Source organism: Pogoniulus pusillus, chromosome 22 (genome assembly GCF_015220805.1).
Source record: "Pogoniulus pusillus isolate bPogPus1 chromosome 22, bPogPus1.pri, whole genome shotgun sequence".
Lineage (NCBI taxonomy): Eukaryota > Metazoa > Chordata > Aves > Piciformes > Lybiidae > Pogoniulus > Pogoniulus pusillus.
In genome coordinates this window covers 22,626,092-22,764,789 of record NC_087285.1, presented here as the reverse complement: position 1 = coordinate 22,764,789, position 138,698 = coordinate 22,626,092, and the positions used below count along the sequence as shown (strand labels likewise).

General features: G+C 54.8%; 1 protein-coding gene and 1 long non-coding RNA gene across 2 annotated transcripts; both read left to right on the top strand.

Annotated features, from left to right (window-relative positions):
- Positions 1-19,094: 19,094 nt before the first annotated feature.
- Positions 19,095-32,790, top strand: LOC135185043 (uncharacterized). The gene is made up of 3 exons (XR_010306342.1): positions 19,095-19,372; positions 30,747-30,870; positions 32,494-32,790. It is a non-coding gene; the product is annotated as an uncharacterized LOC135185043 (long non-coding RNA).
- Positions 32,791-47,120: 14,330 nt separating this feature from the next.
- Positions 47,121-122,907, top strand: JADE2 (jade family PHD finger 2). The gene is given in 21 exon segments (XM_064161341.1): positions 47,121-47,460; positions 55,071-55,128; positions 57,896-57,981; positions 70,373-70,530; positions 84,002-84,122; positions 84,124-84,171; positions 92,459-92,632; positions 92,634-92,679; positions 97,056-97,081; positions 97,168-97,338; positions 97,800-97,859; positions 97,862-97,899; positions 103,794-103,939; positions 103,942-104,016; positions 104,019-104,272; positions 111,992-112,109; positions 116,230-116,258; positions 116,260-116,295; positions 116,297-116,360; positions 118,419-118,877; positions 118,880-122,907. Coding segments are annotated over 20 exon segments (2,544 nt in total). The 5' UTR covers positions 47,121-47,460; the 3' UTR covers positions 119,257-122,907.
- Positions 122,908-138,698: the final 15,791 nt, after the last annotated feature.

The window sequence follows — 138,698 nt, the reverse complement described above, 5'->3', positions numbered from 1 at the left end:
CAAAGCCATCCCAGGCATCCCAGCCTCACGTTGGTTTTTATCTGGGATGAAGCTTTGCTCACAAATTCCTGTGCTTTCCAATGCTCAGCTGAAGTTTGAACTGCTCAGTCCCAGCACCAGGTGATTAAGAACTCTGCTCACTACCATCACCACTGACTTATTATTTATATTTCTGTTCATCTGGAACTGTCTTTGGGTGTGAGGAGACGATGGGCTCAGGGCTTTGCTCAGAATTCTGCCACACAAGCACAATGTGCAGTAAATGCCAGTACTGCCATTGCTTGCACTGTCACTGTTGTGATGGGAATGGAAGGGTGCAGCTGAGAAATGTGGTACACAAATTCCAGAAACTGGTTTGAAGAAAAGTCTGGAAGTGAACTCTTGATTCCTGTGAATGTTGCTTCACTGACTTTATTGGCTCTGGAGCCTCAAGTTAGTTATCCCCAGGGATCTTCAAAAGGATGTTCTGCAGTTCCAACCAAAGCTTCTAGAATTTGGTGCTTACAGTTAACTGACAGAGCCAGCGCTGTTCCCATGGAGACCTGAAAGAGGCTTCCCATGGAATGAGGTGGTAGCAAAGCATACCCTTTATGAAGTGGGGACAGGAGCGGGCTGGAGAACTCAAGTGGTGGCTCCCAGCTGTGTGTGCTTGCTTTGCCGTGTCAAGAAGTGAGCCAGGAGCGGTCACAGCTCTTGATGCCGTCGTTCACCCATTTCCAGCTTGTTGTGTTTGTAGACAAGGGGGGTGGGGGTGCAGCTGATAACCCAGGAGGCAAAGGCAGAGCTCTCCTTGCTTCACTTGATGCTGTTGTCTTTCCCTGGAAATCAGGCTCTGAGGAGAATACTTCAGCCACCCACATCCCTGCCTTGGGAGAGGTCAGTGGTGCAACAGGAGGCACTGTAAGCAGGTAGTGTTAGTGCCTCCCTGTCAAGGGTTGTGGCCCAGCTTCTCTTGAGAGCACTCTTGGGTGTCAGTTCTTTAAACCATTAACTGCTAGCACTGAAATTCCAATTATTTACTAATAATGCAACTAAATCCCAAGTTTACTCACATTTAGAGTTTTTCCATCCTAGTAGTTTGAGATACTGCTCAAGGGGTTGTTGGAAGCCCCTGGTGAGCCCTGTAACAGCCTCTTTGTTGAGTCAGGGTTCTGCCTGAGCTCTGCCGTAGGCATGTGGCTGGATCCTGCAGCTCTTGAGTAAGAAGAGCCTCATTCACTTACAGAAAAAGCAAAAATCAAGGCCTCAGATTGTGCAGTGTGGTGCTGAAAATTTGTGTTTGGTTGAAGCTGTGTCATGAAAGCCTTGGCCACTGAAGTCAACAGCTTTATGATGGACTTAGATGGAGTGAGGGTTTGGTCTATAATGAAGTTCTTTCAGTTTGGCTTGCTGAGATCTCTCGTGTTCTTTCTTAGTGCCTTATGACACATTCGCTCCATGCTTGCCTCAAACAAAAGGGAAATTATCCTATCATGGTCTGCCTTGACATACTGCCTACTGGAGGGCCCACTGAACAGACTTCAGAGGCACAGGCTTGGTTTAGAAGCGGCTATTTCTGTCTGGACACATCTGACTGCGGTTATGCTTTGGATGTTCTGGATGGCTTGGCTTTTGCTTTGTAAAGATGAACAAGTCCAGAGAGAGAGAGCACGTCTTTAAATGGCCTTGAAAGGAGCTTTAACCAGCACTGGGTGCTGCTTGTTGCAACTGGCTCCCTTGGTAAAAATACAAAACAAAAGCAGCACCAGAAGGAAAAACCTTGTTTATTAATGTTTCAAAGCAGAGTGGAAACAAGCAGAGTTCTTGCTCCCAAACTGGGTATGGGCAGGGCAGAATTCAGGGCAGTATTTGATGAAGGGACTGGAACATGTCTGTGATGATGAGAGAACTGGGGCTAGTTAGTCTGGAGAAGAGCAGCCTGAGAGATCTTATTATCTGAAGGGTAGGTGTCAAGAAGAAGAAAGTAGTCTCTTTTTAGTGATGTCCTGTGATAGCACAAGGGGCGATGGATACAAACTGGAACAGAGGAGGTTCCACCTCAACATAAAGAAAGACTTCTTTACAGTAAGGATACTGGAACCCTGGAGTAGGCTGACCAGAGAGGTTGTGGTGTCTCCTTCTCTGGAGACTTTCCAGCCCCACCTGGATGTGTTGCTATGTGCCCTGCCCTGGGTGACCCTGCTCTGGCAGGGTGGTTGGAATGGATGATCTCCAGAGGTCCCCTCCAACCCCCACCAGTATGTGATTTACTGGGGAAATTCTGGGCATGAGCTGGTACAAATCTTTGTATTTGCTCTGATCTCACAGATGAGTGGTGTGTGGTGCGTGCCAGCTAGCTGCAGCATCAGAACTGGCTCTGAACAACTCAGCTTGAGTGGAGAGCTTGGGCAGCATCTGGAGGGACATTTCATCCCTAAAGCCGGCAGCAGAGAGGCCAGGAGTTAGCAGGGGAAGGGCAATTCCCTTTGGTTTGATACCACTGTAAGGAAGAGCCCTTCCAACCTCGACCATTCTCTGGTTCTGTGTACCAGGAGTCCGTTCAGTCCCTGTTTGTCAGTTTATCCAGCTGCAGTGTCTTGCTGCTGGCTGCTGCTGCCTTGCATTCATTTTTAAAGGGCAGAGAAAGTATTTCAAATGAACGATCAAAAGAATCTTTTACTCCTTTCACATTCCGAGTGTGCAGCCCATGAAACATTTATCCAGGCAATGAACTAGGAGGGCCTGACAGCTATCTGCAGTGCCAAGAGTGAGCAGGTGAGCTGGAGACTGGCGTGCAAACAAGCCAGGCTTTGATGAGTGCAGGAGTAGTGCCATTATGGGAGGCTGGGAGCTAGATTAGGCTGCTGGTGGAGTTGCAGTCATTGCAGCGATGATCATAAAGCCTGGAAATTAACAGCCTATTGCTATGAGAAACAGCTTTCTTCAGCAGTGTCCTTCTTAAGCAAAGAGTCACTGATTGCATCAGGTTGGAAGGGACCCTCAAGGTTCATCTTGTGTAACCCCCTGCAGGGATTACCCCACTCCAACTAGATGAGGCTGCCCAGGGCCACATCCAGTCTGATCTTGTATGTCTCCAGGGACAGGGCCTCAGCCTCATCCCTGGGCAACCTGTTCCAATGTCTCCCCACCCTCATGGTGCAAAACTTCCTCCTCATGTCCAACCTAAATCCCCCCTGCTCCTATGTCAAACCACTGCCCCTCATCCTATCCCCACGGCCCCTTCTGACCAGTCCCTCCCCGGCCTTCCTGCAGGTCCCCTTCAGATAGTGAAATGCAACTCTAAGGTCTCTCTGGAGCCTTCTCTTCTGCAGGCTGAACACCCTGACTCCTTCAGCCTGTCCTTGCAGGAGAGGTGCTCCAGCCCTCTGAGAAGGGAAAGAACAAGGCAGCATTTTAGTTTTCAGTTTTGCCAAGGAAGGGGCTGGATGTAATGGCAGAAGGTTAATGCTTAGACTGCAGGGCACTCTGCAGGAGGATCAGTGCAGTGTGGCTGTCCTGTGTGACGCTCTCTGGGGTTTGACACCTGATTTTCTCTCTTGTGTTGTCATCAAAGCACTGCAGCCCCTCTCTCCTACCTGAAGTGCTTCGGAGCCCTGAGACCTTCAATTGTCATTACACTGCTTCAAATGTCAGGTTCTTCAAGAGCGTATCATTGCTGCTGCTGGAAACCTAAGCATCTTAGGTGACACAAACCTAAGGGGCTTAAAGCTCGATGGTGCCACATGAGGTATGGGGAACGTCCCTGTGTGGGGACTGATCAGGCAGATCTGAGTCACGGTGATGGCTTCAGCAAACAGTCCGGTGGGGAAGTGGTGAGCTGCAAGGAGGTGAGTTGGTGATTTGCGATTTACAGACGCACGAAGAGGACTCACAGACAGGAGCTCCAGGCAGAGCCACTCTCTGGTTTGCTGCGGTCGGAGCCGTGAGCGATGCAGTTTGTAGCTGGCACAGTCTCAGAGTGCCCTGACTGCGTGAACACGTGGGCATGCCAGAGGAGCAGCATCTGATGGGAGCATGCAATACAGCATCTTCAGCTGGGTCAGAAACAGCCTCTTTTGTCTTGCTATAAGGAAAAAGTCCAGTTAGAAGAAGCTGTAACCCAGCAAACATCACAACCCTGCAAGCAGGCTGGAAGTTTTGTCATAAAACATTTACTCAAGAAGATTTTCTGCCTTTGTGCTGGGAGAAGAGAACACATTTCTCTTCCTAAGTGCCTGAGTGTGGCTCTGCTGCTGCTCTGGCTTAGACATCCGTCTCTGTCAAAGTCAAGGATCAATGTCATGCTCGTTTCAGAGATGCTGAATTGAGTGCTTAGGGCCCGGCTCTGAGAGCTTGCAGGCTCTTAAATCCCGATGAGCGCAAGGGGCACGGAAGGAGCTCATCACCTCGGAGGCTCAGCGGCTATTGAAGCTGGTGGAGCCTTGCCGAAGCCCGTGTCACATGCTTTAAAAGGTCAGTCTCGCATTTACAAAAGCCCTTCAGAGCCGAATTGTGCCCTGCCTGAGCTCCGTCTGCGAGCAGGAGGCGCCGTGCTGGCGTTTGCCCTGCGCCGGGAAGGTGGCATTCAGGCGCTCCTTGCTGGCCACTGGGCACGGCCCCGCTGGCAGCCTGCGTGGCATCCAACCGCCGCATGTACGGCTGGACAGGGGGGCGGCTGCGGCGGAGTATTCCCCTGGCTTGGGGCAGCCTTTACCCAGGGCCCTCCGACTCCTGCTAGCCCAGGGAGATGCTGTGCCCGGCGCTGCCCCGCCGCGCTCCGCTGGCGCATTGCGCGGTGCCGCAGGAAGGAGCAGCCGCGCACAGGCCCCCTGCAATTGTGCCTCTAATTCGGCGTTGTACTGAAAAGGCACTGCTGAAGATGCGTCCTGCATCAGCGAAAAGGCTCCCTTGCTCAGCTGCAGCGAGAACGCGCGGGCTGTGGCTCGGGGGCAGATGCTGTCAATGGCTTCCTTTAGCCACACTCTGCCTCTGCCGGGTTTGTCCTTTTTTTTTTTTTTTTTTTTTTTTTTTTTTTTTTTTTTTTTCCTGAGAGTGAGCATTCTGCAGGGTGGATTTTTTCTCCTCTTTCCCACCCAATTGCTAACCTTTCAGTTGCAGGCGTTTCTGCTGCTTCTAGCACTTTTCATTCCGAGGGCAGTTTTTCATCTCTTCACTAGCTTATGGCTACAACAGTCTCTGGAACAGGAATTACAGTTACTTACTTCCCAGAATAATTATTTCCACTTGTTCCCACTCTGGTCCTTGGGGAAAGGATCCCTGCTCCCAGGTCCTCTACTTTGTGAAAATACCTTCTCCATGGGTGTCAACTCCAGGTGACAGCACCTTTCTGAGATGTATTTTCAAGTTGTTCGTGGCTAATACCTTGTCTAAATCATAGAATGGTTTGGACTGGAAGGGACCTCAGAGATACCTGTTCCAACCTACCCACCATGGGCAGGGACACCTCTCAACTTGACTCAGCTGCTCAAGGTCTCATCCAACCTGGCCTTGAACAGCCCCTGGCAGCCTGGCCTTGAACAGTCCTGGGCAGCAGGCAACCACAGCTTCCCAGGACAGCCTATTCTAGAGTCTCACCACCCTCAAACTGAAGAACTTCTTCCTAAGCTCCAGTCTAACCCTGCTCTGCCTCCGCTTCAAACCATTCCCCCTTATCCTGCCTCTTGAAACCTTCAGGAAAAGTCCCTGTAGGATCCCTTCAGGTTGGACTTGACGATCTCAGAGGTCTTTTACAACCTGGTCAACTCCATGATTCTGTCCTGGCAGGCTGCTCTAAGGTCTCCCTGGAGTCTTCTCCAGGCTGAACACTGCCAGCTCCCTCAGCCTGTGCTCATAGTGAAGGTGCTCCAGCCCTTGGACTTTTCCTTAGGGATGGCACTTTGCTGGTTGGCTGCTGGGATGGCACAAACCTCTTAACATGTGCACCTCTCATTAGGGTCATCCCATGGCTTGTTCTGTCTGAAGACTTTGAAGAGGCCTCTCAAAAGTGCCATGAAGTGCTAGAAACACAGCAGAGACCCCCAAAAAGAAGCACAGGGGATGGTGAGGGGCTCTTCTCACCCTGTCTCACAAGTCACCCAAGTAACCAGGAAAGCATTCCACCTGGGACCTCCCCACCCCAGTCTTTCTCTTAGCCTCTGCCTAGGTCCTGGCTGGTTTTCTGGAGTGAAAGGTACACCAGAAAAGCACAGCTCAGAGCTTTTCACTAAGGGAAGCCATCTGTGTGCTGTTAGGCAGCATTGGACCTGCTGGCTTTTACAGTACCCTGAGTTTTCAGAGTGCCTTCTACTTATGAACCTGAAGGATTAATTTAAAGCATTAATTAATATGATGTTAATTAGTAAAAAAAATCACTGAAGTCAGAGAAAGAGCAGCTCTTTGCTCCATCCACACAACAGCTGAACATCCTCCTCTACAATCTTTTTTTCCTGCCAGTGCCATGTCCCAGCAGAGGTCAAGGTGAAGTCCTTAACGCAAAGGTAAAACCATTGTGGTTTGGTAGTGACAGGGCCATAAAGACGCACAGAGGACAGGAACACCTGCAAGGACAGGCTGAAGGAGTCAGGGTGTTCAGCCTGCAGAAGAGAAGGCTCCAGGGAGACCTTAGAGTTGCATTTCACTATCTGAAGGGGACCTGCAGGAAGGCTGGGGAGGGACTGGTCAGAAGGGGCCGTGGGGATAGGATGAGGGGCAGTGGTTTGACATTGGAGCAGGGGGGATTTAGGTTGGACATGAGGAGGAAGTTTTGCACCATGAGGGTGGGGAGACATTGGAACAGGTTGCCCAGGGATGAGGCTGAGGCCCTGTCCCTGGAGACATTCAAGATCTGACTGGATGTGGCCCTGGGCAGCTTGCTCTAGTTGGAGCCTCCAGGGGAGTTGGAAAGGTGACCTTGGAGGGCCCCTTCCACCCCAGTGCATCCTGTGCTACTGGGTGCAGCATGAGCACATTCACCCTGTCTGTGCAGCCATATCCCAGGGAGTGGGGCAAGTCCTGAAGCCCAAGGTGAGGTCTTGCAGGGACAACAGAAAATTAATCTGCAGCCAGAGATGGAGGTCCCTGTGCTGGCTTCTTCATAGGCTGTCCCCAGAGCAGAGATCATCTATAGGAGAAAGCCATCTCACCACAACCACTCTCTACATTTAAATCAATACCAGTAATATCATTTTTTCCTGCTGTGGTTGGGAACACATTTGACTAACCCATAATAAGCTACTTTATATGGAAATCAGTGTCCATGCACTCCTCACTCCAGCTGAACCATATTGGTTTATGGATTTGTGCTAAGTTCTGCAGTAACACAACTTTCTTCTGCAGCAAAGCCCTTGGAGAGCCATCAGCCTCCTGTGGCATCAGGTGTGGAAAAGCAAAGTGCAGGTTTAGGACATGTCAGCTCTATTAGTTCTGCCTGGGTTCGTGAAGCTCAGTGAAGGTTTAGGACATTTCAGCTCTGTCAGTTCTGCCTGGGTTCCAGAAGCTCAGTGCAGTTTAGGACATTTCAGCTCTATCAGTTCTGCCTGGGTTCCAGAAGCTCAGTGCAGTTTAGGACATTTCAGCTCTATCAGTTCTGCCTGGGTTCCAGAAGCTCAGTGCAGTTTAGGACATTTCAGCTCTATCAGTTCTGCCTGGGTTCCAGAAGCTCAGTGCAGTTTAGGACATGTCAGCTCTATCAGTTCTGCCTGGGTTCCAGAAGCTCAGTGCAGTTTAGGACATTTCAGCTCTATCAGTTCTGCCTGGGTTCCAGAAGCTCAGTGCAGTTTAGGACATGTCAGCTCTATCAGTTCTGCCTGGGTTCCAGAAGCTCAGTGCAGTTTAGGACATGTCAGCTCTATCAGTTCTGCCTGGGTTCCAGAAGCTCAGTGCAGTTTAGGACATTTCAGCTCTATCAGTTCTGCCTGGGTTCGTGAAGCTCAGTGCAGGTTTAGGACATTTCAGCTCTATCAGTTCTGCCTGGGTTCCAGAAGCTCAGTGCAGTTTAGGACATTTCAGCTCTATCAGTTCTGCCTGGGTTCGTGAAGCTCTTCTATTATTTTATGCCTCGCTGTATAAAGGCTCAGAGGTTTGCTTCAAGAGTTGCATTGCCTGCTTCAGGTCTGAGCTTAAAGAGTTCTGGGAGAGCAACTCAGTGTCATTTGGTATCATAATCTGTAGGAAGGAGCATGCTGTCCTGGGTGAAAAGCAGAGCATCTGTGGTCTCTGCACATGACACAAACATAGAATTGTTTGGGTTGCAAAAGCCCTCTAAGGTCATCCAATCCAACCATCAAGCCAACACCACTGGAATGGGCTGCCCGGGGAGGTGGTGGAGTCGCCGTCCCTGGGGCTGTTCAAGGCAGGACTGGACGTGGCACTTGGTGCCATGGTCTGGCCTTGAGCTCTGTGGTAAAGGGTTGGACTTGATGATCTGTGAGGTCTCTTCCAACCTTGGTGATACTGTGATACTGTGATACCACCGTGGCCATTAAACCTGCCACTGTGGAGGTGTCTTTGAGAGCTGTGGTTGGGATGTATTCAGTGAAAGGATGGTTTGTCCAGCACAGATACAGGCTAGTTGGTGAGTGGACTGAGCAAGGACTTCAGGGGGCTGTGCTCAACATGAACCTGCAATGTGCACTGGCAGCCCAAAAACTAGCTCTCCTATGAGGACAGGCTGAGGCAGCTGGGGCTGGAGAAGGCTCTGGGGAGACTTTAGAGCAGACTTCAGCTACAGGAAGGCTGGAGAGGGACTGTCATAAAGGCCAGTGATGACAGGACAAGGGGCAATGGTTTGAAACCAGAGCAGGGCAGATTTTGATTGGCCATTGCAAAGAATTTCTTTACTGTGAGGATGGGGAGACACCAGAAGGGGTTGCCCAGGGAAGCTGTGGATGCCTCATTGCTGCCGGTATTTAAGACCAGGCTGGATGAGGCTTTGAGCAACCTGGGCTAGTGGGAGGTGTCCCTGCCCATGGCAGGGAGGTGGAACTGGATGGTCTTCAATGTCTCTTCTAACCCTCCAAGCTTTGCAGTAGAGACTTAGAATCACAGCATCACTTTGGTTGGAAGACACTTTAAGATCAAGTCCAACCAGTCCCAGTGAGGATTTACACGTGGCCTTGCTGGTGTTGTGGCCCTGTTCCCCAGTATACCCCCCTCACAAGGGTATTCTTGGCCAGCTTGTGGGTTTTTTGTATGGGCCTAGTGCCTGTGTCCTGCAGAGGAGGTGGCTGCTGAGGAGCCTCTCCTGTTGCAGTCTCTTTGTCATGTTTGCTTTGTGTGGGATGTTTTATCACTGCTGCTGGGCTGTTACCACAGCTGCTGTTCATTACTAATTATTAACACCCAATACAAATAAATTACTCTCCTCTGCCACCCAAGGGATACATTTCAGAGTTTGAGATTTTTAATTGTTTTTTCAGAGCCAGCATAAAGCTGAACTTCCTGTGTTGCTCCTAGGTCTTCATACTGCAGACTTGGTCAACCAGGCATGCGAAAACCTGGTGAGATGAACTCCAGGGACCAGCTCTGAAAAGTGCCTTTTCCTGCTCAGAAATCTCTGCTGCTCTAAGTGGCTGCCCAAACTCAGCACACAGGGCTTAGTAACAGCTAAGAATGCTAAGCCAGGTGCTATGGAAAGCCTCCACGGGGGCACACCATTGAAAACTGGGACATTTATTTTCTTGAGGTGCAAACCAGCAGCAATCAAATCTCCGTTGCCCAGTGATGAGTGTGAACAGACAAGAGAAATACTGTCAGCAGCACACCAGTTAGAGCTGCAAGGGTCCTGCCTTCAGTACAGCAGAGCAAGGAGATGCTGGCCCAAGCAGCTGGTCTCCTCCTGACTAAGCATGACTCTGGGTCCTTAGCTTTTTCTTGAGGAATACCTCCTGCTTCTGGGCGCATCAAGAGATACACTACAGGGATGTGCTCACAGCAAAAACAGTGAAACAAACGTTTCTCAAATGTCCCCTGAAGAGAGGAGGAAAAGTGGTTTGCTTTGGAAGTTAGTTGAGTCAGTTTTGTTCTGAAGCCACTCTGCAAAATGTGGAGCAGCTTCAAAGTATGCTTTTTTTCTCTGTTTTTTCTCTTTTGGAGACACTGCTCAGCTTTGGGTGGTTGCTGGTGCTGGGTGCTGGATGCTGGAAGATGCTATGGAGTCTAAGTGTTCCTTGGGCAGGCATGAGCTGTCCTAGCTGCTGGGGAGGCAGCAGGTTTAGATTTGGTCCTGAAGACGGGCTTCACCTGACTTCATTACAATCTCCATTCTTTTACAGCCTTGTACCTTCTCCACTGTTGTCTCAGAACTGCGTATCTTAGCTACATCACGCAGGATTGGTGAGACTTCATTCGTGTGGGCAAAGCTGTGGAACTGGCCACGGCCAGGTGAGGTCGCGGTCATCGTGACCAGCGTCTGTGCTGCTTGCAGGCTGAGAGCAGCCCTGCTCTGCTCCCCAGTATTTTCCCCTTCATTCCAGTTTATTTCATCCCTTCTAGTGACGAGCAGCTTTAAACGAGAGAAATGGGTCCGCTGGCAGTGGTGACCACAAAGAGAAGCCTCTGTGGGCTGTGGGTGCGGCAGCGAAGGCCTGGTGGAGGTTGCTCAGCATGCTCCAGCAGAGGCGGCAGGCGGCGGGCGCAGAGCGCGGCGCTTGCTGCTTGCTTCTGTCTTTGGAAGTAGTTCTCAGGAGATCTTCAGGACTCGTTTCTTCTGTCTCTTTGGGAATTCTGGAACTGGGTCCCATTAAGAAAAATGTATCTATCACTCCATCCACACCCCAGCAGAGACGTTCTTCTGCCCAGTGTTAAGTGATAGAATGAGAGGAAATGGCTTCAGGCTGCACCAGGGGAGGGCTGGATTGGATATTGGAAACAATTTCTTTGCTGCAAGAGTGGTCAGGCATTGGAACAGGCTACCCAGGGAGGTGGTGGAGTCAGCATCCCTGGAGGTGTTCAAGAAATGTGTAGCTGTGGCCCTTCGGGGCATGCGTTAGAGTGCCCGGTGGGGTTGGGTTGGTGGTTGGGCTCTGTGACTAGAGGTCCTTTCCAACCAAATCCATTCTATGGCTTTATGCTCCAGTCAGTTCACAGCTGTGGATATGCCACCAGCTCTTAGGTCCAGCCTTCAAACACAGCAGCTTCATCCTCTTGAAAAAGCATCAGCAGAAGCACAGGAGCTGAACCCTCGCCCCCGAGTGGTGTGTTCAGCTAATCATCAGCTCTGGCTGTTGGCATTTCTGCCACAGAGCTGCTGTATTTAGAGGCTGGAGCAGGCAGTCACCACTGGAGCCTGATTACAGGTTTTAAAAGTGCTGTTTGATGAGATTAAACTGTGCTGTTTGTGGCTGATTTGCAAAGAAGAAAATCTGATTTGGGAAGAAAATCAGAGTTGAGGCCTGGACACATAAGCTGGTCTTGATTTTGAGAATTAAAAATTCAGGTCTCCAAATCCAGACCTAGTCCAAGTTTCATACTGAAGCCTCTGTCCTCAGAGTGGACTGATCCGAAGTCCTGCAAGGGCTCAGCGGCTGTGGCGGTGTTGGGTTGACGGTTGGATCTGATGATGCTAGAGGTCTTTCCCAGCTAAACCAATTCTGTGATTGTGAGGCTTTGGGTTATTTCCCTGTAGGAAACCTGCACTTGCTTTGACCTACCTGGTTTAGTAAGGGCAGGTTTATACTGATGTCCCCGGCCTCAGAGGGGGCTGAGTCAAAGTGCTGTAAGGATTGAATGGCCATGGCAGTGTTAGGTCAGTGGTTGGAGTAGCTGGTCTTAGAGGTCTTCTCCAACCAAAACGTTTCTATGCTTCTAAGGCTGTGGGTTGTTCCCCCACAGGAGACTTGTGCTTGCCTAGAAGCGGCTGGCTGAAGGAGGCTGGAACGCTTGTCCCGGGTCTGGCGCGCCTGTGGCACCGCGGCACAGGGCTGCAGCAGCTCCGCCGCGCCCGCAGCTGTCGCGTCAGCGGTCCAGCAGCTCTGCAGGTTAGCACACGCACCCCGCTTCGGGCTCTGACTGATTGCATAATTCCCAGACCATAGATATTTATAGCTTGCAGAATTAGATGCATTCTCCAGATGTGGCCTCCTTTAACTGAATGGAGATCAAAGCCTTTGATCTTTAGCCTGACTGAAACCTGCTGCTGACATAAGCCTCCAGAAACGGTGCAGAAGGGATGCTGTCTACTGAGCTTCCACACAGACCCAGCTCAGACAAAGCCCGTGGGAAGAGGCTTGGTGGAGGATACATCTACACCCACCTTGAGTCTCTGCTCCTGAAAGTGGCAGGCAGTTTCCAGTGAACCCTTTGCTCTTAAGCAACACATTTGACTAGATTGGCGCTGCGTTGCAGCTCACAAGTGCTTTGAGACTTCTCAGTGCACATGTGTCCTCTGCGGTACACACAACTGGCAGCAAGAGGCACTGGCAGCAAGTTTATAGCCCAAATTAAGGCCATATCCATTGCTCCAAATGTGTAAAGCAGAATTATAGCTGAGTTTCTGGTATAGTGAAATCCCTGATGCATCCTAGGATCATCACTGCCAGCTCAATGATATCTTCCTCATGACCCCTGGAAAAACGATGACAAGCCAGGGAGCTGCAAATTCAGGCTCAGTTCTGGTAACAGGAACACACTGTACAGGTCTTAGCCAGTTGGGCAGATCTGGAAACTCAGATCTTGTTACCACAGGTCACAGCTGCAAAGCAATGCAAAGTGCTGTGTGGCCACTTCTGCCTGTCTCTGGAGCTTCAGAAGCCCCATAGCTTGGCTGTAAACCCACACGGTGGTTTGGGTGAGACTGCCACAGGAGTTCCAACTCCCATGGCCCAGGCTGTTCTATGAACTGTTTTCTGTAATGTCAGGCACTGGAACAGACTGCCCAGAGCAGTAGTGGAGTCCCCATGCCTGGAGGTGTTCAAGAAACGTGTGGGCATGGCACTGTGGGGCATGGTTTAATGGCTGTGCTGGTCTCAGGTTGAAGGCTGGACTTGATGATCTTAAAGGTCACTTCCAAGCAAATCCATTCTGTGATTCCAATGCAAACAAAGTTGATGCTACAAAATAACCCCCACAAAAAGCAAGCAACCAACAGCAAAAATCTCCCCAGATTTTACAATTCAGACTTGCCAACATCAGAAGAAAAATAATCAAGGACACTGCAGTGCAGATGAGCTGCAGCTCCAGGAGAAGGGCTGACAAACTAGAGAGAAAGGGCTTATGAATAATGAAGAGAAGCAACAGGGAGAGTGAGCTGCTCACACACCAGACCTCTCTGAGCCTGCTGCAGAGTCAGGAGGGTCAGAGGGTTGATGCTTTTTGTCAGTGACAAAAGGACCATCCAAAGACCAAAGCAGTGCTCGGAGGAGGCTGGGGCTTTTAAAGGTTGCCACTGAGTTTTCCAAGAGCCTTTTAGGCCATTTTTGGATATGGAAGATGAGCAAAAGAATTAGAGGGGAGGCTCTTGGGCATCTTATCTTTTCAGCAGCTGGTAATATGCAAGTAGAAGGCTGCTTGGTGGCACTGCCAAGGAGAAAGGGAAACTGCCCTTCGAGTGCCTGATCTCAGTGAACTCAGAGAACTGGAGAGAAAAGGCAAAATGTCCCTTCCCAGTGCACAGACAGCATAGAAATACAATTGATTTTCTGTGTCATAAGTTCTTTGTTGACAGCAAAGAGCTGTAATTTCTGAGATTACTGAGGATGATCATAAAGGCATAGCTCAAACACTGCAGGGAAAAGGCAGAATGGAAAAGGCAGAAGCCCAAATGCAGCTTGCAAGAGACATCAGGGATAACAAGAAATAATTCTTAAGCCATTAATAATGGGAGGGAGAATGAATGAAAGATTTATTTATCCCTTACTTTGTGGAGAGGAAAAGCTCCTGATCAATGAAAATAAGAGGAGTTGATTTTTTTTTTCCTCCACCAGAATAAACAGTGACTAAGCATTAGCCACAATTAACACTGGAGAAAATCTGGTTAAACAATACTTAGGTAAGCTAGGTTTTAAAGTGGCTGGGACTGACTTCATCCTGCAGTAGCTGAGGGACCGGCTTGGGTAATCTCAGCACTGTTACTCTGAACTCATGAATGGGCTGGGGAGATGTCAGCAGCCTGAGGTATTGCTTTCCTCTAGCAGGTGGGAGAAGTGAGAGCGCAGAGAGCAGAGCTGTACAGCAGTCAGCGCACCCTCAGCGTCCAGAAGGCTGAAGAAATAATTGCCTGAAGTCAAGAGCAGGATCAGTTTGTTTTCTTCTGCAGCGTTCTGAGGGCATTGTCCTCAGCCAGCAATGTGCCTCTCAGTGGGGCCAGTTTTGCCTTTCACTCCCTGAGTGACACCCATGAAGCTTCTGTCACTCCAGACCCAGCACCACATAACCACCTTCTGTGATTTTTACCCCATCCATTCTTACAGCATTACTCTGTGCAGCTCTGCCCAGCCTCAGAGCTCCTGGCCTGCAGCTCTGGGGCAGGCAGCTGCTGCTTCCTTGGCTTTATCTGGAATGAAAAAGGTTTACAGCCTCAACAAGCCCCAAGCCCATATGGTTCAACATCTGATTCGTTTCAAGTCGCTTGAGTCCCAGGTGGAAAACTCCTTCCTCTCACATATGCCAGGGAGTCAGGGTGTGGAATTCTCCAGAACAAGTCTTCTGCCTGCCTTTGAAGGAAGCAGCTTGGCCTTTGATGTAGCCCTGAGCAAGGAGGTGGCCTCATCTCATGGTGTGCTTCCTTCACAAGACCTTTACTGGGGGCCACTATTTACACTTCATACAGAAAACTAGAAGCAGTCTCACAGTACATTGCTAATCCTGACAGGCTGGGTTTAGTATAACTTGAAGCCTTGTTGAAGCCTATCAGTTCAGCTTGGAGAGGAGAAGGCTCCAGGGAAACCTTCTGGTGGCCTCAAAGGAGCTGTTTCAGAAAGCTGGGAACAGACTCTTTTAGCAGTGCCTGTTGTGACAGGGCTGGTGGTTTAAACCAAAAGAGGCAGATTTAGACTGGAGAGAAGGAGGAAATTTTTCCCACTGATGGTGGGGAGACCCTGGCCCAGGTTGCCCAGAGAGGTGGTAGAAGCCCCATGCCTGGTACCACTGCAGGTCAGGTTGTCTGGGGCTCTGAGCAGCCTGCTCCAGGTGCAGCTGCCCCTGCTGAGTGCAGGGGGCTGGTCATGTTGCCAGCCTGGGCTCCTCTCTCCCTGTCATTGTCAAGACTTAAACCTTCAGTCAGTTCATTTTAAATTGAGTTTGGTGAGGTGGCTCACGGCAGGGCTTGAAGAATTCAATAAAATGGGACTTCTCCCCAGGTCTGGGAGCTTGTGCTGTGGCTGTGCTGTTGTCCAGGGCTGTCTTCTAGATGAGAAATGAAATACCTGCTGTGGGGGGTAGACAGCTGAGGCTTGCCAATGCAGCCTGGAGTGCGGCAGGAAGCCTGTGGGTTCCAGCTGATGTAGGACCAAATCCTGGCTCCTGAGCTCTCTATTCCTCAGGAAAAAATCCTCTAGGAAAAAGAAATATTAGGATCATAATGAATGATTTAAAAACATAGGTGCTGCATGTCCAAGTCCTCAGTGTGGAAAATACTCTCTGACCAAGGCTGGACCTGGGGCTGTAGGTGAGATGGGGTTAATGCTGCAAAGCATCTCATAATGGCTGGAGTTTTCTTAGGGTTAGGTGACATGGGAGTGGGATTTATTCTGGTATGTAGCTGAGCTGAGACATCCAAACAGCAGAGAATTTATCACAAATTGGAAGTCTGAAGCTAAATTTCAACCAGCCACTGCCACCCACCACTCACTTCAACACTTTTAACCATTTCTGCTGCCTTTGCTCCTCTCACAAGTAGAGAGAAGCCCACCAGAAGCAACCCCAGCCTTGCACCATTGTCTCGAGGTTAGACACCCATGTGCTGCTCCTCATCCTCCCACAGCAGGTGCAAATCCAGTACTGGATCTGGGGTTAATCCCAAGCTGTAGGCAACACTTTGTGCATCATACCATTGGCACTGAGCTTTGTCTGTCAGAGGAGCTGGGGAGAATCCTCCTTTCTGGTTATTAAATTGTCTGTCTAGAGCTGAAGAGTGCGTTGCAGCTGAAGTGCTGATAAAAGCACTAAATGTGGAGCTGCTAACACAGAGCTCCAGCAGCAATTTAGCTTGCTATCAGGCAGTAAATAAGAGTTACCTGCTATTCTTTGATCACCCTTTTTTTTTCTGCTAGCAGCTGCGTGTGTTGACAAATTGTGTCACCAAAAAGAACTTCCAGTCTTTGATGCAATAAAGAGGGAACATGCATGTGCTGGGCGTTTAAAGCTGTGCTTAAATAGGCTGCTGTGGGATATTGCATAGCTGGAGTCATATTCAAGGTGCAGGAGAAAGGGCTTGGTTGAAGACAGGGCAATTGGAGGCCACTGTCCTGCCGCCAGCCAGGAGCAGCTGTGGTGGCCTCGAAGACCCCTGAGCCCCATGCAGGTTTTGAAAAGGGGTTTAACCAGAAGACTGGGGCTGTAGCCAGAGGGGGTTTGTGACAGCAAGCTGGCAGAGCTGTTGTCAGTGGCTAGAAATGGACATTTCTCTGGAGGAGAGGCACCTTGAAAGAGAGTGCATTGCATTGCAATAAGCAACTGGTTAAGGAGAGAGTTGGATCCATGGCTTTAAGATGAGAACTGGATGAATTGTTGTTAAGTGCTAGCTGTGGTGCTTGGTGTTAAGTGGAGCTTAGACATGAGTCCCAGTCAAATTCCAGGCTCCTGAGCCACTTCCTAGAATGTTAGAACCTAAACCCATAGAGTTCCACATCTGCTGCTGGAAAAACATGCAGCAGTGCCAGGTGAAGTGAGATACCACAAACAAAGGTGCAGGGCAAAGTTGGAAAGCACAGATTTGGACCTGAGCTTCTTCAGAGTCTAGAGGCTTTTAGCTCCAGACTGTGCTTGCACCATGGCAGTGTGAGGCTGTCCCAGCATCCTCCTGCTCTCAGTTGTTGCCAAGTGCAGGACAGACTGAAGCCAGGAGTGATGTCGCTGTTCGGTTCTGATGTAACTAAAGAGCTCTGTGGTCAAGAGTTCCAGCAGCTGCTTCTGTCCTAGCTATGGGCATGTGATCAAGACTGGCTTTGGTCAGGTCTAGGAGGTCTCAAGCTGTACCAGGCTGTGGGCCAGCTGGCTCCCTCACCCTGTCTCCAGTGGGGGCCAGCTCCAGATGTTCCAGAAGAGGATGCAAGAGATGTGGTGGCAGGCACAGGCACAAAATCTGTTCCTCTTGGTTCATTTTTTTTCTCTCAAAGATAAAATCCTAACACTTAGGACTGCCTTCAGTATTGGGGTTTGCCCTGGCTTGGGATCTGCTTCCCTACACAGGACTCAGGTCTCTCCTTGGCTGGTGCTGACTTATGAGCACTGTGACCTCTTCTAGCCAATCTAAGATCACAGCCTACCAGTTTTGAGTTTGCCACCTCACCTTCATGAGCTCTAACTGACCATTAATTAGTCACCTTGCCATTAAGTGATTCACTGTATAGCAATATACTCCAATTAATAAGAATGCAGCCCGGAGGCACGACAGAAGTTTTGAGTACATCTTTGCAGTGGCTCCAGCAGATGACGCCTCTGAGAAGCATGGCAGAGCTGGGACAGCACAACCACAGTTACTGTGCCCAAGATGGGTCTGTGCTGCCTAAACGTTCCTTCTCCTGTTGTAATCTGGGACAAACAGCAGGTGGAAAGGGGCAGAGTGTTCCCAGAAGGACCAAGGCCAAATAAGAGGGTTGGAGTATGTGCCAGAGTGGGTATTTCTGTGGTTCCAGATAAAATATCAGGTGTAAAATATCACAAGTGGGGGACTTGAAAGCCTCACTTGTCTGGGGAGGCTGAGGCACCTCCAGATTTCCTGTTAAGGTGTCTTCAGTGCCCAGCTGCATTTATGAGGCCCTGTTTCTAAATAGTTAATGTAAACCACAGTGCAGGTCTAAGCTGTAGCTGACACTAATGCATGCTTAGCCCATGAAATGGGCATCAGAGCAGAAGTGCAGGAGACTAATCAAGTCATGTAGAATACAATTGGATGAAGGACCAGCCCGAGGTGGAAGGTCCCACTTTGTAACACGTGGAAACGCAGAATCAGAGAATTGTTTTGGTTGGAAGAGACCTTTAAGATCAACAAGTCCAACTGCTAACCCAGCACTGCCAGCTCACCACTAAGCCGTGGCCCTCAGCACCACACAGCTTTGATACCCTCCAGGAATGGGGACTCCACCACTGCCCTGGGTACCGTATGGCCAAAACAAAGCCGAGAGCCTCACTTGCAGGGGCTGCTGGTGGAGCAGAGAGCTTGTTCAGCTTCTCATTCAGGAGTGCCTGGGAGCACTGCTGCCTGTGTGCATGTCAGTTCATTGCTCAGGAGAGAACTCCTTCATTCATTATTTTTTCACTGGAGGATGAATGTTAACAACTGGAAGCCAGAGGTTTCCTGGGCTTTAGGTGCATTCTGGTATTAGTCTGTTTTTGTTGTTGGAGATAGCTTCATCAGTATGAGGCAGCTCTCTCCACTGCTCTAAGCTCTCATTCCCTTCTACTAAACATTCCCTGTGTGGACAGGAGCTGGGCAGCAGCTCTGTCAGGATACTTGCTTCAAGCTGGCCTTGCCCAGCACACTGTAGCCATGGCTGTTCCATTAGAATCATGAGCTTGTTTCAGTTGGAAAACGCCTCCAAGATCAAGCCTGAATCTTGACCCACCACCACCATGGCTATTAAACCGCATCCCCAGTGCCTGACCACTCCTCTGGTGAAGCAATTTCCCCTGATCTCCAATCCAGTATTTGAGTAAATTCATCCCTCCAGCCCCACAGACTGACTGGCCTGTGCTGGGTGGCCAGGCCAGCTCCACGGCTAACAAATCTGCCTCACACATACGGCTCAGCAAATACCTTTGATCACAGCTTTGACAGAGCTGCTGCAGCTCCAGCAGGCTGCTGAGAGTAGCGTTCAGCCAGCCCTGACCCTGCAGAGGCATCCAGCCAGAGGCATAGGTCCGTGTGTTGGGCAGATGAAACATCCCACCAGGAGCAAAGGTGGTCTGACAAGGTCAGGGGGAGCAGAAATACTTCTCATGATATTTCTGCGCCTCAGGCACCTCCCCTTTGCGGCCAAAGTAACACACAGGGCAGGTGATGCTAATAGCCCTGGGGTGGGGTTATTGACAGCTTTCCCCACCTCTCTCTTCCTCCCTCTCTCATCACAGCCCCCAGCACAGCATGGGGGGAAAACCAAACGCTCCACCTGAAGTCCCTGTGCTGCCTGTTTGCTGGTTGTCCCGGAGGAGAAAGGGGATTAGCCTGCATCATCGTTTTGATCCTCGGAGAGCTACAGGAATCTTGAGACCCCTCCAGAGAGGAGCTTCCGCGCTTGTGGTAAGTGGAGGAGGTGCCCATGGGCTCCTTCCGAGAGTCTGGGAGCAGTAACTAGTGAAAGCAGACCTCCTGCAGCCCCTTGGAGGAAACACCTGAGGGGCACCAAGCTGGAGAGCTTGAAGATCGCGTTCAGCAGCCGAGGTACAAGCAGGTGGAGCTCTGCTGCTGTCTGAGTCTGCTTTTTCCTGCTTTGCTGGCTTAGAGCTGTGCTGCAGAGACTTGCCAGCTGTGGCTGCCCACAGAAGCAGACTCCTTAACCTAAAGGAAGGTTCATTATTCCAGACAAGCTTTCCTGCACCACCTGTGCAGGGACAGGTTATCTCTTCCCTTTCCCTTCAGGTTCATGCATTTGTTTTGTCTGCATCTGCTGGGTCTTGCAGGAGAGTCTCTGGGCCCAAGGAATAGGAGGCCCCAGCAATGCAGGAGCTGAGCACCTTCCTGTTGTAGGGAAAGGACCGGAACTGCCTTGGGAGGTGTGGGATGGGTTTCTTCTAAAGCCTCTTTGTACTGTTTGGGTGATATGATGAGGACTTGAGGCAGCCAAGAGTGGTAAAAAGATCTGCAGTCTGTCCAAACTTGGCCTAATTTGAACTTGAAAGCAAGCTCCAAAGCCCTGCCACTTACTTTTGAAACCATAACCTCCTCCCTGCGAAAGCAAAGTTCACCCAGTCAGCAGCTCAAAGGCTCTCAGCTCCCCATCTCTGCAGAGAACCAATCCTGCCTTCCCACCGTATCAGCCTGCCCTGCTCTGCAGAGGAACATCGGTGGCTGTGGAGGAAGGTCTGGGAGGATCTTTCTCTCAGGTGCCTGTGGTTATCTCAAGCCTTCATCTCCAAAATGCAAAGGCTTTTGTGGACTGCCTTCTATTAGCGTGGAACCGAATGCCCTCCTTCCTCAGGTGTTTATCGGAGCTTCTGCAGCTCCCCCCATAACCGAGCGGCTCAGCACCCTGCAGCAGGGTGTCTGGTTATCCCCATTCCGCAGATGTGGAACTAGGGCACAGGGAAGCGAGCCATGTCTGCAGGACTTCCTAGAGCCCGCTGCACGGCTCGGCTCGGCTGCCACTGCGTCAGCTCTGGCGGCGCCCGGGGGCTCCGCGGCTGCCCCCAGCAGTGACGAGCGCTGGCTGAGGAGCAGTGCCCTGGCTTTCAGCACTTGTGGGGATCCTCAGGTGGCTCTGGACGCCGCGCAGGCACGCAGCACCTCTGAAAACAGAGCTGGGGTTTAGGCGCTGTACTTCTGGCAGAGCAGGGATTAACTGGACGTGTGGAGCTGGGCTAATTCTTGCAGCTCTGCTTGGTGCCCGTCGGCAGCTGAGCTGCAGGAGAACCAAGCTCCTCTGAACCTAGGGTAGAAGTGAGATGCAGGGAGAGCTCTGTGGACACACCTGACATTGTGTAATGCAGCACTGAGACTTTTCCCATGGGCCTGATGAGACAGTGGGATCCCTCAGCTGTAAGCACAACGCTCTCCTTCTGAGCCTCAGTTTCCCTGTCCACAAGCCATGTGTAGTAAGTTAACCCCCACTCCAAAGTGGCACAAAGCTGCATTCTTCTCCAGTAGAATTCTTTCTGGCACTGTTGCTGGATACAGGGACTCAGACTTGAGTTAGGCAAAACCTGAGGCTGTGAGATGAAAACAGTTCCTTCTGGGTCCCACTGGCCCCAGGCTCCACCAAGCTCAGCAGCATCACAATTGCCAGGTCTTATTTTCACCCTTGCTGTCATGGTGGCCTTGCTCTAAAATGTGATCCTCTTGCTGACCTCCCAAGCAACACCAGATCCAAGGTTCAGGCCCTTGGCTGTGTGGCAGGAGTGTTATGGGTTGCTAGCTGTAGGAGCTGGATTCTTTGGGTGCTTGATCAGCACAGTGTTGGCTTGCAAGGTAATCTGGTAGTGACAAGATATGCTGCCACGTGTGGATTAAGTCTGTTATTCCCCAGTGATGAAACACTTTGGGATGCCAGCAGCAAAGGACAGCAGCTGGGCAAAGCGTTGATAGGGGAATCCCTCCCTCAGCTGCCAGCGCTGCTGGGGGTACTGCTGCAGTGGGATGCTTTTCTGCATCCAGAGATCTTGCCCTTGGCTCCAGCACAGCACAGCCTGGGCAGCACTGAAGCACCTGCATTTTGTGCCCTCAGCATTGCCTGTTGCTAATGTGACCAGTGCTGGGCTGGACCAGTGAGCCCTGAGGCTCTTTGGACTGGAGAAGAGCAGCCTGAGAGGAGATCTTATGAGTGCATCTAAATGTCTAAGGGGCAGAGGACATGAGGACGAGGCTGAGTGGCCAGTGGTAGGACAAGGGGGGGTTCAGACTAGAACACAGGAGGCTTCACTTGAGCTTAGGGAGAAGTGTCTTTACTTTGAGGGTGGAGGAGCCCTGGAGCAGGCTGCCCAGAGAGGTTGTGGAGTCTCCTTCTCTGGAGAGATTCCAGACCCTCCTGGGCATGGTGATGCTGGGCAAGCTGCTGTGAGTGCCCTGCTTTAGCAATGGGGGTTGGACTGAGTGATTCCCAGAGGTCCCTTCCAACCCCCAGCATTCTATGATTCTCCTTGAAAAGCATCCAGAGCTGGTCCTTGTCAAGAAGGAGAGCTTGCCTTGTCCTGAGCCATGCTGTACTTGTTACAGGTTTAGAAACGCCAGGAAACTGCCTTCTCCTGACAAACCCGTGGCATGGTGATAGGCAGATGGAACTTTGTCAGGTTCCCATTAATCTTGCTGTGGGAATGTCTGTCACTTCCAGGCAGGGTGCCTGGTCCCGCTCGGTGCTGAACGCGTGTGACAAACTGCTCAAGCCCCAGGAGACCCAGCAGGGCAAAGCTGTCCCTGCTCTGGAGACCTCCCCTTCAGCACAGGGACATCAAAGGCTGCAGGGCCCTCGGTGCTGATGTGCTACACAGATGTAATCGTGGAAAATTGGTAGGCAGGAGCACAGGATGGTTTAAGAAGGATTACACTTAGTGCAGCACAATAGCCCCTCAGAGCCAGGGCCTCCATGTGCTGCAGGTGATGGTGCTAATTAGTTGGATTAATCTGTACCAATCTAAACAAAGTAATAAGGAGACAGAGTAAATGAATAAGCAGGGCTCATCCTGTGCCAGCTGCAGAGGCACTCTCAGGCATTTCAGATGCGTTGTGCAAAAGCCTTGGGTGTTATTGGTGCTGGTGGTGCTGGGCAGGGTGTCAGCACCAGCGTGCTGCCGGTTCCCAGGAACAGCTGCTCTGGTGACCTTGCCTGCTAAACGGAGCAGGATGGGGAGCTGGACCACTACTGACACCCCAGCAGGCAAAAACTGGTACCAAAGCCCAGACAGGCAATGGCACATGCTTTTGGGAGATGAAGGCTCGGAGGAGAAGGTGAAGCAGTAGGGCAAGGAGTAAAAATAAGATCAGATTGGTGCTTTGCTGTGTTTTAATTGCACAGTTTAATTCTGGTCTCTAATGCTCTAAGACATCAAACAGAGCCAAAATGATTGGAAACTGAGCTACAAGTCTCAACATCAGAGTGCCTATTACACTTATCTGTGACCTTCTGAACATTAAGCCCACCATGGTATTATTGGTTTACATCTCCAGTTTATTGCTGGGCTCCTGCACTCTGCTGCAGCTTGGTTTGTAGAAAGTGCTTAGTCACTGGCAGTGCTGTGCTGGGAGCGGGAGATGCTCGCTGCTGCTTCAGCAAGGCTCCTGCCAAGCTGCTGCCCTTGACAGAGCATTGAAAGCTGGTGCATGTTTCCTTCACATGTCTGCCTTCTGGAACTGTTGTGAACCAGCCCAAACTCCCTGCCCATGAAGAGCTAGGGGAGAAAACATTCATGGCTCAGTTAATGCATCACCTCCAGTTGGCTGGGACAGACTGATTTTGTACTTTGCATGCAAAGCCATCTCCTGGTTTGCTGCATGCTTCACTGGGAGCATTGTGCTGGCTTCTGGGGAGGCTGTTCTCCTGTGGAGCTGGGATTCAGGATTCAGAAGAAGCAGTTTGAAGAGATAGAGGTAGTCAGAGATGTGGGGAGGAGCTACTGTTGACCAGGTTGGGATGGGAGGCGGAAGAGGGCTTGGCACTGGACGCTGGCACTGAAGAGCACTTTGGGAATGAAGTACAGGGGGAAGGTGTCTGCTGCTGGCTCACATCAAGCATCATGATGGCTTCTGTGACCCCAGTGACAGCAGGAAGTAGTCCGAGGAGTTGTTGCAGGACAGGCTCTTACCAGGAGGGAGTTTGTCCTGGGTTCCACGTGCAGCAGGGCATAGCAAATGCTAATGATTTACGAACCTGCTTCTCTGGGTGATTTGCTGAGTGGTGACATGCATAAGGCATGTACAAACTCACAGCCCTCAGCCCCAGCTATGCATGCCCTGAATGTTCAGGGACTGATGCTTTGTCCACCACTTCTTCAGTCACACAACACCATGTGTCCAATGGTGGGCTCCCCGGTTCAAGAGAGACAGGAAACTCTGGAGAAAGTCCATTGGAGGCTTTGAAGAAGCTGAGGGGCCTGGAGCACCTCTGTGAGGAGAAGAGGCTGGGAGCCCTGGGGCTGTTGAACCTGAAGAAGAGTATCCCCAGAGGAGATCTGATCAATGCTCAGCAAGAGATAAAGGCCCTGTAGGGAGCAAGGAGATAGGTCTGGGCTCCTCTCAGTGGCAGGACAAGATGCATCAGGTACAAACTGGAACACGGGAGGTTTCACTTGAACTTAAGGAGAAATTCCTTCGAGGGTGCTGAAGCACTGGAGCAGGCTGCCCAGAGAGGCTGTAGATTCTCCTCTGGAGACTCAAAACCCAGCTGGATGTGATCCTATGCAACCTGATCTAGGCATACCTGTGTCAGCAGGGGAGGTGGACTAGATCTCCAGGGGTGCCTTCCAAGGCCTACCGTTCCGTGATTGTGTGATCATTCCAAGAGTGGTTGCTGCAGGGCTTGTGCTGCAGGCAGCCCTGGGGCTCTGCAGAGCAGCAAGCCAGAGCCCTTCCAAGTCTGCAGCAGTAAAAGCCGTTTAAAAAAATAAAGTATGGAAGAGTCTCGTTGCAGTTTCTCCTGTGGACAGGTTTAAGAACCAGCTAATGAAGTGTGGCTGTTTGCACCGCGCTGGCATCCTGGAGGTTTAAAGGGGATGGCTCAAAGAACACACATGGGTTAAGGAGCTTAGTCTTTAATTGTATTCACACTGCAGTAAGCCATTGTCGGATGTTTGCAGGGAGCTATCAGGAGGAAAACAATGGCTCTGTTTGGCAGAATCCAAAGTATCAAAGGTATAAAGTGCTGGAAATAGTTGAAAATAATGGATTAGTTCTTCTCTCCTGACTCAAGGCCTTTATTCTTTTTTGATGTTACTGTTTTCGGGGGTTTTGCCTTTGCTCCTCTCCGGCATTGTGGAGACTCAGTGTGGAAGGGCTGCAACGGTGCTGCCTTGCTGGGAAGGCACCAGATAACCACTGCTCCTCTAACACAGCTCCAGATGTTTAGAGTATAGCCAGAGATGACTTGACATTGATGGAACGAGGCAAAAGAAGCGATGGAAGATGCATTAAAAGCAGGTACTGTGGAATCATGCACCCTGAGAACAATATTTAACCTGTCTGTTGGCAACCAGAAGAGGCAGGTGACAATCTGGTGACGTCCAGAGCTGTCTGAGGTGGCAGGTGCTGCCACAGCAGCACACTGCTGCACCTCTCCTGTCCAAATAATTGTGCGTACTGGTGGATACAGTGCTTGAGGGAGGGGCCCCAAAGTGAACCCAGTACCTGCGGTGTGGCCCTGCCAGTGCCAGGGCAGGAGCGTGGTCACTTCCCTGGTGCTGCTGGGCACACTCTTTCAGATGCCCAACTGCTGCCCTCCATGGCAGAGGACCCGTTTCCCCCCTTAGCAGGGACATCCAAGGACCATATTCTAAGTGAAGACAATAGAACAAGGGGACACAGTCTCAAGTTGTGCCGGGGTAGGTCTAGGCTGGATGTTAGGAAGAAGTTCTTCACAGAGAGAGTGATTGGTGTTGGAATGGGCTGCCCAGGGAGGTGGTGGAGGCACTGTCCCCGGAGGTGTTCAAGGGAAGCCTGGCTGAGGCACTCAGTGCCATGGTCTGGTTGACTGGATAGGGCTGGGGGATAGGTTGGACTGGATGATCTTGGAGGTCTCTTCCAACCTGCTTGATTCTATGATCAGGAGTTGGCTTAATAAACCTGTAGACAAGGGCCTTAGGCGGGCATAAGCTGCACTCCGTGTTTCACCCAGCGCGGCGCCGGCCGAGTCCTTTGTGCCACTCTGCTGGGGCACCCCAGGGAGGATCTGTGAGAGGCTGCTGCTGGCTGCAGGACACTGCACCGCCCCAGCCGGTCCTCCACTCTCCTCTGCCTTGGGTCCAGCACTGCAGACACATTTATTTGCTTGGCTCCGCAGTGTTAATGAAAGCGCCGCTTACCAAAACAAACAGAGGGAAGGAGGGACATTTGCAACCAATTATGGGATGGCTGACCGCTCAGACTGGGCTGGAAATTGCAGGCTGAAGTGCAGCCCAGGCAGCTGATCAATTACCTGATTGCTTGGCACCGCTGCACTCTATCAACTTAAATCAGTGCAACTTCAGCGGCTGTGCCAGAATATCTGTGGAGTCAAAACGACATCAATATTCTGTAATGATGGGTACAAGGAATTGGCCAAATACCACGGTCTCTTATCTGCTCTGCAGCCCCACCAGTGCTCCAGCAAGCTGGGTGGAATTTGGCTGCCTGGTCTTTAAATACCCCCCTGGGCATCATTTAAAATCGGGGGGGTTACAGCCTTTCTTTTTTGCAACCACAAGGGAAGTTTTTGCACCAGGCTGTAATTCAGGGCTGGCCCAAGTGCCAGCCAGCTCCCTGCTTCTGGGGGAAGACTTGCTGCAGCCCTGAGGATGGTTGTGGAAAATGGGTGGCAGATGCACATCTTGGCTGGTTTCTGGGCAGCTTCCTCTTGATAATTGGCTCTGGCATTTGAGCTGTTGTAATCTGGGCTGGGTTTAGAAGGGAAGGCTGAAGGCGCTGGATTTGCTGACAGGAAAGTTTGCTTGCAGTGTGGGGAAAGCAGGACGTGTCTGAGACCTCTGTGCTGAGCTGCAGCAGGGGAAGTGCAGAGGTCGCTGCAAGTGCTGGTGCTCGCTTGCTCCCACACCTGGTATCACCAGTTTCAGTGCTCTCAGCTCTTGTAGGATTACAGAATCGTTTCGGCTGGAAGAGACCTTTAAGATCATCAGCACTGCCAGGCACCACTAGACCATCTCCCTCAGCACTGCATCTGCACAGCTTTCAAACCCCTCCAGGGACGGGGACTTTGCCACTGCCCTGGGCAGCCTGGTCCAGAGCTTGACAACCCTTTTGGGGAGGAAATTGTTCCTCACGTCCAACCTAAACCTCCCTTGGTGCAACTTGAGACCATTCCCTCTTGTCCTGCCTCTTGTTCTTTGGGAGAAGAGACTGGCTCCCACCTCCTTCCAATCTCCTCTCAGAGTTGTAGAGAGCAACGAGGTCTCCCTTCAGCCTCTTATCCAGGCTGAACACCCCCAGCTCCCTCAGATGCTCCTCACCAGCCCTGTTCTCCAGACCCTTCCCCAGCTTTGTTGTCTTTTCTTTGTCCAGCTGATCTGATCTCACCCTCCCGCCCTGTGCCAGCTGCAGCTCGTTGGCCATTCCCAGCTCTGCCAATGCCCTCTTGGAAGGGGCTGTTACTGGGTGTTTATGGGGAGCACATGCAGGGAGTGGAGCCATGTCTGTGCTGGGTGCTCTGCAAGAACAGGAGAAAAATAAAAGGCACCCCCTGCCCTGAGGGTCGTGTGTTCTGCAGGCATGACATGCCGTGGGGATAGGGCATGTGCCATGGGGATAGGGCATATGACATAAGAAAGACAAAAAAATTCCAAATCTCTAAAGCAAGGACCCTTTTTGGTGCAACCTGGCTCCAGTGATGCTTTGCTGGGAGCACAGGTAGGCAGCAAGGAAAGCAGGAAAGAAAATCACAGCTCCTCTGTTGCCCAGCCATTGGCAGGGCTGTGTCCGGAGGGGCTGGCAGCAGGGAGCCGTGGGGATGAGTTTGGGGCAGAGGAAGGAGAGGTTCTGCAGATCTTATCGGGCAGCTTTTCCCAGGCTTGAAAGAACTGAGCCTGCTCCTAGGCAAGGAGCTGCGGGCGGATCAGGGAGGCTGGTGGGGCAAAGGTTATGGCTGGCCGCATGGCAGACAGGCGTAGGCTCATCCAGTGGGAAGTAACAGGAATAAAGAGGCAGCCAGGAGCTTGTCAGGTGTGCAGAGTGATGGAGAAGTGACGTGGGCTTGAGGGCAGCTGCTAGAGCCAAAGATTAGAGCAGCCGATGGAGGAGGGGGTGCCTGGGACAAGGGTTTGGCTTGTACTGGAGAGAAAGGGCTTAGGGATGTTAAAAGAGCAAACTCTGCAAGTGGTCCCAAAGGAATCCTGGCTGCAGGTGGTGGATGAAGACTGTGGGCCTAAGAGGAAGGATGGGATATTGCTGAGTGAGGGAAAAGGGGGAAAGAGGGAGGATGGCAGGAAACTACCTACACCCAGCTTACCAGAGGGGTGGGAAGCAGAGCCCTGAGCTCTTCCAGAGAGCTGCTGCCACCTTTGTGAGCGATTTGAGTATCTGTTCTGGTTCTTTGGTTAGCAGACTGTTACATCGCTGCTGGCTGGGACCAGGCTTCCTTCTGTGACAGGGCAGGTGGCAGCAGGCACAAACTGGAACATCAGAAGTTCCATCTGAGCATGAGGAGGAACTTCAGTTGAAGGGTGTTAGTGCCCTGGAGCAGGCTGCCCAGAGAGGTGGTGGAGTTTCCATCTGCAGACATTCAAAACCTGCCTGGATGCATTCCTGTGTGACCTTCTTTAGGTGAAGATGCCTGGGCAGGGGCATTGGCCTGGATGATCTCCAGAGGTCCCTTCCAACCCCTGCCATTCAGCGACTCTGTGAACTTACCCAGTCCCCAGGCATGGGTGCCCGTGGGTGGTATCCTGGCTCTTCTGCCTGGTTCCTCCTCTGACACCAGCTTCAGGCATAAACTTGCTTTTGCTGCTTCCAGAAGCTCAGAGCAGAAAAGTGCTCCGAGCAAATGCTGTCTCGCGGTGGTTTATCCTTTGGCCATCACTCAAAAAATGGCAATGGTCTGGGGAGGGGGGGGAATAATACAAAAATAGCTTAGCTGGGTTCTTCCAAACCCCCGAGCAGGTTACCTCTTCCTGAGAAAAGATGCAATCGAGGGACATGCCCTGGCTGTCAGGGTGCAGAATAATGCCCAGACAAGTCTTTCACTGGAGATGTTCCTGTATGTGTCTTATCAACTGCAGAAGATGATCAGATCCTTCTTTCTCCTGCCCCAAATCCTTACACCTACAGACATCAAGAAGTAGATTTGTTTTCCTTCCTTAATTTACTTGGTTGGAAAAAAAATTCTGGTTTCCCAGAACTTTCTGATTTGTTCATGTTAGGGTCCAAATCCAGGCTGTGGGACAACTGGAGATGGGTGGGAGATTTGTATCTGACTTGGAGAGCAAGTCCCAGCGTGGTGTGCTGGAAGCAGGAGTCAAGCCCTGGCTGCAGGGCAGCAGCAGTTTGTTCCCTGCCTGAGTTAAGCCAATCCATGCCCTTCAAGAGCCACCAATGCCTCCTCCAGAAGAGCAGACTGCCCTGTGATCCTTCCCCAGTTGGGAGCCATCTTACTTGGGTTTAATTCTCTGTCTGGAGAATCACAGCTTTGGCTCCGAGTTTCCCTGGGCTTTCACGAGGAGGACCTGAGCTTCAGGTGGGGTGGGGATAGTTAAGGAGCACTCTGATGGAAAGTGGAGGGTTTAGAGAAGCAGCTGAGAGAACTGGGGCTGTTTAGTCTCGAAAAGAGGAGATTGGAGCAGACCTCATTGCTCTCTGCAGCTCCCTGAAAGGAGGCTGGAATCAGCTGGGGGCTGGACTCTGCTCCCTAGGTTCAAGTGACAGAATGAGAGGAAGCTGTCTCAAGTTGGGCCAGAAGAGGTTTAGGTTGAACATGAAGCAACAGTTTCTTCCCAAAAATGGTTGTCAAGGTCTGGCACAGGCTGCCCAGAGAGGTGGTGGAGTCACTGTCCCTGGAGGTGCTTAAGAAATGTATTGGCCGTGGCAGCTGGGGACTTAGTTCAATGGCCATGGTGGTGCTGGGTCAAGAGTTGGGCTCAGTGACCTTAGAGGTCTTTTCCAACTGAAATGATTCAATGATTTTATGAAATATGGCCCCAAAGGAGCTCTGGGGATGGTCTCTGCTTTGAACTCAGGTGGCACACAAGGATGGGCATCTCCTGCAGCCCCGATCCAGCCTCCTCACCCTGCCCCCCAGGGCCGAGAGCCCCTTTGCAGAAGGAGCAGGTGGGTGAGCAGTAGCTGCCTCTGCAGACAGCGAGTGCTGCAGGTGTGCTGTGGTAAGGCTGCTGCAGTGCTGGGCAGGGGGGATGAGCTTTGCTGGGAGCAGGGTGTGAGAGCCTTTGTGGCCACGGCTGCACTTCGAAAGCCACTGAGCCCCAGCTCTGTGCAGACAACTCTTGGGTTATCAGAGCAGGCATCTCCCATGGCCACTGCCCGGACCTGAGCTTGCTGCTGCTGCTCAGCATCTCAGACCTGCAGGGTACTGCTGCTCACTGCAGTGACATTGTGGACTTAAGGGGTTCAGCAACTCAGGCTGCTCCTTGAAGTGGGCTCAAGGGGGTGCACAGTGTAAATCACAGAATGCATTGGGTGGGAAGGGACCCTCAGAGTCATCTTGTCCAACCCCCTGCAGCCAGCAAGGACATCTTTAACCAGATCAGGTTGCTCATGGTCCAATAAAGTTTGACCTTGAATGTCTCCAGGGGCTTCTACCACCTCTCTGGGCAATCTGTTCCACTATTTCACCACCCTCATGGTGCAGAACTTCCTCCTCATGTCCAGCCTAAATCCCTGCTCCAGTTTCAAACCACTGCCCCTCATCCCTTGTAAACAGTCCTCCCCCAGAGCCCAGAGTCCCAGCTTGGTGGGGGCTGACAAGGACCTCTGGAGTTCACCCAGTCCAACCCCCTGCTACAGCAGAGGTGCCCATAGCAGGGCGGCCAGCATCACAATGGCCATCTGGGGTTGGAATCTCTTTGGAGACAGAGACTCCACAACCTCTCTGGGCAGCCTTCTTCAGGGCTGCAGCACACTCATGGCAAAGAAGTTTCTCCTTAGTTTAGGTGGAGAATGCCCAGCATTAGATGGCTGGCCTGGATCTGTGTGACCTGCAGTGGCTCTCTGCCCAACTCCTAAGTTGCAGTTGTGCAGTGACACAGACCTTTGGTTGGTATCACAGGGCTGAGCCTAAGGCTTAACTAGACTTGCACTTTACATTTGTTTGTAGAGAAGATCATTGGAGCCAGGTGGTGGACACAGCTCATGGCCAGGCTGGGTTCTTCCTGACTTTGGCCTTGGACATCTAAATGGCTGGAGCAAAATTTTGTGTGCTTCTGTGTCCTCAGGTGGAGGTAAGGACACTGTTCCCTGGAGCCATCTTATGGTTGTAATTATCATGTGGGGCAGTGGTTTGAAACCAGAGCAGGGCAGATTTCAGTTGGACATCAGGAATAAGTTCTTTACTGTGAGGGTGGTGAGATACTGGAAGGGGGTGCCCAGGGAAGCTGTGGGCCCCTCAGCCCTAGAAGTGTTTAAGACCAGACTGGATGAGGCTTTGAGCAGCCTGGGCTAGTGGGAGGTGTCCCTGCCCATGGCAGAGAGTTTGGAACTGGATGAGCTTTAAGGTCCCTTCCAACCCAAGGCATTCTGTGACTGCTGTATGTGCAGAAGCTTCCTGGAGGAGTGTGTGCCTCTGTGGAAGGGAAGAGGCACCCATAGAGGAGAGGAACCAGAAGACCTGTGACAGAGCCAACAGTTTTTATTTACTGTGAAAAGCAGGGTCTTGCTCTCCATCTCCCACCAAGACAAAGTGCAGGCATTTGGTTAAAATGGTAACTTAGTGCTCCAGAGGCTGAATTTCCCTCACTCTAGAGTCAGCACCAACACAGAGCACAGTCTGCAGCTCCAGCTCCAGCCAGAAGTGCAGCTCCCCACAGGGCAGTGGCAGAGGTGTCTGCAGCAAGTGCTCAGGTTTTCTGCTCCTTCCCACGACTGACCCTGCAAATCTGTTGCTGCTGAGAGTTTTCTTTCCAAGCCTAGGTTCTCCCTTAGCTATTTCCAAACTGCCTGGCCCCTTACTGCCCATTTTACTCCCGTGTGTCATCTCTATAGCCATGGCACTGCATGAAGGGAGTCCATGGTGCTGGCAAATGGAATTTCCACCTCGTTCTCCTGTCCCATCAGAAATCACTAAGCTGAGCTTGTCCCAGCAGCTGACTGCTGAACTTTACAAGTCCTTGGTTGAAAAAAGGGTCAGTAAGGCTGATGCAGCTTTCTGGCCTGCGGCTGAGGTGGCCTCTGGTGTGGTGAGCCTCTGCTCTGTGAGATGCAGGACCAGAGCTCCTCTGCTGCAGTTCCTGCTGCTTTTCCTTCAGGCCTTGCAGACTGAGTGTAGGGCCAGCACTGGATCTTTCCTGCAGCAGGTTTCCCTCTGTTAGTGAAGATTTCTTTTTTCCAGTGCGTTTTCTGAGCAAGGCCATTTGGCTGTGCCAGCTGCTGTGGATCCCTGCACAAGGTCTGTATTTGCCCCGTGCCTTTGCAAAGGAACCCGCTCAGGTAGCTGTCTCTGAGCAAGCCCAGCCAGGAGCTGCGCTCCTCTGCCTCCTGTTGGAGGCTAAGCTCTGGCTTCCTATCCTGGGATGCTCCCAGGCTGGAGCGGTTTCTGCAGGAGCCATCAGAGATGTTGCTCTCTCTCACCATCACCAGCCCCCCGTGAGAAGCAGAGCGGTTCTGTATCCTGCCCCTCCCGCCTTCTAGAAAGAAGAGACACCCAGGAACAATGCCTGTCCAAGCAAAGTGCTGCCTGCGAGTGCCAGCGCTTGCACCCAGCACCACTGTTTGTCTTTCCATGCTCTTATCTTATGAATCGAATGGACTCTGATAAAAGAGACTTCCTGATTATTGCAGAACAGTTTGTGTCTGTCAGGGTGGAAGGCAAACAAACCTGACCTTCAACTTCGAAAGTTTTCTCCCAGCAGGTAGAAGCTCCCAAAAGCCTGCATCGATCTGGGAAACAGCAGAGAAGGTTCCTGGTCTCCTGGCTGCCCCGGGACTGCAGTGACGTTTCCCTGGAAGCTACTCTCTCCCTTCCCCCCTCCAAGCAAAAAGGCTTTGGATTCTCCTCCGCGTGCGGACTGGAGAATCCCCTGGGAAGAGCTGGGGCAGGAAGGCAGCAGCATGTTCTGGCTGCAAAAAGGAGGCAGAGGAGAAGTCCTGCGCCTGCCTGGCGCAGTGTAGCCTCCAGGGATTAATTAAAGGCTTTTTCAGTTTTCCTTTCGAAGCTCGCAGCGTTGTCTCTGCCTGGCCGCACGGCCAGAAGGGAGAGGCGTTCTCTCGGTGAATCACCAGCATGCTTCCATTTGCAGTGTTACATTGCAGCAGTGCTTTCTTCCCCAGGGAATACCTCAGGGAAGGGCAAGCTTTGGCTTCTCACCATCGGAGCGTTGCGTCACCACGGGGAGCTGGAACCCTGAGCGGCAGGCGGAACGAGCAGTGCCTGAACCCAGCCATCCCTGCCTCTCCTTGCTGCTCCCGGGCACTCTCCCTGCCAGGGGTGAGCCAGGTGAAGGTGCTGGCAGAGCCAGTGTGGGATGAAGGCCGGGAGCTTGTGTCTGGTGAGTGTCCATCGCCTTCCAGTAACAAGTGGCAGGATGAGAGGAAGCAGCCTCAAGTTGGACCAGGAGGGGTTCAGGTTGGACCTGAGAAGAAACTTCTTCACTGAAAGGATTCTGAAACACTGGGCCAGGCTGCCCAGGGAGGTGGCTGAATCCTCATCCTCAGAGGTGTTTCAAAGATGCACAGATGTGGTGTTGGGGGGCATGGCCTTGGGAGAGTTAGGGAACGGTTGGACCTGATCTTCAAGGTCTTTCCCAACCAACACAATGTTATCATTCTTTGCTACAGGAACAGGGAGGTGTCCTGCGCCCCCTGAGCTGCTGGCAGTGCTGAGACTGGATACTGATGGAGCTCTGGGCAGCAAAACCTGTTCTTCTACAACTCAGCCTTGTGATGGATGCAGTGGGGGAAAGGGAGCCACCCAGCTGTAGGGGCTGGAGCCTTTCACATGTTTCCCAGCATCAGAAAATCAGCGGAGCTGGGAGACTCTGTTTTGGACAGCATCCTGGCTCCTGGCTCAGCCTGCCCGGGGGGTGTGTGGTACCCTGTCCATGGGGCCCTCCAGGCCCCCCAGCTGTGCCCTGGCTGCGGTGTTTGGTTTCTGACCCCATTACCTATTCCAGTTTGGATTTCAGCTGCTTAAGCTTGATTATTTTAACCCTCCTCTATCTGCTCACCAGCAGGCCGGAGATGAAGCTTCCTGGGGGATCCCCAGCAGCACTGCAGGGGTATCATTGGCCTCCCATCTATGTTCCTGGAGGGGCTGGTCAGCAGAGAGGTGAGGAGAGCGGTGGGGACCAGACTGGGGGAAGGACGTAGCCTCTGCCTTGCTGCCTCTCTAACCTGAGGAGTTTTGCTGCATGGCTGATGCCTTTGCTGCCATGGGTGTGCAGGGACATGCACACTGGTAGGTTCTCACCACCCCAGGAGGTACTGGTGGTGGGCACCATGACACGTGCTAACCTGCATCAGCAGGGGAGGATGCTTCTGAGAGCACAGCTGGGCATGGCCACTGGTGCTGGGCAGCACAGGTCATACTGCCATGGCAGGGGGCTGCAGAGGGGTCTGCAAGGCAGGCAGCACTGTACATGCTTCCCAGAGCTGCTCTGCTCTTCCTTCTTGTTTTTTAACTGTTATCCTAAAGCTCTCCTACTCCTCCTCCTTCTCTCAGCAGCAGGATGAACAAGCCTCCAGCTGGCCTAGGAGCTTATCAGCTCTGGCTGGCTGGGTGTTAGGAGGCTGTCTGCATAAGTACCTGTCCCCTGCACACTGCTACCTTTCTGACTCACCCTGCTTGTTTATTTCTCCTCCAGCAGCCAGGCTTGCAGCGTGCAGCTCCCCAGGCTATGCCAGGGCAGATGCCACCACCCCCGGGCACGGCACACTTGGGCTCCCCTGCTCCACAGAATTGCATTAGAGGCTGGAAGGGACCTCCAGAGATCATCGAGTCCAACCCCCTTGCCAAAGCAGGATCACCCAGGGTAGTCCATACAGGAATGCATCCAGGTGGGCTTGAAAAGGCTCCAGAGAAGGAGACTGCACAACCTCTCTGGGCAGCCTGTCCCAGCGCTCTGTGACCCTCCCTGTAAAGAAGTTTCTCCTTGTATTGAGGCAAAACCTTCTGTGTTCAAGCTTGCACCTGTTACTCCTTGTCTTATACCTGTGCACCTCCCAAAAGAGCTTAGCCCCCTCCACTTGCCCCCCACCCCTCAGATATGTATAGACATCGATCAGGTCCCCTCTCAGCCTTCTTTTCTTCAGGCTAAACAGCCCCAGGGCTCTCAATCTCTCTCCACAGGGGAGATGCTCAACTCCCCCAGTCATCCTCGTGGCTCTTCAACAGGTCCCTGTCTCTCCTGAACTGGGGAGACCGGGGAGCCCAAAATTGCACACAGTATTGCAGGTGTGGTCTCACTAGAGCAGAGTAGAGAGTAAGGAGAATCTCTTCCTGTGGGACAAGCTGGGAGCAGTGCACAGCTCCCTGAGTCCTGTTTTCTGGTGGCTGTCAGGCTAAAAGTAAACTGAATCCCTCTTGCGCACAGCTGGCCCTGGCTGGGGAGAATGAAGCTGCCCCTGGACGTCAGACCCAGTGTGCATCAAAGAAGATCTGAGGGCTGGACCAACTCTTCTGGATCTGATGTGCTGAAGCAAGCGTGGCTGCAGCTCTGCTCCAAGAGTTGGCCATGACCGTGGAGTCACCTCCTGAGGTAGGAGCTCAGCAGCCTTGTTTCTGCTCATTAGCTCTGAGAGGTTTTCCATCCGTGATAAGAAGGTTGTTAATGTTAAACTTCCGCTGCCAGCTGCGATTGATTGGGAGATTAACCCCCCCAGGGGGGCCTGCGCCGCATGTGCAGCGTGGGGAGTGCTGGCATGCAGGGACTGCTGCTCCCGCGGCAGTCTGTCCTCCCTGGAGCTCACCAGCAGACGCTCAGATGGATGTGGGCTGCTCAGCGGCCTGCAGCACCAGCCACGAGAGGGTAAGTTCACACCAGGAGCTGCTGTGTCTGAGGAAGGGCTCTCACCTGTCCCCCTGTCCTAGGGGGTGCTGGGCTCAGTGCTTTAACAACTCTTCATGCTCTTGTTGCTGTGACATTGGACAAATATGGGGCACAGCCTGGAGGTCCTCCATCCTCACAGCAGGACAATGCCCAGCATGAGCTCCTCCTCTGCAAGGAGCCTCCAGCACTGAAGTACTGAGTTCTGAGTTCACGTGGCTCAGAAATGTGTCCTACTGCATTACAGAATCACGAAGGTTGGAAAAAGACCTCTAGGATCAAGTCCAGCTGTCAACCCAGCACCACCATGGCGCTACAGCACGTCCCGAAGCGCCGCGGCCATGTCTTCTGTGAAAGGCTCCCAGGATGAGGACTCCACCACCTCTCTGGGCAGCCTGATCCAGACTACTCTTGAGGTGAAGAAATGTTTCCTAATATCCAACCTGACCCTCCCCTGGTGCAACTTGAGGCTATTTCCTCTTGTCCTGTTGCTTGGGAGAAGAGATGAATCCCCACCTGGCTCCAGCCTCCTTTCAGGCAGTTGTAGAGAGCCTCCCCTCAGGAGGCACAGATCTCCCCTCAGTCTCTTTTTCTTCAGAATAAGCAACCCTGCTTACACTTCCTCCCATGACTGCTGAGCCTGTGAACCAGCTACCCACCCATCCCTGCACTCACCCAGCCAGCCACTCCTTGAACCTAGAAGTTAGACTGGACACATTGCTGGCGTTGCTCCTCTCATCCATCACACAAAGAGCCTGTGACAGCATCTCAGCTGAGCCAGGCCAGGGGCGTGTTGCTCCTCTGGCTGGGAGAGTGGTTGAAGGCAGCTGGCTGATGAGAATGAGGAATTCAGTTCAGCTTGACACACAGGTCTCACTGCTGACTGTGCTGATGGGATGTTAGGGAGCAGACTGAAGTGTACTCTGCAGTGGAGAGATGAGTGAGGTGGAAAGGTGGTAAACCCAGTGAGGCTGCCAGCACTAACCAGAAAAATGTTTGACTTGTGACCAAAATTCAGATGTCCTCCCTTCCTCACCCAGCACTGATGACTGGAGAGGGGGCAGCGTGGCTTTAGAGACACGAGGCAATGAAGGCTGTGGCTGCAGCTCTCTGGAACTGCCAGGCAGACTTTGCCCTGAACTACACAGCCTAGAGACGATTTGAACATCCCAGGAATCCCAGGAAATGTGGATCATCTGGTGGGCTGGGCAGTGCTGGTTTGCCAGTTGGACTCGATGATCTGAAGGCCTCTGAGCCGAAGGGACTGTCTGAGGTGGCAAACGCCTGGCTCAGCAAGTGCGGTCTGGAGCTGTGGCAGACAGACCAGGTCAGTGTCTTCACATGTCAGAGAAGCAACGGTGGAGATCTTGGTTCCAAAGTCCCAGCTATCAGCCCTCTCCCACAGCCCTTTGCATGTTGTGCTAATGCAGAGTGCTGCACATGCGGAGCGTGATCCAGAGCCTGACGGATCCATAGGAGCTGCCAGGTGCTCCATCCTCTGCCAGGCAGATCAGGCAGTGCTGTGTCTAAAGGTGGCTCCTGGGACCAGCTTTCAGGAAGCCTTTCCAGGAGCTGGTACTGCAGCACCTTGTGCCAGGACCTGCATGTATTCAGCCCCTTGAAGTCGTGAGTCTGGAGAAGTGCCTCGCTTCCCACCTCTGGCATTAGCAGCTGGTTTGGCCTTCTGGCTGCTCACAGAACCAGAAAATTGGGTGGGTTGGAAAAGCCTTCTTAAAGTCATTGAGTCCTAGCATCAAACTAAGACCACCATGACCATCAAACCACATCCCCAGGTGCCATGGCCACACATTTCTTGAACACTGGGGGTATGGGGACTGGGCAGCTCCCTGGGCAGCCTGTGCCAAGGCCTAACCACTCTTGCTGAAATTTTTTTTCCCTCCTATCCAACCTAAACCTCCCCTGGCACAAACCTCCCCTACTCTTAGGTCTTTCTGCTCCATCACCACCAGTCCCACGTCCCATGTGCCACCCTCTTTGCTCGCTGCATCCAGGCTGAGTTTGCTGCTTGGGAATATTGCTCGAGGCAATGGAGAGCCTCTGTCAGCCCCCCCATGATTAAAAGCAATCCTGTAAGCAAACCCTCATCATTTTATTTATGACTTTTGGATGAGATAATGGTTTTCCACTTTGAAAAGAAAGCTCTGTCCTCCAGCATTTATTTTCTGTAAATGCCTTGGCATTTCTATTGCAACAGGAGACTATTCAGTGACATTATCTGATAAATATCATGTTCTACAGCTGCAATTTACAATGCATATATTTTTAACGGTGCTTCTGAGCTAAATTAAATGCTTCTGCAATATGGTACTTACAGACAACAAATGTCTGCCTGAGCAGTTTGGGTTTTCAGGGTACACTGTTTTTTTAAATCATTTCTTTAAGGCCAGATACCCTCTTTATCCTGTCAGGCAGTAAATTATGCACTTGCACTTTCATAAACTCTCCCCTTGGGAACTCAGTCAATGAAGTGGAAATGTCTTTTTCACACCCTCCAACTGCAGAGCAATGCAGGGCGATAGCCACGCTGGCCCCACAGCCAGTGTCCAGAGGGAATCTGCACTGCAGGAGGCTGACTGCAGCCCCGGTGCAGCTGCTGTCTGCGTGGGTGCTCTTCCCTCCCACGGTGCTGCGACTCAGAGCGCCCCTGTCTCTGTGCCTTCTGATGGAGAGAGTAATTGCATGGCCTGTGGTGGGATCTGCAGCTAGGAGGGTACCTGCTGGCACCTGGCGTTAACCTCCCTCCCAAGCTAGGGCGGCTGTTGGCCTGCCCAGGGGAGGAAAAGGCAACTCCTTTCACACCTAGGTGGAGCCTTCTTTCAAAGGAGGTTGGAGTGAGGTTGGGGTTGGCCTCTTCTCACGTGCAACAAGTGACAGAACAAGAGGAAATGTCCTCGAGTTGTGCCAAGGGAGGCTCAGGTCGGATATTAGGAACAATTTCTTCCCAGCAAGGGTTCTCAGGCACGGTCCCAGGCTGCCCAGGGAGGTGGTGGAGTCCCCATCCCTGGAGATCTTTAAAGGCTACATGGATGTGGTGCTGAGGGATGTGGTTCAGGGGCAGTGGCTTAGCAGCAGTGGTGGGATTGTGAGCTCTGGGTGAGAGGTTGGACTGGATGAGCTCAAAGGTCTCTTCCAACCTCGACAGTTCTGTAGTTCTCTGATTCTCCAGGCTCGTGGTGGGAATGGGCAGAAGAAGGCCTGGCAGTGGCAGGTCCTGCCTTTCATGAGCTAGAGAAGGGGTACTTACATGGCTGCATTAGGCAGCCACGTAGGACCCCCAACTGAACCATTCTAAATCTCTTTAGGAACAAGTTCTTCGCCGTGAGGGTGGTGGAGCACTGGAACAGGTTACCCAGGGAGCTGGTTGAGGCTCCTTCCCTGGAGACATTCAAGGTGAGACTTGACAGGGCCCTGAGTGACCTGGTCTGGTGGGGATGTCCCTGCTGACTGCAGAGGGCTGGACCGGATGACCTCTGAAGATCCCTTCTGGCCTGGACCATTCTATGATTCTATTTCAGTGTTCATCATCCATCAGCCAGAGCTGCAGTTTGCCCAGAGCAGCTGAATACCTTCACATAAAACTCTGTGTGGTCCAAGGAGCTGTGATCCCAACCCTGCATCCTGAGGATGCCTTTGGGTGTGCTGGGACAGGAGCTGGCACTGACACAACTCTGGCACAGCCTGTCCTGGGCTGGTCCCCAGCAGCAGGGACAGGGAGAGGATTCTGCCCCTCTGCTGTGCTCTGCTTAGACTCCTCTGCAGCTCTGGGGCCAGTTCTGGAGTCCTCAGCACAGACAGGGACCTGTTGGGGCAGGGCCAGAGGAGGCCACAGCGGTGCTGGCAGGGCTGGAAGGGCTCTGCTGTGAGGCCAGGCTAAGAGAGTTGGGGATGTTTAGCCTGGAGATGAGAAGGCTGCAGGAGACCTTCTGGTGGCCTTTCAGTGCTTAAAGGGACTGGTCAGAAGGCTGGGAACAGAGTTTTGATCAGGGCCTGTTGTGACAGAACCAGGGCTGATGGTCTGACCTGAAAGAGGGAGATTCAGACTGGAGAGAAGAGAGAAATCTTTTACCCTGAGGGTGGTGGAGAGCCTGGCCCAGGTTGCCCAGAGAGGAGGGAGATGTCCCATCCCTGGAACCTGCAACAGCAGGTCAGGTTGTTTATGGCTCTGACAACCTGCTCCAGTTGAAGATGTCACTGTGGGGAGACTGGGCCAGATGACTTCTAAAGGTCCCTTCCAACCCCACCTGGTCTATGGTTCCATGATGCTGTGAGGAAGGCTTGAAAAACAAGAAAGGAGTAAAGCAATGAAAGTGAGGAGATGTGGTGCAGTGGTCTGCTGTGATGCCCAAGGATCCATCCAAAGCAGGAGCTACAACAGAGCTCCTGGCACAGGAGCTGCTCTGAAGCTGTTCAGCTGACCCCCAAGGGTCCTTATTTCCCCAAATGCACCCTTGAGGACTCTGAAAGCACCAGCTCTTGCTGTCTGGGGCCTGGATGAAACATGTGCTACCTTAGATGTGCTGTGTAATAGAGCTGAACTCACAGGAAACAACAACAAAATGACTCTTGAAACTGGGCAGAAAACCCAATGCACACATCCCACATGGACATTGAGCATCTTTGCACAAACCCACTTACAGCTTCGTTCCTTGGGGTAATCCCTTCAGAGAAGGAGCTGCTGCCATTTCTTTGAAGGATATGAAAGCAGCTGTTGCTGGAACACAGAGCATCTTGGAGCTGTCCATCAAGGCAAGGGCGTTTGTAACGCTGGAGCTATTTTTCTGGCTGCTGCTGTTGTTTACAGTTTATTTTGATACCAAATTTCCAGCTACTGGAGGTAACTGAGACTGCAAACGAAATCTCACTATCCACTGATCTGCCAAATCAAACTCTCCTGCCCTGAAAGTGTGGTGTTTTCCCTTAGCTTCTGAGGGGAGAGGAGCAGTGCAGAGGGAGAAAGGCAAGGGATTAGTTTGTCTAATGACCATAGCAGCCATCTCTCCCTTGATCTCTCCCGGCAGTTCACTCTGGAAGATGGGAGTGATTATCACTGTAGTTGAGAGCGAGCTGCTGCTTTTCCCGCTGCTGCTTCTGCTCCCTGCTCGCCAAATTAACGCAGCTTTTAACAACAACTCAGCGTCCTGGCCAGAGCCCTGCCTGGGCTACAGCTGGAGCAACACCTTCAGCACCTGCCTGTTCCCCTCCCAGCACGGCCGTGCGTTCTCTGGTCCCTTTAGCCCTGAGGGGTTCTGCCCCTCTGCTCTGCAGAGATTACCCCTGGAGCCTGCTGCACCAGGACACAAGAGGTGGAACCTCTTCCAGCACAGGAGGTTCCACCTCAGCACAAGAGGGAACTTCTTTGCTGTAAGGGTCCCAGAGCACTGGCACAGGCTGCCCAGAGAGGTCGTGGAGTCTCCTCTGGAGCCTTTCAAGGCCTGTCTGGATGTGTTCCTGTGTGACCTGAGCTATCTTGGATGGTCCTGCTGTGGCAGGGGGGTTGGACTGGATGATCTCTTTGGGTCTCTTCCAGCCCCTGACATCCTCTGATCCTGTGACACGGAGGGAGGGGATTCTGCCCCGCTCTGCTGAGCCCCTCCTGCAGTGCTGGGGGCAGCTCCGGAGTCAGCACAGACAGGACCTGTTGGAGCAGGGCCAGAGGAGGCCACAGCAATGCTGGCAAGGCTGGGAGGGTTGGGGGCATTCAGCTTGGAGAGAAGGCTCCAGGAGACCTTCTGGTGGCCTTCTGATATTTGAAGGGGCCACTAAGAAGCTGGGGACAGCCATTTTATCAGGAGACCTGTTGTGACAGGACAGAAGGTGATGGTTTTAACTACTAGAAGGAGATTTAGACTGGAGGGAAGGAAGAATTTTGTTACACTGAGTGTAGTGAGATTCTGGCCCAGGTTGCACAAAACTGTCCCATCCCTGGAGCCATCCCAGGCCAGGTTGTTTGGGGCTCTGAGCAACCTGCTCTAGGTGCAGCTGTCCCTGCTGGCTACAGGAAGGTTGGACTGGAGGAGCTTCAAAGGAGCCTTCCAACCCAACCAGTGCATGGTTCTGCCTGCACAGGAGACCTCTCCTTTGTTTTACAGTGAATAGTTTCTCTCAGCCTGTAAGAATTATGTATACATTTAGTCATTCAGGACTTCATGGTCTTCCTCAGACAGAAACAGAGAGGGGACCTTGTCAGTGAGTATCAGTATCTAAAGGGTAAGGATCAAGAGGGTGAGACCAGACTCTCTTCAGTAGTGCCCCAGGGACAGGACAAGGGACAGCAGGCACAAAGTGGAACACAGGAAGCTCCAACTAAGCATAAGGAGAAACCTATTTGCTGGCAACGTGCTGGCATGCTGGGGCAGGCTGTCCAGACAGACTGTGGAGTCTCCTCTGGAGACTTCAAAAATCCACCTGGATGTCATTCTGGGCAACCTGCTGTGTGTGGCCCTGCTTTAGCAGAGAAGTTGGATGAGGTGTGATCCTGTGATCCAGTCACCTGGCTTGGCCAACAAGGTCGGATGCTCTGGGTCTTCTTTCTCTCCCATGAGGTCTGCCTGCGGGGACATTTTCACTGCTCTCAAGTCACATGGAGGAGTTCTGTCAAACCAAAGTGTGAGGAGAGGAACTCTCTGCTAGGCTTGTTCTGGAGATGCTCCAGCAGTTGTGCAATGCTGGCGCTGGGCTGAGCTGCTTCACCCCCAGACTGCCTCCTCATAGCCAGCCAGCACCAGCTCCCCGGAGCCTGCAGCAGCCCCGAGGGACGGGCGGAGCAGGCACCATGAGCTGCACAGGCTGGCTGTAGGGACAGGATTTAACTCTGAATAGCTCCTACCAAACTTGGAGAGGCTCCGTGCTCACCTTACATCCTGCTGTCAGTTCCACCCCGTGCCTCTTGGCAGAGCTTCCCTGGATTTTTCCCTTCAGGTTTGCAAACACCAGCACCGGCAGGCAGAGATGGAAAAGGTGGCTGCTGCCTCCCCTGGGGATCCTGCTCCTGACCTGCTGCACAACTGCTTGTTTTAGCATCAATTAGCTGAGCCTCTGTCGTGCAGACAGCTCTGTTCTCTCGCAGCATTTGGGCAATACTATTTCTTCCAAAAGGCTTTGTTGCTGTTGTTGTTTTTATTATTAGATTTATTTCTTCTCTTAGCAAGCACCAACTGACAACAGCCTGTCAGAGCTCGTCACGGCTGCTACGGCACTGTCGTGTAAGCTGAGCACCACGGGGCTCCTGGACACGACCTTCCTGCGTCGCCAGCCGGCAGGGGTCAGCTCCGTGTTCCGTATCCGTGTGCCACACAGGCATCCATGGAGGAGCTTTGTTAGTGTGCGGATAGAGTGGCCAAAACCCTGCTAAGCCTCAGATCACGGAATTCCACAGTGGCAGGGGTTGAAAGGAAACTTCTGGAGGTCATCCAGTCCAAGCCCCCTGCTAAAGCAGGGCAACCCACAACAGCTGTCCCAGCAGCACAACGTCCAGGTGGCTTTGAAGCTCTCCAGAGAGGAGACTTCACAACTCTCTGGGCAGCCTGCTCCAGGCTCCAGCACCTTCACAACAAATAAGTTTCTCCTCATCTTCAGATGGAACCTTCTGGGTCCCAGCTTGCGCCCATTGCCCCTTGTCCTGTCCCTGGGCACCACCGACAAGAGTCTGGTCCCATACTCTTGCCTCCCACAGGTGCTTTTCTGGGGCTCCTCTCTGGGGCTGCTCTTCTCCAGCCCAAACAGCCCCAGGGCTCTCAGCCTTTGCTCCTCACAGAGATGCCCCAAGCCCCTCAGCAGCTTTGCAGCCTCCACTGGACTCTTTCCAGCAGTTCCCTGTCTCTCTTGACCTGGGGAGCCCAGAACTGAACCCAGTACTCCAGATTTGGCCTCAGCAGGGCAGAGCAGAGGGGGAGGAGTGACTTCTTTTGACCTGCTGGTCACTCTCCTCTTAATGCCATGCCCTCTTGGCCATGAGGGCACATTTCTGGCTCATGGGGAGCTTGTCTCCCAGCACTCAGAGGCCCTTCTCCACAGAGCTGCTCTCTGCAGGTCACCCCTTGCCTGTTCTGGTGCAGAGAATTATTCCCTGCTAGGTGCAGGACTTCACTTGCCCCTGTTGAACTTCATGAGGTTCCCTCTGGCCAGGTAAGAACTCAGAATGAAGAAACCTCTGGGGTTTGTTGCTGGTGCAACTTAATCCACACCTGTTTGTTGAAGCAGAACAAGATGTTAACTGCATGCCCAGATACTCTTTTTCTTCCGTGCCTGCAGCACGTGAGGTGGTCAGTGAGGGGCTCAGCATCACCAGCTGGTTTCTGTTCAGCAGATGATCCTAGGCCTTAGCTCAGCACACTTCTCATGTCTGACCACTTTTGGATTTCACAGCAATGGACAACACAGCTGCAGTGTTCCTGTGTGCAGGTTTTAATGCAGAACTTCCACAGGTGGTCATCTTCTGGATGTCAAGAACACTGCAGGCAACCCATCTGCACCAAGGGACTGCTGTGCGCTCCTGGAGCTTGGCACGCTGCGACCTGCTTTAGAGGTCCAGAAATCCTGGGGAAACAGGCAGCAGGGTGGTAAGGCCCCAGTGCTACAGGACCAGAGCAGGGCCCTCAGCAGGCTCCTCTGCAGACAGAACCATTCATTTCCTCCTGGCGTTTTCTGTGGAGCTTCTCACTGCTCCACACCACTGCCTCAGCAGCTTCATTGAGCCAACCCACACACCCACGGTGACGAGGGCAGGGTGGCACACGGATGGGCAAAGGTCCGTTCTAACTCAGGGTGCTCCAGCTGAGAAGCCTTATGCTTGCCTGCTCAGAGCAGCTGACAAGACAGCACGTCACCTGCTGCTTCCAGCTGGACCAAAGTGGATGTCAGCAGCTCAAGCAAAGGCTTCAAGATGCACACCCACAACGTGGCCACTCCAACCATCAGCACCCAAGAGCTGGGGGTGATGACTGTCACAAAGTTTGTGGCAAGGGCAAGGAGAGAATCCTCTTCTTCAGGAGAGCTTTATCACGTCCTTGCTGCCAGACTGTATCCACAGCTTGCATGCTTCCCATCACTTCATGGGCAGTGCTTGGTTCTGCAGGTAGGATGAGGATCTGCCCAAACATTTGCTTCTTTTTTGACTCACAGCAGGTCTGTGGCATGCAAGCATCAGATGGCAAACAGACTGTGACAAAGTAATTAAGAAGTGCATCAGAATATGGGTGTGCAAGGAAGTCTCCATGAGCTGGTAGGAAATGCGTCACTTGAGACCTTTCTGACCTTCTGACCAGGTATCAGTGACCTTTGAAACATCCCTTAATGCGGCCTGTGCACATGGATGGGTGGGATCCATAGGTGATCCACTGGTGGGTGGGAGCCCATAGGTGGGATCCATAGGTGAAGTCCCAGCAGCCAGCACTGCTGAGTGTTGAGCCAGCTCCCTCCCAGGTACCTAATGGACAGAAGGGGCTGTGCTCATGAGTCCATCACTCTTGTCCTACCAACAAAAGCTTTTTTAAATTAGGGACTGAAGTCTTCCATTCCTTGGGGAGCTGCTGAGTAGACTGAGCACTGGGCCAGCACATGCCTGAGGGATGTCAGCAGCCAGGATCAGGCATCCCGCTCCTTCGAAGTGTTCAAGGCCAGGGCAGATGAGGCTTTGAGCAGCCTGGCCTAGTGGGAGGTGTGGCAGCAGGGTTGGAACTAAACGATCTTTAAGTTCCCCTCCAACCCAAACCATTCTATGACTCTGTTTTTCTGTCATGTGTCCTGAGCTGTTCTTCAAAACCCAGTGACTAATTGGGGTGGGTTTATCTAAGGGACTACAAAAGGCTCTGCTCCATGCCACACTTCATGACCCTATTTCCAGAGTTACAGGTCCACAAAAACCTGAATGACCAAAGCAATGCATCTCTCCTCCTCTGCTTTCATCCTTGGGAGAGCCGAAGGTCTTGGAGCATTCAGGAAACATTCAGCACAAGCTGCCAAAGCCAAAAGGTGCAGCTTAATTCACTCAAGTTTGGCAGATCCTAAGGAGCCAGAACAGGGATGTAGATGAAGACCTTCATCAGTCAGTCCAGAATGCCTCACTTTGGACCATTCAGATGTTCTGAGCACATAAGTGCAACCTTCAAAACATCCCTTAATGCAGCAGATAGGTGGGATGGGATGATCTGTAAGTGGAGAGGATCTCACTAACTTAGCTGTGGGGGTTCCAGCTGTGGTCCCAATGGTTCTGACAACTCCCAGAGCTGACCAGCTCAACAAATTTAAGAGATGGTGGCAGACTGTGATGGGGAGGACCAACTTTAACCTGCCTGTTAATCTCCTACAGTGATGATTTAAAGCAATGCAAAGCATAATTTCCAAAGATTTCCAAACTTTAGAATTTTGGAATGACAGATATTGTACAGACCCCTCCCACCCGTTATTTTTAGCATTACTGTGTGTTTTTATCACCTCTTAAATGCAGAGGCAATACCTGCCCCCCCGAGCCTGTTTGGGGAGCACACACAGGGTCACCCCGAGACGGGGGGCGGGGGGGCAGGACCTCCTCCACTCCTCGCAGAGACTCTGCCAGGTGTTGGTCGTGGCGTTTGGTTTGGTTGGGTTTCCTTCGGTTTGGTTCGTCGCTGGGCTCGGGGTTTGTTGTTTTTGCTGAGGTGGGGCGCGGGGCCGATGCTCTCTTTCCCACACTCGTGCAGGTGGGGGGGACGTGGCCCCACGCCCCCAGCCGCCTTCTCCTCGCCCCTCCGCGGGGCGAGTGCGCGGCGGGGAGGCGGGCGCGGGGCGCCGGCGCTGGCGCAGCGCTGCCCCGCTCCGGGCGGGCGCGGAGAGCGGCCGCGCTCCTGACGCAGGAGCCATGGCAAATTTCAAGTACGTCATTAATATGGCGCCAAAAGGCAGCCCTTTTTTTTAAGTATAAGCTGCCTTTTTTTTTAAGGTTGCAGGAGCGGCGCCGTCTACGCCTGTGCGGGGAGCGGCGGAGAGGGGGGGCTGGAGGGAGGAAGAGGAGGGAAAGGAGTGTGAGTGTGTGTAAAGGGCCAGCGGAGCGAGCGGGCTCCGGGGGTTCGGTGCTGGGGCTCCGGGCAACGCCATGGGGGGGCCCCGGCGAGCGGCGGCGGCAGCGGCGGGGGGGGTGAGAAGCGGAACAGCGGGGAACGGGGGTAGGGGGGGCGGCGACGGCGTGGCCCGGGATGGGACCGGTGCTGGCAGCACCTGGCCCTGCCGCTGCGCCTCGGGAAGGGAGAAAGCGCAGGAGGGCAAGAAATTGACGATTCGGGGCAGGCAAAGAAGGGAGGGAGGTTGGGGTTTTTTTTTGGGGGGGGGGGTGTGTGGAAGCACCGCCACCATTATCCGTCCCCGCTCCGAAAGTCGCTTCCCCGCCTCCCTGCCGGAGCCCCGGGCGGGCGGGCGGCGGGGCGAGGAGAGCCTGAGGAAGTGCGGGGTGAAAAACAAAAAACCCCAACACCCCCCCCCAACAACAACAAACAAAAAAACCAACAGCAAAAAACCCAAACCCCCCAACCAGCCAACCAAAAAAAAACCAAAAAAGCCAACCCAACAGAAAAGAGAAAACAGGCGGGCAGGGCTCGCCCGGCCGCCGCGGAGCGGCCATCTCGGCTTTGGAGCGGGCCGCATCCATGGAGTTCCCGGGAGGGTGTTCCTGAGAGAAGGGCCCGGGCCGGGCGCGGCCCCGGCAATGACACCGGATGAGCGCGGCCGAGGGGGGCTCTGCCGGCCGGGGACTGCGGGAGCATCCCCCCCGCCCCCCGCCTCCTTCCCCGCCCGTAACCCAAGAGACAGCCTCAACTCTTGGAGGACACTCTCCTGGCAAAGGTAAAGGGCTCGGCGGGGGCTGGCGGCCGGAGCGGGCTTTATTTTGCAGCCGAGGGGGATTTTTGCAGCTCCCCCTGCTTTGCTGGCATTTATTTATTTTTCATTATTTATCCCCCCCCCCTTCCTCTTTTCCCCTCTTCCCCCACCCCCTCCCCGGGCTGCCGGGCGGGGGCTGTGCAGCGTTTTCCAGGGGGGTGGGGGGGTTTGGATTGCGCATGTTGGTCACTCTTGCTTTAAAGTCGACGAGGGAGGCAGCGGGGATGTAAACAAGAACTTTTACAGGCTTGGGCTCGCAGCTTCGCCTTTTAATTTCTTTTTAAAAAAATATTATTATTCCCCAAATTAATGACTGCGGCAAGAGGCTGCCGCGCTCCTCTGCCCGCCGCGGGTGGGGACGAGCACGCCGCGGTTTGCCGGTACCGCTGTGTGCCGGTCCCGGGCTGGCAAGCAGGGGAAATGGAGGGAGATGCTCCGCGGGGGCTCCGGGCAGCGCTACCGCGGGCCGGCCGGATAAGCGCTGCGCGGGCGCGGAGCTAGGATGGCGGTGCCCGGGGGCGTGGCGGCTGCCGGCTCCCGCCTGTCCTCCCCCCCCAATCCCTTTCCTCCTCCCCCCCCTCAATGCCTTCCCTCCTCCTCGCTGGTCCTCGGGGCTTTCCCCGCGCCGCTTCCCAATCCGCCACTGCTGCCTCCCCGGGGCTGCCGGGCTCGGCAGGCGGCTGCATCCCTCCCCCTACTCCTGCATCACCCGGAAGACAGCCGCCGGTACCCAGCACCGCGGCTCTGCGGGAGGTCCCGCGGGGCAACCGCCCTCCATCCTCGGGCTCCATCCTTCCTCCGGGGAAAGGCTCCCGCAGCGCCCCCGCAGCCGCTCCAGCCTATTCCCCACCTGCCGAGCAGGGCAGCGGTTTCTGCCACTTCGCTTTCGGGATGCGGGCTGGGAGCGCCCGGTACTGCTGCCCCTGCTCCTGCTCCTCGCTCCGCTCCCTCCCGCCCCTCCGGGCCCCCGCTGCCCTCCCCGGGGGTAGAGGCAGCGAGCTGGAAGTTGGGGGAGTGGTGCAAAGGCCCGGGCGGGAGAGACCTGTGATAATTGTCAAGCTTGGGTGTAGTTAGGGGGAAGAGGGCAGATGGATCTGTCCTGCTTACCCTGTGCAGTTGTTGACGGAGAGTACATGCATGTCTCCATACCTGTGCATCCTCAGCGCTGATCGAGTGGGAAGGGAAGGGATGGGCATTCCCACAAGGAAAATTCCCACAGCAATGCAGTGAAAAATAGTTTATTTACGTCTTTGTTGCCGGGCGACCCTCTTCCCTCTGGGACATTTCGAAGAAGAGATTTTGCCCTGGGGCTGGGAGAGGTGGTGGAAATCAGTGATCTCAGCCTTTCTCCCAAGGGTAGGGAGCCCGTTCTTTGGAATGGTGTTTGACCTTTAAGCTTTTATTGGCTACTGAGGTTAAAATAAGCTTGAGATGGAAGCAAAAATAGCTCGCAGAAAGGTTAAATCAAAGGTTAAATTTGTTTTTCCTAGAAAAATTGAGACTGATGCACAAAAAACCGAAAGGCTCAGAGTGAAGGATGGAGGGTAGGTGTTGGGTCTGGAGGCAGGAGATCGCAGCTCCTCTGAAGTATTGGTGGCTGTTGGTGAAGCTTGACATCAGGGTCTGAGAAATTGGTGGATAGGTTGTCCCCGAGAGTTGTAAATAGGGTATGTGACCAAAAAATTATATTTAGTACAAAAATTGAAGCGCCCATAATCCTGTTGCTTCTTCTTGGAGTTGGGGATGTTGAGACCTGGAGGAGGTAGTAGGTGAGGAGCTGTGCCCGGTTGTCCCTGTCCGCTCCCTCTTGCCCAAGGCAGGGGTGGCCCCAGTAACCTTTCTGGTTACCTGTGCTCTGTCTGGGCTTGTTGAAGTAAAAAATGGATAATTAGAGGGTAACAAGTCAGCAGAGGCAAGCGAAGTCTGTGAGTAGTAAAGAGGAGAAAGAAAATCCCCTTGTAGATATAGAAAAAAGCAAAGCACAGGAAGTAAAGGAGGGCTTGTTTTGTTTCAAATTTAAATGAGATTAAATTTTTGCCCCAGGGGAGCCAAGCAGCTCCACAGAGCTGCTGTGGAGGAGAGCGGAGCTTGGGGCTCTCACTGCACCTGGGCTATTGATGGAGTTATTACTGAAGGTGTTGGAGCTGACAGCAGGTTGTGGAGGAGGCAGAGGGGAGGGCGAGCCCCGGCTGCAGGGACAGGCTCTGCTGCACAAAAATGACGTGTCCTGGGTACCAGGATCATGCCTTCCAGGCGTTGCACCTTTGCAAGGCTACCGGGGGAGGTGAAGGAAACAGCAGCACGGTGGAAGGGTTGCTGACGGGTCTGCTGGCACAGGCCATTGCGTTGTCCCTAACTCCAAAAGGTTGTTCTTCTGCGATTGTGAAACTGGGGCTGTGCCTGCCTTGGAAGCTGCTGCTGCTGCTCTCTCTGAGCCTCCTATAGCAGCATTTGGCTCAACATTGTTTAAGGAGGGAAAGGAGGACAGCTGGAGAAGGACAGTGGTCCTTTGCTACAAAGCCTGGGACCTTCGAGGTCTCCACCCTTTTGTCTACTTTGAAAACTGGTTGTATTCCCTGGACAGAACAAAGAAATAGTTAAGATGGAGATGGAAGCATGGAGAGCAGTCCCTTTGATCTCATCCCTGTCGCCCACCTGGGCACAAGTGATGAGACTGAGGCTCTGGGATGGAGGTCCCTGGGAGCAGAGATTCAGGCATCCTGGGATGCCAAGGATTCAGGCTGGTTGGAGTGGTGGTGCATGAGAGGACAAGATCCCTTGGATGGGGATCCCTGGAGCAGGGATATCTAGGACCAGAGGTCCAGGGTGTAGGGATCTGGCCTGACCAGAGTGATGTTGCAAGATCAGGCAGAGGGTCCCTAGGAGCAAATGTCCCTGTGAGTGGATTCCATTCTGAGTAGAGCAGTGTGCAATGGCGGGACAGGCGCTGTAGAAGTGGGAAGTCCCCCTTGAGCAGGTGTCCCTGGAAGCAGGAATCCAGGGACAGGTTGGAGTGTGATGTGCATGAGAGATGCCGGGCCCTGTGACTGGCAGTCTGGGGATCCTTCAGAGCAGGAGTTCAGGCTTGCTGGAGTGGTGGGGCGTGATGGGGGGCAGGGTTACAGGTTGGCTACAGCGGTGCACAGGATGAGACAGGGTCCTTGGGACTGGGGATCCCTGGAGACAGAGATCTGGGGTGGCTGGAGCAGCGTGCATGGTGGGACAAAGGCTCTGGCAGCAGGAGTCCGGGGGTCCGTGGCAGCAGCACCCAGGCTGGTCAGGGTGATGTTCGTGATGGGACAGGAGCTGTGGGACCAGGGGTCCCCGAGAGCAGGGATCCAAGTAGGCTGGGGTCCCTGGGAGCGGGGTCTGGGCTGTCTGGAGCGGTGTGGATGCCGCTGGGGCACCTCTTCTGGGTCGTGTTCCTATTTCTGTGCTGGAGGAACAAACAGGGAAAGTGGTTTTTCTGCAGTCTCATTGCAGCTCGCAAACAGAGCTCCACCAGTTCAGCTGCTGTTGCTCAACTGTCACAGCGTCAGAGGTGACGGCCGCAGGGGGGACCGCGCGGGCCGCATCCCTCCCGGAGTGGTGTTAGCGCTGGAAGGCAGGGCATGAGGAGAGATTTGCTGCTTCTGCTGCGACTTGTGGAGGGTTCTGTGCCTGGTCCCTGCGGGTCCATGGGCAGAGGCACGTATGTGCGCTTCTGGTTTGCTTGGCACTGCCCACAGCGGCTCATTCTTGCACACAGGGCGCTGGGATGCCAGGAGCAGCTCCCAGGCCCACGTGGACTTGATGTACAGAGGAGTTTGCAGGAAGCTGGGAAGCATCAGCAGGTTGCTCAGTGTGGAGGGATGATGGAAGGGTCCAATGTCGTGGGATTCTGGGGGTGCGTGGGAGCATGTGGCTGTCCCGGGTGGGACGGGAGCAGAGGATTTGGGGGCATCTCTGTGTGCTGCTGTCAGTGCTGCTGCCTTCACTACTCCCAGGTTACATAGGTTGGGCAAAATGGCATCTCCCAAAGCTCTGTCTTCAACCCTCCCCTGCTGAGAGGCAGGACTACCGCAGCCTGAAGCCATCAACTCAGTTTTCCCACCAGCCTTGCTGCTAATTTGTCAGAGGCCCTGGTGATTTACATTTGTTTAGGTTGATGGAGGGCCATCATCTTCCTGGCTTTTTAGCGTTTATCTGGCTTCCTCAGCTTGAACAAAGGCAGTGCTGAAACATGTGTTAGTTTGCAAGCAATTCCCTTTTTTCGGTTTTCCAGTCATTAGCACCAGGCTCTGCCTCTGGATTTGAGTTGCAGGCACTTCAGGGGGATGTTAATTTGTTATAAAAAGAAACCCACATCTGTTTCTGTTTGATTTTTTTAAGCAAGCATACGTAGAAATCTTTCTCCGTTTCTGGCTCTGCAAAATCGGGATTTTGGGCCAAGTTTGACCTAACCTGACCTTTCCAAAGTATTACTAATTATTATGCTATTTGTTTATGACTTTAATAGTGATGCCATGCGGGGAATGGGTCGGTGAAAGGTGACAGTAGCTTCTAATGTAAACAAAAGATTGAATTGGGAGCAGAGACTATTTCATAGAGGCTTCCAATTGCCCCGTAATACAGCCTTGGGCTGGGAGGGATGGGTCCCCCTGGGCTGGATGTCAGGAGTCCATGGTTCACCCAGCCACTGTCAGGCTTACAACCCTGTGCTCCAGGTGGGGAAATGGCCCAATTACCCTTCTGCTACAGTAAATTCCTCTCTTAACTACCCCGTGGTTTACTACTGTCTGTCTGCTTGAGAAGATGAGCCCTTCAGAAACCAGCACCTTAGCACTGCCTGGAAGCAAGCCATTTTCTGGAGAGGGTTGGTTGAACTCTGACGTTTTGGCCCCAAATTTCACTCCCATCAAGGAACACATTACCTGTGGGTCATTGTGTGCCATCCCCACCCCAGGCAGTGGTTGCATTTCAGTGCTGCTGTCTGTCCTTTGCTTAAGCCAGAATTTCATTCAGAGCAATTGAAATGCAGTTTGGTTCAGAGGATGCTGCCTCGGACCTGCCAAATGGTGGCAAAATGATGTATGGAAGCAGAGCCACTGCTTCACCGGCAGTGTGAACCACTTCAGTGCAGGCATATAAATTCCTGCTGTTGTAAAGTGAATCGTTCGGGACAGGAACAGGACGCAAGGACCAAGTTCACTCAAAGTAGTGATCTGTACATCTGCTGACAAATACACCAGAGCCAAAACTAGTCCCAGCATCCTCACACCTGTGCTGTGCACGAATCCTGTGCCTCCTCCTCCCCTCTGTAAGGGGAGTGGTGTCAGTGTCCTGCTGTAAAGGCAGAGGTGGGAACGCTGGAAATCCCACTGGGTAGTGGTAGCATTCCTTTGCTTCAGCTCGGGTGTTTCTTTCCCCTGTTGGCTTCGGCTTGTTTAATGTGGTTTAGGAACTGCAGAATCCGTGAAAGCGTAGCTCCAGCTTTGTGCTTCAGACCAGTTTAAAGGGTTCACATAGTATTCCCATTAAAAAGAAGTAAACCGGTTAGTGCGGCCGTCGGTTTCTTTGTGGCCAAGCAGAACCTAGTGGCTGTTAGGATGGGACTGGCTTGCTGACCTCAGTTTCCCTGGAGTCAGCGGGGACAGCCGCTGGCTTTGGCTCTCCGGGAGCATTCCCACAGCTGCGGTGCCTCCAGTGTCGGTGATACTTTGTAGTCTTACTCCTTAGCGCGCAGTAGTTAAACGCAGCACAGGCATCGCAGAAGAGGCGCTGCGGAGCGTCCTCCCTGCTGCCGTGGCACTTAGCCTTTGGTTCTGGGGGAAATGGCCTGCGCTGGCCTGCGCTCCAGCCTGCCTGCTGCTGGTGCCCGCTGTGAGCGGCCACGCCGCGCCCGTCTCTCGCCATCGTTGTCGCTGGGGAGAGCAGCAGGGTGTGTGCCACCCGAGCAGCTTGGATCCTTACAGAGCACCTCAGAAAGTGCTAGGGGAATTTCACAGAATGCCTGCTTGGAAGGGACCCCGAGGAGCACCTGCTGCAGCCTTGCCAGGTGATGCTGTGGCTGAAACGAGCTGGCCCAGCACCCTGACAGGCTGAGTCTTCAAACTGCCCAGTGCAGGGCACTCCACTGCTTCCCTTGGGAGGGGATGGCAGCCTCCAGCTGCTCTCATGGGGAAACCTTTCCTTCTGGAGGGCGATGGGAACGTCCCCACAGCGACTCGTGCACATCACCCTTTGTCTTTTCCATGGGAGTCCTTGTGCAGAGAGACTCTCCCTCCTCCTGGTAGCCTCCCTTTTGTCCTCCTCCATGGAGATCAGGTCTGCCCTAAGCCTCCTCTTCTCCAGGCTGAGCAGCCCCAGCTCTCTGAGCCCGTTCCTCACATGGGGGGCTGCCAGTCCTCTGCCCATTCCTGTGGCCCTTCTCTGGACACTTTCTAGCCTGTCCACATCATTTTTATACAGCAGGGACCAAAACTGAGCACAGTGCTCCGAGTGTGTCCTGACCAGCACTGAATGGAGTTCCACAAGGTTCACAGTGCAGCTGTATTTTAGCTCCCAGCATGTCAGATAGTCATCTGCTCCATGGGCAGCCTTTTCCATCCAGAGCTCCCCAAAGCCCTGGACTGGGAGGCTGCATTGATCAGCCACCAGCCACATCGATAAACTGGAGTCTTTGAAAGTTAAATCCTCTTTTTTTCCCTTTATTTTTTCTTTTCACTTAAGGCACCCACTGGTTCATGTACCAGACTTCCAGCTCTGAGTCCTGCTTCCTAAGGAGAAGGCTCAGGACAACCTGCTGATTGCACGTTTGCTGTGGCCTGTTCGAAGTCACGGAGCAAATCAGTAGCTCAGCTTGAAAGAGGCCTTCTGTCCTCCCCACTGGTGCAGTGGTACCTGCTGATGTGGTTTTGTCCCTGAGAAGATGGAGAAATCCCAACAGCTGTGCAGAAGCTGCTTGCTCACACCCCTGGCAGCTGGGGGGCTGGTGGGGGGCTGAATGGCTGTGCTGGAGCAAGGAGAGGAGCTCTGTGTGATGGGAAGCATGTTCCTGGCCGTGTGACAAATGCACCACAGGTCTTGTAAGAAGCAGATACTGCCTGAGTGGGAAGATGAGTCACTGGGTAAAACCCAGACTGATTGCACAGAAGGGTTCTCTGCAGCTCTGGGATGCTTGGACTTCCCCTGCAGACATCCTGAGAGGGCACAGTTTCAGGCCTTCTGGCTGTGCACTTCTCAGATGCGAAGCCCAGAGGGACATCTTAGGGTGTCCTGCGTGGTGGAGCATCCTCCAGTGGGCTGCTCTTGCAGAAGTGCAGTGACTGGGTTATGGAGCCTGCCACGAGTGATCACAGTGTACTCACTGTGCCTCCTCGGAGCAGGGGCGGCTCGTAGAGAGCCAGTGACACCCCGAGAGATGAGCAGGAAGCCTTTCTTCCTTTGAAGCAGCTGGGTAGGTGTCTGTCCTGGGGGCGGGCAGCGGCTGGCGCTCAGCCGGCAGGATGCGCAGCCCCTGGAGGTGAGGGGGCGCCGGTGCCAGGACCAGCTCCTGGGGCAGCGAGAGTGATGTTTGATCTCTTGTGTTGCAGATGGAAGAAAAACGCCGCAAGTACTCGGTCAGCAGCGACAACTCGGACACCACCGACAGTAAGGCCTTTCCCTGCAGCTCGGGTGGGGTCGCTGGGGAGGGAGGGCCTGGGGCGGTGCTGTGCGCAGCGGGCAGGGGCTGCTTGCGGCGGCGCTCTGCTGGGTGTGCGCTGTGCCCGGCTGGCCCTGGCAGCGGGACAGCAAGAAGCTGACAGCAGCTTAGGGGCTCTGTCTGCGGCTCCTCTGGACCGACGAGACCAGCGGGGCCTGGGAGCTGCTGGCTGCAGGTCTGCTATGGAAGCCAGCACCCTTGGTGGACTCCTTCTGTCCTTCCCTGGGAGCTGCAGGCTGCAGGTGACTTAGCTCCTGATGGAGCTGTACAGGGGTAAAAAAGGGATTTTTAAACTGGAATCAGGGCAAAACTGTGGTGCTGGGGCAGCTCTGGAGCCCTCAGCACAGCACAGACTGGAGCAGGGCCAGAGGAGGCCACAGGAGTGCTGACAGGGCTGGAAGGGCTCTGCTGGGAGGCCAGGCTGGGAGAGTTGGGGGTGTTCAGCCTGGAGAAGAGAAGGTTCCAGGGAGACCTTTTGGTGGCCATCAGTGCTTAAAGGGGCCAATAAGAAAGGTGGGGACAGTTTTTAATAGAGCAAGGGGTGGTGGCTTCAAACTACAAGAGGGAGATCCAGACTGGAGAGAATGAAGACATTTTTTCCAGTGAGGATGGTGATACCCTGGCCCAGATTGCCCAGAGAGGTGATAGAAGTCCCTGGAACCATTCAAGGTCAGGTGATTTGGGACTCTGAGCAACCTACATCAGTTCCAGCTGTCCCTGCTAACTGCAGGAGGTTGCAGTGGATGACCCTTAAAAGTCCCTCCCAACCCAGCTTGTGAGTCTGATTCTGTGATTCTTGCAAGATGAAGAGTGATGTAGGAAGAGGAATAAGGCTCAAGCCAGCAAGGCTTGCAAGCCCACGCTTGCTTTTCACCATCTAGCTCACTTCATCCTCATTCAGGGAAGTCACAGAAGCATGTGCTCAACAACAAACACGTTCAAATGTGCTGGATTTTGGCTATGAATAGAGCACTTTTCTCTCCCACTTACTCCAGGGTCTCGCCCGCTGCAGACACGCCGCAGTGCTCGGTACCCTGGAGGCCCTGTTCCAATCCCTTGTCTGGCTCCTGGAGTTCCCTACTGGTTGCTCTTGGTTTCTTAACCAATGTCACAGTAATTTCATCTGGGCCCTGCTGGGAATTTGCTCTCCACACTTCACAGGATCTGGCTGCTGGATATCCGAGCAGGAACAGCCCTTTGCTGAAGACAGCACCACACTTCCCGGGCCCTTTCCTAACAGGATGATGGAGAGATTACAGGGGTCATGGAGAGGCTGAGCTCACTGCCTTTGGCTGCTGTTCCCACAGTTTTGGCTGAAGAAACTGTCAGTGTGTTTGGAGTTTGCACCACTGTTGCCAGAGAGAAGCTGCTGCTGGAGGGGACCCCCATCCTGCCAGGGGTCTGAGGGGAGGCTCTGGCGGCTAAGCCGTGCCTCCAGAGAGTGTCCAGGCTGTCAGGACTGCTTGCTCCTCATGAAGTAAAACATCTCTGTCTCCAGAAGGATTTTGTTGTGGAGGCTGTTCTCCAAACTTCCCATCTCCTAGTGCCCAGATGCTGCAAGGCTTACACAGGGAGCCTGCTTGCTGCCTCTCTTGCCTCTGGGGTGAGGCTCCTCTAAGCAGCACGTTGAGCAGCGCAGCCTTACATCTGCCGGGCTTGGGCAGCGTGCTGCAGGTGATACCTAAGCTGGTGGCAGTTGCTGTCCCGCAGGATGATGGCAGTCAGAGTGGTGACTCTTGTTGAGCTTTCCCAGGGAGGGGTGCTGGTGCCCTGCTGTTTGTCTGCGTGCTGAGAGCTGGGGGCAAAGTGGGAGTTAGTGGCTTGAGCTGCTGCTGCCCTGCTTTTGAGCAGCTCACTGAGGGAGCTGGCTGCAGCCTGGGACCTCCAGAGTGGGCTTTGCCTGTGTAGTCCTGTTACCCAGTGTAATGATCAGTAAATTGCTGCCTAGTGATCTCTAGCCTGAGGCTGCAGCTGAGGAAGCAGCTATCCTTGGCGAACGCCTGCTGCCCCAGACCTGGTCTGCACCTTGGGAAGCACAAGAGAGGAGGGTGCAGGGCGAAGTGGTGCTCCCACTGTGAGCAGAAACAGGCTCACAAGGGACTCAACTGCCTGAGCTGGCTAAGGGAGGGATGCTGCCCATCACAGCAGTACTTCACCCAGGACAATCCTGGTCTCTCATGCCTGCTGTCAGGCGTATCTGCTTGATATGTCTTGTTGGGTGCTTCCCCCTAGATGCAGATCTGCACAGAGGCATGGAAGGGAATGGTCCTTGCAAGGACAGGGGCACTTACCCAGCCTGGTCAGTATGTCTGACCATGGAGGGTGATGTCCGGGAGCAGTTCAGATGCAGCATGCTTGGCAGAGAATTTGTAGTCACATCTCTGTAATTCCTGATCCAAACAGATTCCTGGATCCAAGAGAGCCCTGGCTTACTCCTCCTCAGATGCTCTTACTCATGACTTCAGATTCTTATTTCTGATGTTTGCACTTGCCAGCAGTATTGTTGAATTTCAGAGGCCTCTGGTTCATTGCCAATTGCAGCAGGAGAATGATGTTCACCTACTTGTACCTGGGATGTGCCCAAAAATAAAGCCCCGTCGTTGCCTCTGAGTGTAGACCCACAGTGTTGGTTGAGGCTGTAGCAGTGACAGTGGAACTGGTGGTATAGGCAGGGAAAAAGCTTCCAGCTAACCTGTTTCTGTGACTTTGTTGCAGGTCACACCACATCCACCTCCAGATGCTCCAAAATTCCCAACACCAAATCCTCCTGGTCACGACAGAAGGAGAAGAAGCCCTCTGAGGTATGTGGGCTTTCAGGCTTTTGCCAGAGGAGTTTGCCCTGGGGCAGTACTTGCTCAGGTGTGTTGGCTACCAGCATGCTCACAGCTGGCCGTGGGCAGTGGGTGCCAGGACAGGGCATCCTCCAAGAAGTCAGAGCTCACGTGGCACATCTGCAGCTTCTGCCAGCGGTGCCAGCTTCAGCCTTGTGCTCAGCTGTGCTGAGAGGAGCAGGTGGGAGTACCCAGTGGGCAATCTTCGATGAAGGGTTATGACCAGATCTCTGATGGAGAGTGTGGCTCACTCCATTGGGATCCTTCATCCCTGTCAGTGCAAGTGGGGGAGAGGCTGAGTTTAGTGGGACTGGGGAGTCCTACACATTGGGGTGGGTACAATGTGAGATTTGCCAGTTTGGGGTGGCCTGCTGGGATGCCCTTAATGCCACATCGTCGTAGAGCTGGTGCTGGGGAGGGTGGCATCAGTGACTTGGACTACTCCTCTCCATGAAGAAGTGGGAGGTTCAGAAAGCCATAAAAACGAGAGACAGTCCAGCTGAGTTGCAGCTTGTGTCGTGTTGGTATCTTCCTGTTCACAGGGCTCAAGGGCATTAAACTGGGGCTGTTGGTGTCTGACCTTGCTGCAGGGCTTTCCCTCACTGCAAGCTGGTCTGGGCAGTGCTGCCCGCCCCAAGGGACATTACCCAGGTCAGCCCTGCCTGCTCTGCTGTGCAGGGTCTGGGACCAGGGTGGGAGGAGCTGTGTTTCCTGAAGACCACGCTGGAAGGAATGATGCTATTTTCCCTCGAGTGTCTCGGATACATTTCCACTAGACATGGAAACTCTACCAGGCATGAGATGCTGTGTAGCAACTGCAGTGTTTTGCAGTGGTATCTTCATTTCAGGAGCAACATGAGCAAAGCCCAGAGGGACATTGTTCTCACATCCCCTTTCCTCTGGACCAGGGTTAGAGTCCAAACGGAGCTGAATTTAGAAGCAGGTGAAGATGGCATGGCTCATGCCTGCTCACAGGCTGGAGCTCTTTCCCAAGCCCCCATGACACCTGCTGAGCTGTGACATCGTAGCACAAACCTCTCTAACATCTTCCCTTTGCATCAGGCTGAGTAGAGATTTTGAGGTTTTCCTGTGGTCACTGCCTGAGCTGCAGCTGCACTTAGTCCTTACCACTCAGGCAGATGTACTCTGGTAGATCTGACGTGTAGGCAGAGACTAGAAAGGACCAAGTTGTTTGTGTCTTGGGCAGAGAGAGGTTCTGAAAAGCTCTTGCTATTAGCTGAGCAGTTGGAATCACTCCAGTGAGCAAAGAACCAAGGCAGAGATGTCACTGGCTGCTGACAAGCCTGCTAGGAAGCTGCGTGTTAGGGCTGGTAAGGTCAGGTCTTGGTTATAGCTGTGTCTGGGGGGGATGTATTCTGGGAGCTGGAGGAATCTCCTGCTCCTGGGACGCTGTTAACTCCTCTCTGAGATAACTTCCCATCCCTGTGCCCCACGTATCTGTAACGGCATCAGGGCAGCTGTGTAGGTGCCTTCAGGAGTGCTGGCTAGGTGTGTGAGGATGGGACTTGCATGTCACCGACAGTGCCATGTGTGCCACCTTGCTCTGCCCCTGGGCTGGCAGATCTGTTTGTGCATCGCTGCTCTGGACCTGCCTTTGTCTCCAACGTGAGTTAGCTTTGGTGGAGAGCTGGGAGCTGGCTGCTGCTGCAGCTCCTGGGTGTGAGTCCCAGACTCCGAGTGAAAACACTTCTGTGCTCTGTGAGGGATGTTCAGACCTGGATCCAGCTGCTGTACAGCAGCTGGAGTGAGAACCTGATCTTAGTCCTTGGCACTCAGGGAGGTGCCAGATGTGGGGCCTGCAGAGGACGGGCTCATCCCTGTGCTTGGTTAAGCCCAGACGATGGTTCTCAGGGAAATATGGCTCTGGAACAAATAAGGTGGAGCAAAAGCGTAGCAGTGCCCAGCTCAGCAGCAGCTGGGACAGAAAGTGAACCCTAGTAGTATGCCTGAGCTGAAACTGCAGGGGAACTGTGTTCAGTTCTGGGCCCCCCAGTTTAGGAGGGACATTGAGATGCTTGAGCGTGTCCAGGGAAGGGCGACAAGGCTGGGGAGAGGCCTTGAGCACAGCCCTACGAGGAGAGGCTGAGGGAGCTGGGATTGGTTAGCCTGGAGAAGAGGAGGCTCAGGGGTGACCTTATTGCTGTCTACAACTACCTGAGGGGAGGTTGTGGCCAGGAGGAGGTTGCTCTCTTCTCTCAGGTGGCCAGCACCAGAACAAGAGGACACAGCCTCAGGCTGTGCCAGGGGAGATTCTAGGCTGGAGGTGAGGAGAAAGTTCTTCACTGAGAGAGTCATTGGACACTGGAATTGGGCTGCCCGGGGAGGTGGTGGAGTCGCCGTCCCTGGAGCTGTTCAACGGCAGGACTGGGACGTGGCACTTGGTGCCATGGTCTGGCCTTGAGCTCTGTGGTAAAGGGTTGGACTTGATGATCTATGAGGTTTCTTCCAACCCTGATGATACTGTGACACTGTGATACTGTGATACTGGGAGTTCAGGGGTGATGTGCAGTGACTTGAGCTGGCAAACCATTGTCTGCGTAAGCCTGGTGGGACCTGAGCAGAGGGGAGGGCTCTGTTTCTGAGCTCTGCTCCCCCTACCCTGCATCTTCCCCATGGCTGCTGGTACCCAGACCTGCTCAGGTTGAGCTCCAGGTGAAACCCTGGATCAGGACCATCTGTGCCTGTGGTTGGACACAGAATGTGCCTCATGCAGCAGGTCTGAAGCCTGTTGCAGTCCTCTTTGGAGGACCTTCGGAAGTCACTCTGGTGAGCACTCATTTCCTCTATGACAGCATCTTCCAAACTTGTCCAGACTTCTCTTAACTGTCAGCAGCCTTGAATCTATCTGCTCTGTGGGTGGGATCACTGCCTGTTGTCTTTGAAATGCTGCAGGGTTTGGCATGTCCCAGGGGGTTTCTTGCAGGGTCCCTGAGAGACTTCAGGCACAGACAGGGGTGGGCATTTTGTCCTGCTTCATGTTGCTCAGAGAGGCCCTGTCCCTGAGACCACTGCAAGTCAGGCTGGATCACGATCTGAGTAACCTGCTCCGGTTGAAGATGTCACTGCTGACTGCAGAGGGCTTGGACCTTCAAAGTTCCTTCCCAACCCATCCCATTCTGTGACTCTCAACCACACCACTGCCCAACCACTTCACGTGAGCCAGTGAAGTGCCTCCCTCTTTGCTGTCCCCTTGAGGGTGGGACCCACAGGAGGTGACAGGGAGGGCACAGTGAATGTGTTTCAGATGTTGCAGCCTTCTGGGCAGTCTGCTCCAGACGCCTTGGGGCTGGACAGGCATCTTCAAACCGGTTTGCTCATGATACTCAGAATTAAGTTGCTGTTGAGCTGCAGAGAGGTCCAGGCAGGTCGTGAGTTGCTGCAGTGGTGGAGGAATGGAGCAGCTTTGTGTGTGGACCCACCAAGCTCTCCTGCCCCTCTCAAAGTCGTGTCCCTGTTTCTCTGCCAGCTGCATTCCCCCTGACAAGCCAAGCAGGAGATACAAAAATCAAAAGCATTAGTGTTGCATAGTTATTAGCCAGGTCAGGAGGTGATGTTTGTTATGAAAGACTGTGTGAGAAGGGATTAGCTCTAGACATAAAAACCCACCCTAGAGAAGGCATCTGGAGGAACAAGCTCCTTAGCATGGAAAAGTACTGAGCTGTTTGTAAACATCCGCCGGGGGGGCCGCTGCCAGGGTGATTATATTTATCCGTGCCTGTCACGGGGCTCTGCCCAGGCTCTTGCCTGACGTGTCCCAGACACCAGTCCTTCATCTCAGCTGCCTCACTGGCAGAGGCGACACTTGTACTCCCCTGCTCCATGCCTGGGCGTCAGAGACCTCAGGGCAAAGTCCTGCTTCGATGCCGATGGTGCCCCTGGTATGGGCATGGATCTTCTGCCCTCCCTTTGCCCATAGGCAAAGAGTGGATGTGGGCAGCCTCTAGCAGCTTCTTGCATCTGCAGGGACAGCAGTCTGCCAGCTTGGGCATTGTATTGGATCCCAGCAGAGCTCATTTGTCTCTGAACCTGAAAGGGAATCCCTGGGCACCACTGGCTAAGTAGCCCTGTGAGGAGCTGCATGGAATGGTTTGGTTTGGAGGGCACCTTGAAGAATGTCCATTTCCAACCCTCTGCCATTGGCAGGGACACCTTCCACTAGATCAGGCTGCTCAAAGCCTCATCCAGCCTGGCCTTGAACTCCTTCAGGGAGGGAGAACTCCACAGCTCCTCACTGACAGCCTGTTCCAGTGTACTCATCACCCTCACTGTAAGGAATTTGTAATCTCCAGTCTCAGTCTGCCTTCCCTCACCCACCCAGAGCCCTGCAGGGAGATACTGCTTGTGCTCCCAGCCCCAGAAGCTGGAGGGAGGAAGATGCTCTCTGGGGTGCTCCCTGTGTTGGATGCTGAGTGTGCAGCGGGAAAGGAGCTGTGCCTGGAGTCTGGATTGCTGCTGTTGTTAGTGCCATGTTGGTGCAGGCCTGCCCCCGGTGATGCCAGGGCAAGCCTTGCTGCTTAGCCTGCAGCCATCAGGCCCTCTCCTGCTCCTGACAGGGAACACTTGTCAGTGTCTGAGGAGAGACTCGAAGAACAAGGCAAGTGTGTCATGATAGTCACCGGTTCTGCCTGACGGCTCCCAGCCATCACTGGCCTGGGGGCTCCCTGGGATGCTGCCTGAGTCACTGCCTGAACCTGTGTCTTACTCATGAGCTCCTCAACTCTAGGATCCAAACCACTACTCTGTGGTGAGCTGCACTGCTCCAGCATCCACTCTGCTTCTCTGGGCAAGTCACCTGCCTGGTATTCCTTATGGAGCAAAGCTGGAGATGGGTAGGTTCAGGCTGGATGTGAGGAGGAAGCTGTTGAGCATGAGAGTGGTGAGAGCCTGGAATGGGTTGCCCAGGGAGGTGGTTGAGGCCCCATCCCTGGAGGTGTTTAAGGCCAGGCTGGATGGGACTGTGGGCAGCCTGATCTAGAGCAGGGTATCACAGTATCACAGCATCATCAGGGTTGGAAGAGACCTCACAGATCATCAAGTCCAACCCTTTACCACAGAGCTCAAGGCCAGACCATGGCACCAAGTGCCACGTCCAGTCCTGCCTTGAACAGCTCCAGGGACGGCGACTCCACCACCTCCCCGGGCAGCCCATTCCAGTGTCCAATGACTCTCTCAGTGAAGAACTTTCTCCTCACCTCCAGCCTAAATCTCCCCTGGCACAAGCCCTGAGGCTGTGTCCTCTTGTTCTGGTGCTGGCCACCTGAGAGAAGAGAGCAACCTCCCCCTGGCCACAGCCACCCCCTCAGGTAGTTGTAGACAGCAATAAGGTCACCCCTGAGCCTCCTCTTCTCCAGGTCTAACCAATCCCAGCTCCCTCAGCCTCTCCTCGTAGGGCTGTGCTCAAGGCCTCTCCCCAGCCTCGTCGCCCTTCTCTGGACACGCTCAAGCATCTCAATGTCCCTCCTAAACTGGGGGGCCCAGAACTGAACACAGTACTCAAGGTGTGGTCTAACCAGTGCAGAGTACAGGGGCAGAATGACCTCCCTGCTCCTGCTGGCCACACCATTCCTGATGCAGGCCAGGATGCCACTGGCTCTCTTGGCCACCTGGGCACACTGCTGGCTCATGTTCAGGTGGGTATCAATCAGCATCCCCAGATGGCGGGGAGGTTGGAACTGGCTGATCCTTGTCCCTTCCAACCCTGACTGATTCTGTGATTCCTCCAGCCATGTCTTTCCCAGGCTGAAGAGCCCTGCAGAGTCTCAGCTCTCCTCCACAGCTGCTGCACATCTTCACCTAAAGGAGTCTGAGTTTTGTCCTTGGCTAAACCATAGCCCTAAGCATCACATCTGCATGACTTAAATACCTTCAGGGATGGGAACTCCACCACCTCCCTGGGCAGCCTGGTCCAGTGCCTGAGAACCCTTTCAGTAAAGAAATTCTTCCTGATGTCGAACCTAAACTTCCCTCAGTGCAACTTAAGGCCATTCCCACTCATGCTATCACTTGTTACTTGATTGAGCAAACCAACCCTGACCTGGCTACAGCCTCCTGTCAGGGAGCTGCAGAGAGCAATAAGGTCTCCCTTCAGCATCTTCTCCAGATGAAACACCTCCAGCTCCCTCAACTGCTCCTCATCAGTCCTGTTCTCCAGACCCTTCCCTAGATTTGTTGGCCCTCTCTGGACCCACTCCAGCCTCTTGATGTCCTTCTTGGAGTGAGGGGCCCAAAGCTGAAGCCAGTATCGAAGATGCAGCTTCAGCAGTGCTGAGCAGAGGTGTAAGATGGGGGCTCACAGCTGCAGGCAGGGTTCAGGATGAAGGGCAAACCACAGATTTATACAGTTTATATCATATTCTGCTTGCCTTGTTTAGATACTGCTTCCGTGCTTTGAAAGATGTCTTTTTATGTCCCTTCACAAGGACTTAACCCCTCTAACAAACATCCTCCTTGTTTTCCTCCTAGGAAGTCATTCCTGTGACATTGGGTCTTGGGTTTTTTTCCCTGTCAGGACATACAGTGGCCCAGTGCAATGTAAGTTCAGTCCCTGAGCTCTGCACACTTGGAGAAGGGCTGTCCTGAGTATGGCCAAGCAGGACTGGCCATGCTTTGGCTGGCCTGGATGAGGAGAAAACCCATCTTGCTTGAGCGGTTTGATTGCAGTGGCCTCGTCCCTTTTCCCCAGCCAGCATGGGGATAACAGCTGAATGCCATTGTCTTGTGAATGCTGAGAAGGGGCAGACAAAAATGCTTCTTGTTCCTCTTTTCAGTTCAGTTGTTCCTTTAATCTTCCCCATTCAGCATTTGGAGAGGAGCAAGCTTAGATGCAGAGATGCGGCGCTGGCTCCCGGCTGAGCGCGGGGCTCGGGGTTTTGTTCCCCAGGGGCAGATGATATCGCTGCCCACAAACGCACACCAGGCACGGCCACGCTTTGGAGCGTCGCTCCTGACTGCCACCGCTCGTCTTGTTTTGGAAAGAGATGGAAAACTGTGATAGAACAGCAGGGAATTAGGGCCGGGAGGGCTGAGGGGGAGTGGGGACAGGCAGCCAAGGGCTGTGCCCATTGAGGTGCTGGCCAAAGTTGATAGGGAGACAGTTTGTACAACCAAAAACTATTCCCAGGGCTGCCATTGTTCCGTTGTTTGCTCTTTTCTCTGAAAATCCTTGTGACTCATGAGCTACAGCAAACAATTTTATGCTTGGAAAAGTAAAGGGCTAATAGCGCTGGCTGGAAGTGAGGAGAGAGCCTGTGTGAGGCAGCCCTAGTGTGACTGGAGGAAGGGGTTTATGGCTGGGGGCTATGAGGGATGCAGCTGTCAGGACTGTGGTCAGGGTTGAAAAGGATGCCAAGGCAGCCTGTTACCTTGGTGCCAAAACCCACTGCCACATGCAATGGCTCTGCTGCTGCCCATCCTGTGGAGCCTGGGCTCAGGCTCTGTGTGCTCGCTACGAGAGAGTCCTTGTGAAGTCTCAGCAGATGGATGGGCACTGAAGAGAACTGCAGATTTGTGGGGGTTGCAGGAATGGATTCAAATGTGAGGTTAGAGCTGCAGGTTATGACCGGGGCTTGGTATCTGTTACGGTGCTTCGTGGTGTGAGTGCTTTGGGAAGGCTTTGTGCTAAGACTTTTCATGGATGCAGATGCTTTTGCATATAAGCAAAGTCATATCCCATGCCAGGACTGGGAGCAGGGATGGACCTTCTCCCTCAGCCCCAGGAGCAAGGTTTGAAAGCCCCAAAGGTCAGATGCTGGGGAAAACACAGAAGACAATTCCTGCTGGCTCAGAAATCCTGTCGTGCAGGGCTCCTGCTGCTGGAACTCATCTGTGTGGGGCTAGTCCCTTCAGAACTGGCTTTCACCCGTGTTGGCTTACAGCAGGCGCTGGCAGCTGGTGGCCGTGGGTGATGCCAAGGCCCCGCAGGGTGCGATTGCTGCGCCGGGTCCCGCTCGGCAGCCCCTGGGCTGCTGCCGGCTTTAGGAGCTGGTTAAAAGCAGTGCTAGATGAGGGCGGCTGCGTGTTGGGATGCAGAGCCTTTGGGCCTCTCCCAGGAGCTGCTCCGGTTGGAGTGGGAAGTCAGGAGCATGAGATCTGGGCTGGGAGCTCCGGAGCCCTGGCTGGGGCTGAGGGCACAGTTGGCAGGCTCAGGGCTGCAGTGCTGGTGCTTGAGAGCTGAGTCCTTGAGAGCGTAAAGTGGAGCTGGATGGCGGTGGGAGTGCTGGGCCACTTGATGAGAGGGGCTGGTGAGAGAGTCAAAGAACCTGGCAATCGATACCGGCACTGCAGAAAAGGTGGTGGAGAGGCTCAGGCAGGAGCTCATCAGATGTGGAGAGGAGGAGGAATGCTTCTGCTGAGCGGCTCAGCCTGGGAGTGGGATCCGAGGATCAGAATCTCAGAATCATTTTGGTTGGAAAAGGCCTTTGAGATCATTGAGTCCAACCTTCCACCCAACACCACCATGGCCACTAAACCGTGTCCCCAGGTGCCATGGCCATGTGTTTCTTGAACCCCTCCAGGGACAGTGACTCCACCACCCCCCCTGGGCAGCCTGTTCCAGTGCCTGACTGCTCCTGAAGTAAAGGAATGGTTCTAATCTCCAGCCTCATCAGAGGACCAAAAGTGAGGATTTATCCATGTGTCTTTCTCCTGCCTGGGGTCTGAGGCTGCAGAGCAGGATGCCTCCAGCTTCCCTCTGTCTTCAAAGAACAAAGTAAAAACTGTCTTGAGCTTGTGCAGCTTCGTGTCCTGTGGAGCTGGAGCACAGGTCTGGCGAGGAGCGGCTGAGGGACCTGGTGTTGTTCAGCCTGCAGAAAAGGAGACTGAGGGGAGGTCCTCTGGCTCTCTACAGATCCCTGAAAGGAGGGTGGAGCCAGATGGGGGTCAGTCATCACCGAGTAACAAGTGGTAGGACACGAGAGAACAGCCCCAAGTTGCACCACAAGAGGTTCAGGAGCTGTTTCCTTCCCAAAAGGGTTGCCAAGGCTGGCCCAGGCTGCTGAGGGCAGCAGTGCAGTCTCTATTCCTCTATTCCTGTAAGGGTTTCATAGCCCTGAGGATGTGTGCTGGGGGCCGTGGCTTGGTGGTGACTTGGCGGTGGTTAGATGGTGACTGGACTTGGTTATCTTGAAGGCCTCTTCCAACTCAAATGGGTCTGTGATTTGCTTTACCCCTGTCCAAAGCTGGCAGTAGCACAGGGTGATGCTGGCCCTCAGGTGTTGGCATGAGTGGTGCTGCAAGCTGCCCAGGGCCCTGCGTGAGCAGAGGGCATCTCCATTTGGCATTCCCCATGCCTGCAGGTCATTAGGCAATCAACCGGATGCTGCTGTCGGGCAGAAGGGCAGCAGAGAGCCTGCCCGGGGCCGCGGCAGGAGCAGCGGCGCAGCAGCCTGGCCTCAGAGGTGTCTGGCCAGCTCCTGTGGCCGGGCAGAACAGCCAGCGCTGCTCTGAGGGAGAGCTGCTTGTTTGCTGGTACCCAGCTTCCTCCCCGCCGCCAGGTCCTCAGTTCATCAGTGCCCAATTTGTCCTTTATTTGATTTTCATAAATAATTCAGAGGAGTTTGAGTAGAATAATTGAGTCTTTTCCCAACCCTAATCCCAGACAATTCAAAACAAAAGGACATTTAGATTACAATTTGTGTGTATTAGCTGCTGGGAGATTTCCAGACAGCCGAGCTGCTTTCCTTTACAATTTCTGGGCCCTTCTGTCGTCTCTAAAGTGTTCTGCTTTGATAGTTAATAATAATCTGAGCGTTTCCAGCTCTCTGCAAAGAGACAGAGGCACAGCCCTGGTGATGCCTTCGCCTGGGCCAGAGTCCTGTTTTCCAAGAAGGTTTCCATAACTGCAGTAGTGAGATTGCAGATCCAGCCAGGATGTGCCTCACCATCTTTGGGGAGACAGACGCTGGCTGAAAATGAGAACTTCAGCTTCTATGCTGGTGTGAGCTGAGAAGCCAGAAGGGGTGAATTTGGGGAAGGCTTGATGCAGAAAAAGACAAGTGTGGGATCCACACTGTGCAGAGGAGAGACCACACCATGGGCTGGTCCCATGGATGTGTTTCCCCACGTAGGGGCTGTGAGGTACACATGAAGCTTAGCCAGGGAGACTGGCATCTGCTGAGGATGTTGGGAAGCACTGGGTGAAGCTGATGCTGCTGGCTCAGAGTGGTGATGGGATGGGGGATGCACAAACCAGCTGCCCTGGGTGGTTGCTGGACGCCTGGACGCTGAAGCCATGACCCTGACAAACAGCTGAGAGCATTAAAGAAATTGCCTAAGTAATAGCTGTCAGCATGGCACAACCTCCACAGCTTCAGGCACCGGGGACTCTCTCTTTCCTGCTTGTGGGTGACAGCCCTGGGGGCTTCCCAGCAGCGCTGCCGGTTCCTCCTCAGTGTGGTTGCATGTTGCCATGCATGCTCCTTCATCTCCCTCCTCATGGGTAGGAGGAAGGTGATGGGCCATGAATCTCGAGGGCAGGTGTCTCCAGACCAGAATTCTCTGCAGCTAGGTCTGCAGATGCACGCGGTGTGCCAGATGCAGAGGTGCCAAGAAGCGGTGCAATTCTGCACCACGATGCAAAATTGAGCTACCCTGGGGTTACTTTGGTTGCGTTGATACACAGCCTGATGGCAGTGGCAGGATGGAGCCGTCTCACGTGGCCCTTCTCGTGTCTGCTGAACATTTATCTTCCTGTTGTCCATGCTTTTGGAATTTCTCATGCTGTCAGCACAGCGGAAGGGTACCGTGGCACCCACAGCCGTGGCTTTGTAGCACGTGGAGGCTTAAAGGAACCTGATCTTTCTCAAACCAAGCCTAATCCTGACTGTAATGTGTAGGCTGTTAATTATGTTTGTTGAAGGATGGGCTGAGCCGGCTCAAATCAGGTTTATATAGATGCAGTCAAAACCATCTTCCAGCAGATGCATCAGGAGGGAGGTACCAGTACCACTCAGTGGTCCCAGCACAGGAAAGGTTGTTTATGTATTGTGTTGGGCTTTAATTGGGTTAGCAGCTGAGACTCTGAGGATTAAACAAACTGACCTAAATACTGGTCTCAGTGGTCTTAGTTAATGCCTTGTTTCCTGCATCTCAGCTGCTTGATTCCTCAAATACTCCCCCAAGAGTGTTGTCCTGGTATCCAGAGTGTCAAACCACGTTGTGTCAGTCAGTGTGGTTCTGACAGACCTCCGTGAGCAAGATTAAAGAGGGTCTGAAGGAGGCACCTGATCCATCCCAGCCCTGCTGCAGGGACGGAGCAGACAGGGTGAGTGTCTGTCCTGGCGTGCCCATTGGCACTGCTGGTTGTGGCTGCAGCTAATAGCAGATGGCAGAGAAGAACTCATCCGTTTCCAGTGAGAAGTCTTTCTCGTGCTGCAAGGGGCAGGATTGCTCCAGTCAATGCTGTTGGGCTGCCTTCTGGAAGGAAAATCCTATTTACCATCAGAGATTTTTGTGGAAGGAGCTTTTCATTGTGGTATCTTGAGGGAAAATGTCTGCAGGGCCAGAAGTGAGGTGGAGAATGAGCCCATTCTTTGTGCAGGGGACTGGAGGCTTGTCAGAGAGGAGAGATCCAGCACCCGTCTCGCTACTAGCCTGGGGCATATCTCTGTGTTTTGGCTGTGGACCTGTAAGCAGGCACTGGGTCTCCCCTTAGCCAGCTGTCTGCTGGCTTTAGCTGGCTTGGTTTTGTCTTCTGCTCCCTGATGTGCAGTCACCACTGGAGCAGTCAAGCCCCAATGACTACCTTCAGTTTTTGGTTGTCCCCACTTGTGGCAGTTAGGTGATATGATGTGGACACGAGAGGGCTTAGAGCAGTGATGTGATGGGGACAGGGAGGTGCTCAGGGCAGTGAGGTGGCTCTGCATTTCCCACAGTTTCATTCACATCAGGAACGTTGTTCACCCCAGTAAGACTGAGTGTGGAGAAGCCACTTTGCTGTACATCCCTTAGCATTTGGAGCAGCTCCTGCTGTTGAGACCCTGATCCCCTAAGAAAAAGCAGCCTCTCATTTCTTTGATACTGATTTTTGGGCCATGCCTTGGCCAAGCTTTCACCCTGCGACAGGATTTGTCCTCTGCCCTGTGTGAGGGACCTTGGAGGGGTTGCAGCCTTGGAGACTTGGATTCTTATCACTGCCTGGTCAGGCAGAGGAATCGCTGCTTGTGCACCTCCCCAGAATCTCATCCTGGAGGTGGCAAAGTGGCACACCAAAGCCATGCCGTTGGGAACGCAGGCACCCCTCACTGTCCCTTGGAGCCAGTGTCCTAGGGCACCCTTCCCTGGAATGTATGCACCCAGCCTGTGCCAGAGGCTTCACCCTGCCTGGTTTTGTATCCTGGTGCAGGTTTTCCGTACGGATCTGATAACAGCTATGAAGATCCCTGACTCCTTCCAGCTGAGCCCTGATGAGTACTACATCCTGGCTGATCCCTGGAGGCAGGAGTGGGAGAAGGGGGTCCAAGTGCCGGCGAGCGCTGAGGCCATCCCAGAGCCCGTGGTCAGGTAAGAGCAGGGTCCCATCTGCTGGGTCCTCTCCTCTCGGGCCCCTCTGCAGGGTTCCCCCAACCTGGTCTCCTCCATGGTGGAGCTTCTGCAAGGTCCCCTTCACCTGCTGTTCTCCATGTGCTCTCCTCAGCCTTGCTGAGGTGCACACCATCTCAGAGGGCATTTAAAGGAGGTACATGTGGACCTCCTGCTGCACCCTGCCATGGACACTTGCTTTCTGAAGGTCCCTCTCATGCGTGCCCAGCTCTTCTTGTGCAGTGGCAGGGATCTGTGCCAGGTGGCCCTCATTTGCTCTTGGTCAGGGAATCAAAGGGAGAATAAGAAGACGCTGTCAGGAAAGGCCCCAGCTCCGCTGGCTGTGCCTGGCTGGTTGGTGCATCTCCCTCTGGAGACAGGCAGCTGTGCCGCTGCTCTTCCGCGGCAGGGTGCAGGAGCTGGCCCTGCACTTTCGACCTTCCCTCTGCTGTGTGGGCTGCTGGGCTGTGCTGGCCATGCTGAGACGGGGGCCTGGGAGGAAAGGTGTGCCTTTCAGGCCTGCTGCAGCTGATGTCTGTCAGCCTGGGTCAGTATCTTGTTAGCTGGAGCTTAAAGCAGGCACCTGAGCAGCTGCTGGGGCAGGGTAGGGGTGGGGGAGCTGTGACCTGCACAAGTGTACTGGGGATTATCCCAGAGCCAGGCCTGAAGGCACAAGGGGATTGTTGCTGCTGTTGGTGAGGGGAATGAGGTAGCTTGGGAAGGGACCCAAAAAACTCTTAGGGTTGGACCAGAAAACTCTGAGGCTTGGACTCAAAAACTTTCTGGGCCAGACCCAAAAGCTTGCAGGGTCACACTCCAAAACTCAGAGGGTTTGACCTCAGACCTTGCTGGATTTTGGGGCTTGCAGGAGTTTTGCAGCTATTTTGTGCTCGCTTCATGTTGTGTGACTTCAGGCACACATCCTGGGCCAGCGTGGCACTGGGAGGGTTGAGTGGGATGTGTTTTGCTGAGGGATTTGGCAGGACAAAGAGGCTGGAGGCTGGTGGAGGCTCTGCTTGTCCCACGGCAAGAGCAGCTGCTGAAGTAAACTTGTGCACACTCAGTCCTCCCCCAGGAAAGGCAGGAAGAAAGGGAACTTGTAGTGTCTGAGCACATCAAGGGGAGGTTGTGAAGGAGGCTGCTGAGTTGGTATAGCCCTTGGGGAAAAACCCCACAACACACACACAGAGGCAAACCTCAGCCCTAGGTGTGGAGCCGCTTTTCTTTAGGTGTCTTTGGTAGCTGCCCACAGGCTGGACTCTGAGCACTCCACTCCCAGCTGAGGGCTCCTTCTGATGCTATTCCAGCCCAGAAGTGATAGCTTGGTGCCCTGTCCAGGCCAGCAGTGCCCCATGGAGAGCCAGCCTGTACGGTGGGACTGCCCATGGCATCTGCTGCCTGGCATCTCCCATCAGGGCCAGGTTTTGCATCTCGGAGCTCTGAGCTGTGGGCTGCAGATGTGCCTCTCTGCTTCTCTCCAAGCCTTTATTTTCTCGTGTTCCCCAGGGCAGCTCTGTCTGTGCAATATGTTCCCATGTAGGGATGCTCCTGAAGTGATGCCTGATATGTGTTATCCCCCACAGCGTCCCCATCCCCACCCTTGCCCTCGTCCAACACCAGCCCTTTCTCAGTGTCTTTCATGCTGGAGGTGTTTAGAAGCCACAGAGAAGCGGTGCTGTGGGCCATGAGTTAACAGCAGCCTTGCAGAGTCAGATCTTGGTTGGAGTTGGAAAGAGCCTTTCCAAGTGAAGTGATTGGTTCTCTGTTTTGGACTGCCATTGTGCCTCTCCTCGGTCCCTCTCCCCTAGACTGAAGAGATCTGTTAATTTTGGACGCAATGATCTCAAAGATCTTCTCCAACCTAAGTGATTCTGGGATTCTGTGATGTTAACCTGCCAGCAAAGGTCACATTTGCTGGAGCTGTGAATTTTTCTCACCAGGCTTTCTCTAGTTTCGGCCTTGTCACCACAAGGACATGCCACAGGCTTCAGAGGGGAGATGAGACAGCCCATCACAGCCTGGTGCTTCCCACTCACCTTGGGCTTGGGTTTCACTTCCGCTGCCAGATCCTCTGAAGAATTCCCTCATTCTTGGGGTTGTTTTGGTCATTTGGCTGTTTTCAGGCTCCATGCTATTCCATAATCTTTGAGGCACTGCCTCTGGGAACACTTCAAGGTCTTTCTTCGATGCCCTCAACACCATTTTGAGTTCAAGCCTGGCTCTCCAAAGACTTTGTCACTTCCCTTTCTTTGGCGTTAAGATCAGCAGACTGGCCAAGTGTGCCTCACGTCTGCATGGGGACACCTGGCCCAGGCTAGGGACACTGTTGGATGCCTCACTGAGTCAGGACGGGTCTCACCTGCTCCTCCCCCATCCACTGCCAGAGCTCCCAGCCCGTGCTGGATGCCCATGTCCCGCTGCCTGTCCCACGTAGGCTGTCAGGGGGATCAATGCGCTCCATTGAGGGCAGATCCTGTGAGGCAGCTTCTGGTCCCCTGCGCTCTGACCTCTCCCACGCCGGTGTGCTGGCTGTCGCCCCGTGGCTAATCCCGGGAGGGTTTCTGCCACCCCCCCCTGGGTCGTGACGTGCGCTGCTCGCCCCAGCCTGCTCCTTCCAGGCTGCTGCGGGTCACGCTGCTTAGCCATGGCCTTAGCTTCCTCTCTTGTTCTCCATCTGCACCTCATCTGCCTGAACTATGCCTCTGCTGGCGAGACAGCAAGCGTGGCCTGGAGGACTTTGCCCTCCTCCCGAAGCCTGTTGAGGGTGTTTTGCCTTGGCTAGCAGCGTGTGAGTACAATGAGGAGCTCCCTTTACAGCAGTGCTAATGGTTCCACCTGGTTTGTGGCCGTGATGCCCGTCCCAGGGGGGACAAGCAGTGATGCTGCCAGATTTTGTTTTCATCAAGCCAACATCTCTCCACATGCCCAGCAGAAGGCACAGCAGAGATGAATGTTCTCCCTGCTGAGCAGCTCTCCCTCTGATAGCTTCCCTGTCAGTGTTTTCCCACCTGGGTCAGTGATACGAGTCAGGCGAGCGGCGGTCATGGTGCCAAGGATGGATGAGGACTGCCAGTCCCCTTTGCATCTGCAGTGTCAGACCAGCTCTCCTCTGATGAAATGTCAGATGCTTTTTCCCAGCAGATGACTACTACTTCTGCCTAGAAAGAGCAGCCTTAAGAGGCTTTACAGCTCCCTTTACCTCCCCACTTCAAGGGCTTTAATTAGCCCCCCATCTGCTGGTCCCACCTGAGCTGCTGCTTTTCATCCCTCTCTGCAGCTGCTGCCCCATGGGTTCTGTGCTGGATCTCCCTTTGCCTTTTCCTTTACTCTAACAGAACATTTCTCTGAAGCCAGACAGATCCTGCTGTGGATCGTGGATCCTGTGTCAGATATGGACCGTATTCAGTTCCTTGCTCTGCTGAAAGTAAATCCTGGCACTGATTTTTTTTTGTTTTGGTGAGCAATTGGGAAATTTGAAGCCCCACAGGTGCTGCTTCTCCTCTGCTTTCCTCCCATCCCAAAGGTGTATCCTGCCTTTGAGGGTACCAGGGGATGGATGCCCATGGCAATCCAGTCCCTGATATTGTCACTCCTGACAGCCATTTCCAGTGAAGTTCCTAGAGGGAGGAGAAGCCAGCAGGGGCCCTGGGAGCTGGAGAGCAGGCAAGCACTGCCTGAGAATAACCTTCGGCCCACGATCCTGCTCCCCCAGGGCTCTGGTTCCTGGGCTGGGTGAGCAGATTTTGCCATGCAGGACACGAGGATCATTTCCTATCTCGCCCTTCAAAAGGTGCCTCGTACTCAGCTGCTGCTGCTCTTTTCATCTCCTGCCTGCGCGCCTGGAAACCAGCTCGTCCTACCCGCACCCTCCCTCCCGGCTTTTTTTGTGCCTCCCAAGCTGAAAATTGGATATTTTTTTCCGAAACATTTTATTTTTCTGCAGCTCTGAAATGTCAAAAGCTGGGGGAGAGGGAGAAGGAAAGAGCTGTCTTTTAAGGAGTGCTTCTCCCCGGAAAGCAGCTGTCTCAGAGCGCCCCTCAATGAGAGCCACCTTAAACCCGAGGGTCCTTTCTGGGTTAGCAGAAATCGCAGTGCAGTGCCGAAGGAGAGCGGCGCAGGAAGAGGGGCAGCAGCTGCTGCTGGCCAACACATGCCCGGGCGCCAGGCAGCACAGAGATCAGCTCTTTGCTCTCCCACAGCCGTGCCTGGCTCGGCGCTGCTGAGAAGGGCTTTGCCTGGTGCGGATGCCGCGCCAGGGAGTGCCCGAGGCGGGCAGTGAGGAGTGCTGCCCTGCGCACGGGGCCTGCCCCCCGCTGACCCGCGGCCGCGTAGGCGGTGATGCCAGGACATCCCCCCCTGCTGGAGCCTGCAGCCGAAAGATGTCCATCCAGTAAGGAGACTCCACTCTGTGTGAGCTCTACAGTGAGCTTACAAATGGGTGAGCTGAGGCATGGAGATGGCTACCATTGACTCAGTGTTGGAGCCAGGTATGAGGTCCCAGCTAGGTGGGGCTCAGGATGCAATGCTGGACCATACTCAGCATGTCTCGAGTTGAAGGATTACGATAAAGTGTCAGGAAGAGTTTTGCAGCATCAAGGCTGTAGGTACTTTCAACAGTAGATACTGCTAAAATGGGGAAAGGAAGGCTTTAGTCAGAGTCAGACAATTGTTTAGGTTGTAAGAGGCTTTTAAGATCATCAGGTCCAAATGCTAAGCCAGCGCTGCCAGCTCACCACCACCGTGTGGCCCTCAGCACTGCATCTGCAGGGCAGCCTGTTCCAGGGTTTGACAACCCTTTCGGGGAAGAAACTTTTTCTGATGTCCAACCTAAACCTTCCCTGATGCAACTTGAGGCTGTTTTCTCTATCCTGGTGCTTGTTTATTGGAAGAAGAGACCAACCCTGTCCTGGCTCCAGCCTGCTCTCAGGGAGTTGTAGAGAGCAAAGAGGCCTCCACCTAGCCTCCTTTTCGATATGAGCTTTGTCTTCCCAGACTCCCCCCAGGGGAGAGCTAGCCTTGCTGGTTGGCTGGGGAGTGCTTGTAGGGGGCTGTGAAGCCCTTTTGGCAGAGTGGGTGTGCAGGACTTATCCTGGGCTCATACCCTACCCGCTGATGATGATGCATGTGCCACACACAGGAGCGTCCCCTCCATAAAGCAAGGACAACCCAGGTGGGATTTTGTGCACCTGTACAGGTTTGCTTCTTCCCTTTCTTTAATGCCTTGCATTTCTGCTGCGTGGCTCCTTCCCCAGGCAGCAGCGAGGTGGCTGCTGGATGCTGAGCCACATTAGCGAGTGCCGCAGGTTCTCTTCTGCGAGCTCGCTCGCAGCAGCAGGACGTGCAGGAGGCTGCTGCTTGCTGGCAGCATTCCCAGATATTCCTGCCGCTGTGGATCTGCCCTCGTGTTGCTGCTGTGGCCCTGTTTGAACAGAAAACAGAAAGTGCTGTGGCAACAGGAAGGCACAGCCTTGGCCAGCACCAGCTGGGTGATGGCGGCAGCAGTACGGGCACCACCTGCCACCTTGACACGGGATTTGTGTCCTGGATTTGTCCTTCTCCCCTCGGGGCCCCTCTTGGCCCTTCTCCTCCAAAGGCACTCACACAGATTAAGCAGCTCCTTGCTGCACTCTGGCCCATGTGTTAAACTGGTGCTGATGCAGGTGCAGGGCTGGCTGTGGCTGGGTGTGCTGTGGAGCTGCTGTGTTGCTCATTAGTGACTCCAGTCCCATAAGGAGTTGCCCCAATGACTTCAGGAGGTCCAGCACATCTTTGGGAGAGTGCAGAGTCGTTGGCAGGGATGCTCATGGTGTGGTTATGCAAAACCAGTGTCCTTGCCAGTGGGAGGAGAGAAGGGATACAGAGTGGGTCTGCTCTCAGGGAGTGGTGTTGAAGATGACAGGGACCTCTGGAGATTGTCCAGTCTGACCCCCTGCTGCAGCAGGGCACCTACAGCAGCTTGCCCAGGAGCACAATGGCCAGGGGGGTTTGTAATCTCTCTAGAGAAGGAGACTCCACACCTCTCTGGATAGCCTGCTCCCAGGGCTTCAGCACCTTCACACCGAACAGATGTCTCCTATTCAGCTGGAACAGCCTGGGTTCCAGTTTGTGCCCATTGCCCCTTGTCCTGTCCCTGCACACCACTTACAACAGTCTGGCCTCATCCTCTCGCCCCCCACCCTTTAGCTCTTGCTGATCACTGACCAGATCCCTTTTGGGGCTGCTCTTCTCCAGGCTGAACAGCCCGGGGTCCTCTCCAGTAGTTCCTTGTCTTTATTGAACTGGAAAGCTCAGGCTGAAGGTACTGTGGCATGGCCTATTAACCAGTAAGGAACGTGGGCCGGGGCATGTCCCTGCCCTTGTTCCCTGCTCCCAGAGTGCAGACACCTTGGCTCATGCCGGTGGGGCCAGGTGCCACATGCAGGGTACCCAGCACAGGGAGAGAGTGGTTCCAGCACAGGTCGAATAATAACCCTGGGAGCAATCCAAGCCATGGTGTGGAGCATGGCAGTGCCAAGGAGCTGTGGCCAGGCTGGCCAAGCATGATGTGACTGTCCATCAGTGCTCAGTGTGCAGCAGGAGCCCTGGCAGAGACTCAGGCAGAATCCACACAACAGCACTGCTCCTGGCCCCAGCAGGGCTGGCTGAAGCTTGGCTCCCATGTGTGCCCAGCATGGCCTGTAGTAGTGTTGGGCATGGCTGCTGCCACCACTTCTGTCCTGGCTGCCTGCAGGGAGCAGGCGTTGCCTGAGCACCCTCTGCAGCTGCCCCTGGGCTTGGGGCCACCGTGTTCAAGAGAAACAAACTCAGCTCCCTAGCTCAGGAGAGAGAAGGAACCACTGGGGAGAGTCCAACAGAGGTCACAGATGTTGAGGGGCTTGGAGCATCTCTCTGAGGCTAAGAGCCCTGGGGATGTTTGACCTGGAGAAGAGCAGCTCCGGAGGGGATCTGATCAATGCTCAGCAAGAGCTAAAGTGGCTGTGGGGGCAAGAGGATGAGGCAGGCTGGTGTCAGTGCTGCCCAGTGACAGGACAAGGAGCAATGGACACAAACTGGAACTCAGGAGGTTCTACCTAAACATGGGGAGAAACTGCTGTAAGGGTGTTGGAGGTCTGAAACAGGCTTTCTGGAGAGATTGTGGAGTCTCCTTCTCTGGAGAGCCTCCAAACCCACCTGGACATTGTGATGCTGGGCACCCTGCTGTGGGTGCCCTGCTTTAGTGCCTTCCAAGCGCCACCGTGCTGGGGTTCTGCGTCTTTCTGGGGTTTGGAGGCAGAAGAGCAGTGCAGGCTGTGCCTTCTCTCAGCAGCAGGTCACTGCTGTGGCAGAATGGCTCAGCAGGGACAGGAGAAGGCACTCCGAGAAGCACAGCGTCCCCGTACCGTGTGTGGTTTGCTGTCTGCCCAGACCCTGCCTCTGTCTAGTCACCGGCACAGTGTCTGTGTCCTCTTGTTCCAGGCGGCTCACCAGCAAACCGCTGCCTGCAGCCCCTGTGCCTGTCCTCTCCTCCTCCTTGGGAAGGCTGCTTTGCCGCTTCCCACCTGAGCTCTTCTTTACCAGGTCCTTTGGTCTGCATCAAAATGGTTTTCTGAGCACTGAATCAGCACTGAGGCTTAAATAATTCATTTGCCGAGCTCCCTCCTGGTGAGCTTTAGCTGGACTATCAAGGTGAGGGAGACAAGGACATCAGCACCCTGCTCTTCATCTGGTCTGCTGAGCGTTGGGGCTCCTTGCATGGTGATAAACAGCTCGGAAAACAGTTGGCAAAGGGGCCCTGCATTTAACAAGATGGCTGTTTAGTGCCTCCTGATCGCTTGTTTTCTTCTTTTTATCACATCAAAGAAGGGTGAATCACTTTCTCCTTAGAGGATTGCATTATTCCGGAGGTCTGAAGCACCCACCCTGGTTACAGGCTGTTAAAGGAGGAGATTTGAGGTGGAGAAGGGCAAGCAGCATTTTTCTCCTTACACCTGTTAACTGCAGTTAAGTGCAGCTGCAGCTCTGTACACCTTGCAGAAGCTGCCTGTGTACATCTGGAGCTGCCAGCAGCACAGGAGGGGCCTCCCTGCCTTGTCCTTAGCGTTCAGCACAGAAATTACATTGTCAGGGGGGCGGTTCCAAGCCCAGAAAGGCCCTGGAATGTTCCGGAGCCAAAGGAAGTTTCCCATCTGAGGTGTGTGCGTGCTGCTGGCAGCCATGGGCAGTGAGGCTGTGCTGGGGCTCGTGCCCTGCAGAGCTGGGCAGTTGGGCATGCTTGGATAGTGATCATTCCAGAGGCTGCGACTGGATGGTCTCTGGAGGTCCCTTCCAGCCCCTATCGTTCTGCAGTTCCTGATACTCACTGGATAACTCCTTTGAGTATCCGTGATTCAGATGGGAAAAAACAACAGCTGAAGGGATGGTGGCGTGCAGCTGAGCCTCACTGCCTTGGGCTGCTCCCTGCCTGCCAGAGGCTGCCAGGATCCCTGAAACATGACAGGCTTCCCGGTGCTCCCTGGGGCCCCCTGACACATCCAACTGTCTCTGCTGTGTCCCAGAGGCCCTGGCACATATCCCGTACAGGAGAGATGGGATGTGCAGAGGAAAGGGATGTGCAGAGGGAAGGGATATGCAGGGGGATGGGATGTGCAGGGAGATGGGATGTGCAGAGTGATGGGATGTGCAGAGGGATGGGATGTGCAGGGGGATGAGATGTGCAGGGATGGGATGTGCAGGGGGATGGGATGTGCAGAGTGATGGGATGTGCAGAGGGATGGGATGTGCAGGGGGATGGGATGTGCAGGGGGATGGGATGTGCAGGGGGATGGGATGTGCAGGGATGGGATGTGCAGGGGGATGGGATGTGCAGGGGGATGGGATGTGCAGGGGGATGAGATGTGCAGGGATGGGATGTGCAGGGAGATGGGATGTGCAGGGAGATGGGATGTGCAGGGAGATGGGATGTGCAGGAGGATGAGATGTGCAGGGGGATGGGATGTGCAGGGGGATGAGATGTGCAGGGATGGGATGTGCAGAGTGATGGGATGTGCAGGGGGATGAGATGTGCAGGGATGGGATGTGCAGAGTGATGGATGTGCACGGGGATGAGATGTGCAGGGATGGGATGTGCAGGGGGATGAGATGTGCAGGGATGGGATGTGCAGGGATGGGATGTGCAGGGGGATGGGATGTGCAGGGGGATGGGATGTGCAGGGAGAATGGATGTGCAGGGGGATGGGATGTGAGGGACGATGGGATGTGAGGAGATGGGATGTGCAGGTGGGATGGGATGTGCAGGGGGATGGGATGTGCAGGGGGATGGGATGTGCAGGAAGATGGGATGTGCAGGGAGATGGGATGTGCAGGGGGATGGGATGTGCAGGGATGGGACATGCAGCCTGCAGCCACCCAAACACTGCAGATGACGTCACCTGGAGCCACCACTCACTCGGCTGCTGGTACCCGGAGGGCAGGACACTGCTGCAGGCAGAGTTAACCCCTTCCTGAGCATCTTGAGTGCCACTTGAGTAGCCAAACGGGACCTTCACGAGGCTCGACCGTTGGCATCTGATGGCTGCACGGCAGGGGGGCCTCTTGGGCAGGGGTGCTGATGTTCCAGGAGCTTAACGAACCCTCCTGGGGTCCAGATCCAGCTTCTTTCTTCTCCCAGAACAGCAGCAAGAAGCCAGGCAGCAGCTTCAGAGCTGAACCAAGAGCTTGCTGCCTGCACAGGTGTTTGAGACAGGCAGTTGCCAGCAAGATTAGGTCATGCCAGTGGGCAGTGCCAGCACAGCCATCACCCACATCAGCAGTGGTGGTGGTGAAGCTGCCAGTTGCACGCAGCTGCTGGCAGGAGCACAGAAAGGGCTGGTGTTATGTTACCCTCATCAACCTTAATTTGCTGGAAATGTGCTTGTTGCAGCCCCTGGCATAAGGAGAACCTGTGAGTGACACAAAGTGGGGTGGCAGACTGGGCCACTAGACAGAGCAGCCACCACAGGTTCCCCTTCCCAGACCCCTGGGCTCAGCCTTACACCTGCAGCCACCTCTGTTATGTACTGGGAGTTTTTATGGCTTCGCAGAGGCTGTTGCCTGGTCTGGAGGGGGTTTGGCTGCAGTAGCCAATAAGTAAATGCTGCAGATTCTTTTCTGCAGAGCAGAGCCAGCAGAAAATGGAGCTTTAATTCTTTGGAGGCTCTTGTTTGTTTTAGAATGAAAGGGTCCTCCCTGGGACCAGCCATCTCCAGCCTTGTCTCTGCTCCAGCACACAGGAGAATGTGCTGGCAGGTGCTGGGTACCAGAGGTCCTCTTGGGATCCAGGATGTCTGGTTTCAGGCCTTCTGCTAGTGTTGTGTGCCAGGGAGACAGCAGGGTGCTCACAGGGCTCTGAGCTCTTGAGCACCCTGCACTGGTGACCAGGGTGCTCCAGATGTTACCTGGAGCATCTTCAGTCAGTGAGGGGAGTGGTGAAGTACATAGACACCTCTCAGCATCAGGGATCCTAAAGATGCTTTGGGGCTCATCCAGCTGGCCCAGCCAGCTTGCAAACAGGCCTGAGCACCAGGCCAGTTAATTTAAAACCTAGCCCAGTTAATGTGCTCTTGGCATTGCCTTTCTCCTGTGAACTCAGCTTAGGGAGGACAGAATTTGGCTCATGGCTTTACAGACTGCATAGGAGCCATAGCAGCGGAATGAGTGGCGTGGCCTGGTCGATGGATCTGGCTCTGGGGACCCCAAAGGCCACACAAACTTGTTTTGGGTTGCTCGTTGTTGTGACCATCCACCCACCACCCCTCGGGTGGGCCTGGAGCAGCCTGGGCTAGGGGGAGGTGTCGCTGCCCAGGGTAGGGGGCTTGGAACTGGATGATCTTCAGGGTCCCTTCCAACCCAACCCATTCTGTGGTCCTTGTGCCACCAGTCTCTAACATCTGAGATGCCACAGTGCTGTGGGAGGAGTGCCAGTGCCTATCAGACCATCTGAGCTGATGAGCAGGTCAGGCACCTGGCTGGATGGCCTCCTGGAGACTCTTCTAACAAACCATCCTTTAAGTGGTCCTGTTAAGTCACTGTCAGCTGCAGAAGTCCCCCACGAGCAGAGCTGGCTGCAGGAGGCTGCTGGCAGAGCTTCCCTTCCCACTTGCCTGTCCTAAGCTGATTTATTTATGGCCCTGGGCTAGACCAGCTTGGAGCAGAGCTCAGGGAGGAGGCCAGCCTGAAGCAGGCGTAACCAAACGGGGCCTTTCCAGGAGGGAGGTTGCCCAGGCTGAGTTATTGGTGTCTGAGCGAAGGGGCAGCAGGCAGGGAGGTGCCTGCTGCCCTCAGCCTGCAGAGATGATTCACCGTGGGAATGAGCTGAGTGTGTTTTATTGCCACATCCTCTTCTCCAGGGAGTGATGTGATTCTCGAGAGTGTTGGGGTCACTTACTCCTTCTCTCAAGTGCCTTGAGACCTACTTTCAGACTAATGGCCTCAGGTTTGTTGTGCTTTTCAGGCTGATCCAATTTCCAGCCCTTTGTTTAAAATGAGCTCTTGAGTGAGGGAGATTTTAGGGTTTTTTCCAATGCCTGTCTCCTGCTTGGCTGGGTAAATGGAGGAGTGGCTGCTCCTGGCAGCTTCTGTGCAGTGACTGCTCCCGCAGCCCAGCAGCTCCTGTACCTGCTGCAGTACTTGGCAACGGGCTTTGCCTGTGTAAGGCCTTGAGATGGTGGCACAGGGCGAGCCACAGTGTCCTGGTGGTGGCACATCATCAGCAAAACACCAATCCCAGGGTGGACCTGGGCTCTGGGAAGGAGAAGTTCAGTCATTCCTAAGTGCTGGTGCTGAACGATCTGAAGAACAGGCTTATGAGGAGCAGCTGAGGAACTGGGGTTGCCTAGTCTGGAGCAGAGAGGCCCTGGGGGAGACCTCATTGCTCTCTGCAGCTCCCTGAAAGGAGGCTGCTGTGAGGGTCAGCCTCCTTCTCTCAAGTAACTAGCAACAGGACGAGTAGAAATGGCCTCAGGTTGTACCAGAGAAGGTTTAGGTTGGATGTCAGGAAATCTTTCTCTACTGCAAAGGTGGTCATGCATTGGAACAGGCTGCCCAGGGAGGTGGTGGCATCGCCCATCCTGGAAGGTGTTCTGGTGCTCTGGGTGTGGGGTTGGGCGTGGTGCTGGGTTGACAGTTGTACCTGATGGCCTGAAAGGTGCTCAGCGAGTGTAAAGGGTTCACGGTCGGTGGCTCAGTGTGTGCCGTGCCACTGACTGCTGGGCTGCTTAGGGGAGAGTCCCGAGGCCTGGCCCAGAGCATGCCTGGCTTCAGTGCATTACATACAGACAAGGCTGAAGGTATAAGCCTGGCCCAGATTGCAGCAAGCTCGTTTTAAAGTCTGGGGGCTGAGGAACTCTCCGTTCATGGAGTTACTTTCAGACCCTGAAGAGAAATTCAACCTGTCCTCTGGCCACTGGGACCAATCTTTGTTTTCAGTTTACTGGTGAGGAAAGTAAGACAAAAGAGGCCAAAAGAAGCCCTGTGCTGATGTTTCCCTCTTGGAGCAATCACATTATTGCTTCTCCCACTGGTGGCTCTGGGAGTGACTGCCAAGGGCAGCAATTAAGCTGTGTGTCTGGGTCTGGAGAGACTCCAGGTTCATTTTCCCTGCCTGCCATGGATTTCCTTCCCGACCTTGGCATGGCAAGTAAGGTCCTGTTCCCTGGGCAGCTCTGCACAGATCTCTCAGCACTTGGAGACCCTTGGGGCATCTGCTACCTGGGGCTCAGCTGGTGGACACGAGGGACATTGGTGGGTTGCTCCAGACACCTCACAGAGCACCAGGCCCTCCATGCTCTGGCGTTAGCTGGTTCCTTTGGGCAGGTGCTGGGTCCTTTGCTGCCATGGAGGGAGGCAAAAGTGCTGCAGTGGGTTACTGTTTGCTGGTTTGATTTTTGCAGTGTCCTCTGTGATGATGTTCCTGCAGGGAAGTGGCATCTTTGGGGACGGGGACAGGACGCTGTGCGAACCCTGCAGTGAGCTGCAGCTCCTGCCTCATAGAGCTGTCAGCTGGCCACCAGGGGCTGCCCTCAGCCTGCACCACAGGCTGCTGCCAGCTCGCCCCCTGCTCACTGTGGAACGACAGCCACTGCCTGCTTGCTGCCCATGCAGGGACTCCGCAGCCAAGAAGAGCTCAGCACTTGGGTCTGAGGTCCTGGGCAGGGGAGCAGACAGCCAGGCTGTGCTCAGTGTGCTCTGAAAACCTGCCTGCTTGGACATCCCAGTGCAAACCAGAACAGGCAGTGCCCAGCGCTGCGCTCCCTGGGACAGTGCTTGTGTCCAAGGTGTGGTCCTCAAGGGTGTCCAAGACACAGGGGCAAAAGGAGTGCACAAACCCTCTCTGGTTTTGCTGGGCCTGCTTGCACTCCCAGAGCCCCTGCGTGCATGGCATGGCAGGGCGTGGGCTGTGAGCTGCAGCTCGTCTCAGTCTGCCCTGCTTTCCTTGCAGGATCATACCCCAGCTGGAGCCCTCACCTGCACAGCTGTCACCAGCCAGCCTGCCTGGCTCCGAGAGCTCGGAGGCGACCAGGACTTACCTGCAGGGCATGAGCCGCTACGACCTGGATGAAGCTCGATGCCTGCTGGTTGGAACTGGTTAATATGGAGCTGAAGGAGATGGTGAGTAGTGCTGCTGGTCCTTCTCCTTTCCTGGGGGAGCTCTGCAATTGCTGCCCTGCACCCTTAAAGATGAGAGAGTGGCTTTGAAAGGTAAGTGTTGGCCGTGGGAAATCCGTGGTGGGATATGGCTCCAGCCTGAAGCCTTCTGGTCCCTCACCTCGCCCCCAGCCCTCCAAGTTCTACAGCAGTGCAAGAACTCCTGCAGCTTTTTCCCAAGGACTTGGAAGGAGAATGTGTGGCATGGACTAATAACCATCCCCAGGGATGGGGGATCTGGCAGGTAGAGAATGGGATGAGTGCTGGAGCTCCTGGATGGGGGGTACTATGATCACACACCCACACCAGCCGTGGCGGGCACTGGGCTGAGGGCAGCAGGGCTGCTTGGCAGTGGGTTTCCATTGGCAGGATTGCATTATGTTGCCTGTGGAAGTGATGGGTTTGGGAGCTTACAATGTTGTTGCAGCAAATCCATCACTGCTCACTTCCTGGGCTGTGCTGGAGCAGAGGCTCTGCTTCCTCTGCTTTTCATATGGGAGGGAGCAGGGAGCAGCAGGGGCAGAATTTGGGTGTCCTTCAGCACCCAGTACAGCGAGTGGCTGCCTGCCTGGCTGCAGCAGCCCATAAATAGCTGTCTCCCGGAAGCCCTTGACAGTAATGACAAGCTGAGATTTCCAGAGCAGCCCTGCTAATCTCTGAGATCATTAACATGGACTTCACTGGGGGACTGCAGGCTCTCCTGCTCAGAAAAGTCAGCAGTTATCTCCCAGGCTCAAGAAACAGGCAGACGTTGAAACTGCTCCTGGGTGCTTGGCTGAGCTGCTGTCCTGGACAGTGCAGGGGCACAGTGTGTCATTCCCCAAAATTTTAATGACAGAGAAGGAGCCTGGCCCCTGACTGGCTCTGCAGGAGCCGTGGGGAGGAGAGCTGGAAAACACTATGAAATCATCCTGCTGGCTTTGTGTCACACACAGCTCCTGCCTTTTCCAGTCCTTTTTTAGGTCACCTCAGGGATGGAATTTTATCACCCAGATCAGATCAACCTCCAGATAGCTCCAGCTCCCTGTGCTATCCAATTAGATGGGAAATGCTTGGAAAAGCAAAGCTTTACACAGAAAGCAGCTTTAAATAGTTTTAAAGCTCCCCCAGTACGGTGCCTCAGTAGCTGTGGCAGTAGAGATGTGCTGCGAGAAGAGCTGGGATCAGTATTTAAGCAGGCCTGAGTGTTTTATTTGCCCGCTGCCTGTGATGTGAGATCGTAGAAGAAGGTGGCTCTGGGGGAGACTGGATGAAAGCCTGAGGCAGGCTTGTGCTGTGCCATGGCAGCAGGCAGGTTTCCCTTGGGAGAGGAGGCTTCTTCCTGGACTAAGATTTTGTGCTGGCTTTTGCGGTCTCTGCTAAGTCAGAGCTCTTGTAAGAGCCAGGCTAGAGAGGCTTCAAAGCCCAAGGCTGAACGATGCCTTTGTGGTGATGGACACCTCATAAACGTCCTCCAGAGACTGCTGGAGACGTTTGCAGGAATCAGCTACGCTGATGCAGAGCTGCAGGATCTGAGCGTCCCTTGACTCGATCCATATGGTGCCCTGCTGCTGGCATATGCCCACCACAGCTTTCTATCTTGGGAGCTGGAGGTGTTCCCTGCTTCTGTGTGGCAGCAACATGCAGAGGTCACAGGGTGGCTGTAGACGCTGGGGGCTCCTCGGGTGGAGCCGAGGTGTGTCTGCCGGTGAGGTGGTGCCCCCCCAGGCGGAGGGAGGCTGTGCAGGGCAGCTGGAGTACACTGCCCAGAAAGAGGTGCTCAGCGCAGGCTGCTGTGAAATGTGTGCACTGGGACAGCAGCTGCCTGCCTCCCTGGCAGCTTCTGGAGGCCTTGGTTGTGGGCCACTCCCCATCACTTGTTACTTGGGAGAAGAGACCAAACCAAAACCCCACCTGGCTTCAGCCCTCTTTCAGGGAGCTGCAGGGAGCAGTGAGGTCTCCCTCAGCCTCCTCTTCTCTAGGCTGAGCAGCCCCAGCTCCCTCAGCCTGTCTTCATGAAACTTGTTCTCTAGACCCTTTAGCATTCCTTTGCCGCTTTCTGGACCTGCTCCAGCACTTCAGTCCATGTAGTGGAGGGCCAAGAAGAAGAATAATTCAGGGTTAAATAATGCAGGTTAATTTTGTGTGAAAGTAGCCCTCATCTTTAAACAAGGGAATCAGAGATACTTAAGGTGCCAGCTCCTTAAGCTGTTGGCAGGCTGAGAACACTGTGAGCCTGTGGAAGGGACACTGAAGCTTTCTTAACTCCTTATAGGAGTGGATTTTGCGGGGAAGTTCCGTTGATCTGCAGATGAGCAGGGCTGGAACTCAGCGGGAGAAGCTGTAGGCATTTTACCTCTTTTTAATTCAGCTCAGTCAGTTCTGATCTCCTTCTGCTGTGTTCATCAGTTTCTCCCAGTAATTGTGGTAGTTTCCCAGCACCAGTCAGAGTTCTGCTGCGGGGTTGAGCAAGGAGACTTCCGTAGGAGCTCTGCGGGACAGTGCACAGTGCTGAGCATGGCTGGAGAGAGACAGAGAGCTCCTCAGAAAGTGGCTTCTGAAACGTGGTGTCGTCACCTTGAATGTGAAGCAGTAATTGCTGTTGGTGGGTGCAGAAAGGGTGATAATTGGTTCCCTCTAATCCTTTGAAGTGCTTGTGCTGGCAGCAGAAGATCTGGAGGTTGCAGTGGGGGGCTCAGGCTCCAGCCTGCGTGGCTGCTGGTCCTGCCTCACCCTTAAGGCTCTGTCTGTGTAGGGCTTTGGTGAAGGGTTCAGGTGCAGTTCCTGTATCTCCCAAGCCTTCTCTGCCTGCAGGTGATAGGTTGGAGGTGGATGGGTGAGTACCAAGTGGTCTGATGTGGTGTTTGGGTGGCTGTCCATCATCTCCATGACCTTTGCAAAGGGTGCTTTTGGGACCAGGGCGCAGGATAGCCAGGGGGGCAGCTGGCCTGGAAGCAGGGGTTGGCTGGTGTCCCCATGGGTGCCTGGAACATGTGGGCAGCTCCCCAGACTATTCAGAGGCAAATCACAGAATCACAGAATGGTTTGGTTGGAAGGGTCTTTGAAGGTCACCTGTTTCCTTGCCATGGGAGGTAAACCTTCTGTTAGATCAGGTTGCTCAGAGCTCCATTTGACCTGTCCTTGGACCCTCTCAGGGATGAGCATCCACAGTCTTGCTGTGCCCAGCAGTGACTAAACTCAGGTCTAGCATCTAGCTCCTGCTTCTTCGGGTTGCTTTCACTTCTGTGGAATACCAGAATGCCTGCTTGGAAGGGACCCCGAGGAGCACCTGCTGCAGCCTTGCCAGGTGATGCTGTGGCTGAAACGAGCTGGCCCAGCACCCCTGACAGGCTGAGTCTTCAAAACTGCCCAGTGCAGGGCACTCCACTGCTTCCCTTGGGAGGGGATGGCAGCCTCCAGCTGCTCTCATGGGGAAACCTTTCCTTCTGGAGGGCAATGGGAACGTCTCCACAGCGACTCGTGCACATCACCCCTTGTCTTTTCCATGGGAGTCCTTGTGCAGAGAGACTCTCCCTCCTCCTGGCCCTAGAGCCTTGCAAGGGTGGAGGCCCAAGGAGGCAGGTTCAAAGTGTTTCACCCAGAGCTGGAGGGTCAGAGAACTGACATGAGCTCTCAGGAGCTTGTGGTGTCCATAAGAGGTGTGAACATCTCCATCCCATCATGGAGCTGGTGCCCTCCCACACTCAGTTTTCAGACACCAAGAGGCTGCATCCCCTCAGTCATGCTTCCCTTCGTAGTTAAAACCCCACTCGCTTGGCTTGTTGATTTGTGTTTGTACTCAAAGCAGGCTCCGAGGTTTAGAGCTGAGCTGCTGGCACAGCCTGTGGTGCTGAGGACTTTGTCCAGAGCTGTTCCACCTCCAGGTGTCCTTCACAGGGCCAAGGATTTTGTTATTCCAGTCAGGTGACTTCAGCAGAGCCACTGTCTGGTCACAGAGGGCTGTTTAGTACAAGGTGGCTCCCAGTCCTTTGCATCCTCCCCCGTTCAGTGAGTCAGCTCCGGCAGTGGCTGAATTGGTTCAGCCAGAGGGAAGATTGCTCCTCGGAGCTACATCAGTGAGGGTACTCCAGAACGATTGCCAGGGAGAGCATCCTACTGGTGCTTCCAGACCCCCTGCTGTGGCTCTGGGGCCAGCCCCAGCAGTCCCAGCTCCTAGAGGGTACATGGTTGGAGTTTGGAGTCTCAGGTGCTGCGTGGGCAGATTGCTGTGAGGTCTGGGGTGATGGGGTCGGGAGCCCTCTGGGATAGCAGGGATGCTGGGTGACAGTGGAGCTGCAGGGATCGTGGCAGAGACAGAGGGAAGAGTTTCAGGTAGGAGAAAAGCTTGAAGTCGCAGTTCCCTATGTAGATTTCTCCTCTGGAGGCAGATCTGCTCCTGTGGGTGATGGCCGGGCAAGCTGCTGTAGGTGACCCCTGCTTTGGCAGCAGGGTTGGGCGGGATGACGTCCAAGCAGTCCCTCCTGGCTCCCACCCACACTGGGGTTCTGTGGTGCCGTGCCCTTCTTACGGAGGCTGCAGAAAGCCTCCCGCCCCCATCCTTCCCTGCAAGACCTTGCGCAGCAGGTGTGCTCCATGGTCCTGCTGATCATCTCAGATGTGAGCCACTTCCTGGACTTGATTTATTTGTTGTGGCCAGGAGCGGTGCCTGGGGCTTTGCCTTCCCTGTCCCGGGGCCAGCAGGGGTGCCGCTGGTGCGTGGCTGCAGGGTGTGCTTTGGAGGGGCTTCTGTCCTGACGTTCCGCTGGCCGCAGCCAGCACAGCTCCTGTGCTCCCAGCCAGAAATGTGACCGTTTGTGAACGGGGTTGAGTAGTACAAGCTCCAGAGGATGCAGGAGGCAAATGGAGCACAAATGGAGAGCAGAAGCTGCTCCCCCCAGGCCCCGTGTTTAGGTTTCGTAAGCGATGGATGCCTGCGTCCCAGCCAGTGCTAGGGCTGCCAGGGGGGCAAGCTCCTGCTGTGACTGCAGCCCAACGCGGAGCTCTGTGTGGTCTGACAGGCACCTGGCACAGGGCTGGGAAGGACACCTGCCTGAGAGGCTGCACTGGCCTCAGCAGCAGAGCTCCGTGGGCCCCTGGGCAGCTGCTCCTCAGGCTGGTGCTGCCAGGGCATGGCTGTGGATGGAAAGTGCAGGCGATGACCTGGGAATGGTGATGTCTCAGTGCGAGCCTCAACCCCCACGGCGTCAGGTCGTGGTTCCTGTGGAAACCTCCCTCCCTTTCCTTCATCGTGCTGCCTGCAGTGCTGGCTGCTGCCTGCTCTCTGCCCTGAGCACAGGCTCTGGGGGGAAAAGCACCAGGAACAGTTTGGTGACCATGTCGACTGCCTCAGGAGAGTACAGAGCCTGAAGTTCTGGGAGGAAGGGAGTGACCGCAGGCTGACACATTCAATTGCCTGTGAAGCTGAAAACCCTGAGCAGTGAATTCCTGCTGGGCTCGTTTAGTGCTTGCATAGAGCCATGGCCTGTGGCTCTGCGCAGAGCAGCTGCAACTTGGCAGCTCATCCACCCCAGCCCCCTGCACTCAGCAGGGGCAGCTGCAACTGGAGCAGGCTGCTCAGAGCCCCAAACAACCTGACCTGCAATGGTGCCCGGCATGAGGCTTTACCACCTCTCTGGACAGTCTGGAGCAGGCTCTCCTCACCCTCAGGGTAAAAGATTTCTCTCTTCTCTCCATTCTGGATCTCCCTCTTACAGTTCAGACCATCAGGCCTTGTCCTGTCACAACAGGCCCTGATCAAAACTCTGTCCCCAGCTTTCTGATCAGTCCCTTTAAGCACTGCCAGACCACCAGGTCTCCTGGAGCCTTCTCCTCTCCAGGCTGAACACCCCCAATGCATGGCCTCACAGCAGAGCCCTGCCAGCCCTGCCTGCACTGCGGTGGCCTCCTCTGGCCCTGCTCCGGAGATCCCTGTCTGTGCTGTGCTGAGGGCTCCAGAGCTGTCCCAGCACTGCAGGGGGTCTGAGCTGAGCACAGCAGAGGCAGAATCCCCTCCCTGCCCCTCGCTGCCCACACTGCTGGGGATCAGCCCAGTACTGGCTGCGCTTGCCTTGGCAGCACTTGGTGCCAGCTCACGTCCAGCACCCCCAAGTCCTCCACAGGGCTGCTCTCCAGCCCTTCACCCACAGCATGGGTTGATGCTGGGGGTTGCCAGGTGCTCTGGCCTTGTCTGCATCCCCACTTCCTACCCTGTTGCATCCAGTCCACAGGATGCCCAAAACACAGCAGTGGCCTCCATGCCAGCGTCAGTGCACGGGGGGGCTCGTGCCACCATGCCAGTGCAGGATGCTTCCCATGGCTGTCTCCAGCAGGTCCAGGAAGGCTGTGCCAGCTCTGCAGAGCTCCTGCACCCATCACTGGGGCTGCTCCATAGCAGGACAGGTCCTGGCATGTTTGTGGGCATGTGGGGGCACAGCAGACCTGAGTGCTCGAAGGGGCTTGTGCTAGGGAGCAGGTGTTGTCTGCCTCACATGGCATCTCAGACTCGACGCAAGGTGTGTGGAGTGCCAGGCTAGATGCTTGCAGAGACTCGACGAGCCAAGGGGAGCCATGCCAGTGCAATGGCTGGGGGAGAGCTGAGGAAGGCAGACAATGGGTGCCCCTGCTTGCAAGCTCCACCTGCGGGCTGCTCTCCCCCCTTGCAGGTTGCCAACCACTCCATGCCTTCATCTGTGAGGGGGAGGCTGAAGGACTTGGGCTTTTTAGCAGGAGAGAAGACTGGGGGGGGATCCTATCAATGGCTGGTAAATACCTGAAGGGGTGGGTGTCAGGAGGATGGGTCCCAGGCTTTCTTCAGCAGTGCCCCAGTGCGGGAGAAGGGGCAGTGGGCACAGTCCCCAAAACATCAGGAGTCCATCTGAACATGAGGGTGCTGGAGCCCTGGAGCAGACTGTCCAGAGAGGTGGTGGAGTCTGCATCTCTGGGAGTCATTCCCAAACCCCCAGGATGCCATCCTGTGGAACCTACTGTGAGTAGCTCTGCTCTGGCAGGAGGTTTGGACTCGATAATCTTCCAGACCCTGTCGATCTGTGTGATTGGAGGAGAGTGCAGCCCCTGCGTGACCCAGGGCAGGGACATCACACGTGGCTTCAGAGGTGCCCAGCACGGCAGATTTCTCGCTGAGCACCTCACTCCTCAAGCCTTTCTTCCTCCTGCATTTTCTCCTGTGTCCTTGCAACGAGGAGGGTGGGCAGCGGCAGGGGCCGGGCTGCTCTGTGGGCAGCGGCAGGGGCAGGGCTGCTCTCCTGGCAGCGGCAGCGGCAGGGCTGCTCCGCTGGCTGCTGCTGGCAGCCGTGTCCTGGCCGTGGGCGTGGAGAATGCATGTAAATGACATGCAAAGGTCAAAAGTTTTGTATTGCACCCTGCTGGTATCTCCGTCCCCATCTCCTGTGCTCTCCTTGGTGATGAACTAGGGGCAGGGTGCAGGGAGGACTGAACTCTGCCCTCACTCCTGCTGCCAACAGATCTTTTCCCCTTTTTGACTTACCTGGAGTCAGCTCAGGTTGCATTTGTGGCACCAGGGTCTTTGTGTGTGGGTGAGAGGCAGCACTGCTGAGAACAGCGTTCAGCCTTGCACTGTCTTAGTGCTGCCAAGCTCCTGGCAGCAGCATGCCCCTGTGATGGTGCCTGGGTACCTTGCTGCTGGAAATGACTGCCCTGGAGGAGCCTTTCCTGGTTATTGGCCTTGCCTTCCTGGTTGTCACCTCAAAGAAACCTCTGGTAAGGCACCACTGCCACTTCATTCCGCTAAAGGTCCTCTTCTGGGGAGAATAAAAGACATCATAGCAGAGCTGAGCGCATCAGAGCCTGACCTTCAGGTTCCTCTAAAGCCAACCAGGAGGAAACCCCTGATTTGTTCTTAACTTCAGTCTTTGCCTTCCGTTTTGCACTTCCCTTTAACTGGCCTTCAGAGGGTCAGTTTTCAGTTGTAACCGCTGCAGCCTTGGCTTTGCTGGCCAGGGCTTGTGGAGGCCCTGGGCAGCCTCGGGCAGCTCTGCAGCACTTGTCTCCTGCGAGCCGTCAGAGGCAGTGCCGGCTGGCTGCAGCTGCAAGGGTCCCCCTTCCCCGGCAGGGCTGCAGCGAAGCTGTGCTGCCGTCTGTGATTGCACCAGCTGCGGCCCCAGCCACACGCAGCCTGCTCTGCCTGCCCCTGCAGCTGCTGTCATGAAGGGCTCGGCCTGGGCAGAGCTCCCCAGGGCAGGGCAGCTCCACGCTGCAGCCCTCACCGGTGTCCTACTCTGCCTTCTGCCTGCAGAGAAGCCCGAGCTGGACCGAGGTGACGCTGGAGCGAGTGCTGGAGGAGCTGGAGACATTGTGCCCACCTCGAGAAACATGACCATGGCCATCGAGACGGGAGGAGGGGCTGGGCATCGAGTACGACGAGGACGTGGTGTGCGACGTGTGCCGCTCGCCCGAGGGCGAGGACGGCAAACGAGATGGTCTTCTGTGACAAGTGCAACGTCTGCGGTGCACCAGGTGAGCCCCCCGCGCCCGGGGGAGAGCGCCAGCCGCGGCCCGTGGCGCACCCCCGGCCTCTACCCTGCCTGCCATCCCGCTGCCCCTGCACCTGCCATAGAGCCCCTGGTGAAGCTGAGGTGGTTCCAGTGCCAGTGCAGTGGGGTGAAGATGGCAGGTGGGGCCTGGCCTAGCTGGTGCTTTGCTGCCTTCTTATCCCTACCAGAGATAGAACCGGGGCACAGAAATCAGGTCCTGGCACGGTTTGGGTTGAAGGGACCTTCAAAGCTCATCCAGTCCCAAACCCTGCACTCAGGAGGGACAGCTGCAACTGGAGCAGGTTCTTGAGCCCCAAACAGCCTCACTTGGTTGTTTGGTCCAGGGCTGGGCTTCTCCCATGTCCTCTGGGCAGCCTGGAGGCCAGGTCTCACCACTCCAAGGGCAAAAGATTTCTTCCTCCTCTCGAGCCTGGTCCTCCTTCTTTTAGTTTGAACCCATCAGCCGTTTGTCTTGTCACAGCAGGCCCTGCTGAGAGCTCTGTCCCCAGTCTCACATTTAGCTCTCCTTGAGTGCTGAAAGGCCACAGGAAGGTCTCCCTATGCAGTCAGAGCTAGAAAACCACTTCCCCTGGGCTTGCTTTGCCCCCTCCTCTTACTGCCTGCTCCCGGCTATTCTGTTTTGTAGTTCCTCCTCCTTTCCTGTCCTTGCTCTGCTTTCTCTGCCCCGTTTGTCCTTGTTGAATGCAGTGGGCACCCAGGGAGGACCAGCACCACGTGTGGGGCTCCCTGATGGGCTGGGAGCAATGCGGAGATGCAGGTCTGCACTCCCCTCACCCTCCCTGGCCTGGCTTGGACCTCTGCTGTCCTCCACCGCATTGCAGTGGGGGCAGCAGGACCTTGCAGCAGCTCTGTCTTACCTCCCAGGGTTCTCCAACCTTCCCCTTGCTGTCCGGTGGGAGCAGTTCTATTTTAGAGGGACCTCACAGGGGGCCTGTGGGTTCCTGTGCTTGGGAAAGCCTTGACAGGGAGCAAGCAGCTGTTGGAGGCTCTCCTGGGTGCAGCAGGGGCCCAGGGAGGCTTTGCAGGTCAGTGCTCAGAGGGGAAGCATTGTGTGGTGCCAGGACAGTGGTGGCAGCTCCTGGGCCTCTGCCCCTGTGTGAAGGGTTTGGTTTTTCCCTCTGCAGAGAGCCATTTGCTCATCTCTGGGCAGCTTTTCCTGGAGGTGGGAAGGCTCTGGAGATATCTATAGCTGGAGGTGGGGGCGGGAATGCTTTCCAGCAGTGAATCAGACTCCACAGAACACCAGCACCTTTCAGGCTGGCACTGGGCTTTTTCGCGTGCGGCTTGGGTTATCTGTTTCAGCAAGCCCCAATGGCAGTGTCAGGATGACAGCTGGCAGGTGCCAGGGGCAGGAGCCCAGCAGAAGGCAGACAGCATGCCCAGGGCTGACAGGGGGACATACTGACCCCCACTGTGCTCTGCTTTTAGTGCTGGGAGCAGAGTGAGGCACACAATGCCAGGTTGAAGGGACCCCAAGGATCACCTGGCCCAAGGAGGGGATGTGGTGGGCTGGATTTCAAGGCTGCTGAGAGCAGAGGGAGATTTTCCCTTGTTTTCAGGGAGCAGAGTCCAGCCCTGGGCCCGATGCCAGCTCGTAAGCTGCCTGTGGTTTAATCTCTGCCCCGATTTATGCCCTAAGCCCTCAGGTCTGGAGCCACCATGCACAGTGTTACATGGCATCATTTCTTACCTAACCTACCCCATGCCCCACATGCCCACCCTGCTGAGGACCCTGCTTTCCTGGAGGCAGCTGGATGCCAGTGCCATGGGCTTTGTGTATATGACATTTTGGGGAGGAGGGGGCTGCGGCCCTGTGGGGCATGGCTGGAGCCATGCCTCATCCTCCTGCACCCCAGCAGGATGGGGCAGAGCAGGGCTGTGCTCAGCCACACGGGGATGGGTTGTGGTGCTGGAAGGGATGGTCTGCATCACATGAGGCTTCTGCTGCTGGCTTGCTCTGAAGTGTGGCTCTGGGAAAGCACAGGCAGAGCTCCTTGAGCAGCGAGGAGCAGTTGTCCTCCTACTGCTAAACCCCTGTGGCTCAGCACTCTGCTTCTGCTTAGCAGGGGAATGATCTGTCCCCAGCTTCCAGACACTGCACAGTGGTCCCATAGTGATCAAATTCCCATCCCCTGCTGCGGGGACACAGCCAAGTCCTCCCCTCTTACATGAACCACACCAAGTTTATCTGTGGCTCAGCATCCTCCCTTTTTGGTGTCGCCTTCCTGGTGACAGGCACAACAATGACACCAGCTGCCCTGCTGCTGCTCAGAGCTGCTCCTGGAGCAGCTTCTGCCTGCTGCTGTCTGGGGCACTGTGTCTAAACTGCCCCCACTTGCAGAGCTGCTCCATGGCTGGGACAGAGGCTCTGTGATGTTTGCCTCCAGCAACAGAGTTACGCCTTCAGCTGCTCTGAAACCTCTAGGAATAACGCACTGGAGGCAGGGCTCTGCTGGAGGTGTTGCACTGCTCACAATTCCTGTTCTCTCTCGAGTTCTGGGCTCAGCCTGCCTCTTTATTCTCCTGGCCGATTCCTGCCTGGTGCTAACCCTCATCGTTTGTGGAACTGTTCCAGAAATGATTGACCTGTCAGGCTGGAGGTGCTGAGAGACAGTTCAGTGTCTGGCCCGTGCAGCCTCGCAGCACTAACATTGCCTTAACTTCTTACTGTCCCCACAATCTGTTCTCAAAGTGGCTTTTTCCTCATGGAAGTCACTATCAGACCTGATTTGTGCTTTGGGGCCCACCTAAAGCTGTGATATGAAGTCTGCTATTAGCGAGTGAGGTTACAGCTTTCCCATGCTCACACAGCTCTACCTGTCCCCTCTGCCCCTGCTCCTCTTCCAGCACTGTCACTCTTGGTGGCAGTGACCTGCAGCAGCATGAAAAGCTGTTCCCTGGGGAGTAAACTTCAAGGAGGAGAGCTGACAACATCTGGGCTCAATTTACAGCCCTGGCACTGGGGGTCTTATTGGGACTGCCCAGTTGCCTTCTGAGGGGTCAGAGCAGCCAGCTCAGGAGTTGGTGACATTGGTGCGGTGAAAGCAGTGGCACAGCTCCACCTTAGTGCCCAAGACATTGGTTTGCCACTCTGACAACCCTTTAATAGCAGGTTATCAAGAGCTGCCAGTTAGAAAGTGTCCAGCTTTAGCAGCAGCTGTCGAACACAGTCTGAGCTGTGGCTGCAGAGGAAAGCCTTTATCAGCAGCACTGTGTGATAAGGCTCAGTGCTGTGTGATAAGGTTCCATCAGCTGCTGCTGCCCTGAGTGCAGAACAGAAATATTTATGAAGCACTTTGGCTTCCCTGTGTCCTGCTGCCACAGCAGCCCGGGGAGCTCCACTGCCCTTAGTCCTCACTCTCTGGGCCGCAGACTTGTCCCTGCCTCCTTTACATTTATTCACCCCTGCCCTTCCTCCCTTCTGCCTTGTTTTCCCTCTCACCCCAAGAAGCACTCTGAGGGGCTGGAGTGTGTCCAGACAAGCAGTGAAGTGGGGGAAGGGTCTGGAGAACAGGGCTGGTGAGGAGCAGCTAAGGGACCTGGGGGTGTTCAGTCTGGAGAAGAGGAGGCTGAGGGAGACCTCATTGCTCCCTGCAGCTCCCTGAAAGGAGGCTGGAGCCAGGTGGGGTTTGGGGGTTGGGCTCTGCTCCCTGGGAGCAAGTGATAGAATGAGAGGAAATGGCCTCAGTTTGCACCAGAGGAGGTTCAGGTTGGGCATTAGGAGCTGTTTCCTCCCGAGAAGGGTTGTCAAGGCTTGGCCCAGGCTGCCCAGGGCAGTGGTGGAGTCCCCATCCCTAGAGGAGCTTCAGAGCCCTGTGGCTGTGGTGCTGAGGGCCATGGTTCAGTGGTGCCCTGTCAATGCTGGGTTACAGGTTGAATTCCGTGGTCTGGAAGGTCTCTTCCGTAGCAGCTCTCTGATTTCACTCTTCTGTGACCACTGGCTCCCTCTTTCTTCCTTGCTGTAGTTATTTTCACTTCCCCTCCAGGCTGTGTTGGGTGTGTAACCTGTGTGACCATCTCTCTGCCCTGGGATTGTGGTGTTGCAGCCCTCAGCCACCTCAGAGGCTTTGTCCACCAGGCATTCCTCACATCCCCAGGTCATCATGGCTCTGGTGGCTGTTCAGGGAGCGGGCAGCAGAGCAGGCAGATGTCCACACCGCAGAGCTGCTGATCATGGGGGCTCTGATGGAGCAGTCTGGTTGCCCATCCTCGTGGTTGATTTTATTCTCACTGATCCAGCTTGAGTACCCATGTGAGGGGAGGGAAGGGAGCAAGGAGGGAAGAGCCTAACCTTGCTTTCTGTGGCCATGGAGCTGCTCTGTGTCCGCTCTGCCTCAGGGTGCCGGTGCCCAGCTGCGGAGACAGTAAGCCAGCAGTAGTGAAAGAGGTGGGAGTGTGGGAGGAGGTCTGGGAGGCTGCTGGCACTAATCCATCCTCTCCACCTCTGCAGGCCTGCTATGGCATCCTGAAGGTGCCCATCGGGAGCTGGCTGTGCCGGACCTGTGCCCTCGGTGTGCAGCCCAAGTGTCTGCTGTGCCCAAGAGAGGGGGAGCGCTGAAGCCCACTCGCAGTGGGGGGAACCAAATGGGTCCACGTTAGCTGTGCCTTATGGATACCTGAGGTAAGAGGCTTTCCAGCTCCTCTTGGCAGGCAGAGGGGCACGGCCCTGCCTTCCAGGTCTGAGCCCCAGGGGTGTTCATTAATGGCCCAAGTGCTGAGCCCAGCAGCGAGGTCAGAGCTCTGTGTTTGACTGACAGCCAAGGCCACCCTGTTAGAGGAGGACACAGGTGGAGGCATTCACAAGAGCTGCTGGGGCAGGGGTGAAGCCAGCTGCATTGCCCAGCTGAGGTACGCCTGTGACATCCTGGGGAAGAGCTCGTGCCAGGGAAACACCAACATGATGCAGTTCTCCCTGTTTTGATCCAGAGCTGTGTCTGATTTTGGTGTGTTTTTCCCAGTTATAAGTGAACCCAAAAATAGTCAGTTAAAAATCCATCCTTTGTTCAAACTGCCCACAGCGTCCCCTGTAGCCACGGCAGGTAATGCCCAGTACTTGGGACTTGTCTTCTCTTCCATGCCCAGGTTAGCATTGGATGTCCTGAGAAAATGGAACCCATTACGAAGATCTCACATAATCCCAGCCAGCCAGATGGGCTCTGTCCTGCAGCCTCTGCAAGGAGCTGCTGGGACCTCATTCAGGTATGCAGCTGGGCACCCAAGAGACCAGGCCTGGGGGGTTGTGCCGCGGGAGATGTGGGCGGCTGTGCCCTGGCCATGGTGTGTTTCTGCTTGAAGCCAGTGTGGGCACAGGAGCAGGAGCAGCCCTCAGACAGCAGGAGATGCTTGGAGTCTCCATGAGCTTCCTTTGTACGTGCCAGTCATGCGGTGGCAGTGACCCTAACTGCCAGGACTGCACATGGCCTGGTTTGGAATCAGGAGCCTGCAGCAGGCTGGATGCACCTGCCGAGGAAGCAAGATGTGCCTGAGCTCTGTGGCCCAAGTGCTTCAGAAACTAGTGGGGCGTGGCTGGGGAAGCCATGGAGCGTGGGAGGGGATATCAGGAAACTGGGCAGCTGGGCTTGGGAGACAGAGTACTTCCATGTGTGACAGTCCCACATCTCCTCCACACCAAAGCAAACTGCTGCAGACACCTGGTTGCCCTGCTCTCCCCACAGCACCAGTGTGCTAAAGAGGGGTGAGGCCTCCCCATTTCACAGCAGAAGAGCAGGATGCTCTGGTTTTCCTGGGACAGAGCTTCCGAGATCATGCTCTATCTTCCTGAGGAGGAAGAACAGAGTCCAGAGAATGGGTTGGGTTGGAGGACCCTTGAAGACCATCCAATTCCAGACCCCTGTCTTGGGCAGGTACTCCTCAAGGCCACCAGAACTCCATCCAAATGCGCATCCTGAGGAGTCTTGCACATCCAGTCATTCCCTCTGCTTTCCCCTGCTCAGCCTGTGTAATGTCCTGGTGGGTCCTTTGGGGATGGACTCCAGGATCAGCTGCTGGTGTTTTCTTTGGCACACTAGATGCAGAAGCAGCCTTGGCATGCAGGGAGGGATGGAACTAGCTTTGAAAAATGGGAAAGAAATTTGGGATGTGTGCCATTCCCACTGATGAGCTCCTGTACCAGCACCAGGGGCTACACCTGTCAGATGGCTGGCCAGCAGGGACCGTTCTGGGACCAAAATAGCTGACTGATAGAGGGGGCAAGAGGAGGAGGTCTGCAGGCTCTGCTGTGTTTTGTGCCACCACCTTCAGTTCAGCACTCGAAAGGAAGCTGTTTCAAAGCAATCCTCTTCTCTTGGAGTGAAATCCCAGCATGCTGCTTTAAATCTCCAGCGCTGACTCACTTCTCCTCGGTGGCTCTGGGTGGATCTGCTTGTTCACCCTGCCAGATGGAGACACCGTGCCATGACAGCAGCTGCTTTCAAAGAACAGAAGGGCAGGGAGGGAGGGCAGACAGGCTTGGCAGCATCTCTGAGGCTTCATCCTCTTACTGCCAGCATGGCACGGGAGCTGTGAGATCCAGGGACTAGCTGGGCATGCACTAAAGGTCACCAGAGACTGAACAGGAGCTTTATTGTCTCGTGTGCCAGCAGCTCACAGTGCAGCACACAGAGTTCTTCATGAAGTTGTCACTGGAGTGTTTGCTGAGGTGACTGTCACACAGCTGGACGGTTTGCTTCTAGAGGGAGAAGGGGAAGGAAAGCGGGCAATGCCTTGGCTGAAGGCTTTCTGGGGTAAATCCACAGTCCAGACAAGATAAATAAACACTGAGTACTCACCAGTGCTGCAGAGCTCTGCTTGGAAAGCTTTGTGCTTCTGGAGCTGTTTGTGCAGCTGTCACTGGAGCACCTTTGTCAGCAGCTCGGGTGTGTGACCCAGCAAGGAGCAGCCTGCTTGCTGTTGAAGCCTTGGCAGCTCCAGGTGGGTCAGGTCTGGGGCAGGAGGAGGGGGGCTTGCGCACAGGAGGGGGCTTTCCAAGTGGCTGGTTGTAACTGGGCTTTGCCAGAACAGGAGGAGTCTAGGAGGCAAGCTAGAGGAGCAGAAGACTCTGGCAGAGGGGCACAGGGATGCTCAGAGGCCGCTCTAGCATGAGTCCACCCACCTCGACCACACTTGCAGAGGACAAGTGTGAGCTGCTTTCAACAGGCACTTGTGTGTCTTGAGATGTTTTTCCATCCAGACTTGACCAGCAAAAAGGAAACAAGCCTAGGAAGCCTGAGGAAGGGCTCCCCACTGCTCCTCATGCCTTTGTCCTTGCTGCTGGTGTGTAATTACTGCCCTTCCTTTCTGGTGCGGAGCTGCGAGCCCAGCGCAGTGTGCTGTGGCCACAGCTCCAGACACTGGGCAGGGATGCAGCCCCCTCCCGGCTCCTGCTCAGGGGAGTCATGGCTCCATGGTGGTTCTTGTGGTCAGACATCAGGAGATGCCAAAGTGAGCTCAGGATCCAGCAGGAGCTCTCTCAGTTGCATTGCTGAGATGGAAAAGGGAGTGCCAGGAGCTGGCCTGCCTCAGAGACAAGTCCTGGTCATGCTTGATTTGAACCCTGCTCCTGCCTCACCGGTTCCCTCCTTGCCTCTCACAGTGGCTGGAGGAGCTCACCAGAGCCTTTCAGAGCAGCACAGAAAGCCAGGTCTCTGTTAGCTGCTGGCAGCATCTGCAGAGGGTGCAATCTTCTGCTGCCATCGTCTCTGGCTTGCTTTTTGGGGGGTATTGTTTGGGGAAGAAGTCCTCATCATGTCCTCCTACCCGCTCGTTTGTTTGTTGTCACTCCACTGCCCACTGCTCCCTGCACCCTTGAGCTGCTTGTGCCTCTGGTCCCTCCCCTCAGCTGCTTGTGCCTCTGGTCCCTCCCCTCCAATCCTCTGCCTCAGCCCCCATCCCAAGGATGTCTGTGATGCTGAAATCACTGAGCTCAGCTGGGAAGCACACCAGGATCCAGACCATCTGTGGTCACCAGGAATCACATGGTGGCTTTTGTGAGGCTGCAGAGCTGTGGTGGCTGATGCCTTGCCAGGCTTCAGCACCGGTAATTAATTTTTCCTTCCTGAGCTCTCCTCAGCTCTGTGGAGGAGCTGCTTCCTTCCCTCCAGCCCCAAACCACACCACTGTAAGCTGGTAAGCCTTGGCTTGGATTCCCTTGGCAAGCAAACCCATCCTTCTCTTTCCCAGTCGGAGAGGTTGGAGGACTAATTACCAGCCTGCATCAATCCCTGGTGCAGTTTCCAACCCTCCCTCTTGGAACTTGGGAATGGATTTGCCTGGATCAGCGAGTTGTGCTGCAAGCCTCGAGCAAGAGGTGCTGCAGGGCTGCCGAGGGCTGGTGGATAAGGCAGGGTGGTTTGGTAACGAGGCCTGGGCAGTGAGGAAGCAGCAGCAATAACCCAGCTCAGCCTGCTCTCTTCCACGTGCAGATCCCTGCCTCCCACCAAGAGCTGCGCTCCAGCATCCTTCTGGAGTCGATCGGTGGGTTTCAGTGGCCCTTCAGGCAAGGTCCCCAGGTGCTCATGGCCAGCCAGGTCCCTCTCCTGAGCTGAACTGCCTGATGGGTTCCTGTTTGCATTTTGGGCACGGTTTCTGCGGGGTGCTGCTTGCCATCTGTCGGAGGAGAGCTCCAGGATGGGTGTCGCTCGGGTTGCTTGGTTCCTGAGGTGGAGGGATGGTCGTAGCGCTGGCAGGATGCTATTAGCTCTGGTGTCAGAAAACGGAGGGAGGGGACTTTGCCATGTGGCTCTCTTAGCTCACATCCCCAACACTCTGACAGCAGCAAGCCATCGATGTCCCTTTGCCCTGCCAGAGGTGTTTGTGGACACAGAAGGATGCTGGAGTTTGAGGCACCCCTAGCTGTTACCCTAAACCAGCCAGGATGGAGTACATCAGGAGTACCTCATGAGTACATCAGGAGTTTGGCAGGAGTATGCTAGCAATATGTCAGTAGTACACAGAGTCACAGAATGATTTGGGTGGGAAGGGACCTTTCACGGTCATCTAGTCCTGACCCCTGAAGTAAGCAGGGGACATCTGACTAGAGCAGCTTGCTCAGAACCCCATCAAGCCTGACCGTGATGTCTCCAGAGGTGGGGCCTCCACCAGCTCCTGGCCAGCTGTTGAAGTGTTCCACCACCCCTGTAGTAAAGAACTTCTTCCTCACGTCCCACCTGAATCTGCCCTGCTCCAGTTTAAAGCCATTTGCACGGGTCAGAAGTACATCAGGAGCTCTGTAGCTCATGCAGTGCTGTTAGCCTCTTGGCTACCAGAGAAGCAAGCTCTCCAGCTGGCAAAGGCCCCGAATCCAGAAGTGCCATTAAATGGGGAATAGCTCCATCAGGTGACATCCCATCCCCCTTGGGAGCAGTGCTCGCTCCCAAAGCCAGGATGTGCTTTAAGAGCCAGGCTGCAACAGACTGCCCTGAGTAGATCTGGATGCCATGAGTCAGCCTGGGCTTCCTCTGTCTTTCCACCACCAGAAATACTCCAGCAGGGAGCTGACTCTTCAACCACCTGGGAGGCTGCAGCAGGGCTCATGTCCTGCCATGGGCAGGCACACAATGCTGTGGTGGTTGCACTGGGCTGGCATGGGAAGCACTGGTGGGGTCCCATGCAAGCACCAGCAGCAGAGCAGGGGGGAGCTGATTTTTGCAAGCTGTCAGCTGTTCCATGAGGAATTGCAGGCTGAAGTGAGGAGCAATTTGGCGTATTTGAGCAGGGTGAGCAAGGGCTGGAGTCCATCATTTGTCTGCATTTGATGCCTGCAGGAGTTGAGACAACATCCCTGCACAGAGCTGTTCTGGTACAGTCCAGGGCCTTGGCCAAGGCAGGGCTGCATCCAGTTCTTCCTACTGGTTCTGGAGAGCCCTGGAGTGGAGGACTTGGACACCACTGGCCCTCAGCTGTTCTTGGCCTGGCAGCCACAAGAGTCTCTTCCTTTCTGAATCCTCCAGCAGGTGCAAGAAGGTCAAGGAGGAATGTCCATCAGCATCAGCAGTGTCAGAAGTCACACTGGGTGACTGAGCAGGGTGGCAGGGCTGATGGGATGAGCATAAAAAGCCACACAACTTCTGCTCCTCATCTGCCACCAGGATATTTATGGTGTTGGGTACTGAAGGGCCACAAAGCCCAGTAAAACCCTGCAGGTAAAACCCTGCAGCATCCAAGTGTTTTGTCACCAACAGCCAGGAAGTATCATGGGCTCTGGCCCTTAGGCCACAACTGCATCTCCACCTCAGGAACAGTTCTTCCATAAGCACTGAGCAATGGTGCCTGCTGACTGTGGTTGAACTGGTCATGAGCAGCTGGGATGGGCTGGTTGCTTACCTCACACTGAGCCATTAAAACTCAGTTAAATGAGTAGAGGGGGAGAAGGTGCCGATGTGGACCTGAGCACAGCACTGGCTTGCAGTGCCCAGGGGAGATTTGTTGCCTCTGGGGTTCCAGAGCAGATGAAGGCTGAGGTGAGTTAGGGAAGTTGTTAAGGAGTTTGTCTGCTGGAAGCCTGGCAACAGCCTGGCCGTGGCACTGGCTCTGCTGCGTTGCTCTGGGACAGGCTGTGCTGCCTTTGTCTTTCCTTCCTGTGTGGAGATGATTCGTGGCTGTGGAGTTTCCAGAGGAGGAGAGCTTCCTGCTCCAGGAGTTGCTGGCCTGCCTTGGGCTGCAACCTTTGCTCCCAGAGCTGGCTGTGCCCAGCGTGCTCCCAAAGGCTGGTGTGGTGGCTCGGGGAGTGCTGGCAGGGGCTGGGCAGTGGGCAGGTGCAGCCGGGAATCCACCGACGGCCTGGGAGCATCCCTCTGGCCCCTGTGGCTTGTCGGTGTTTATTGTTGGGAGCCCTGTTTGTGGTAAGTGGGAGATGAGAGCCTGTGACAGACGGTGGGAAGGCTCTCAGAGCTGTCTGCTGAGCACTGGGTTTTCTGCTGCTTGGCTCTGTGCTGCCCAGCCCATAGGTGTGTAGGGCGTGGGCAGCGCAGGTGGAGTACAGGCAGTGGAGCATCCGTTGCTCCGTGGGAGGTGCTGTCACTCAGCTGGGTGTCGCTGGTTTTGGTAAGCACTTGTGGTCCCCTCGTGTTGTGCCCTAAGCCCTGTGCTCTGCCCACAGTGCTCCATGCCCGCCTGTGTCACCGCGTTCCACGTCACCTGCGCCTTCGACCACAACCTGGACATGCGAACCATCCTAGCAGACAATGACGAGGTCAAGTTCAAGTCCTTCTGCCTTGAGCACAGCACTGTGCCACCAAACTGCCCGAGGAGGCACGGACAGAACCTGACCAAGCCCAGCTAGACCTGGAGAAGGTCACACTGCGGAGCAGAAGCTCCAGCAGCTGGAGGAGGACTTCTATGAACTTGTGAAGCCCTCAGAGGTGGCAGAGAACCTTGACTTGAGTGAGTCCTTAGTGGATTTTGTCTACCAGTACTGGAAGCTGAAGAGGAAAGCAAATTCCAACAAACCACTGCTGACACCAAAAACAGATTGAAGTGGACAACTTGGCCCAGCAAGACAGGATGTCCTCTACCGACGCTTGAAGCTCTTCATGCACCTCAGGCAAGACCTGGAGAGGGTGAGTACAGCTTCAGCCTCAGTGGTGTGCTCCATCAGGGGCTGCTTTGGTGTGTGCTGCTGCTCTGTAGATAGTATGAGCCCTGCTTAGTCATAGAGTGACAGGGGTTGGAAGGGACCTCTGGATATCATCCAATCCAAGTCCCTGCTAAAGCAGGGCACCCACAGCAGCTTGCCCAGCAGCACAATGGCCAGGGTGGTTTGGGAGCTCTCCACAGGAGGAGACTTCAACAACCTCTAGGACAGCCTGCTCCAGGGCTCCAGCACCTCACACCGAATAAGTTTCTCCTCCTGTTCAAATGGAACCTCCTACGTTCCAGTTTGTGCCCATTGTCCCCTTGTCCTGTCCTAGGGCACCACTGACAAGAGTCTGGCCCCATCCCCTTGACCCCGCAGGTCCTTTGGCTCTTGCTGAGCACTGATCAGATCCTCTCTGGGGCTGCTCTTCTGCAGGGCTCCACAGCCGCAGGGCTCTCAGCCTTTGCTCTGCACAGAGGTGCTCCAGGCCCCCTCAAACGTCTCCATAGCCTGTGCTGCTCTCTCTGTAGCAGTTCCTCTTGTCACCCTGTTCCCCCTTTGACACTGTCTGGTGTCCCTGGCAATGGTGTCCCTACACCTGGAGTATTATTCAGAAGCAGAACCATGCTGAGCATGTCCTTGCTGCCAAAGCACTGACCCTGATGGGGCAAGGTAGTGATGGACTCAGCAGGGGCTCCAAGAGAGCCAGTGTCTGCAGGGCTGGTGCCTGGAGCGGGGCTGGAGGCAGATACTGCTGCTCCACAGAGTTCTTGGTAGTCTCAATACACAGGACAAATCCTGTGCTGCCCCTGGGGTGCTTTCAGCAGCAAGGCCACAGGAGCACTTTGTGAGTTACCTCATGAAACATCAGAGACAGGACTGGGGCGCTCCTGCAGCCCAAAATGGGGTCAGCTCCTCAGGGAGCTGCTGCTGGAGGCAGAGCCGTGGTGGAGGAGGCAGCAGGAGGAATGTAGTGACAAAGGATGAGGAAAAGGCAGAGGTGCTTAACACCTTCTTTGCCTCAATCTTCAGTAGTGGGACAGGTTGTCTCCAGACAGCTGGACTCCTGAAGTGGCAGATGGAGTCAGGGACCAGTATAGTCCCCCTCTAATCTATGAGGAAGAAGTAAGGGACCTGCTGAGATACTTGGATCCTCACAAGTCCATGGACCAGATGGGATCATCTAGGGTGCTGAGAGAGCTGGCAGCTGAGCTGGCCAAGCCTCTCTCCATCATTTATCAGCAGTCCTGGCTCACTGCAGAGGTTCCTGAAGACTGGAAGCTGCCAATGTGATTCCCATCCACAAGAAGGGCCAAAAGGGAGGAGCCAGAAACTACAGCCCTGTCAGCCTGACCTCAGTGCCAGGCAAGGGCATGGAACAGGTCATCTTGAGTGCCATCACAAAGCACCTACAGGATGGCCAAGGGATCAGGCCCAGCCAGCATGGGTTTAGGAAGGGCAGGTCCTGTCTCACCAACCTGATCTCCTTTTATGATCAGGTTCCTGCCTGGTGGAAGTGGGCACATGTGGATGGAGTCTACCTGGACTTCAGCAAAGCCTTTGACGCTGTCTGCCACAACAAGCTCCTGGCCAAGCTGGCAGCTCCTGGCTTGGACAGATGTCACTCTGTGCTGGGTCAAGAACTGGCTGGATGGCAGAGCCCAGAGAGGGTGGTGAATGGTGCCACATGCAGTTGGCAGCTGGCACCAGTGGTGTGCCCCAGGGGTCAGTGCTGGGCCCAGTCCTGTTCAATTATCTTTATTGATGATCTGGACCAGGGGATCGAGTCCAGCATCAGTAAGTTTGCAGATGGCACCAAGCTAGGAGCAGCTGTGGAGCTGCTGGAAGGTAGGAGAGCCCTGCAGAGGGACCTGGCCAGGCTGGATGGGTGGGGCAGAGGCCAATGGGATGGGACTGAACAAGGCCAAGTGCAGGGTTCTGCACTTTGGCCACAACAACCCTAAGTAGCACTACAGGCTGGGGCCAGAGTGGCTGAGAGCAGCCAGGCAGAGAGGGCCCTGGGGCTGCTGGGAGAGAGGAGCTGAAGCTGAGGCAGCAGTGCCCAGGTGGGCAGCAGAGCCAATGGCATCCTGGCTGGCTCAGGAGCAGTGCAGGCAGCAGGACAAGGCAGGTTCTTCTGCCCCTGTGCTCAGTGCTGCTCAGACCACACCTTGAGTGCTGTGTCCAGTTCTGGGGTACTCAATTCAAGAGAGATGTTGAGGTGCTGGAAGGTGTCCAGAGAAGGGCAGCAAGGCTGGGGAGGGGCCTGGAGCGGCAGCCCTGTGAGGAGAGGCTGAGGGAGCTGGGGGGGTGCAGCCTGCAGAAGTGGAGGCCCAGGGATGACCTCATTGCTCTCTACAACTCCCTGCAGGGAGGCTGTAGCCAAGTGGGGGGTTGGTCTCTTCTCGCAGCAAGCAGCAACAGAACAAGGGGGACACAGCCTCAAGTTGTGCAGGGCAGGTCTAGGCTGATGTTAGGAGGAAGTTGCTGGCAGAGAGAGTGATTGGCATTGGAATGGGCCTGCCAAGGGAGGTGATGGAGTTGCTGTGCCTGGAGGTGTTGAAGCAAAGCTGGCTGGGGCACTTAGTGCCCATGGTCTGGTTGATTGGCCAGGGCTGGGTGCTAGGTTGGACTGGCTGAGCTTGGAGCTCTCTTCCAGCCCTGCTTGATTCTGTGATTTTACAGGATGCAGAGCAGGATGCAGCCTGGAGGATGCAGGTGCCTGAGCTCCTATAGTGCAGAGCATCCTTGGTATAGGGGAGGGAACAACCACCTCCCCAGGGAGCTTTTTGGAGGACAGAAGGGTTGATAGAGCTGTAGTGCCAGGGAGTGCTGCCCAAGCTCCCCTGGCTGTGCTTGCTGCCTGCCTGCAGGGTTTGGGTGTGATGGCTGCAGGGAGGGAAGGAGCAGGCAGGAGCAGGGATTAGGCAGAGCAGGTTAGGAGCAGGAGGAGGAGGGGTGAAGGCAAGAAGAAGTGAAGGGAAGAAGGCCAGGAGAAGTAGCATAGCACCTGGAATAAGATGGCAGAGAGTGGCCAGGAAAGGGACAAGTGTGGTAGTGTCCTGCTGAGGGTGGGATATCAGCACAGCAGGAGTGGACAGGCAGGGCAGGGTTGCTGAGCCTGGCATGTTAGGGACCAAGCTCCTTCTCATCTTCTTCTTAAACCTGAGCCTGCCTGGTCCCCCCTCTCCTGCTTCTGCCAGAGGGATGAGCCCACATCCCCTTTGTGGGTCCCCTCCTGGCCACCCAGCTGGTGTGTGAAGCCATGGAAGTGCTGCGAGGTTGCTGGGAGCAGGCAAGGAAGGAGGAAAGCAGAGCAACAGCATGGCTTGACCTGGAGGGAGGGGATGTGCTGAGCTGGGGGCAGAGGGTGCTGCACAGGACATGCTGCTGCCTGGGGAGGTGAAGGTGGAGGTGCTGATGTTCCTGCAAACAGGAACGACAAACCCTCCCTCCAAACTGCTGTGGTTCTGTAATTTAACCCATGTGGCCAAGGACTCTGCAGGTGAGTAGGCTGCTGCTGCCCAGGTGAGGTTTCAGTTCTGGACTAACCCATGCTAGTTCCTCACTGTACTACCCCATGTAGGTCTCAAGCCTGAGAGCCTCCTTCTGTGTCAAAGCAATGGATTTCGAGCTCTTGGTCTTTTTAAAGTGATCTTATTGGCCTTCCCCCCTGTGTGCATCAATGTCATGGCTCTACCAGTCTGCCTTGCTGCATCAGGGTTCCAGCTCTGCATTGGGTCTGGGCTAGAGCCACTGTTGATGCTTCTCCAGTATCAAGCTGTAGTCAACAGTTTGCAGCTACCAGATCGGGGGCAACAAGGTCATTTCACTTCTCCCCTCTCATCTGCTGCTCTGTATTGCAAACCTCAGCTGAGCTGCTCTCCCTCCTTGTTTCCACTTGTTCCCAGCTGCAGTGAGCCAGGCTCAGCCCTTTGCTCCAGGAGCTGCCTGGCTCAGGGGCTTCTCTTTGATGTCTCTGTGTCACAGGGACACCTTTTGCCAGAGTCCTGGTTTGCAGAGTTGCCTCCAGACATCATGGAGCAATTCCCCATCAAATTCTGCTTAGCAGCTCCCTGCCAGGTTTCAGCACTGGGCCCTGGCAGAGCTGTTTGTTTGCTCTGCTTTCAAGGAGGGGGAACAATAAACACTGGGCAGATCAAAGTCCAGTGCTCAGATGGGTGCTGGGGGTTTAAATCCTGCTGCTGCCAGCACACCCCGGGCAGCTGAGCTGTCTGTCCAGCATCACTCACAGCCCCCCCATTTCACTTGCAAATAGGAAGACATCACATCAAATAGGGGTTGGAGAGGGGCAGCCTGGAAGGTGTCCACAGGGTACCACAGGGCACCACGCTGCTGTCTCAGTGTTTTCAGCAGTTTGTGTGGCAGAAATGGCTGTAGAGATGTGGTCTGGACCCGGGAGCTGGGCAGGCAGAAGCAGCAGGGCAGATGATGCCAGGGTGATAGCATTTCCCTTCACCATCTCTTAACCTCTGTCAATTCCTCACAGAATTTCTTCCAGTTCTTCTCCAGAAGGGTTGTCAAGGCCTGGGCCAGGCTGCCCAGTGGTGGAGTCTCCATCCCTGGAGGGACTGAAAGCCCTGTAGCTGTGGTGTGAGGGCCATGGCTTAGTGGTGAGCTGGCAGTGCTGGGATAACAGCTGGCTTCCAACCTAAACATCTCTGATTCTGCACCTGACCGAGCAGCAAATTAAACCTGGGCATCCCCTCCCTCTGCTCAGTGGTCGGGTTTGGGCTGTTGGCTGGTTTGTTGGTGGTGGTTGGTTTTTTTTCCAAGGACTGCTTGTTTAAGTGAGCTGTAAGAAAAATTCTGGTTGCCAGGCTTCAGAGCAGCATCTCAGCTTGGCTTGAGGAGGCAGCGCCGCGAGGTGCTTGCTGTGCCAGTGTGTAAATGCCATCAGCGCCGAGCAGAGCCCAAGCAGTGCTGTCTTGCAGGAATATCACATCCTAGAGAGGAGATCCCACCAAGCCCTTCGAGGGGCAGGCTGCCAGAGGCAGTTGTTTCTCTCATAAAGAAATTTTAGTTTGATGTTTGCTTTGATCCAGAACAGAAGAAAAAGGATGCTGCTGCTTTGTGTTTGCAGCAAGAGGTTCAGCAGGAAAAGGAGCAGCTTTTCCTCCTGAGTGCTTCCAAATGCTCTTAGATAAGGCTGATGCCTTCAGGGGATGGCCATGGTCATCCTGCTGCCCTCACAACCTGTGGAACCAAAGTAGGCACAGATAAGGTCCTGCTTGTCAGTGTGGGAGGCACAAAATCTCTCCCCCTCACAGGGACAATGCCCCAAGCCTAGCAATGCCCCCTCCATCCTCTGTGGATGAGAGGGGAGGAAGCAGAGACACCAGGGTGACACATGAGTGTAGACATACCCACACACATCCTAACCCTTGCCTCCCTTCAGGCCTTCTCCTCCACACCTGACTGCAGGCAGTTTGCTGTGTGCCAGCCTCAGGAGACTGAGTCAAGCCTGTCAGCTGCCTGCTAGCTGCCAGTAGCACTTCCTGCTTGGCAGCCAAGCCTCTGTCTCCTCGCAGTGCTGCCTGTGCAGCCATGGTGACAGAGCCCTGCTCTCCAGCCGGCCCTGGCATGGGGGCTGGCAGGAGGCACGGCACTGGCACTGCTCAGGAGGCAGATGCCAGCAGGTGTCACACATAAGCCCTGGCATCTGGGGTGTTCAGCAGCAGCCGTGTGCGAGGAGCAGGGTTGAGCTGTGGCTGCAGCAGCTCATGTGAGGGCTCCTGTCCTGGGCATTGTTTTTTGTGTTCAGGGCTTCCCACTTGGTTCACAAATGTCTTGAGCTGGGGCAAAAGGCACCAGTGACTTGCATGTGGATGTGAAGCAAGTGTGGGTAACTGCACAGAGGAGCCAGATTTGAGGGGGGTGGAGGGGGCTGCACCAGCTGCAGGCCTGGGCCAGCACGACCTGGGTATTGGCAGGTTTTTTTTGGTATGCTCTGTCCCTGGCACTTTAAGCACCAGGCAGCTTTGAACCTCATGAGGCCAAGTGCAAGGCCCTGCATCTGGGCCAGGGCAACCCTTGGTATCAGTCCAGACTGGGCATGAAGAGCTGCCCTGTGGAGAAGGTGCTCGGGGTGCTGGGGGGTGCTAAACCAGGCATGAGCTGGCATCATTGCAGGTCAGGCTGTCTGGGGCTCTGAGCAACCTGCTCTAGCTGCAGCTGGCCCTGCTGCCTGTGGGGAGGTTGGACTGGGTAAGCTTTGAAGGTCCCTCCCAGCCCGTCCCGTTCCGTGACTCTCTGATTTGTAAGGCTGTGACAAGCAGCAGAGCATGCAGCAGATCTTGCAGTGACCTCCTACCTGCAGCTCCATCCCAGCTGTGCCCTGCCCTGCAGGAGGAGACTCCCTCCCTGTGCAGAAGCAGCAGTTCGTGAGTGAGATCTGGCAGTGCCCAGCAGCACAGAGGCACCTCTCAGAGCCTGGCACTGCTTGTGAAGGTTTCTTTGTCGGGTTGTGAGCAGGACACCTGTGTGATGCAGCTGCTGGCCCCAGGGCTCAGCACTGTGCTCGAGGCTCTGTGTCTGCTGAACCTCTGCACAGCTGCATTATGGTGCTCCTATGAAATGTGAGCAGCTGAGGTGTCCCCAGCCCTGCAGACACAGGAACATCTCCATTAGGTCTGGGTGCTGGAACAGCCCTTGTGCCTTGTTCCCATGCCTGGGTTGGGCCGCAGGACACTTCACCTGTTTCTGCTGGCTCTGATCCCTTTTTGTGGGTCTGGGTCCCTCCATGTGCTGAGGTGTGCCAGCAGCAGAGCTGAACATTGTCTGCAACAGGTCCTGGAAGCTAATTCTGACTGCTCAGAGCAGGTTAGTCAGGATTAAGTCCCTTTGTTTCTGCTACTTGGGCTGAATTTGTGCCCTTGAGAGCTCTGGTGGCAAAGGAAAAACCTGATGAGCATTCAGGCCTTTGATGGGAGAGGTTAAAGATGGACTTGATGATTGTTCATGCTCAGAAGAAGACAGGATACAGACTGCCCTATGTGGAGCATCCCACATGGACCCCAGCACAGGGAGGCCTTGGGACCACTGTGATTTGGGGTGGGTGCCCCAGGCACATTGGCAGGTATCAGCAGAGCTTTGCAAGGAGACTTAGTCTGTTGCCACTTGCCCCTTCCCTGGAAGTGTTCAAGGCCAGCTTGGCTGGGGCCCTGAGGGACCTGATCTAGTGGGAAGTGTCCCTGCCCAAGGCAGGGCATTGGGACAGGATGATCTATAAGGTTCCTTCCAACCCAACCCACTCCATGCTTCTGTCATGTTCCACAAGAGAGACATGCTGGAGGCAGGCAGCAGAGCTGCAGCCAGAGGTGCCATGCTGCCTGTTGCCTTCTGTGTGCCCAGGGCACATGCTGGAGAGGCTGACCAGCCCTCCTTGGCCCAGCCATGCAGTCCTGGCTGCTGGAGCCACAGCTGGGATGTTTAGGCTTTAGATCACTCACTGTGTGGTTGTTGCCATATTTACTAACCCATTTACATCAGGATCCTTCACCTCTGGTCCTGGCCCACGCTAAGACTCCTGTTAGGAGTTTTGGATGATGGTGAGGTGAAGACAACCAAGTCGTAGGTCCTAGGCACTGGAGATTTCCCTGGACAGTAGAAGCAGCAACCCAGCTTGAGGGGCCCCATGCTGACCTTGCCTAAGCCTAAGCCTGTTTTGGTGTCTCTGTAGGTCAGAAATCTCTGCTACATGGTGACCAGGCGGGAGAAGATGAAGCACACCATCTGCAAGCTGCAGGAGCAGATCTTCCAGCTCCAGATGAAGCTGATTGAGAAAGATCTTTACCCAGGTCAGTACTGCACCTCGGAGCCTCTTCTCACCAATGCTGTCCCTGCTGTCCTCTGACTTGTGCCCAAACCTCGGCCACCCAACCCCAATGAAAGCTGAGCTGCCCCCTGCCCGTGGTGCTCTAAGCACAGCTCAGCTGCTGGCTCTTTGCCCCCCTGCTCTGCTCTTGAGAAGCACACAGTGAAGCCATATGCAGGGTGGCCATAGCCACAGAGCTGATATTTGTTCATACCCCTCTTGATCTTCCTCTGCCTCAGAGATGGTCAGAAGGACCTAATCTTCTTACGTGATGGTGCCAAGACAGTGTTTGGGTGACTTGCATTGAGATGGAGCTGATTGAGAGAAGATGGCAAATCCTGGGCATGGGGCTGCTGACCTCAGAGCTGATCTGCTGCAGCTGGCTTGCTGGCACAGGCCAGAAGCCCTCACTCATTGCAGATGCCTTTGGCTCTGTCCAGAACTGAAGGTGAAGCTGCTGGTGGGATGCCTGCTGCTCCTGCAGACCAGGCCTTTAGCTCTGGTGGTCAGCAGTCCTCTGCTCCACACACCTCTTGGTGGAGAACATCAGGCTGCAGCCTGCGAAGCTCTAGCAGGGCTTTTTAGGGAGCAGAAACAAAGTTGGGTTCCTTCTGGCCTGTTTTTCTCTCCATTTGCACAAGCAGTGCTGGAGCCCACAGCTGCTGCTGCCTCCTGTGCCTCGGTGGCAGGGCTGCAGAGCTGTGGCCGCAGCAGTTTCTGCAGCAGCACAGCTGCCTTGGCAGGTGCTGGTGGCTGTGGCCGCTGGAGCCAGCACATGGTTGGGCTGCCTTCAGGAGCTGTGTGCTGGGAGCTCTCCCTGGCTGGCAAACCTTTCCTTTGACTGAACTTTGGAGGCTGAGCAATGTGCGCGTGAGATGCTTGTGACTTGCAGCCTGTGCATACTTGTCGATGGCCAGAGCCAGGCAGCAGTCTGGGACAGGAGCAGCCAGGACCCAAGGGTGGGCTGCAGGGTGTCCTGTGCCCAGTCCCTGTGGCACAGATCGGTGGCATCCTTGCTGAACTAGCAGTGGTGTTACTGGCTGCACATCCCAAGAGCATTCCCTGGCAGCCAGGATTCCAGTTGGTGCCAGATGGTGCTCCCAGAGTGGTGCTGCTGACTGGGACAGCAAGGCAGGAGGTCCAGCTTGGGAAGAAGAGGTGGGTAGAAGCCAAGAGCCACAAACTCATCTGCTGAAGGCAGATGCCATGTGCTGTGCTGCTAGGCGCCGGGGAGGCTGCACTGACCTCATGGTGCTCTTCAGTTCAGCTGGGTGAGCTCAGCTTGCAGTGCTCTGGAGAAGGCAGGCCGAGGCCTTCCCCAGGAGGGCTCTTTGACCTCACACATGGGTTGCTGAACAGCTGGAAATGCCCCGGGGGACCTGCATTCCCCAAAGTGCCTTGGGGAGGCCAACTCCCTTTGTGTGCCAAACCCTCTCTGTGGTGCAGCAATGGGGTGGCTGGGTTTGAGCCTTCCTGCTCACATGTCAGGCTGTGGGATAGCTTCATGCTTCTGGTGTGAGCTTCTCTCCTGCTGCAAGTGCTTGGGTTGTTTATTTTCTCCTCTGAAGTGACTGAGCTGAGAGCTAGAGCTCATCTCTTCTGGGATGGGCATTTAGGTTGAGCCCGAGCAGGGGCTGCTGGCTCCAGCACCTGGCTCCCATGAGCTGATGCTGCTCGGAAAAGGGTCCAAGTACAGGAATTTGGTCCTGGGATTTCCAGGTGGTTTGAGCATGAGTCCTTCCCATGCCACAGGGACACGAGGGACCTGAGTGCCTTTCAACATTGGTCTGTAAGTTCTGCTGAGCTTGGGAGAGGTTCTCTTGCCAGCACCTGGCATCAAGCCATGAGCTGCAAGAGGCAGGCTGGCTAGGTGTGCCAGTCCTTGTGCAGGCAAGAGCGGGGAAGGGCTGTGTGCCTCCTCTCAGTGCAGGGCAGGACCCACCCTGATCCCACTACCAAGCACTCCCAACACACCTTCCCTAAGCCACCTCCATGCCAGCTGACCATACACAGAGCACCTTGTGGGAGCAGATCTGTGTCTGGCTCATTGCTGCATCTCCCATGGTTGTGAAGTGCTCACTGGTTTTACAGGCGGGAAGTGGTTCCTGTAGCATTCCTCTGCCCAGCCCTGTGTGCCTGAGGCCTCTTGGAGAAAGGAAGAGGGCTCCAGTATTTTGCCTGGACAAGGCTCGTTTTCAGCTGCTGTTACAGTAGTCATCAAGCCAGATCTGAGGTTCTTCCAAAGATGGGTTTGGCACAAAGGTGGTTTTGGAATGGCTCCCACATGTTGCTCAGAGCTGGGGGGGCTTCTGTTTCCTGCTGACAGTCACTGAAGCAGGAGAGGCTTAATGAGATCAGTGAGAACTGCCCCTGTAAAATGAACACCACCCCCTGCCCTGGGTGTCTCTTGCCTGGGGTGGAGAGTAAGCACTGTGGGTTTGAAAGGTGAGGACTGTTTTGCCAAGCTCCTCTTCAGGAGGCCCTGCTCAGATTTCTCTTTGGCCCTGTCCTGCTGTCCAAGCAGAGTGGGGTTTTTGTTGTGTAAGTGAGGTCAGGACCGTGGCTGCCTCTCTCTGCTTGTTTGGCAGTGCCCTAGCAAACAGCAGCTTTGCTTTTGCTTTGCTTTTGCTCAGGAGGAGCTCCTGGCCTGGCACCCCAGGACTGGAAATGCTCTGTTATGCCAGGCTCAGGGGGACACAGTGTGGATTGCAGCCCCAGCTCGCCCAGTACATTTCCACTGCCCCTGCAGGGGGGGAGCAGGGCTTCTTCCCCTGGGCCCTGTCCAGCTCTGAGGCTGTTTGCAGCTCTGCTGCTGGCCAGCACAACAAACTGAGCTGCTTCTTAAAATTGTGTTCCAAGAGCTGCACAGCTATGGGCCAGACGCTACATGTGTCCGGCTTGGAAGGGACCTTTAAAGCTCTTCCAGTCCGACCTCCCCACAGTGACCAGGGACGTCCTCACCTAGAGCAGGCTCCTCAGAACCACAAACAGCCTGACCTGGAAGGGTTCCAGGCATGGGGCTTCTACCACCTCTCTGGGCAACCTGGGCAGAATCTCACCACCCTCAGCAGAAAACATGTCTTCCTTCTCTGCAGTTTGAATCTCTCTTAATTTAAACCATCACCTCCTGACCTGTCACAACAAGCCCTGCTCAAAAGTCTGTCCCCAGCTTTCTTATTGACTCCTTTAAGCACTGAAAAGCCAGCAGAAGCCTTCTCCAGGCTGACCAAACCCAACTCTCAGCCTTTCTTACCCTTCCTATCAGCCTTCTTCCTGAAAACCAACGGAAGCTTCAGCATGGGCTTCTGTGGGAGACAGACCCAGGGGAGTGAATCAGAGCTGTTGTGCTGTTCAGCTTGGCAACAGCAGTTGTACTTTTCTAGTCTGTCCTGTTTACTCAAGAGGAATCAATCCAGCAGCAGTTTAGAGGCATTTAGGAAATGCTGGCTTTTGGCTGGGTGTCTGCACAGCCAGGAGCTCTGTCCCTGCACCCACAGGCAGTGCTGGGCAGCTCTCCTCCCTCGTTTACTTCTGCTCAATGCACTGCTTCAGTTTTGTAGCTCTGGGGGTTCCAGCGTGAGTGTGAGCAGCTACTGCTGCAAAAGGTCACATCAGATTAAGGGCTGCTTTCAAGCACTGCTGCTACCATTGCTGTCAGACTGCTTTGCAGCTGAAGCTCTCCAGCAGACGTTGTTGTCGGTGGTGGGTGATGCACCACTGGCTTTGGAGGTCCTTGCGTCTCCTGGAAGGTGTCTGAGCAGGGTTAGGGGTTCCTCCTGCTGCTCCTGCACATCCTCACCAAAGAGCCTGGGAGGGCACAGTGGTGGCTGTAGGGTGTTCGGTGAGCCCCTGCTCCTCGGTGGGATGCTCCTGTGAGCACATGAAGTTCATGTCCGAGGCCCAAACCTCTTCTTTATATGCTTTGCAGGATTCAGGTTTTCTTAATATGTGGAGACCCTAAGCTACAACTGGCTAAGAAGTGGCTGCAGTCTTCCTTTGGCTTGTAGCTGCTTGCAGGTCCCCACCACAGGGGATGAGCTCCCTGCAGCATCCCTGGTGCCTGTCTCACATAGAGTTTTCCTTTCTTTCTAAAAAAATGCCAGAGCAAACTGGGAAGAAGACAAAGGGTAAGAAAAAGTGACCCAAGAAGGAAAGGAAGAGATGGTAGAAAAAAGTAGTCCTGAGAAGAAAGAGAAAAGGAAATCAGTCAACGAAACTGTGTTGGGACAGCTGGGTAAGTCTGATTTGCCGGGCCCAGAGCTGAGCCATGCCCCTGCAGTTCCCGGTTTTGGGGAGCAGGGTTAAGAGCCCCAGCCCCTGACCCCTCCTGCACGTACAGGGTGGAGTTACACACAAGACCATGGAAACCTTTTCCATCTCATCCTGATTACTGAGATCCCAAGGGGAGAGGACATGGTCCACAGCAGGACAGGGGTGTAACCCCCAGCCCCAGGGTCTCTCTGGGGTTGGGAGAAGGCCATCACCAGCCCATGGTGCACTGCTGAAGCACCAGTTCCCCTCCCAGGGATAAAATCAGACTTACCCCAGCCCCAGCAGCTCCTGTGCTGGGCACCAGTGGTGAATGCAGCACGTGGGCTGGGTGTTGTGTGGTGAGTGCTGTCGGGGGGCATGGGGACATACTGGATGTGCTGGTGGTCCAGGAGCATCCAGGATGCTGACATGAGATGTCCCGAGCTAGCTGAAGGGGCAGGGAGATGCAGCCTGTCTCTGAGGATGCTTCACCAACCTCTGGCTGTTCCCCATCAGCTGCAGGCTAACACTGCTTGGCCTGGGGAGAGGCATAAAGAGAGGGAGCAGAAAGGTCTTCTTGGCCAGATCCTTGACAACTGCAGAAACGTTCTGCATGGAGCTGGGTTTCTGCGAGATGTCCTCTGGCAGCGTGTGGGGCAGGAGGTGCTGAGTTCATGGGTGTGCAGGGCTTGTGCTGTAGGCTCTCAGGCATTCCAGGGGTTCCCTAAAACCCTCTTAGGGGGTACAGAGAGTTTCTCTGGGGGTCTGGGCCACCCTAGGGGTCTTGCTGTGCTTTGCCTGTTGCTTGTCCTGACCCTACTGTTTTCTGCCCATCTCAGAGGTTTTGGGTTTGTGGGGGAAGCCCCTTTGGAAATGAGGCTTTTGAGCTCATCCTGCCTCTGGGAAGAACATTGCATCTTCTGGGGCAAATTCTGTCAAATACTGGAGGACTGGGAGCACCTCTGAGAAAAGCTGCACTGCCCTCAGCTGGGGACACCGCCCAGCCAAGGCAGAATTTCACCAGGCTCTTGGAACTTCCCGGATCTGGTTAAGGACTTGAAGCATCATCAACTGGGGCTGCAGTCGGCAGAGGAGAGCTGGGCAAAGGCAACCTTGGCATCACCCTCACTGGCACAACCTTGGGCTGCTGGGCTCCTGGGCAGCAGGATCCCCTGAACTCATTCCTGCTTGTTGCTTCCCCTCCCCAGTAGCAGAGCAGGGATCTGTCTTCTCCAAAAGGACCGTGGTGACCTGCCAGGAGGTGCATGACTGCCACCTTGACAGTGTCACCTCAGGGAGGGCATCCAACTGCCCTAGAACTGCCCTTGAGCAGCCCTGGCATTGTGCAGGGTTTGTCCCCTCTTTGGTGGTTGCTCATGCATGCATCGTAGGGGTGCAGGGTCCCATCCTAGATGTCTGCTCACAGGGGAGGGTAGTGCAGAGCTGCCACTGAGCTCTGCATGCGTTGCCACCACAAGTCACCCTGCCCATGCCGCTGCTCTTGGCCCTTGGCATTTCTGGACTTCCAAAGGAGAGCTCCTGGCTGAAGTAAAAGATCAGGCACAGCTTTTCCTCCATCCGTAAACCCAGCTCTGCTGGTGTCCCCCTGGGCTTCTGTTGTGGGGATGGAAGCTGTGCTGGTGCAGATGTGTGCTTCTCCTGCTGCTGCTGGGCCCCAGCCATGATGCTGCCCTTCTCTCAGAGATCAGCAGCAGGTTTCTCTCCACTGCAGACTGTCAGCTCTGCTCCTCTGCAGTTTTCACACCACTTGAGCACTCAGCCCAGGCTGAGGCGGGCTGGGACTTGGCATCCTGGCTGCAGGACACTGCTCTGGTTGGATCCAGGGAGGTTCATTGGCAGAGTGTTGGATGTGGGACACCGCTGGGGGTGTTGTGCTGTGCCCTCAGAGAGCCCTAGACTCAGGCTGTCCTCTGGCCAGGCGCAGTGCATTGGGGCGTTTGGGGGCAGCTGGTGCTGGTGTCAAAGGGCAGCATGGTCGTTCCTGGCATCTGAGGCAATCTTTCCTTCTCATTTTCCACAGGCTTGTCAACCTCCTTCCCCATCGACGGGACTTTCTTCAACAGCTGGCTGGCGCAGTCGGTGCAGATCACTGCCGAGAACATGGCCATGAGCGAGTGGTCCCTCAACAACGCCCACCACGAGGACAGCACCCCCGGCCTCTCCGAGGAGCTGCTCCAGGACGAGGAGACCTTGCTCAGCTTCATGATGGACCATTCCCTCAGGTCCCCGTTCAAGCAGAGCGAGGCCACAAAGAAAGTGAAAAGCAAACTGAGAACGAACAGTAAGAAAAAGCTGCCCAGGAGCAGCGAGCCCAGCGTGGGCGGGAGCCAGCAGGAGAGCGCCGAGCCCTGGACTAACCACGGCAGCGACCTGTCGGATGATGCCGCCCCGCCTGGATCCACTCCAGACTCCAGACCCAGCAAGTCGGAGAAGGGGGCAGGGAAGCTTCCCAGCGACCGCAGAGGGACAGGCGAGGGCAAGAGGCGGCCAAGAAAGGCCCGGCCCCGAAGGGCGGCGAGCCTCAGCCCCCGGGCTGGCCGCGGGCCTGCAGCGGCCAGGAGCAGGGGGAGACGCCTGGCGGCACGCAGCCGGAGCCCGGCCCCGCGGCCCGAGTGCCTGACTCGGGGAGCCCCAGAGCCGGGGGGCGCTTCAGGCCGCCGAAGGAGAGCCGCGGGGCTCGGAGGCCGCTGGCGAGCAAGGCGGGGGGCGCCGCGCTGCGCCTGGCGCACACGGACGGGTACTGCTCGGATGCCGAGATGAGCGACTCGGACGGCGAGGCCCGCGGCCGCCGCGCCCCGCGGGGACAGCTGGAGGCGGCCGGCGAGGACATCGTCAGGATGAGCATCCTGGCCTCCTAACTGCTGCCCGCCCCGACGCCAGCGCCGCGGGGCGGCCTCAGCCCACTCACAACTGCCATGTCCGATCTCCGCCTGGTGCCGCGGCGAGGGGGATTTTTAACGTGTACATAGCTGGGACCTTGGCACTGGTGTCCTTCTCTCCTCCACACCCTGAGACGCAGCTTCAGCTTCACCGCCATCAAGCACCCTGGCAGCCGCAGGCTCTCCCCGGCTCCCTGCAGGACCGATGCTGAGGGTGCTGAGAGGCTGGAGGGTGCTGGTCCCCGTTGCTTCCGGCAGGGCTGACAGCTTAATTAACGGGCATTATTTAACGAGGGGCAGGTTCCTGCCCGGGATGGTTGGAGCCCCGGAGCAGGGAGCGGCAGAGGGTCGGGTAGCCGCTGGAAGGGTTGCTGCCGCCGGGGTGCGTGCGTAGGAGGAAGGAAAAGAAGCGATGCTGAAATAAACGATGATAAAGCACAAAAAGCTGACTGGGGCGGGGGGGGAACAGTGCTACCTTTGTGGATTTAGAAGACAGCTCCCCTGGATCGATACTTTCCCTTCATTTTCCACCGGACTGGGATCCGTCCACGGGCCAGGATGCAGAATCTCCCCAGCCCTGCCCCACAGGTCCTTGAGGCAGTGAGAAAAGGCAAAGTGATTAACTCAGGTGAATTGAGTAGCTGGCAGCAAGCTGGGAAGTGGAAATGTGGAACAGGCTGGGGAGAAAAACATCCTGTAAAAACAAGGGGAGTCAGGGTCGGTGCGACCCGGGAGGTTGGCTGACGTTTTCCTTGCCCGTGCTTCTCCCCGCCGGCTGCCGGAGTCCCGCCGAGTCGGGCGGGCTCCTTCGAAGTCTCCTTTGCACAAGGAAACGTTTGGCCTCTGGGCCGAGCCTGCTGTCGCCGAGGGGCGGTGGAGAGGCTGCGCCATCACCATTCTGTTTTCCTACCAAAAGCTCCCATGGAAATGGTGAGTTTCTTCCTCCCCATCGTTTGTTGGGTTTGGCTTTTGTTTTAATTCCTTAAATCCTGGTTACAAGCTGTTGACTTGTGGGAGGGTGATTCACAGGAGCTGACATTATAAATATGACAATAATTTAATGCATAAAATGTCCCCAGTAAGCCTTAACTGTTGCTGAGAAGCCCACGGTACCTACGAGTCAGGCGAGTTGCCACGATTGCACTTAACTGCACCATTACTTCGGTTTTGGCTTCAAAGGTCACAGTTGCAAGTCGTGCTTTGTGTTGTATTGGAGTGACCCCAGTGTGAGCTCAGGGAACAAACAAAAAACACACAGACAAAAAAAAAAAACTACAAAAAAAAAAAGAGGAATTCACTGAAACTTTTGTTGTTGTTGTTGTTTTTTAAAAATAATTTTTTAAAAAGTCTAAAAAAAAATAGAGCAAAAACAAAACCGCACCACAGACCACACCCAGCCCGGGCCGCCACCGGTTAACCCATTCACTAGCCAGAGAGACACCCTGCAGTTGTGAACCAGTCTGCCAGAGAAGCTTTGTGGATGCCAAAGAATATTTGACAGTCAAGCAGCACAGCCAGAAACCGGAAACTTGTCACAATGGAAACAAAACCAGTAACAAACTACCAGAAATCGGAGGCCCTTGGGTCCCGCGGGGACTGAGGGCACACTCATGACACACTGCTGCGGCGCTAGGTTCCAGGCTTGCTCCGAGGGATGCTGCTGCTCCGAGTCCGCATCCTGCCGTTTAATTTCCAGTGCTTTGTGCTCATTCCACTGTGAGCTTTCCGTTGAAACTCTGAGACTCCTGCAGCTGGCGTTTTAGAGTCGATCACCTTTGATCAGCCTTCCAAAGTCCTTCCGATTGATCAGACTGCAGCAGAGAGAAGCGATGACAACCTGGCTCACCCCAGGCGTGGCGAGAGGCTGCGGCGGGCGCCGGGCGGGATGTCCGTGCCCAGCCCTGGCTCGGCCCAGCACTAACCCGGCTGACACCGACCGTGCCTGGGGAGGAGTCTTCCTCCGATGGGAAAAATGTTACTAGCAAGAAAATAAATAATCATTAAAAAGAAAAAAGAAGACCAACAAAAAAAAAACCAAAATCATCAAAAGGGAACCACTTTGTTACAAATTAGCATAATCCCTCGAGGTTGGAAATGAAACTCTGCTCATGAATTAAGGCTCAGTATGTTCAGATAATGTTAAATACAGTAAATAGGACTTAGTTTATCTTACCAGGCTTGCTAGCTTTAGCTACAGTATCCTAGCATAAGAGTCATAACAATAATCAATATGCTGCCTTTTAATGAATCTTGCTTCCGTGTGCTTCACTCAGTTATGGACTTAAAAAAAGCAAAAAAAGCAATCCACAAATCTCACTGTCCACAGCTCCATCCATCGGCTTCTGCACCTCTTGTCTGCTCAGCAGGGGAACACAAAGAGGGGGACACCTTCAAGAACAACCAAGCCAGCACTGCCAGCAGCAGGCAATAAAGCAGCTGGGAGCCTTCCCGGAACACCCTGCTTTGCCAGCAGGAGATGGTTCCAGCGGGGGAAGCTCGGGGGGCAGTAGTGGGGCAGGGCAAACCCAGGGAACAGAGAGGTAGAAAGGGTCTGCGGGAGACATGGCAGGGCTGCACAGAGCGGGATGGTGATGGTCACCCCAGCGCATCCCCTGCCCACCACGTCGTCGGGGTTCAGGAGAGACAAATGTATTAAGGAGAATATTTTTGATGTTGCTATAAATGTATTTTGAAATTAATAGAAAGAAAAGGGTTTATTTTGGTAGGGAAATGTTGTCTTTTAAGATGTATAAACGGCAGGAACTGACATTTGCACTGTACAGGGAGCTGTTTCCTTGGAGAAGCAGCAGCTGTTGAAATGGAGATGAGGACGCAAAGAGCATCCTGCCCTGCTCCCGGAGCTCAGCCCCAGCATCGCCCCAGCCCCCACAGCTGCAGGAGCTCCCGAGGACAGCCCCAGGGCCACGGCCATTGCCCACATCCTTTCTTGCCCCTTGCACCTATTTTGGGGAGTCTAGCTGCCTGCCGTCCCACGGCCCTCACCCCGTGGCGGGGAGGGGAGCAGGACGGAGGTGGGATGCAGGAGCAGCTGCTGCAGGGCAGGGTGTGAGGGTTGGTTGTTCTTCAAGGAGCTTCCCCGCCCCGGTTTGTCCATCCTGCATCCAAACCAACCCACTTCACATCAGTTACAGGAAACGATATGAATGTCGCGGGGGGCGCCGCCCCCTGCTTTCTTTGTTTCAAAGAACGTGATGTGCCATTTGTTAATAGAAAAGAGAAATATTGAAAAATATATTGAAAAGAGCAATTTTAAATTATTTTTGGCTTATGTTGCAATATTTATTTTCTTGTATTAGAAATTCCTTTGTAGAGAAAAAAAAAAGTATTTTTCATTAATGCAAAAACCTATTTCTCCTTTTTGTACATTTTCCATGTTAGTTAATCCTTAAAGCAATATACTGTTACCAACCTCGTTCTGTGTGACTGTATGATGCATGCTCTCTGTGTTGCCTTGGAATAGCTCTGTCTGCCATTCTCTCCATCCTGTTCAGATACAGTGTATGCTTTAATACACCTCGGGACCATGGCCCATCGCTCACAGACGACAAACAGCCCCTCTGCATCCCTCAGTGTGTTGCAAATGCAGTCAATAAAGCAGTGTTTTCTGTGTCCCGGTGTTGGTGTCGCTCAGGAGGGACACACACAGCACCCTGGCAGCCCAAGAGCAGCCTGGGCTGCATCCAGAGTGTGTGGACAGCAGGTGAGAGGGCATCCTGCCCCTCTGCTCTGCTGAGACCTCACCTGCAGTGCTGTGTAGAGCTATGGGACCCTCAACAAGGGACGTGGACTGATGGAGAGGGTCTAGAGGAGGCCACCAAGATGATCAAAGGGATGGAGAACCTCTCCTATGAAGACAGGCTGAAGGAATTGGAGTTGTTCAGCCTGGAGAAGAGAAGGCCCCAGGGAGCCCTTAGTGCTGCATTTCACTGTGCAGAGGAGCCCTACAGGAAGGCTGAGGAAAGGTATTGGTCAACAGCCAGCTGAAAATGAGCCAGGCTGTGCCCAGGCGGCCAAGGCCACTGGCATGCTGGCTTGGATCAGCAATGGTGACCAGAGGGACCAGGGCAGGCATTGTCCCCCTGGTGAGGCAGCGCCTCAAATACTGCCTTCAGAAGAACCTAGAGGGGATGGAGCAGGTCCACAGACAGGTAGCAAAGCTGGGCAAGGGTCTGGAGAACAGGGCTGGGGAGGGGGAGCTGAGGGTGTTTGGCCTGGAGAAAAAGAGGCTGAGGAGAGACCTCATTGGTCTCTACAGCTCCCCAAATGGAGGCTGCAGTGAAGTTTCAGTGAGATGCTTCCAGTCTGGCTGGCTGTGTTGTGGGAACAGGCATGAGAATGAACCCAAATGCTGACAAGTAAAGGAGGAGACCACACTGGCCTTCTACATTGTCCTTCTCCTGCAGCCCAGGCAAAGCAAAACTTGCCCAGGGAAGTTGCCAAACGAGCTCTTCTTGTTATGACTCACTCTTTGTAGGCACTGACAGCACACAGGGTTTTCCTGTGGCTTGCCCCTCGTACCCTCACCACAGGTGGTGTGCCAAATTGCTGTAAAGCAAGGTTGGGCTATCCCCTGCATGCTTTGCTTGAGCACTGTGGGACCCACCATAAACACCAACGGGTCAGATATGTCCTGCTGACAGTGCAGCAGCAGCAGATGTGAAAATGAATTCACTTCCCTTCAGCTTACCCTGGAGCGGGGTGGGAGTTTACTGAGTGTCATCAAGTGCTGGTGGTGCAAAGCATGCAAAATGTTGGCTCTGCACTTGTGCATCGGCGTCACTGCTGCCACCAGTGTGGATTTAGTGTTCACTCTTCCAAAGAGAATACATTTAGGGGAGACATTTTCTCTGCTAAAAATAGTTCCTTGGTCTTGCATTCCCATGTAGGGCTGTGATGTGGCTGCTGTGACTGCAGCAGATGAATAGGAAAAAGAAAAGCAAGACTGAAAAATAAACAAACTGTGACTAAACCACAAAACAGGAGGAAAATTCCATTCCAGCCAACACTGACCCTGGGCTCCACAAGTGCTGCCTCTGCATCGACATCTCGCCCATCCCAAACTCACTCCCCATCCATCTGAGGTCCCAGATAAAGCAGACTCAGGTGTGTGACACAGAAGCTTTAACCTTCACTCATGGAGGTTAGCCTGGGAAGTAGCAGTAAGGAGGTGGGACTGGGTTTGCTTGCAGGCAGCTCTCGCTGCTGGCTCCCTGTGCTGGAGACTATCCCCTGAGTCATGGTGGGGAGGTCCTCAACCCCCAGCCAGGTGGTTGTGAGGGCACAGAGTGAGCCTCTGGCTTTGCTCGTACCTGTCCCTCATCCATGGGATGATGTGTGGGTGCTGATCCTGAGCCTTGTCTGCACGGGGGTGCAAATCATGCGAAGGGCAACCTAAAGAGGGGGATGAACAGGGAGGAGGGAGGTAGAGCCCTTCCGAAGTCAGATGCTGGAGGCGTTGTCTGGAGACGTGAGCCCTGGGGTGTGCAGCGGGGGGATGGAGCTTCCTAAAGAGGTGGGATGGAGCTTCCCAAAGCGGTGGGCTGGCGCTCCCCAGCCCAAGGCAGTGTGCTGAGCAGCAGCTGTGGCGGTGTCGCTCAGGAGCAGCTGCTGCACGTTCAGATGCAATAAAGATTAAAATAATTGACTGCCTGTGCTCTGCTCTAAGTGGTGCTTTATAAAGCTGACACTGAGCACCGGCAGAGGTTAAAATATCGCTGCTGCAGCTGGGTCATTAGCAGCCCCGCGGTGAGCTGGACGTGCTCTGATCAATGGGCTGGGGACGTTCCCGGGAAGCAGCAGGGCAGAAAGCAAAGTAACACAGCCACAGCCGTGACTCCTGGGAATGCTCTCAGGAGAGAGTCTGTGTTTATTCAGGACTGCCGTGGGACATCAGCCACGTGTGCAGGCCTGGACCTGCCACAAGATCTGCCTCCATCCAGGCATCCTCCTGTGCAGGCTGGAGTGCTCCCAGCTGCTTCGGGCACCCTGCAAGGGCGAGAATTCCCTGAGGAAAACAAGGTACTGAAAGTCTTTCCAAGCACAGCCAGCCGAAAATAGATGTTTGGGGTGGGGGAGACCAGGAATAACCCTGAGGCTGCGCGGGGGGTAAATCCCTGCCCTTGCTAAACCAGCAGGATCCGTGCAGCATTCCCCAAAGGGGGGAGCCGGCAGCCTTCACGGCTCCAGCCCGAGACTAGGTTTGGGGGATAAAGCACAGAAGATGCCAACCTTTGTACCTTGAGCCACCCTTGGGGACACAGGAGGCCTCGGCCCCCAGAGACACCAGCATGCAGACCTGAGGTGGCCCAGTCCTCCCCTCACGGGCTGCCTCTGGCTATCTCTGGGGACCGAGCTGCCTGCAACCCAGTTTGGAAGTGCAGCTCGCAGGGAGAAGCTTCCTGAGCAGCACAGGGCCAGGCACAGCCCTGCATGGCCACAGGCAGGTTGGGGACGGGCACCCCCTGTGCCCTACCAGCCCTTCTCCAGCTGCTTTGCTAGGCTCTCTGAGGCGTGGGGTTGCCGAGGCACAGCACAGCAGTGCAGCTGTTCCCGAGCATGGCGAGCGCCAGGTTGTGTGCCAAGCCATGAGGATTTGGTCACTCCTGGATCTGAAGCAGCCCCGCAGTCTCCTGCATGTGCTAGACAGCAGCTCTAAAGCGGCTGCCGTGAACACACCAGGAGGAAGAGCTGCTATAAATAGCTGGGTGCTGGGAGCGACGTGGGCACAGCCTGGCACCGGCACAGCCAGGAGCACGCCAAGGGCGGCCACGTCTCCCCCACAGCGCCAGCGACGGCAGCCACCTCTCAGCAGCCCACCTGCCACCTGTGTGCAGCATTCTCCAGCCCCAGCGTCAGAGACGAGTGGGCGAGCAAGAGGGAACTGCCCCACCTAACACCGAGGGAGCTGTCTCTGCCACCTCCCGCTGGCAGCTGTCTTCCACAGCTGGAAAAGGAGTCGAGCTGCGGACCCCAGCAAACCTGCCCTATTGCTTGCTCCTCGGCTGCCTTGAGGAAGAGGCACCAAGGCAGACCAGGGCGGGTTTAGGTTGAACACGAGGACAAACTTCTGTACCAGAAAGGTTATCAAAGACTGGAAAAGGCTGCCCAGGGAAGTGGTTGGATCACCATCCCTGGGTGCATTTGAAGGCCACCAAGATATGGTGCTCAAGGACACCATGTAGCAGTGGCCCTGGGAGAGTTAGATAATGGTTGGGCTTGATGGTCTTGAAGGCCTTTTCCAACCAAAGTGATTCTGTGTGATTCCTTGGGATCAGCTCTAAACCTCAGAGGGATGATCTCCTCCACCAGCCTGGGGGCTGAGCTCTACAGATCTAAGGGCCAGTGAGACCAGCGTGGCTGTCAGCCTGGGCCACTCACAGCTTCCCTGGCTGGGCAGAGCTGCAGACCCCACGGCTGCTGTGCTCTGTGCTCTTCCTGTTCTTGCAGTTTGTTGTCTTTTACCTAACATTTAGATGCTGAGCAGTTCCTTGTTTAACCACAGCAACTTATCTGTGCGATAGAGATCTGCAGCTGTGACATTTCAGGGTGGTTGCCTCTGCAGCATCTGCAATAACAGAAGGATGAGCAGCATCAGCACGAGCAGGGGACAAGGAAAACACACTGAGTAACCTACACGGAGGGGCAAGGCATGGGGTTGCTTCCCACATGACAAGTACAGCATTTGGAAAGGGGAAAAAAGCCAATTCTGGGATTTTTTATTGCTCTAGCCCTCCTTGTCCACCTCTCCTCTGCAGCTTGGCACATCTCAGCAGAAAAGATGGAAAAGAGCCTCTCAAGTGCAGGGCACAACATGCCAACCCACTGAGGAACCCAGCAAAGGCTGCCTCAGAGTATCTACTGCAGCTCTGCTTGCAGGGTTGTGTTTGGGTTTGGTGGCAAACAGCAGGAAGGTAAAGGAAAGCTGCTCAGCTTCCATGGTGCTGCCCTCTGATCACCTTCTACAAGAAGGGAAGCTTTGACCCAGGCACCTTGGGGGCAACATGAAAGGTACTGCTGAGGGTGGTAAGCTTCACCAGGAGGGTTGTTCTGGACTGGCACAAGGAAGCTCAGTCGGAGGACAGGGGCATTAGCTGCTCTGGCAGAAGCACCTCATGTCCCAGGAGTCAGCAGAGCTAAAGCAGAGCTGGACACCATGCAGAGGTGAGGTGCCCTCAGCGAGGGGAGCCAGTCTGGGTACATCAGTGGGGTTTTCTTCCCCTTTCTTCCCTCTCTGGCTTTCATTCAGCAGCTGAGATGCTGTTTTTTGCTGTTCCTTCTGGGTGCAGAAGGAAGAGGCCAACACATTCATCAGGAGACCATGCCAGCCTTGAGCTGGTTCATCACCAACAGACAGCCCCATCTCTGCGACAGGCCCAGTCAGAATGAAACTGCTGCTGGGGAACTCCTGGAACACGGGAACCCCAGGGGGCTGCACCCATGCCCAGGAGAAGGCAGTGAGGAGGCAGCAAAGGGCTGACACCAGCTCTACCTGGGATCTGTGCCAGTCAGCCCCCTCTGCTCCCAAGCCTGCCTCCCACAGGTGCTGCAGCCCCTTTTAGGATGCTCTTGGTCCCCATCTGAGTGAGAAGTCTGAGAGGCTCAGCTCCTGCATGGAGGAATTTCCTTCTAGGTCTGTGACATCTTCAAATGTAAACCTAAAGAGAAAGCCCACACTGCTGCAGGCAGCCCAGCCCCATCTCTGCTCCTCAAATGACTGGCCCAAAGTTCCCAGCCTGCATGCCCTGCACAGCTGAGCCCTGTCACAGCTCAGCACAGCTCAGCAGCATGGCAGGATCATAGAATTGTAGAATGCATCAGGTTGGAAGGGACCCTCCATGGGCATCTTGTCCAATCTCCCTGCAGGCACAGAAACACCTCCAACCAGACCGGGCTGCCCAGGGCCATATCAAGGCTTGAATGTCTGCAGGTGCAGGGCCTCAACCATAGCCCCAGGCAACGGCCACACCTGCAGGGACAGTGACTCCACCTGGGCAGCCTGCACCCAGGTGCCACCTGTCCTTTCCCCAGGGCCAGCGCTTCACTTCAGCGCAGGTTTGGCACCCTCAGCTGGGGAAGGGGGAGAGGAAGGCGTCACTGCGTGGCACCAAGAGCATCCCCTTCCCCGTGGAGCCCGTGAGTCACCTGGGCACGGCGCCGCTGCTGCCAGCCCGGGGCGCAGGATCCAGCGCTCTGCCCACGGCCGCTGAAGGGAGCCAGCTCCACAGAGCCTCCTGCGCTTCCCGGCAGCTCCCGGCGGCCTCCTGCCTCCCTTCCTTCCCGGCCGCCGCTCTCAGCAGGCAGCGGCTGTGCTTTGCAGGTCAGGGGTTTGTGCGGTAGCTCTGGGCCAGCTGGCTTCAGACGGCATAGCCAGAGCTCAGCTGCCCCCCGGCGTCGCACACAGCTCGCTGAGCACTGCGCCTTGGCTCTGGCGCGGTGCAGAAGGCTCCCGGAGAGCTTCCCTTGATGAGCAGCTCCTGTTTTCAGAGGTCTTTTCTGACTGAGGGGGTTCTTCCCACCCCAGCACCAGTGCCTTCTTGTGAGGAGCTGTGCTTTCTCAGTACTGAGATGTCCTGTTGAGTGCCTGGGACCAGCAGGCTGGCAGAGGCTGAGGGTTTCCCCACCTGCCCAGATCAGGCCAGACAGGACTGCAGCAAGCCCCTGCAGTCATCTGACATGGAAAGCATCCCTTGGGAATCCTCTGGAGTAGGAAAGGGCTAAAGCCCCTCAGATCCAGGCAGACCACTGCAGAGGTCCTATTTCCACACAGCCTCCACCACCCAGGCAGGACCCCTCTCCCTACCCCACGTTCTGGTGGCTTCTGACCAGAGGCCACTGCAAACTAGCCCGAGGTCACCGGCTCGTCTGGTCAGACACCAAACACTCACCCCGTGGTCACCTCAGCCTCACGTTCCTGTCACCTGCAATGGGCAGCGGCACCCGGGGGAGCTGCTGCTGCTCTGGCGGAGCCACCGCTGCTCACCGCTGGCTGCTGCGCGGCGCCAGAGGGGCAGCTCCGGCGGCAGCACCAGCCCGGCCCGGAGCAGCTGAGCCTGCTTCGGAGCTGGGCCCCGCAGATGCACAGGTCCCGGTGGCAGCAATAACCCCCAGGTGCCAGCACGAGGGCCCCACACCCCAGCAGTGCCACTGGCATGGCCAGCCCCTCAAGCCCCTTCTCGCCTTGTCTTGTGTCAGACGTCTTTAAGTGGGAAATTGGCCTCTTCCCATGCAGAGGCAGGAGACGTGGCTTCGGCTGTGTTCACCTAGAGGAAGAGAGAATTCCTCAGGGCGCAGCTGAGCAGGGCACCCGTCTGTGGATGTGCTCCGTCTCAGCCAGCGGCAGCAAGGAGATCAGGCAGCCAAGCCTGACCGAGCTGTCCGCACTCTGTGGGTAGCGCCACCTGAGGCTGAGGCAGCCGGAGAGAGGAAAGATGCCCCAAGGCAGGCAGAGACGTGCAGGAACGGCAGCAGCAGCTTAAGCCTGAGCAAACTCCCTCGTGGGTCGCTGCTTTGGCAGCAAGCTGCAGGTGCCTCTGCTGGGAGCTGCCCGGACGAAGGGGCTGCTTTTCGCCAGGCTGAGCTGCCCCAGGACAGGTACTCAAAGGCCTTTTCCTACCCCGAGGTGGACTCTCCTCCGTTTGTCTTCACAGAGCAGGTCGGCAGGGAGCTGCAAAAGGCCTTTAGCTCCTCACAGCAGCTCCAGGCACGAAGTTCTGGACGCTGCGGCGCCGCTCCCCAGCTCCTGCAAGCCACCGGTGCCGAGGTTAAAGATTTTAGATCCTGCTGCCACCTACGGATGGGAAGCAGAGAGAGCAGCAAGCCCCAGAGGAGACAGCTGCGTCGGCGCCGTGGAGGGGAGATGGCAGCAGCCCTGAGCAAGACCCAAACCTTCTCCTTCAAACTCAGCAAGGTGCGGAGGGCTGGGGCAGAGCGTTAGGAACTCGCCTCCCGTCATGTGAACAGCCTTTGTCCAGAGAAGGGCCACGGGCATGGGCAGAGGACTGGCAGCCCCCATGTGAGGAACGGCTCAGAGAGCTGGGGCTGCTCAGCCTGGAGAAGAGGAGGCTTAGGGCAGACCTGATCTCCATGGAGGAGGACAAAAGGGAGGCTACCAGGGGGAGCGAGACTCCCTCTCTGCACAAGGACTCCCATGGAAAAGACAAGGGGTGATGTGCACGAGTCGCTGTGGGGACGTTCCCATCGCCCTCCAGAAGGAAAGGTTTCCCCATGAGAGCAGCTGGAGGCTGCCATCCCCTCCCAAGGGAAGCAGTGGAGTGCCCTGCACTGGGCAGTTTGAAGACTCAGCCTGTCAGGGTGCTGGGCCAGCTGGTTTCAGCCACAGCATCACCTGGCAAGGCTGCAGCAGGTGCTCCTCGGGGTCCCTTCCACCCCAAGTCATTCTCGGACTCTAAGACAGGAGCTCAGGCACAGTTTGGCTGACTCTGACCAGGCTGTTCATACTGACAGACTGGACTCACCTCCTCCTTCCCTAATTGGTCTGATTTAATTAAACCCTTAAACTAACTGCACATATTTGCATTCAGATCCTTGCTTTCTGCCACAAAACTCTACTGGATACCTAAAAAGGACATTTGTGGGCCATGGAAACTGCAGGGGTGGCATATCCCAGCCTTGCTGGAGGAAACAGAAGCACCTCCCACCCCAAGAGCAGCCCACCTGCAACTGGGCCACCCTTCACTCAGCAGCACCAACCTTACACCTTAAGATGGACAAGCAAAAGAGGGCAGTGGAGCTGATGCACTCAGATGGCTGCAACTCAGCGTTGTCTGAGATGCTGTTGGAGATGATACATCACATTTAAAGCTCACTGTGGCGGTTGGAAAAGACCTCCAGGATCATGGAGTTCAGCACCACCATGGGCACCAAACCATGTCCCAGAGTGCCACGGCCACAGGTGTCTGAGAAGAATCTTCTGGGATTTTTGCTCTGGTTACCTGAATGCAGACTCCAGGGGTGGAAGCAGGCACAGTCCAACCCACCGCCCTGCTCCTTAGAGGAACACTGACTCCTGCCAACACAGGGTTAAAGATGGCCTCTCCTTTTGTGCCTTTCCCTAACTTCATTAACTTCAGCTTCTGAAAAACCTGCCTGTGCCTCAGCCCAGGCCATGTTAGAAGCAGCAGCAGCTATTGTTCTGAACTGTGACTCACGTTTGCATCACCAAGACCCCAGAGGCAGCAGGCTTCAAGGAGGCGATGGCAGCCTGCCCTCACTTACCAACACGTTGGCACCTCACTGCTGCCCTGGCTCATGGCTGGTTCAGCTTCCCTTCGCTTCTGCTGCTGCCCAATGGTGAGTCCAGAGGGCTCTGTCCCTTTGCCTCGGCGGTCACAGGAGCCACATCCGCTGCCCATCTGCTGCTTAGAGAGACAAGAGTCTGCCTGCTCCTGCTGCAGCACTGGGAGCAGGGTTGGTGATCAGAGCTGCTCCTTAGTGGGATGAGCAGTATTCAAGGACCTGTTGTGGGGCCCTTGCTACAAGAGAGACTTTGAGGGGCTGGAGTGGGCCCACAGAAGGGTAATGAAGCTGGTGAAGGGTCAGGAGAGCAGGGCTGGTGAGGAGCAGCAGAAGGAATGGAGGTGTTCAGCCTGGAGAAGAGGCGACTGAGTGCAGATCTCATTGCCCTCTGCAGCTCCCTGAACGGAGGCTGGAGCCGGGTAGGGGCTGGGCTCTGCTCCCTAGGAACAAGTGATAGGGTGGGAGGAAATGGCCTCAAGAGCTGCAGTGGAGGAGGCTTAGGTTGAAGGTTAGGAAAAATGTCTTCTCCAAAAGGGCTGTCAAGCGCTGAAGAGGCTGCCCAGGGAACTAGCAGCATCCCTGACCCTGGAGGGACTGAAAAGCTGTGAGGATGTGGTGCCAAGGGCCATGGCTTGGTGGTGACCTGGCACTGTTGGGTTGGCAGCTGGGCTTGACCTTAAAGGTCTCTTCCAAGGCAATTCTACAGTTCTGTGGCTTGAATTCACAGGGCAAAGGAGACCCCATCCAAATGATCAGCTTCACTGAAGCTCTTACACGGATCATATCTGAATCCTTTGGAAAGCCAAGTCCACAGGAGCTCTTTTGGAGCCAGACTCCTCTCTGCCAGCTGCAGCTACATCAACCTTGCCCAGCAAGCAGTGGTGGCAGTAGCAGCATCCGAAGGATGAGCAAACCCAAACCTTTCCAGGTGTAAAATGCTAGGCCTTCTCCTGCTTTTCTTCTGCACCTAGGCCTCAGCAACGCTCCCCGTGTGCTGCTGCTGAGCAAGTATCAACAAGCCCAGAGGGCCCAAGGAGCCTGGCTGCACTGCTGCAGCCGCCGAGCCCGATCTGCACCCAGCCCCGGCCCCTGAGCGCAGTGTGCTGCACTTCCCTGTGCACGTCTGCCGCGGCTCACCCCTCCCGCAGCCAACTGCTGCCTGGACTCAGAGGGAGCTCTGCGTGTGTGCAGAGCTGGCTGCAAGCACCACCAGCAGCAGGCAGCTCCAGCACCCTCGCATCATGGCTCACCTGGGTTGAGAACTCATCTGCAGAGCTGGAGGATTGCACAAGACAGAGCAGCTTTGACCAGCACTCACAGAATCAAAGACTGGTAGGGGCTGAAAGGGGCCTCCAGAGGTCATCCAGTCCGACCCCCTGCCAGAGCAGGACCACCCAGGGCAGGCCACACATCCAGGGAGGTGTTGAAAGTCTCCAGAGATGGAGACTGCACAACCTCTCTGGGCAGCCTGCTCCAGGACTCCGCTACCTCACAGTGAAGAAGTCTCTCCTCACGTTGAGGTGGAAGAGGAAAGCATAAGAAATCACTTCAAAACCTGGGGGAAGAATAAAAAGAACATCCACGGCTCGGATGGTTTCTGTGAGGTGCCCCAGGAGCTGCTGCATACCCTGACGATGAACTTTCACACGGCTCAGCTTGCCTTGCCCTCCTACTCCTCAGTGCCAACCTTCCTTTGTTCACCTTCAGCAGGTGGAGAAAAAGCAGTTCAAAGTCATCTCCAGCAGCTGGGCAGGGCTGCCCAGCCACACAGTATGGAGCACAAACACGGGTTAGGAGGGACTGAGCTGAACTGGGGGCTTGGGGTTTTCTTTGGCCCTTGAGCAGCAGTGTCAGGCCAGCCTGGACTCCTGAGGGACACCTCCTTACCTAGCTTGGCTGCAGCACTGAGGGCTTCGTGGAGGGCTGCTGCTCCTCCCACTTCAGCTCATGGTTTAGTTTCAGCGCAAAGCCTCCCAGCCCTGCCAGAGACTGGCACAGAGAGCAGGTGAGTCCGGGGGAGATACAGAAATGTGGGCTAAAGGGGAGGGCAGAGGGTTTCAACACTTGCCCCACAGGCTTCATTACACAGGAGGGAGATGAGGGCACACACTGATGCAGGTCTGGGGCTGCTGTGTGGAGGGAGGGCCACCATCTGTTTCTGCAAAGGCTGCTCAGGCTCTTGCTGCAGCCAGGAGCTCCACTGTCTCTTCTCAGACAAGAAAAGGAAAAAAAGCCAATCCAGGATCCCAGTGGGCTTTTAGATGCCCCTCCATGTTTCTGCTGCCCCCCTTGTGTGACTTGGTTCACTGGAGGGCTCAGCAGTGCTGGGTTACTGGCTGGACTCTGATCCTTGACATCTTTTCCAGCCAAGGCAGTTCTGTGATCCTGTGACTTTTCCCCCCAGTTCCCAGGACAGCCTCTGGTTTTCCTCCCACCTGCCTGCACAGGCAGAGGCAGGCAGGCTGCTGCTTGTCCCAGGAGTTCCTGCCTGATGCAACCCAGCACACAGCCCGCTCACCCTGCTCTGGCAATGGGCTCTGGATCCCAAGAAGGCTGCCTTAGCTTCCCTATGGCAGTGAGCTACACCTGATCTGAGTGCCAGATGAGATGCTGTGCCAGGACAGACCTGCCACAGCCACTGAGCACCACTGACCTTCACAGCAGGGATGCAGCTGGGCTCTGGAGCTGATGCAGAGCAGAAGTGACAGGGATGCAGGAGGGACGTCCGGAAAAGAGCAGCAGCAGGGGAGGGCATAGCTGAGGAGGGCTCTGGCGAGGAGCTGATCCTGCCCCAGTTAGCCTTGTGCCATGCAGATCTCCGTCACTACCACCCAAGGAATACCAACGCTAAGCACGAGTGGCTCACTTCTCCCACAACATTTTCCTCCTCTTTTGCAATCTGGAGAGACTTTTTTGTCTGCCTGTTTTCCCAGAAAGGATCCCAGCCTCAGCCACAGGTCTGCTTCAACCAGAATTCTTTTCAGCTCTGGGCTGCCCCAAGGAGAGCACAGGGTTCTGCCGTGTCTTTTCCCTAGCTGCTGTCTTTGTGAAGTCCTTTCATGTCCACAGGCTGTGTAAGACCATGACAGACACTTGCAGCAGCTTCCCCTCACCTGGTAACACACTGCCTGGTCTCCTTGACCTGCTTTCAGACACTTGCAGCAGCTTCCCCTCACCTGGTAACACACTGCCTGGTCTCCTTGACCTGCTTTCAGACACTTGCAGCAGCTTCCCCTCACCTGGTAACACACTGCCTGGTCTCCTTGACCTGCTTTCCTCCCAAGGAACACTCTCCAGCAGCACCCTGTTCTGCAGGGAGTTAAATTCACTTTGTCTCCCAGAGAGGCTCAAGTCCTGCAGTAGCTGACCAGGTCAGATGAGGACTTGAGCAGCACATCTCCATGGTGTGCATTCCACCAGGGCATGTTTACAGAGACACAAATAGTCTCCATCCCAGTCACATGCAGCAGGCTCTGTTACATGGTCCTCTGCTGCCAGACCTGCGGCAGCTCTGTGAACTCCAGCCAGCCACCGCGACTCACTGACTCTGCTTTCCCTCACTGCTCCCCAGGTAATGGCAGATGCCAGGTGGGAATCTTGTACTGATGGTCCCCTGAGTTCTGCCTGACAACGGCTCTGAAACACTGGCAGAATTTCTTCGGCGACAGACAAGCCCCTTACGGATTTCTTCCCCGGGACTTTAAACACTGAACTGCTGAGGAAAGGCTCTCCCAAACCGGCCTGAGGAACAGAGGCTCCATTCATGTTGGGTTTTAAGCTCTGGAGGCAAGTCAAATTACAGAGTAGAACACAAAAGGAAGTTCACTAAGGAAATGCTGTCACAGAAGTGGCAATAGCAGTTGGGAGGAGAACTGAAAATAGACTCCAAAGCAAAGAGGTTCTCCTGACAGACATCTGCAGGTCCAAATGGCGCAGCAACATAGCTGCCTCCGGGGGCTCTTCAGAGCTCCCACAAGCACCAGTGAGGAGCAAGGGGACACACTTGCAAGATCTCCTTTTGCAGGAACACCCAAACTTCCTCCCAGCAGTGCTAAAAGAGTCCCAGGTGCCAGGGACAGAGCACGAGCTCTAGAGAAAGGCAAACTGCAGCACCAGCTCTGCCCCCAGGCTGCTGCTCCAGGCAGCGCCCAGCGCTGCAGCTGCCCTCCCCTCTGGAGATGCATGTCTGGGCTTCTCCCCAGGTCTCTCCTGGTTGTTTCTTCACCAGCATGGCAGAAAGTTTTCATTCTCTCTGCTGCAAACTCTGCTTGTTTGGTTTGGTTTATTTCAGCCTTTACAAGCTACCAGGAGCAGAGGCTTCCTTCCATTAAATGTCCTCTGCAGTCTCCTGCTAATCCAGCTCAGCAACCAGATCTTGAACAGCCTTATTTTAAACCTCTTGTGTGTATATATATCCATATTTAAATGGTAGAGATGACATCTATATTGCAGGCAAGAGCTGCTGCACAGAGCAGATCACACCACAGCAATAGCTGTTAGCTACCAGTCAGACTGCATCTAACCCAGACACAGAGACTAACGAATGGCCTGCACAGAAGGCTCCTTTTTGCAATCCCAGTTTAGCTGAACCGAAACCAAAGTCCTGCTCTAAGGCACTGGGGCTGGAACCATACTCTGGGCTGAACTCAATCCAGCTCTGAGTGACAACAGATAAAAGAGAGCTTAAGACAGAGGTCTGAGCTGTACAGCTCATGCTGGCCTCTGGTCACAAGTCAAGTGCTCTAAAACAAGTGACCTCGCCTTTGTCCTCGGGCAAGGGCTGGGAGAGGACCAGCAGCAGTTCTCTGTGGCTTAGCTAAGCCCAGCTCAGCTGCAGGGCGCTGGGCAGGTTTACAGCAAGCTGCCACATGCGGCAGGAGCACGGCATGCACAGCTCCTGTCACCAGCCCATTGCTCTCCCCTCTCTGCTTTCACAAGCAGCAGCATTCCCAACTCCTGGCACTAGTCAGCCCACAAGCAAGCCGTGGCAAAGCAGCCTTAGGAGCCCTGCTCCTAACTGTTCTCCCTTTGCAACCCAATAGATTTTTCCCTTCCTTCACTGCACAGCTGGGACCTGGGGCAAGTATCTTCTGGAGCTGCCCATGCAAGCTGTGGGGGCAGCCCCTGTGTCAGAGCCCCACTGCTGACCCTTCCTCCTGCTGCTAGCAAAGCCTTCAGGTTTCAACAAGCCTTTAACAGAGGCCTGAACAAAGTCTAACGTAAACCAAACCCTGCCCTTCCTCCCCAAGCAGCCTTCTCCTCGAAGAGCAGCTGGCCTCGTGTGCTGCAGAACCTGAGCCACCTCGGAACCTCTCAGCAGAGCGATCAGGTTCCACCTAGCTCAGCTTCCCCATCTGCGCCTGTCACAAGCACCAGTCCCACCCCTTCGCAGGGCAGCAGCTTGTCACAGTACACCCACCGACAGCCAGATATGTCCCCTCCAGGCCGTGGGGACTCAAGTTCCACTGCATTGCTAAGAAAAGCCCCCAACAGCTCATCTCTGCTCCAAGCTACTGCCAGGGCTTTGCTCCAGCTGCTCCTGGGTTACTCAGCACCGACAGCGAGGTGCCAGCACTGCAGGGGCAAAAGCTAACCCAGCAGTGGAAATTCTGAAGTGCCTAAAGCTGCAGGCACCCTTTGAGTGGTGTTTATTGGCATGGCACAGTTCAGAGGCAGAAAACCCAAGCGGATCCCAGCTTGCCACCACTCTACACATGCCAAGCTTTGTGCTGTTTTCACCTTGTCTGCTCAACACTTGTCCTAGTTGGGAGCAGCACAGCTGGCAGGGAATGGTGCGCACTGAGAGCAGCACTTCTGCCATGAATGCAGAGGGGGTGACCCCAAAAAGTCATCAACCTGTGCCTGCTTTGCGCAGTATCTTCCATGGCTTGCACGTGGCAAAGGCTTCTGCCGCCACAGCGCTCAGGTACAGGGGGGAATTCTTTCATTCAGTGTCACTGGTGGCACCACGAGACCTCTTCTTACTCTGGCAGTGACCCAATACAACCAAGCGCCCCTGGGCCTCACCTTCACCACAGGCTAAAGGAGGCCAGCAGGAGCCCTCTAACCCACACGGGTGTTGAAGCAGCATCAGCAGGCAGAAAGCTTTGAGGTCCTGGACTGAAAGGAATCAAAGGCTCCAAACTATTACCACAAACTTGCTACTCCTATGGGACACTTGGCAGGAGCACTGGGGCATGAGAAAGCCGAGGGATCCTTCACTGGTTGGGAATCATTACCTGACTGCAGCCACCAAAGCCCCTGCTGCTTTTGGGCCAGGAGTAGGCAAGCAAGCTCGCTTCTTTCAGCAAATGCTTTCTGAGGAGGTAGAGCTGCAAGTGGGGAGCACTCATGTGGCACAAAGAGATGGACAGGCCTGGCCAGGGGCCATGCCAAGCAGGGCCAAGACTCAGCTTGAGGAGCATCTACCCCAGCAGCAAACCTCACTGGATGCAGCCCCATCACTAACACCAATGATCCTAGAGGGCAGCTGGACTCTACAGCAGCCTCATTCACCTGTGAGATCAGATCCTCTCATCTCATTTTAACATCTCAAGAAAGGAAGTGGCCTTTTTTCCATGCTTAAAGCATTTCCCAGGGAGAAGATTCACTTCCATGCACACAGACATGGAAATGCTGGCAGAGCCTACTACAGCAAGTGACAAAGCTCAAACCCAGGCCCTGCACCAGAGCAACTCAGTGCTCCCCACCACCAGCACTTGGCAAGACTTTAAAGCTCCTTTTCTCCACAGTCCAAGGCAGGAGTTGACTTTCTATTGCCCATACTTTGGTTGGAAGCATGGGATGGGATAACACAACAACAAACACCACAGGAAGAACATGTTTAGACTTCCATCTTCAGCTTTTCTGCTGCAGTTTATTATGCAAATGATGCTTTTGAGCAGGCAGAGCACTGCAAACAGAACACTCAAGTCCACACTGAGGCACCAGGGCAAAGCGTGGCTTGGCTATGTGCAAACAAGTCCCATATCCTCACCAGGGGATTATTCCTAAATCCATAACTCACAGTGAAGTTACCCCCACAAAATCTGAGCACGTTGGCAACAGGAACACTGGACTTTGGTGAGGAGCAGCTCCTCTGGCAGTGCCAACAGGAGAACGATTTGACTTCAAGCAGACTTGTG